Source organism: Rana temporaria, chromosome 4 (assembly GCF_905171775.1).
Source record: "Rana temporaria chromosome 4, aRanTem1.1, whole genome shotgun sequence".
In the NCBI taxonomy this organism is placed as follows: domain Eukaryota; kingdom Metazoa; phylum Chordata; class Amphibia; order Anura; family Ranidae; genus Rana; species Rana temporaria.
Window position 1 is genome coordinate 265,945,492 of NC_053492.1, and position 115,116 is coordinate 266,060,607.

The 115,116-nt window shown below is 45.7% G+C and overlaps 1 protein-coding gene across 1 annotated transcript; it reads left to right on the forward strand.

The window, feature by feature from the left end:
* The first annotated feature begins 3,177 nt into the window (after window positions 1-3,177).
* On the forward strand, window positions 3,178-65,398 carry AMD1 (adenosylmethionine decarboxylase 1). The gene is made up of 9 exons (XM_040350244.1): window positions 3,178-3,659; window positions 41,089-41,175; window positions 41,971-42,097; window positions 50,385-50,487; window positions 51,044-51,086; window positions 55,632-55,776; window positions 58,680-58,772; window positions 58,859-59,014; window positions 61,722-65,398. The coding sequence occupies exons 1-9, from the start codon at window positions 3,550-3,552 to the stop codon at window positions 61,857-61,859; spliced, it is 1,002 nt and encodes a 333-aa protein (XP_040206178.1). The 5' UTR covers window positions 3,178-3,549; the 3' UTR covers window positions 61,860-65,398.
* The last annotated feature ends 49,718 nt before the right edge of the window (window positions 65,399-115,116 follow it).

The following is a 115,116-nucleotide window of genomic DNA, read 5'->3' on the forward strand; positions in this document are numbered from 1 at the left end:
CTTCAAATAAATACCTTGTTCCTCAGAGGCTCTGAGGAAGACGGCATTCCTTCGAAAAGAGGCTCTGTGGAAGAAGATATTCCTCCCAATGGGGGGGGGGGGGTTTGGAGCACGTGATTAGAGCAAGAGGCTCTAATAAGCTTCAAAAAAGGGTGTGCTTGGGGCGCAGTGCCCATCCAGTTGTGTGACAATAGCGAATGGATATTCGCTATTGCCACACTGATCCTCCTCCCAGGCCAATCAGGAAGCGGGTCTTGAGGCCTGTCACCCTATTGACTGAAAGGACAGGCGATCCTATTGGAAGCCTAGGAGGAGATGCACGGCTGAAGCCGCCAATGATGCAGAAGAGGAGGAAAGGAGCCACTGCTCGCTGTCAATAGGAGCGCTGCCCACAACCTTGATGGAGTATGTGCTGGGCTGGGGGGGGGGGGGGAAGGGGACGACTGACCGACCTAGAGCGGGAGGGGGGTGGGGTGCCACAGGCAAGAGTGTTTGTTTGTTTGCTGCTTATGAAAGGGAGGTCAAGTGGTCAACTAAAAAGTTGAATATTTATAGAAATATATATATTTTCTAAAGACTGTCAATTTGGGTTTCGGCCATATGCATCCTGAATTTTCTGTACCGAAATCTTCACTTCAGTGCATCACTACTCTTAGGAAGGGCCGGTTAACTTGCTTAGCTGGTTCCGGCTATCGTGAAAGCTCCTGCGCAATCTAATCTGCCGAGATGGTTCCTGCTAACTGGAAAGATCCTTCAAGGACTGCGCAGGCGCAAACTTGCCGACTGAAATCTCCGAACCTCGGTCGGCATCCAGGGCGACGTGGATTTCGAGGAAAGTGGCCAGTCGGCCTCACGTCCTCGCTTCGCTCGGACGGCTCGCTCCGCTCGATCGGCCTCCTGGCTCTTTTTTTAACCACTTGCTTACTGGGCACATATACCCCCCTCCTGCCCAGGTGAAATTTCAGCTTTCGGCACTGCATTGCTTTAACTAACAATTGCGCGGTCGTGCGACGTGGCTCCCAAACAAAATTGACGTCCTTTTTTCCCCACAAGTAGAGCTTTCTTTTGGTGGTATTTGATCGCCTGTGCGGTTTTTATTTTTTGCGCTATAAACAAAAAAGTGAGACAATTTTGAAAAAAATACAATATTTTTTACTTCTTGCTATAATAAATATCCCAATTTAAAAAAAAAATAACATTTTTTTTTCTCAGTTTAGGCCGATACGTATTCTTCTACATATTTTTGGTAAAAAAAAAAAAAAATCGCAATAAGCGACTGGTTTGCGCAAAAGTTATAGCGCTTACAAAATAGGGGACAGAATTATTTTTTTTTAATTATTTTTTTTACTAGAAATGGCGGCGATCTGCGATTTTTAATGGACTGCGACGTTATGGCGGACACATCGGACACATTTTTGGCGCCATTCACATTTATACTGCGATCAGTGCTATAAATATGCACTAATTACAGTATAAATGTGACTGGCATTGAAGGGGTTAACACTAGGGGGTGAGGAAGGGGTTAAATGTATCCCTGCTTAGTGTTCTAACTGTAGGTGGAGGGGGGGTGACTGGGGGGGTGACCGATCTATGTCCCTATGTACAAGGGACACAGATCCGTCTCCTCTCCAGAGACAGCACCGCTGTCTCTGTGTAAAACGGCAATGAGAGATGATCTCATATGTTTACATATGAGATCCTCTCTCATTGGCCGCACAGATCGCCTCGCGAACGGCCACTCTGATTGGCCGTTCGCGGCGATCTGTAATTGGCTGTGTCCGAGGGACACGGCCAACACAGATTTTCCCCGCAGCGCGCTCTGGAGCGCGCGCGGGGACCGCCCTAAGGGGCGGCCGTCAATTGACGGCGGTTTGGAAATTGGGATCCGCACTGTAGCCGTCAATTGACGGCAGGCGGATCCCAAGTGGTTAACATCCTCCAATTCACTAGGATGTTAAAGAATGAGCCTGGATCCCGGGCGAGGTTCGGAAATTTCCGTCGGCAAGTATGTGCCTGCGCAGTCCTTGAAGGAACTTCCCCGTAAGGGGAACCTTAAGGACAAGTCACCGGGACAAGGGGTGGGCAAAGGGGACGCTGCGTTATCATGTGAGATGGGGAGGGCACCACAAGGAGATTTGGGGGAAGGGGATTTGTGTTGGAAAGGGAATTTTGGGGGAAAGTATTGTTCTAGGAGGGGATTTTTTTGTGGGGAATGCTAAGAGTGGTGATTTACGGGATTTGTTTTGGGAGGGGGACGATTATGGAGAGCAGATATGTACTAGATGGGGACATTTTGAGGGTAGAAGATTTGTGCTAGGTGGGGTGAATTTTTATTTTGGGCTGGGGGGCATTTGAGCTGGGGAGATTTGGGGAATGGGGGAGCAAGGGAGTGTATTTTTACTGGGAGGAGGGTAAATGTATGCTTATGTTTTTGTGGGGACATAATCTTGGGGTGGTGCAGTTTGGTATGTTTACCCTTGCTCTAGATCGGGGATATGCAATTAGCGGACCTCCAGCTGTTGCAGAACTACAATTCCCATGAGGCATAGCAAGACTCTGACAGCCACAAGCATGACACCAGAGTCAGAAGCATGATGGGACTTGTAGTTTTGCAACAGCTGGAGGTCCGCTAATTGCATATCCCTGCTCTAGATCATCTTGTCCCAGCACTGCGCTTAGGGTTAAAAAATAGTTTCTGCGTGGAGTGTGGCTTTAACACAATTTTACCCGTATTGAATGAGACGCATGTGGTGCGACTCCAGCCTCACTGAGCTAAAAAAACAAAAAAAAAAGAATCTAGTTAAATTACGCAACACACACTGCTAAAATGACACCAAGCGTGTATAAAAAAAAGCAAGAGGTGCAGCCGGTCTAGACCAATAATCCCATGAAATCCAAGCAGCCAAAATGAATAAAGACTAATGATGGGAAAGCCTCAGCGAGGAATCCGCAATGTGCGGTGCCAGCATGACTAGGGGGGGACCGCCCACCTCCCCCTGCCCCCCCCGGCTTGGCCGTTACATTCCGCCCTTCCTAGAATCTGCAACCAGACACCAGCAGCGCCACTGATAGCGTCTGGAGGCGTAGCTTCCGCATGCGACACCCTCTGCGATTGGCGGAAAAGGTAATACCTCGTGACATCAGACAGAGGTAGGACGGCCTACTATAAAAGTCCCCCGGAGCCGCGCACTCGTCGCTTTACACAGTATGGCCGGCGATATTAGCTAGCGCTTGCTTTGCTGCGTTCTCTGTAACAGGGAATCAACGGGAAATAAGAGACTGTAGCGGAGAAACTCACACTCTTATCCATCATATACAGGAAACAACACTGAACGTTACCTTTCCTCACACCAAGAAATAAAAGGAAAAGCTCTACGCTAACACTACTATTTAAATTGTGAGCAAGAATAAAAACACAAGAAGAAGAGGAGAGGATTAGACGTGAATCTCTATTTTTCCGTTTCTCGTTATTATTTTTTTCTGCGTTGTCGGTGGGTTTCCGGCTGCCGTGAGGCGGTGAAGAAGAAGAAGGCGGAGGGAGGAGAGGAGATGGAGGAGAACGGCGCGCACTTCTTCGAAGGCACCGAGAAGCTGCTGGAGGTTTGGTTCAGCCAGCAGGATGAGAGCAAGGGAACCGGAGACCTTCGAGACATCCCAAGGTGAGGAGAGAGCTCCCCGCCTTCTATTACCGGGGTCACGTGTCCTCCCGGTGAGAGGAGCGCCCAGGGCGTACATCCATGCTGATCCAGGGCTGCCCATGTGCTCTCTCGGGGGTGGGGGGAGGGGGAGCCACAAGGCGCACAGACCTTCCATTTTGATTCTGCTCAGCCTCTCCTGTCAATGTTGGAGATGGGCGCAGGGAGGCCCTTTCTACTTCTATGGTGACACTAGAGGAGGGTGAGGTCACCAGGAGGGCAGAGTAGTCCTCTTTATTCGTCACATATATGAGGGGCGCCTGTGATGTCATAGAAATAAATGCTCGGAGGGAGGTTGACAGTCGCAGCCCTTTCTGGTGGGGGGAGGGGATACCATGTGTAGCACAGGGGCCCTTTTGGCTTTTTTTGGGGCCTGCTGTCATTGAGGCCCTGGACATGACTGACGTCTTTCCAGCTGTGGGTTGTCGCACTAATGAATATGATTTTACGTAGGCCGTAGTTTGAATGGAGGGGGCCTCAAATTCGGCCTTTTGGTGACCACCACCAGCCAGGCTCAGTTCTTGTGCCAGCTTGGTGGGAATCTCTGACGTGTTCATTCATTTGCTGCTCAGTAATAGAGAAAGCTACCAGACCACCCTGCTGCCATTCTGACCACCTGTCTTGTCACGTGCTAATTGGCTGTTTTTCGCATGAGGCGCTAGTGGTTTATTTTTGGGGTGATGGTTTTGGCAATTGGCTATTCTAAACCTGGGGTCCAAGCAACACAAGGGTTCCTCCAGAGGTTGATGAGGGTTCAATGTGCTCTGGTTGACCAACCTTGCATGTTGGTACCTGCGTAATTGTGGGTTTGATTACTACTCAGTGGTTCCACCAGCAGGACACCAATGACCTTTATAGTTTATAAGGTGACAGGGATTCTTTTATTTGACCACCAATGTCAGGTAGTCACTTGCAGGGGAGCTCCCTGAGATCAAAGGCTTTTCATGTGGTGATGCCTGCATAGTTCTGGGACCAATACCACTCAGTGGATCCACCAGCAGTACCCTAATGACCTTTATAGCTGTTTATAAGGTCGGGGGGGGGGGTTCTTTTGATTGACCACCAGTGTCGGGTGTATTCTCACCACCAAAGGGGCTCCTTGATATGAAGGGCTTTGCATGTGATGGTGTCTGCGTTATTCTGGGTCCAATACCACCCAGTGGATCCATCAGCAGGTCCCCAATGACCTTTATAGCTGTTTTATATAGTGGGGGTGCGGTATTCTTTGAACTTGCCACCAATGTCAGGGGCCGTCGCACTGCCAAAGGGGTTCACCAAGATCAAAAGCTTTGCATGTGATGGCACCTGCTTAATTCTGGGGCTGATACCACTCGGTGGAGCCACCAGCAGGACACCAAGAACCTTTATATAGCTGTTTATAAACTGGGGGAAGGGGTTACTCTTTTAACTTGCCACCAATATCAGGGGTAGTTTCACTGCCAAAGGTGCTCCCTGAGATCAAGGGCTTTGCATGTGATAGTGCCTGCGTATTCTTGGTCCAATACCACTTGGTGGAGCCACCAGTGATCTTTATAGCTGTTTGTTGGGGGGTGTGTATTTTGTTTTCACTGACCACCAATATAAGGGGCATTATTTTCACTGCCAAAGGGGCTTTGAGATCTGAAAATTATTTCAAGGGTTTTTCTCTGGGAAAGAAAGGTTGAGAGTTGTCTAATTCCAGACATGCGAAGCTGTAAAATTGGTGTTGGACTAGCCATACGTTATAGAATTGTCATATTCAATTTCCTTTAGCTTTTCCTTCAACTATGTAGTGCAAGGGCCTGCCTGATTGCATACAAATTGAAAGTGTTTAGATTTGACTTCATATTATATGGTTTTGGTAAATCTAAGAAGAATTGTACAAGAAAATTGTATAATGCATGGCCAGCCTTGGAAGCATTAAAAGCTCAGTGGGCATATGTGGTTTAAAAAGGAGTGGATCAGGTATAAGGCATGATGTGTCCTAATGTATGAAGAGGGTGGGGCTGTGCAGCTCCTGAGCTCACCACTGTGAGATTTCCCGGGTCAGTGCCCGTGCTTGCTTTGCACACGTTTCCAAATGGCTTCGCTTACTGCTTGCCCTTATAAGGGGAGGCAATCAATGAGATTATGAATGTATCTGCGTGAAAGGTATATACGTATGCCTAGACGCATCCAAATTCTGTTTACCTTAGTGTTCTGGAGATTGCAAAATTTATAATACACATATTAATCTATAAAGAGTTTATCTAATCTCCCTTAGATTATATGGAGACAATGTAGCATAATTTGCTGTGGTTACCAGTGTGGTTGGAGGAAACTTTGTTGTGTCGCAGTGCTCCTGGCGGCAGTTGTGAAGATATATCACCTCTGCAGGAAAGGGATATGTCATTGATCTTTTAACCATCCACCCCCATAACCTCGTACAGAAAAAAAACTGACGTCACTATTTAGACAAAACAGTGCTTTTATTTCAATCTAGAACCTAAGCAAGCAAAGATTTGCCCTGGACACAACGCACAATAGTGATGCCAGGCTGGTGATACTGTAAAGGGTATAGCATACATGGGCAGATTTCCCACTAATTGATTCCAGGCCATATACAAACAGTTTGTGCAGCGCTTTATAACATAGGGCAGACAGTACAGTTACAATTCAGTACGGGAGGAGTCAGAGGGCCCTGCTCCTTAGATCTATCTGTTCTATGTTCATCTTCCTGATTTGGCAGACAGGTTTTAGTGGCTTGTGTGCAGCTTGGTCCTTTTCTCCATTGGGAAAGGAAATGATTGTGAGATTGTTGGAAATTCAGTTTTTCCGATAACAGTTCTGACATTGAAAAGCAGTTGTACGCTGGATTTTATGGGCCAACCTTGAAACGCCTACAAAAGTCTTGGCATTGAGAAACCGTTCAGGTTTATGCATGTTACAGTGGAGATTTAGCACAATGCAAGCTGAAATTTGATATCATCAGATTTAGTTTTTTTTTTGTAGTGCAACTTGGAAATGGTTTGCATATTTATCGGCAAAACCGTGCTGGAATTGCACCAAAGTAGTACAGGAACCTTTTCCAAAATCGTTACATGCTGAGTCACATTGTGAACGTGCACCATTGAAAACAATGTGATTTTTTTTTTTTGCGCGATTCTATGACTCATGTCGCATCTGAAATTGCACTAGCGTGAACGGAGCTGTGATAGTTATTCATACTGGCTTTCTAATACCCGAATGAAACAGGAATATAACCTCCTGAAAGGTAGCATCTAACACTGCCATAAAACCATTTTTTAAAGACTTTTTGTAGTTGAGTGTATACAGAATATTGGTAACTGTAAACACAGCTAGTATTGTTTCCAAAGCCATTTGAAATCTGCTGGGTTAGAGAGCACTGTAAAAACTTAATTCTGGCTAGCATGTGCCTGCTGCAGTTACACGTGAGAGTTAGATTAGGACAGCCCCTTACCACACTGAAGTCTTTAGCATCCAATAGGATGACAGTGGTGATATGAGGAATTTGTCAGATGCCACAGCAGATCCTTTTTAACTCCTACCACTCCTAAAGGGGAAAAAGGCTTGAGTTATTTGTTTTGCTGATTTTAGTGTTTCATAATATGAAGCATTATTTGATTCATTACTGCACAGTTGATTTTGGGTGTTTTCTGTAAGCGACCTACTTTATATGAACTCTTGGGCTTATACTATAGTGAAGATATTCCATTTGAGAAGCATTTGTAGCTAATTTTCCACAAATATTAGGTTATTGCAACTTTGTGTGCAGTTAGTGTGAAAGGTATCTGATTTCTGTTCAAAATTCAGAACTGCCCTAAAATCATTCGTCCATCATATAGAACAATTTGACAATAGTACTACTTTTCACATAGTGGTTTCAATAATACATCTGTGTATTTTGTGCAAGTTGCACAGTTTGCCCTAAAAAGAAATAACCACTGTAGAAATAACGCAAATACTACAGGGGGGGGGGGGGGTACCTGTGGCCATCCAACTGTTGAACTACATGTCATATAAAGTATTGCAAGACTGATGGTTCCAATCGTGTCTCCCAGAGGCATGATGGGATTTGTAGTTTTGCAAAAGCTGGAGGGCTGCAGGTTGCCCACCCCGGACTTGGTTAGATTAATCCTAAGAACAGTGACCAAGGAGAAAAGCTTTTGTAGATATTAACCTTCATTTGGTTTAAAACGTAATATACCCCCTCGAGGAAACCGTTTTACTTCAGTAATACAATGGCACTCGATAATGTAGGTCTCCTGGCGCCAGCTTTGGTACATACTGCCAAAGTTCTCATAAGCTGAGTGATTGACCTCTGTTGCTGGACATAATAGTGCTGCCTACTGGCAGGTCACCAGATTTACAGACCTATAGCACAGTGCTAAATGTCAGACTTTTTAACTAAACAGGAGCAATTCAGCTAGCATGTCTATTTACAAAATAAAAATGGGCCAAGAATCAGAATTCAACTAAGGCCTCTTTCAACGGGTCTGCCTGCTCAGCAGGGAATCTGTCAACTGATTCCCACTGAGCAGGTGGATGACAAGTCTGTGTCCGCTCTGCTTATGCAGAGCAGCCATGGACACAGCCCACTTTCATCGTCGGGTGGAAACTGACTGCCTGTCTGTTTCAATCAGACTGTTATTCGATCTCATCTGCTGTCATTCGATTTGTCAATCTGACTGTCATCCGATCCCCCACCCGCCACTCCATGGAGAGTAATGGATGGTCTGACCGGGTCCACCTAAATTTTGAAAGGGGCCTAATTTTCTAGTCTGGGTCCTGTGTAATGCTTTAAGATTCCTAGGATGTTGATACACCCTGACAATTGGTGCATAAGGTGATCAGGTAAATGGACTGGTGGTTCAGAACACACAGGCTTAAAGTGAATTCCACTTTTGTTGAGAAAAAAACATTCCCCTCTGGGTGATCTATGTACATTACAAGGTTTTTAACAAACACTGTTCCAGTTTCCTACCTTTTTATTTTGAAGAAATTCCTGTGTGCTTCTGTATCTATGTGGGAAAGTGAATCTAATGGAAGTGGTTTCATAATTTATCAGTAAACTGTGAACCTGCACGGCTTTGAGGAAGGCTGCTGGGCCTGCATCCCTTTTTAGACGTGATTTCCTATTGGAAGTATCTCACCAAAACATTTTGTTGCAGGGGATGCCTGAAATCTGACTTGTATCTTCTTAGTGCAGACTCCTGGGAAAATCAGTGAGCCAATCACGCAAGCAGGAAATTGTTTCAGGGAGGTATTCTGTAATCATTATGTGTACAGAACTCCAGGTAGCCATATTGCATTTTCAGAAAATTACAGAGCTGCAGATTGGAAAGGCAGTTTTTAAAGCGGTGGTTCACCCTAAACAAGTTTCTACCATGAAATCGAGCATACTAGCGTGAGCTACAGTATGCCTTTATTTATTTTTTTGGCGCCGTACTCTGTTTAATCCTGTAGTTAAGTTTCAGACTCCCCGCGGGGAATGGGCGTTCCTATGCAGAGGGAACATGATTGACGGCCGGCTATGGCGCGTCACGCTTCCCGAAAACAGCCGGAGTAGGACTCGGCTCTTCACGGCGCCTGCGCACAGACTAGGAGCTGACTGCGCAGGCGCCGTGAAGAGCCAAGTCCTATTTCGGCTATTTTCGGGAAGCGTGACGCGCCATAGCCGGCCGTCAATCATGTTCCCTCTGCATAGAAACGCCCATTCCCTGCGGGGAGTCTGAAACTTAACTAAGGGATTAAACTGTGAGTACGGCGCCAAAAAAATAAATAAAGGCATACTGTAGCTCGCGCTAGTATGCTGGATGGAATGGTAGAATTTTTTTTTTTTTTTTAGGGTGAACCCCCGCTTTAATAACATTAAATTACAATGACTTGTGTAGCAATTGTATACGCTATATTTTTCTTTGCCATTTTAATATTTTTTGCCATGAAAGTGGAGTTGCCCTTTAAATGGCACAAGGAGAATCGGAAGCTTTTGCTTTAGTGGGTCTGGAGGTGTTTTTTTGTAGACAAAATCATTTGAGGTCACTAAATGTTAGTGGTGCACTGAAATTCCGGTGCCAAAACCAAAATTATTTTATTTTTATTTTTCATATTTATAAATTGTGTTCAACTTTTTATGTTGAAACGGTTTTAAGTTTTCAACATATGTAAACAATACAGAATGAAAGCATGGAGTATCACCCAGACTCCAAAGGATGCACAAGTATGTTATCACCATAAGAACAGCAGAACAAGTATTGCATAGGTACCAGGGCTGTGGAGTCGGTAGATAAATGTTCCGACTCCGACTCCTCAGTTTTATGTACTTCCGACTCCGACTCCTCTGTATTAATATGCGAATGTATTTTATACATTCCTTGAGGGAAAGAAACGCAACCTACCACAGGACTACTGGCTGGGAAGCCAACAGTCTACTGTATTGCACAGTTTAAGCAAAAGACAAACACAATGAAAACAATCAAGTAGCTGGATAGTAGCAGCAGGCATAAACATCAGGAACAGGATCTTTACCAGTTCAAAAATACAAACCACATTATTTGGTTGTTTTAGAACAAAAACAAAGCTTATCTATAATGAACCAAAAACAAAATCTGTAAAACCTAGAAATGGTTTATATTAATCTTGAAATGTAGTTATAGGCTTAGCAAATGCAAATCAATTCAATGTAGAGTTCTAAAGGAAGAGAATTGCCTCTGCCAGATCCTCTTTCATAGAGGCTCTTAAGTCAGACTTTATTATTTTTAGGGCTGAAAATAATCTTTCGACACTGACTTGGGTGGGTGGCATTGCAGTAACTATTCTGCCCACATCACTAACGATCTCTGGATAAACAAGGATGGCTTCTTCAACAGTAAGTTTTGATGAGCGATCATACTTTTCAACTTCTTTTAGTGCTTTATAAAACTCCTGTTGGAATTTTTTTATTTGGACACTTACTGGTTCTCTAACATGCGTTCCCTGTAAAAGCAGGACACAACACTATGGAAAGTATAAGTATTGCAGCTCCTAATTGTGCGTTGCGTGCCATATAGTGAAGCACATGAAAAGCATGCTTCTTCACGGTCACTTAACGTGTTCGTTTTGCGGTTACGTGAGGCACTGCATGCATTGGTCTTTATTCTTACAGTAGAGAAGTCATTAATTATAACGTTTTGTGAATTGGGACATTTAAACTTGCTTTTTTTTTTTTTTTTTTTATTCCAATCTAAATTTAGTAGGAGTCGGTGCATTGTTTGCCGACTCCGACTCCAGGTACCCAAAATTTCCCCCGACTCCGACTCCTCGACTCCGACTCCGACTCCACAGCCCTGATAGGTACGATAAAATATAGGTTTTCAAGGCATTGTAAATTGAACATAAATGTTAACCTGTAGTCCACCAATAACAAAGTTGTAGAAAACAAGCTCAACACATATGGCATGAAAATATGGTGGCACTACAGTGAAAATAACCATAACCTTATGTACATATAAGTGAAACCAGGGGGGGGTGGAGTGAGGAGGGATAATGGAGGAAGGATAAAGGCAAATAACAGGATTATAATGTAGCTATATCACATGAGGGCCCAGGAGAAAGCATCATGAACTGTATCTGCTACAAAATCCTCAAAATTGGAGGAGAACCGAAAGTGGTGTGGGATTCGCTCCTAGATCCCACACAATCATAGATTCTAGGTGTTCTGGTCCATTTCACAAGCCCAATTAGCTAAAGAAGGCATCACCATTTGGTGCCAAGATCTAGCGATAACTGAGCGAGCAGTCGTCAAAAAAAATCACAAATCTTTTTGATTTGCTTATAGGAGCCCAGCAACATAGTATAATTCTGCAAGCTTCATTTGGGAATTTGTCCCCCACAAGTGTCATAGGTATGGATAATTTTATTCCAGAAGTTGGCAAGTGCCCCATGTGTGTTATGGTGCCGGGGGCCCATAAGTATCTCCAACACGTTTCTGGTATGTTGGGATTGATTTTATGTAGACTAGTAGGGCAGCGATACCACCTAGACACAATTCGGTAATTTTGTTAAGCATACGATGGACAATTTAAAGGAAAGCACCAGTGTTTTGCCCCATTCCATATCAGGAGATGCATTAAGTTTCCACTCCAATTTTGAATGTAATGGTGGGCTAGGATCTTGCGTAACATGTTAGACCCGAGGCCCACTTGCTGAAGCATGCTCAAGGAATCGCCAATGAACCTGGTTGAAAGCTTTTTCGGCATCAACCAAGATCAAGCAGGCTGGGATTTGGCATTTTTGGGTGTAGTAATGGTAATGGTTTAAGGATGTTATCCCTGGCCTCCCTCATGGGTAAAACCCCACCTGGTCCAGATGTATCAGGTTAAATATTGGTGGCAAAAGACCATTGGCCAATAATTTAGAGCATAAGCTGATATCAATATTGTGAAATGGGGCCATAGCTTCCACATAAGGTAGGATCTTTCCAGGGCTTGGGTAGTACTGCTAAATGAGCTTCTGGGGCTTGTCTCGGGAAGGGAGAATCGGGGGAAATGGCATTGTATGTTTTTGTGAGAAGCGGTAGGAGAGAGTCCTGAAAGGATTTATAAAATCAAACAGAATAGTCCAATCCCAGGCTTTTATTGGGCTTGAGAGGATATCGCTATCACAAGTTCACCCTCTATAAATGGATGCTCCAGTTCTTGCTCTACAGTCGTAGGGAGAGTCGGAAGAGCTGTGGTGATATACTCGTCTATTTTGGATTGAAAGGTCTCTGAGCACATAGGACGGCAAGTAGGTAGGCTATATAATTTGGGATAAAATGAGCAGAATAGGTCATTTCATCAGGATGATGAACAATCTGGGCATTTAAGCTTGGGAATATAGGTAATACTATTCTTGGCATGGAGGGCTCTGGCCTGCATCCTTACCAGGCTTGTTAGCCTCAACATATTCAACGGCTTGTGTGTTTTTGTCCCTTATGGACAAGGTCTTCTATTCGAATAGGTGCAGTAATTTAAGTCTAGCATCAGATAAGGCAAGTTGTGTGGTTGGAGATTGGTTATGTTTATGGCATCGTTCAAGGTCAGTGATACAAAGTGACTGCTCTCGAATCTGGATAAGACTGTTTCATTTATGTCTAGAGCCATGTTTAATAAAGACCCCACGCAACACACTGGATCGGGACAGAGGTTTCATCGTTACCGTGGTCAGATTAAATTGAAAGTAGTTGTGCAAATTTCTGTCAAGCACATGTCGTCTTGCAACATTGAGTCATTCGATCTCCATGTCCAGGCGTGACCTGGCAAATCTAGTGAAGAAAGGGACAGATACACTGGGGCATTGTTGGACCGCAATATTACCTATCCTATGTTTATGTCAAGGCGTAATGACTTACAAGAAAAAAAAAAATCAATGCAGGAGTATGAGTTATGAGCTGCAGAGTAGCAGGAATAATGCCTGTCTGTAGGGTGGAGGATGCGCCAAACATCCAAGTTATGTTGGACCAAAAATCTCTAACCTATTCGAGTCTATGAAATGGAGCTTCTGCCTCATGAAGTATCTAGTACAGGATTGGAGACACTATTGAGGTCTCCAGCGAGATGGACCACTCCTTCCGCAAAGTCCACTAATTTATGGAGATATTAAATGGTAAGAGTTATTTGGTCCTGGTTAGGGATGTATATATTAGCCAGTGTGTATAGGTTTTGCCACTAAGAGAAATGTATATTTTCATGCCATATCTGTTGAGCTTGTTTTCTACAACTTTGTTGTTAGTGGACTATGGGTTAATAACATTTATGTTCAATTTACCATGCCTTGAAAAAAAACTAACATCTCCTGTCGGTATACGAGTAGTATTCTAAGAGTATGGATTACCAATTTGTGGAAGGCACTTGCCACCCCTCTATATTTAGATTATGTATAAGTACTATGGAGCCACGTCTGTTAGTAGTCCGCAACAGGGGAATATGGTTTGAAAAAAAGAAGGGGGATAGGGAAACTAAAATGGAAAAGGAAACGAGACGTAACAAAAACAAAGATGCTAGTAAGAGTCTAGCACCATTTTGGTACCCTAATTAGGAATGGCTATATAGACCAACAGGTGTCTACGTGTCTTGAAACATCAAAACCAGGCAGAAATTCTGAATTCTACAAGGGCAGGGAGAATAATCAAATACCAAAGTGTCAAGGCAGTGTCCCATGCGGCCATATAAGAAGCACTAATGAATTGTATATACCGAAGGAAGAGGGCCAACCTGACCCAAAATGGTTGGAACATATCAAATATCACAACAGTTCAGAGACAAAAACATCATAACCATTGTTATACCTATTGGATTCACAAGAGGAGTATCCTAGTAGGAGAGGAAAAGATCGAATGAGATGATGCACCCCCACAAAAGGAGTCAACCCATTAGATCCAACAGACCCCGCACATATAAGAGGGAAAGGATAACCCTCTATACATAAAACTAATGGGGTGGGGGGGCAGATTGGATGCCACCCCCCAGGGTCACCTTGGAATCTGCACCAATTCAGATACTTCCGATCTGCCCTAGAATAAAGTGTCATATTGTAAACCCTACAGTTATACGGAGAAACATAGGCATATAACATTTTAATCCCATGCATAAGACTTTCTGGTACAATATTTTTATTAAAAGAAGTTAAAAAATAGAAGGCAATAATAAAAAGATTGGCACAATCTAGTGCCGCCTAAGATATACATATACATATACAAGTTTACCGCAATAGAAACTATCAAACTGTAACGACCCTCTAGTCACAGCCAGGGGTCGCCACAAGGTGTTTGAGCAAGATTTCTCAAGGATTCGGGGGTGGACAGTACGTAAAATCTGGATAGACATCGGAAGTCAAATTTGCTAACCAATTATGAAAAAAGGAAAATTGGGGGGGGGGGGGGTTAGAAAACAGTGGAAGAAGTTGGAAATGAGAGATTAGAGTAAAGGAGAGAAAGGAAGCACAGGGTAGAAAAGGAGAATTCCCCAGGGCAGAAGAGATGAAGTTGGGAGGCCTAGGCTGTTCGAATGCAAAGTCGGAAGAGCGTAGGGCCACCATGGGCCCCATACCTTAATACATTTAGCATGAGAGTCTTGGAGGATACTAGTCATCTTCTCATTGATCGTGAGTTGTTGGAATGCGCTTCACTTCCATGAATAAGACCGCCGGCTTTCTCCATGCCCTAGCAATTGTTTTGGCTGCAATGAATAAATAGGTGGCCGATTTCTGTTGACAAGCAAAAAGGCCTGGGATTGGACAGTGGAGCAATGCCAATTTGGCATCCTTGCGAGTGGGCACATGTAAAGGCAAACAGAAGGCCAAATACTAGAGCTGCATGATTAATTGTCAAATGTCGTGTATTTTCCCCTGTTGCGATCTTGACAAAGTATTTCCCGATCTTTCTATGCAGAGAATTCTCTTTGCTCTGCTGAAGCCACACCCATCAAAAGAAAGGGCTCTTTCACATGGGATGGATCCGCGATGATCCGCCCCGTGAACCTCCGCTTGCTCAACGGGGATCGCTCCGCTGAGCCAGCGGATGACAGCCCCTGAACACATTTGATGTTATCCTATGTGTCCATGCACACAATCACGTTTTTTGGCGTTTTAAAACAGTTGGGTTTATGTCCGTTTTTTCAGATGCAAAATTTTGGGTTCAGAAGCGTTTTATTTTTGCGTTTTTTTAAACTTTGGGAGGGTCTACAATGTCTTTGAGATAAGCGCTGACAGCCGCAAACGTGGTAAAACGCCGCTAATCGCGGCAAAAACGCCACGCAATTCGCGGCAAAAACGGGCGTTTTAAACGCCGGTTTTTGCCTTTGAAAACGTGAGTTTAGAGGTGTTTGTAATTGCTTCTCGTGTGCATGGGGCCTTAGAGGGAGGAGTGGAAGGGAGAGAAGACCACCAGAATATCGAACCGAGTCCCAAAGTTTCAGGCCAAGGGCTATCGGAGGACTAGCTGAGGGATGCAGCTTAGGTGGGAGTCATAGCAGGGTGGAGAATGGGATGGCACACAGTTTGGGATCTCCAAAAGGACCCCGAGTGGAATGGCAGAGGTTGACTGGAGCATAGCAAGTAGGGGGAGATTTGCGCCACTTGGTAGTATTTTGTGATATTTGGAATTTCAAGCCCACCTCTCAAGCTATGAGTATATAAGGTGAGACAGGAGCACAATTAAAGGATCGAAATTTGCGGAAAAGAGGAATGGGAGGGAGTCGGTTTAATACCTAGATAGTCGAGCCGTCCCAGCGATATAGGAAGCTAGCTTGTAGGTGCGAGAGCAGGGAATTCGAAAGATTTTCAGCGCGGTGGTTTTGCAAGGGAAGGTCTGGAGCCCCGACATAGTAGCAAAGCAGTTTGAGAGATTGTAGGTTGGGTAGGGAAACTATCAGATTAACAAGGGTCAAGAGAGCATCGTCTGCAAACATACTCGCTTTTTATCTCTCACCTGTGTATGGTATTCCCATAATGTTTGGGTCAGCTCTAAGGGCCATAGCCAACAGTTCAAAGGCTAGTATGAAAAGGGGCAACCCTACCGTGTTCCTCTAAAGATAGGAAAGGAGGGCGATGGAGCAGCCTGCATAGCTGACAGCAGCTGAGGGAGAGGAGTAGAGCGCAACCAGCCAGGAAAGGATCGGGTCTCCAAAACCCCACTGCTGAAGTAGATATTGTAAATAATCCCATGAGAGGGAGTCTAAAGCTTTTATATACGTCAAGCAAAAGGAGAAACCCCTGGAATTTTGTGTTGGTGCAACAAGGTGATCAAATGGACCACCTTCCAGACATTGTCCCCTGCCTGGCGACCCGGAACCAAGCCAACCTGGTCCCTGTGGATAAGGGAGAGTACATATTTAATGCATGAGCTCAAGATCTTGCCCAATAGTTTCACGTCCTCTTTAGTAAAGAAATGGGGCGAAAGGCCCGGGGTTCAATGGCATCCTCTTTGGTCTTAGGAATTGTAGAAATGTGAGCTTGCAAGGAGTCAGGAGCAGGCTGTGCTCCCTGTTTCATGTTATTGAAGTAGGCCGCCAAGCGGGGGAGCAAGAGAAGAGAACTTGCGGTAGTAGAGGCTGGAGAAGCTGTCTCGACCCGGGCCTTTTAGGGCCTGATGGCTTTGGGCTACTTCAGATTTGGAAATGTCTGCATTGAGGGTTGTGTGTGCCGCAGAGGAAAAGGGGGAGAATGAAGGTCGCTAAAGAAGGCATCTGCAAGGTCAAGAGGAAACTGAGAAGGCTTACAATAAAAAGTAGTTAAAAAATCGGCAAAGGCCGCTGAAACTTTGGTTGGGTCGTTCTTTCCTCAAAACAGAGCGGCGTATAGGCTTGTGAACACGACTTGTCGTGTTAAATTTTCTGGCTAACATGGCACCTTGCTTGTTTGCGCAAGTGAAAAATTTGTGTATTTTGGCCCAGCGTAGGGCATCCTCAGCTTTGAAGACAGCAAATCTAATTTTGTGGCAATAGTGTCACGCATCTTATTGGCAGGTAGCTTTTCAGATTGGTGAACCTTTGCCCATCTTTGCTTCTGAGACACTCTGACTCTCTAAGACGCTCTTTCTATACCCAATCATGTTACCTAATTGTAAAATGTTCTTCCATCTCATCCTTGTGCCACTTTGCCAGCATCTTGTTGCCCTGTCCCAAAATTCCTTTTTTTTTTTCTTGGTAAAAAAAAAAAAATTAAACATTTGATTTAAGACATATTCTCTTGTGAATAAAATATGGTTTAGGAGATTTGCAAATCATTGCATTCTGTTTATGCAGATTTTACAGAACGTCCTAACTTTCTTGGAATTGGGGTTATAGAAAGTTCTTTGAACAGATTTTTTTTTTCTTTCTTTTTTTTAATTGGTTTGTCACTTTAAACAGTTTGCACATACTGTATGTCGGTTGTATATGAATAGGCTTGACTAAAGTTCAGCTTTCATATAAAGACTTCTCTATTTAAGTGCATTGCACCATGTAAACGAACACCTGGTAGAAGCTGCTGAATGCAAATTGAGTTTTGATGTCGGGCTCATCGCATTTCTTTGTATGCATAGTATATTTTACTTGAGGACAATTGAATTGTTGTCAATGGCTATTAGCAATTTTTAAAAATGCAGGCAAATGCACTATAAGGTTTTCACAAATGTTTATCTCCATGGAAATTCTTTGTTTAGAAAAGACAACCTCTGTGAACAAAAACGTTTACTTTCCACAAACCTCTAATCAATTTAATGAGGAACTATCTCCCTAGTATACTCGCCTCCACCTCCAGCAATGCAGCAGTTACATCCCTTGCCAGCCTCTCATCTTCCCTTGTGTTTTTTGGCCTCTTGGTTGGCTGGGGGTTGATGACATCATCTCTTGCATGTGTGTGTGGGAGTCAGTCATTCCAGTGCAGCTTAAAGCGGTAGTTCACCCTCCTTCACCCCATTATTCCATTACTTTCGGCATCGTAGCGCGAGCTACGGTATGCCGGTCCTAAATTTTTAATCCCCGTACTCACTGTGCTATTGTTGATTGAAGAATCCGACTCCCGCGGGGAATGGGCGTGCCTATGGAGAGGGAGGATGATTGACGGCCGGCTCTGGCACGTCACGCTCCCCGAAGACAGCCGGAGTAGGTCTCGGCTATTCACAGCGCCTGCGCACAGGCTATGCGCAGGCGCCGTGAATAGCCAAGCCTATTTCGGCTATTTCCGGAGAAGCGTGACGTGCCAGGGCCGGCCGTCAATCACCTTCTCTCACCATAGGAACGCCCATTCCCCGGATTCTTCAATCAACGATAGCACAGTGAGTACGGGGATTAAAAATTTAGGACCGGCATACCGTAGCTCGCGCTACGATGCCGAAAGTAATGGAATAATAAAAAAAAACATTTTTTTTTTAACAGGGTGAACCCCCGCTTTAAGTGTGTGGAGAAAACTGTTAGTAGGCAGGTAGGTTTGTATCATTGCACAAGAGACATAAGCATGTCTCTCCTGCAGTAAAAGTGGCCTGCTCACAGTGGGTGTTTATGCAGGATAAAATCATAATGACCTGTCAAGCTGGATTGGATAGATAGAATGAAATTTGCTGGTTCAGCAGGAACCAGTCAAATTTTGATACATGTGTGGCGACTCCCACTTAACAGCGTTTGATCTAGTTGACTTCTGTCAGTCGGGCTTGTTGAAAAACATTTCTTGATCAGCCTAATTAGTGTATTTGGACAGCAGAGCAGTCCCACTGTCAGAATACAATGTCCCAGCCAGGATTTTTCTATCCACTTTGCTTGTGTGGATGAAGGAATCCATTGTGTTCACCCCCCCCCCGTCAAAATAGGCCATCTATAGTACGTTTCTTGTCTAGTTTCAGGTGGCAGTGTTGTAAGTATAGCTGACATAGCGTTTACAAGTAATCTTTAACCACTTCCTGCCTTATGCAAAATGACGTCTGGAAAGTGTTCAGTTATCCTGACTGGGCGTCAGTCTGACATGGCATCTCCCATCTTGGTAAATCGCCTCTAAAGCAGGCTTTTTACCACGTGATCAGCTTTGTCCAATCACAGCTGATCACACTGTAAACAGGAAAAGCCGTGCATCTGCTTTTCCTCCACTCGCACTGATGGGCACGAGTAGAGGAGAACTAATCATCGGCACATTGATTATCGGCGCAGACCCATCGGGGTTGCCCACCCAGGACCACCAGGGATGCCAATCAATGCCTATAGGGATGGCACTCGGTGCCCATTGGTGATGCCTGCCAGTGCCTCCTGATCAGTGCCATCTATCGGTGCCCATCAGTGCTGCATATAAGTGGCAACTCATAAGTAATGCCTCATCAATACCCATCAGTGCAGCCTCGTCGGTGAAGGAGAAAATGTCCTTATTTACAAAATGTTGTAACCGAAACAAAAACCCCAGTGGTGATGAAATGCCACCAAAAGAAAGCTCTATTTGTGGGGAAAATGTTTTTGGGTACAGCGTGCATGACTAATTCATTCAAAATGCAACAGAGCTGAAAATTACCCGGGGGGGAAGTGCCCTGTATTGAAGTGGTTAAAGTGGTAGTAAACTGTTAAAGGGTCACTAAAGGAAATTTTTTTTTTTTTTGCTGAAATGACTGTTTATTGGGTATAGAGACATAAAAGTTAACTGATTCATTTTAAAAATGATTGAAAATTGAATTTAATCTATCATATAATGTGCCTCTAGTTTCACTTTCGGTTTTAAAGGTACATACATGAAGTTCTGGGTGAGAGGTGAGTCGGGAAGACTCACAGAACAAAAACAAACAAATCCAGGACAGTGTTTTGTTTTTAAAATTAATCTGGTTCTGAGGAGTTTTAGACACACAGTAATGAAAGCTTAGACCACCGTGAAAATCTCCCAGTACCATGGTTATAAGGCAACCAGAAAGTGTGGAGATCACAGCAGAATTACAGCTACTTCAAAGCAAAAAACGAAAAATGAGGACATGAAACCAGTACTGCAGTACGGTAAAGGAAGCTATTTAGCTAAAAAAAAAAAAATTCCTTTAGTGACCCTTTAAGGCTTACCTGTAGGTACTGTGAATATCTCCTAAACTTGCACAGTTTAGGAGAATTTCGGAGCATGCAGCCAATGACATCCCCAGGGCATGCACTCTGAAGGTCCGGCTTCAGTGCTTGAGTGGGAGTGATGTCGTCGTGGCTTCAGGCAACTCATGTAGCCAGGGGCTGTAAACCCGGAAGAAAGACTGGGGGAAGATGTCAGCGGTGACATTGTGGCACTGGAGGGCTTTGTTCTAAGATAGTTCTTGCATAATGTGCCAGTATACGATGTATACTAGCACATTAGGACATTGTATTGCAGCTTTAAGTTCTATAGAGTAAAAGCTTATAATGCCTTTCTGTTAAAAAAAAAAAGCTTATAATGCTGTTATGCTATACTTTTTTGGTCCATCCATGATTTAACCTTGGTTACCATGTCAGGGCACAAAGTTGTATCTCTAGAAGGGAAAATACCCTTTCTGCTGTTCATTGTTGAGCAATAGATTTTGTGAAGTCTATTGAGAAGACAACAATGAAAATCTCCCATCCCACTCAGTGCTCAGTCCTGCTGACCTTAATTTCTTGTACAAAGTGTTTTATTGAAAGCGCACATCAACAGGAAAGTACAAAAACAGTGGTGGACACATTATGGGCTAACAAGTACAAAGCTGCAGGCATCAGGAAGGTTAGTCCGTAGTCCTGAAAATTGAGCCAGCCTTTAGAAGTCCAAGGGCGGGCATAGATGGACAGCAAAAGGATGTCCATACCTCATATGACCTGTTAAAAAGACTTTATGCTGGACTAGATGACATATAGGCTGTCGCACATGAGTAAATGTGAAACCTAAAACAAAACGGCTATATAACATGCAACATTACAAAAAAGGAAAACTGACTATAAGATCACATAACAGAGAATAACTTTCCCCAATTTACACCATGTGTCCAAGGATAACAGGGCCGAGCCTGTGGGCGTGAGCAACAGAAGAAAAGGAAGAGACGGTGAGGAGAAAGAACCAGTTAGAAGGATAACTTGGGCATGTAATGCTAAAGAAAAAGAGAAAAAAGGAAGAAAATAAATAAGGAAGAGGGGGGGGGGGTCCACGGGGTGGGGGAACAGAGGCTTATCAAAGGGAAAGCAACGCTGGGTAAAAGGGTGATTGTGAGCCTCCCAGGGTTGCCATACCCTGAAAAATTTATCTTGAGTGTCCAATAAAATGGCAGTACGTTTCTCATTATCCACGATTTCCCCTCTCGCCTTCCAGGAGAGCTACTTGAGAGATGATTGGCTCCACCCTCCACAGGAAACACAAATAGGATACAATTTAAAAGGCCCCTCCCTTTCCTCTGACCCTCAGTTTTGCGTTTCCAGACCCTCCAGGAGCACCAACATGTTTTGTTTTCTTGGGTCTGGTAACTGGTTGGTGGACCAGCCTTTTCTGGTATTATCCAGGACGAGTTGTGGCCAAGTCCTGGGTGATAGTTCTGTACTTTCTGACCAGAAGGGTTCCCTATTTTTAAGGTAACTTGCCTACCTGGTGGTGAGTGGTGGCATCTCCCTTCCAATTTTTCCTCCCTGTGCTTCACCGCGGTGTACCAAGATGGTGTTGGAGGACTTCCGGTGACGTGGCTTTCTGATAGTTATAAAAAACTATTTTGTGAGGATTTGTATTCCATCCAGAGCTAGTTCAGAGGCTTCATCTTTTTATGGAGTTAATGTCTTCTATGAAGGAGGTAGTGGCCTCCTTTCGGTCCTTTAATGACAGGGTAGCTGGACTAGGACCTTCCTCGTCTAAATCCATAGCTCAAGAGCCTTCAGCCTCGGCTAGATCCCTTCCTCTTAGTATCTGAGACCATGAGTTCACACAATGCTTCTGAATCTGGAAGAAGGTGGGAATCCAGTTTCTTAATCTGATGAGTCTGCATCAGAGGAAGATGCGGGGGTAGCTCAACTAAGTATCTTTTTCCAGTCGAAGATATTGACTAACTAGTAAAAAGTCAATATATACTTCAGAGCAGATTGTGATGCCACAGCAAGCCCAATCTGTACAGGATAGAATGTATAGGGGTCTACAGAGGCGAAAGTCGATGGCTTTTCCGGTGCACCAGTCACTTAAAGCGGAGGTTCACCCTAAAACATTTTTCTACCTTTACATTGTGCTCGCTTGCAACAATGACAGTATGCATTTTTTTTTTTTTTCGCTGTACATGCCTTCGTACAGCTATTTTTCCCCACGGCTTCCGGGTAGTGAATCACGCGGGAGTGGGCGTTCCTATGCAGCAGGTGATTGACGTGATGACAAAAACTACCTCCCCCCGTCGCATAAGGAGCGTCACGAGTTGCCAAAAGAAGCCGAACGGCGTTCCGCAGGCGCCGTATAGCGCCGACTTGCCGTTCGCCATCTTTCGGCAACTCGTGACGCTCCTTATGCAACGGGGGAGGTAGTTTTTGTCATCACGTCAATCACCTGCTGGATAGGAACGCCCACTCCTGCGGGAGGCACTACCCGGAAGCCCGGGAAGAAAATGGCTGTACGAGGTATGTACAGCAAAAAAAAAAACGGCATACTGTCATTGTCGAGAGTCAGCTCAATGTATTGTTGGAAAATAGATTTTAGGGTTAACCTCTGCTTTTAAGGACATGATTCTGAGTGGAAAAGAACCTGAAAAAAGGTTGTTCCAGTCCAGAGGACACAAGGTTTCCTTTTGAGTCTGAGTTCGAGGAAGTTTTCTTTAAGTGTCCTAGATTAGATGCCCCTATGTCCAAGAGGTCAGGGTTCAGTGTCGGGATGATCTTCTTTAATCCGACACCCCCAAAGAGATTAGGGAGTCTCTCCCACTCATTGCCAAGTCGGTTGCCTTTTTAGCTAATGCAGCAGATTCTGTAAAATCTGCAGCCAGGTCTTCTGCTCTCATGAATTCAGCTAGGCAAGCTAATCTGGCTTAAATCTTGGGAAGGGGATCTTGCCTCCAAGAATAAACTCTGCGGCATACCCTTTAAAAGCAAGCTCTTATTCGGTTCCTCCTTAGTGGAGGTGCTAGCTCATTCCTCCAAGAAGAATAAATGGTTCCCTTCTTCCCAAAGAAATTACTCCCAGAATAAGAGGCCTTTTCGCAGCTTCCAAAACTAGGTTAATTTTAAAACCTACAGGCAAACAAGTGTTCTTTTATCAAAGACAAGCAAAAAGGGGGAGGGGCTCTTTGCTCCTTCAGCCCCTTCCAAAAATTAGCAGGGACTAAAATGTACTCTGTTATGAGATGGAATTCTTCTATGTAACTGTTTGCATCTTTATTATGTACATGGATAGGGGTAAGGTTGTCCTATTTCATCAGAATGGGCAGCAATTTCCAACAATTCCTCTATTCTCCAAACATTGGAAAAGGGTTACAGATTGGAATTCAAAGGTCCCCCCCCCCCCCCCAATCATGAACAAATTCATAGTTTAGACGTTTCTGGATGGAGAACATTTATTCTGTAGGAATCTGATGTTTCCAGGAGTCTTCATGATAACCCTGGATCTTCAGAACACTTGCCTTCATGTACTAATCTGCCAGTCACCACAGGTTCCTCAAATTTGCGGTTCTCATGAAAAACGGGCCAAGTCATTGGCAGTTCTATGTCCTTCTATTTGGTCTTTCGGCAGCACCCGGAATTTTTACAAAAATCATGGCTGAATTCATGGCCTTTTTTCGGATACAGAGTGTATCAATCGTCCCATATCTAGACTATTTTTTGATCTTTACTTGAGACAAGGAGTCCCTTGTTCAGGATCTGCAGTTGGTTTTTACAGACCTTTCGCAAGTTGGGGTGGAAAATAAACCAGCAAAAGTTTTGTCTGTTGCCCTCCCAGAGCATACTTTTCCTGGGTGATCTAATGGACTGTCCAAAAGACTTTTCTTCCCGAAGACATTTTTAAAGATTCTTCTCTCTGTGCAGGCCTTCAAGTTGCTCCTGCAGACCTCCCTTCGGGGATCATGCAGTTATTATAGTTGACGCAGCATCCCAGGGGTGCCTTGGGCCCAATTACACTCCAGACCCCTTCAGGCGTTTATTTTACTCCATTGGGATCGCAGGAAGAATTCTCTAGGTCAGCTGGTACAGCTGCCAATAGGATTTTCTCAATCTCTCCTGGTGGGAGCAGTGGGAACATCTGCAGGGAGGGAAGAACTGGGCACAACATGCTCTGGTAAAAACTGCCACAGACTCAGTCTGTCGGGCTGGGGTGCTCTCTCACAGGGCTGGCAGACCCAGGGAGCCTGGTTGCCAGAGGAGGCTGGCCACTCCTCAAATTTCAGGGAACTACTAGCTGTGGGGAAAGCTCTTGTGTCTCTGGAAGAAAGGGTCTATTCAAAAGACAATGCCACAACTGTGGTGTACCTAAACAAGTAAGGGGGCACTCGCTCAAAGTCTCTTCTAACTTTATCACAGCAGATTCTGTCCTGGACAGAGATCAATGTCACTTTAGTCAGGGTAATCCACATCAGGGGGTCAGAGTATGTGCTGGCGGACTATTTGAGCAGGGTGAGCATCAGTTCTAGCGGTTGGGAACTACATCAAGGCACGTTCCGGGAGGTTGAGCTAAGATGGGGTCTCCCCACAGTGGATCTTTTTGCCTCCATTCTCACCGGAGAGAGAGAGATGAAGTCCTTGGACGGATGCTCTCTCCTGTGGGATGTTGCTCTGGCCTATGCCCTCCCTCCTTTTTCACTCTTACCTCCTAGTAGTTTGTAAAATTATTCGGGACTGGGCAGAAGTTTTTTTCTGATTGCCCCCTGGTGGCCCAGGAGTTGGTTTTCCTCTCTGAGGGCCCTCTCTGTAGATCCTCCCTGGCCCCTACCAGATCGGAAGGATCTGCTCCATCAGGGTCCGGTGTTGCATCCAAACCCTCAGACCTTCCATTTGATGGTCTGGAGACTGAGCGGCGCATCCTGCAGTTGAGGGGGTGTTCAGAGAGGGTAATTCAAACTAGAGGTCGACCGATATATCGGTTGGCCGTTTTTAAGTAATCGGCACTGGCCGATTAGTGTGGAAGTCAGGCTGATTCGCGGCCGCCAGCAGTACTGACCAGGACCCCGCTCCCGCAGCATGTGAAATTTTATCCTTTACCTGCGCGGCAGCCGGCCACTGTAGAGGAGAAGGGAAGGAGAAAAAGTTTCACTGGCACCGCACTGCCCCGCCCCCTCCCCCCGGCGAGCTGTAGCAGAAGAACCAGCCCGAGCCTCTGCCTGACTAGTAACTCCCCCCAGCAAGAGATCGTGGCCAGCACTAGCTAAGCTTCTCTTCCTTCCCTGCTGAAGGGAGCATGCTGGCTGCTTGTATTTTTTTTGTGATGGACGCTGATGAGCTGACCAGCCAATCTGCATGCACCTAGCCCTATCAAGTGCATGCAGATAAATACCAGGAAGCAGCATGGATGGAGGGTAAGTCACAAAAATTGAGTGTGTTACTGTGCCCCCCCCTGCAGACTTTGTTTAAACTCCTTTTTTAAGGGAAACCTGGCATTGAGAAAATGGATGAGTATGACTCTGGGTGGATATGAGAGTTACATTGTGGAAATCCTCTTCACAATGTAACTCTAATCCCCACACAGTCATCCTCATCCATCTTCACAATGCAACACAATCATCTTCATCCCCACCCAGCACCATCCATCCCTTTCCACAACACATCCCCACCCACGCCCAGCACCATCCATCCCTCTCCACAACGCATTCCCACCCACCCCTCTCCACAATGCATCCCCCACCACGCCGAGCACCACCCACCACTCTCCACAATGCATCTCCACCCACCACTCTCCACAATGCATCTCCACCCACCACTCTCCACAATGCATCTCCACCCACCACTCTCCACAATGCATCTCCACCCACCACTCTCCACAATGCATCTCCACCCACCACTCTCCACAATGCATCTCCACCCACCACTCTCCACAATGCATCTCCACCCACCACTCTCCACAATGCATCTCCACCCACCACTCTCCACAATGCATCTCCACCCACCACTCTCCACAATGCATCTCCACCCACCACTCTCCACAATGCATCTCCACCCACCCCTCTCCACAACGCATCCACGCCCAGCACCATCCGCCCCTCTCCACAACACATGGCTGTGGAGGAGGTGGGTACAGAGAGGTGGCTGTAGAGGAGGGGGGTACAGAGAGGTGGCTGTAGAGGAGGGGGGTACAGAGAGGTGGCTGTAGAGGAGGGGGGGGTACATAGAGGTGGCTGTAGAGGAGGGGCAGCCGGCCACTGTAGAGGAGAAGGGAAGGAGAAAAAGTTTCACTGGCACCGCACTGCCCCGCCCCCTCCCCCCCCGGCGAGCTGTAGCAGAAGAACCAGCCCGAGCCTCTGCCTGACTAGTAACTCCCCCCAGCAAGAGATTGTGGCCAGCACTAGCTAAGCTTCTCTTCCTTCCCTGCTGAAGGAAGCATGCTGGCTGCTTGTATTTTTTTTGTGATGGACGCTGATGAGCTGACCAGCCAATCTGCATGCACCTAGCCCTATCAAGTGCATGCAGATAAATACCAGGAAGCAGCATGGATGGAGGGTAAGTCACAAAAATTGAGTGTGTTACTGTGCCCCCCCTGCAGACTTTGTTTAAACTCCTTTTTTAAGGGAAACCTGGCATTGAGAAAATGGATGAGTATGACTCTGGGTGGATATGAGAGTTACATTGTGGAAATCCTCTTCACAATGTAACTCTCATCCCCACACAGTCATCCTCATCCATCTTCACAATGCAACACAATCCTCTTCATCCCCACCCAGCACCATCCACCCCTCTCCAACGCATCCCCTTCACCATCCATCCCTTTCCACAACACATCCCCACCCACGCCCAGCACCATCCATCCCTCTCCACAACGCATTCCCACCCACCCCTCTCCACAACGCATCACCCAACGCATCCCCATCCACGCCCAGCACCATCCATCCCTCTCCACAACGCATTCCCACCCACCCCTCTCCACAACGCATCACCCAGCGCATCCCCACCCACGCCCAGCACCATCATCCCTCTCCACAACGAATTCCCACCCACGCATCCCCACCCACGCCCAGCACCATCCATCCCTCTCCACAACGCATTCCCACCCACAACGCATCATCACAACGCATCCTCACCCAGCACCATCCATCCCTCTCCAATGCATTCCCACCCTCCCCTCTCCAACGCAGCACCATCCATCCCTCTCCACAACGCATTCCCACCCACCCTTCTCCAACGCATCTCCACCCACGCCCAGCACCATCCATCCCTCTCCACAACGCATCCCCACCCCTCTCCACACCGCATCCCCACCCCTCTCCACAACGCATCCCCACCCCTCTCCACAACGCATCCCCACCCCTCTCCACAACGCATCCCCACCCCTCTCCACAACGCACCACCCACCCCTCTCCACAACGCATCCCCACGCCCAGCACCATCCATCCCTCTCCACAACGCATCCCCACCCACGCCCAGCACCATCCATCCCTCTCCACAACGCATTCCCACCCACGCCCAGCACCATCCATCCCTCTCCAACGCATTCCCACCCACCCCTCTCCACAACGCATTCCCACCCACGCATCCTCACCCACACCCAGCACCATCCATCCCTCTCCACAACGCATTCCCACCCACCCTTCTCCAACGCATCACCACAACGCATCCCCACCCACGCCCAGCACCATCCATCCCTCTTCACAACGCATACCCACCCCTCTCCACAACGCATCACCACAACGCATCCCCACCCACACCCAGAACCATCCATCCCACTCCACAATGCATCCCACGCCGAGCACCACCCACCCCTCTCCACAATGCATCTCCACCCACCCCTCTCCACAATGCATCTCCACCCACCCCTCTCCACAATGCATCTCCACCCACCCCTCTCCACAATGCATCTCCACCCACCCCTCTCCACAATGCATCTCCACCCACCCCTCTCCACAATGCATCTCCACCCACCCCTCTCCACAATGCATCTCCACCCACCCCTCTCCACAATGCATCTCCACCCACCCCTCTCCACAATGCATCTCCACCCACCCCTCTCCACAATGCATCTCCACCCACCCCTCTCCACAATGCATCTCCACCCACCCCTCTCCACAATGCATCTCCACCCACCCCTCTCCACAATGCATCTCCACCCACCCCTCTCCACAATGCATCTCCACCCACCCCTCTCCACAATGCATCTCCACCCACCCCTCTCCACAATGCATCTCCACCCACCCCTCTCCACAATGCATCTCCACCCACCCCTCTCCACAATGCATCTCCACCCACCCCTCTCCACAATGCATCTCCACCCACCCCTCTCCACAATGCATCTCCACCCACCCCTCTCCACAATGCATCTCCACCCACCCCTCTCCACAATGCATCTCCACCCACCCCTCTCCACAATGCATCTCCACCCACCCCTCTCCACAATGCATCTCCACCCACCCCTCTCCACAATGCATCTCCACCCACCCCTCTCCACAATGCATCTCCACCCACCCCTCTCCACAATGCATCTCCACCCACCCCTCTCCACAATGCATCTCCACCCACCCCTCTCCACAATGCATCTCCACCCACCCCTCTCCACAATGCATCTCCACCCACCCCTCTCCACAATGCATCTCCACCCACCCCTCTCCACAATGCATCTCCACCCACCCCTCTCCACAATGCATCTCCACCCACCCCTCTCCACAACGCATCCACGCCCAGCACCATCCGCCCCTCTCCACAACACATGGCTGTGGAGGAGGTGGGTACAGAGAGGTGGCTGTAGAGGAGGGGGGGTACAGAGAGGTGGCTGTAGAGGAGGGGGGGTACAGAGAGGTGGCTGTAGAGGAGGGGGGGTACAGAGAGGTGGCTGTAGAGGGGGGGGGGTACAGAGAGGTGGCTGTAGAGGAGGGGGGGTACAGAGAGGTGGCTGTAGAGGGGGGGGGTACAGAGAGGTGGCTGTAGAGGAGGGGGGGTACAGAGGTGGCTGTAGAGGAGGGGGGGTACAGAGAGGTGGCTGTAGAGGAGGGGGGGTACAGAGAGGTGGCTGTAGAGGGGGGGGGGTACAGAGAGGTGGCTGTAGAGGAGGGGGGGGGTACAGAGAGGTGGCTGTAGAGGAGGGGGGGTACAGAGAGGTGGCTGTAGAGGGGGGGGTACAGAGAGGTGGCTGTAGAGGGGGGGGGGGTACAGAGAGGTGGCTGTAGAGGGGGGGTACAGAGAGGTGGCTTTACAGCCACCTCTGTACCCCCCTCCTTCACAACCACCTCTCTGTACCCCCCTCCTTAAAATGACTAAGATTGTGTTTTTTTCTTTTTTAATAATTATGAGGTGGCACTGATGGGCTGCACTGGTGGGCATTAATGAGGTGGCACTGATAGGCTGAACTGGTAGGCACTGATGAGGTTGCACTGATGGACACCGATAGGCTGCACTCCACCTCTCCACCCTAAACAATAACCTCCTCTCCAACCTAGATTTTCTAAGATAATGGGAAAAATAAATACCGGCCGCCCCAATTTTGAAATATCGGCATCGGTATCAGCCAGAAAAAAAAAAACCGTATCGGTCGACCTCTAATTCAAACTATTCCAGACAGCCGTAAGTTGGTCACAAGAAGAATCTATGGGAAAGTTTGTAATTTTTTTATTTCCTGGCAAAAGAAAACCGGTTTAGATTCCTTTTCAACTCCCTGTATATTTGATTTTTTGCAAAGGGGAGTAGAAAAAGGACTCTGTCAGCACCCTTGGGGTTCAGATTACTGCCCTATCTTTGTTTACAGAAAGAAGACTAATGGAAGATCCTTTAGTCAGGAGGTTTCATTTAAGCTAGATCTAGACATGCTCCCAAGGTTGTCAAACATATATTCCTCCCTGGGATCTGTCGTTGGTATTGCTCTTACAAGGGCTCCTTTTTGAGCCTTTGCATGAGGCTTCCCTGAAATGTATTTCTTTGAAGATTTCCTTTTTGGCTATTACGTCAAAAAGGAAATCTTAAAGGGTCACTAAAGGAATTTTTTTTTTTTTTTTGCTGAAATTACTGTTTACAGGGTAGAGGTCGACCGATATATCGGCCGATATTTGGCCGTTTTGGAGAAATCGCCATCGGCCGATTTTCGTCCAAATTAGGCCGATATTTAACATGGCAGTTGGCAGTGCCTCGGCTCCGGAGCTAGGCCGAAGCCGCGGCCTTTCCTGATGCTGTGACCGCGGCGGCAATCCGCGGATTTCCGCCGCGGTCACAGCATCAGGAAAGGCTGCTGCTTCGGCCTAGCTCCGGAGCCGCGGCCATCTTGGTACACCCAGCGCGGCAGCCCTCCCCTCTGTTTACACCCAGAGGAGGAGGGGCCCGCTCGCTGCTATCTGTGCTGACTTTTTTAGTTTTAGGAAGTCGGCAGCGGGCCTGTAACCGCCAATCGGCGGCCGCCGCTGCCGACATCCTCCACTCTGGAGAAAAAACGTCCCCTGACTGCTGCGCGCCCTGCCTCTGCCTACAAGCTCCAGAATGCAGCACGGGCCGGTAACTGCCGGCCCGCGCTACATTATGGGGTTTGTAGGCAGGGCGCACAGCAGTCAGGGGACGTTTTCTTTACAGTGGAGGATATCGGCAGCGGCGGCCGCCGATTGGCTGTTACCGGCCCGCTCTGCATTCTGGGGATTGAAGGCAGAGGCGGGGCAGCAGCACGTCAGGGCCAGGGACGAATAGAGTCTTGTGCTAGGCTGGTGGGCATTGATGAGTGAATGACATTGGGCTGTACTGGTTTGCACTACTGAGGTGACGCGCTGGTTGGCACTACTGAGGTGACGCGCTGGTTGGCACTACTGAGGTGACGCGCTGGTTGGCACTACTGAGGTGACGCGCTGGTTGGCACTACTGAGGTGACGCGCTGGTTGGCACTACTGAGGTGACGCGCTGGTTGGCACTACTGAGGTGACGCGCTGGTTGGCACTACTGAGGTGACGCGCTGGTTGGCACTACTGAGGTGACGCGCTGGTTGGCACTACTGAGGTGACGCGCTGGTGATATGCGCTGGTGGGCAATGATGGAATGCACTGGTGCATTGATGAGGTGGCACTGGTGGGCACCGGTGGGCACTGATGGACACCAATGAGGTGGCACTGATGGACACCAATGAGGTGGCACTGATGGACACCAATGAGGTGGCACTGATGGACACCAATGAGGTGGCACTGATGGACACCAATGAGGTGGCACTGATGGACACCAATGAGGTGGCACTGATGGACACCAATGAGGTGGCACTGATGGACACCAATGAGGTGGCACTGATGGACACCAATGAGGTGGCACTGATGGACACCAATGAGGTGGCACTGATGGACACCAATGAGGTGGCACTGATGGACACCAATGAGGTGGCACTGATGGACACCAATGAGGTGGCACTGATGGGCTTCACTGGTGGGCACTAATGAGGTGGCACCGATGGGCTGCACTGACAGGCTGCACCCCACCTCTCCACCCTAAACAATTATCTCCTCTCCACCCTAGGTATTTTGAGATGAGGGGGGGGGGAAAAAATCGGCCCAAAATATCTGCCGCAAAAATCGGCAACGCATATCTGCCATCGGCCGCCCCGATTTCCAAGCATCGGCCAGAGAAAAACCCATATCAGTCCACCTCTATTACAGGGTATAGAGACATAATAGTTAACTGATTCCTTTTAAAAATGGATAAAAACCAATCATATAATGTACCTGCAGTTTAGTTTCGTTTTTGCGGTTTCCTGATTCTCTGATGTACAGAGACAAAGAGCCAATAAAGGGCAGTGATGCTTTGTAAAACGAAACTGGATTGGTTCTGACACACAGTAATCGCACCTCCTTGATTAGTCACCACAGTGAAAAATCTCCCAGTACTGTGGTGATCAGGAAACAGACAACCAGGAAGTGTCCAGAACAGAGGATTACAGCAACATCAAAGCAAAAACGAACAATGAGGACATGAAACCAGGACTGCAGTAAGGTAAAGGGAGCTATTTGGCTTAAAAAAAAAAAAATCCTTTAGTGACCCTTTAAGGACCGCCTCCTGCACATTTATGTCGGCATAATGGCACGACTGGGCACATGCACGTACAGGTACGTCATGTGCTAGTACCCAGCCGTGGGTCGCGGGTGCGCGCCTCGTGACCCGGTCCGAAGCTCCGGGACCCGCGGACCCGATCGCCACTGGAGTCCCGCGATCGGTCCCCGGAGCTGAAGAACGGGGAGAGCTATATGTAAACACAGCTTCCCCGTTCTTCACTGTGGCGGCAGCATCGATCGTGTGATCCCTTTTATAGGGATACACAATCGATTACGTCACACCTACAGCCACACCCCCCTACAGTTAGAAACAGACATGAGGTCATACATGACCAATTCAGCGCCCCCTTGTGGTTAACTCCCAAACTGCAATTGTCATTTTCACAGTAAACAATGCATTTTAAATGCATTTTTTGCTGTGAAAATGACAATGGTCCCCAAAATGTGTCATTGTCCGAAGTGTCCGCCATAATGTCGCAGTCACAAAAGAAAACGCTGATCGCCGCCATTAGTAGTAAAAAAAAATATTAATAAAAATGCAATAAAACTATCCCCTATTTTGTAAACGCTATAAATTTTGTGCAAACCAACCGTTTTTTTTTTTTTATATTTTTGGGGGATATTTATTATAGCAAAAAGTAAAAAATATAGCATTTTTTTCAAAATTGTGGCTCTATCTTTGTTTATAGTGCAAAAAATAAAAACCGCAGAGGTGATCAAATACCAACAAAAGAAAGCTCTATTTGTGGGAAAAAAGGACGCAAATTTTGTTTGGGAGCCACGTCGCACAACCGCGCAATTGTCTGTTAAAGCGATGCAGTGCTGAATCGCAAAACCTGCCCGGGTCCTTTAGCTGCCTAAAGGTCTGGGTCTTTAGTGGTTAAGGACCTATTTGCACTAGTCTTGGTCTATTGCATTAATAAGTGTACACTAACCTGAAAACCATACTTTCACAATTCTGATGCAGCATGAGCTGTGTTGGGATTCTACAGGGAATAAATGGCTCTGTGACATACAATGTGGTAACGCACTACACTGGAAAGGTGTGAATTTCCTCTACTCCTTTCCTCTATTCCTTTGTGGGGACAGCTGCAGCTGTTTTTTTTTTTTTTTTTTTTTTATGCTTGGGCTTGGCTGACACGGTTGCTTTAAAGCAGGTATGTCCAAAGTCCGGCCTGCAGGCCAAATGCGGCCCCCTGTTGATTTAATATGGCCCCCCTGGGGATTTGGATATATATATATTGTTTGTGGCCCCCAGGGCCACAAAAACGGAAAATTGTATACTCACCTTTCCGTAATTTTCCTTTCCTGACGCATCTTCATGGCAGCACACACACTGGGTTGTGACTCCGCCTCCACAACCTGACAGGATTGGTTAGCTATAAATTTGAAGGGGAGACGCCCTGCACCATTCTCTGTATATATCATCACTAAACAAAACAGTTGGGTGGGCATCTGTGTGCTGCCATGAAGATGCGTCAGGAAAGGAAAATTACGGAAAGGTGAGTATACAATTTTCCGTTTTCCTGACGCATTCATGGCAGCACACACACTGGGAAATAACTCGCCAGTCGGGAGGGTGCAAGAAAACGGTAATATTTATTCTTTATAGCGCTGAGAAATTGGTTCCAACAACAGATCTGCCGAAGTCGGCAGTATCCAGGTGAGCAGAATTCACTCTGTAGTGAGAAATGAAGGTGTGTCGGGAAGACCAAGTTGTTGCTCTGCATATGGTCTTTGGTGAAATCCGCAATATGCTGCCCATGAAGTGGCCACTGCCTCTATCAAATGAGCCCTAATGCCCTCCGGAGCCGTAAGTTTCTGGATGGAATAGGTCTCCCTGATAGCTTTAACTAAGCCAGAGGAAATGGTATGGGAGGTAGCTGCCTGACCTAGTCTGTTCCTGTGTGGGATAATCAGGAGAGAATCCTTCCTCCTCAGGTGAGATGTAGCTGTGAGGTAGCTGGAGATGGTAGACTTGACATTCAAGGCATGGGTCTCACCCCTCCCATTAGAAAAAGATGGAAGAACGATGTCCTGGATATGATGAAAGGAGGAAGCTACCTCTGGACTAAATTGGTCTGAAGGCTTCAGTACCACTTTGCCAGGAAGAACATTAAATAGGGATCCGTAGCCGAAGGGTTTGATTCTCCGACACCCCTTTAGCTGAGGTAAGGAAAGCCATCTTCAGAGTCGGGTTCCACCGTGAGATTAAGTTGAACGGAAAAGGGTGGATTGGACAGGGCCTCGAGTACCTCTGGTAGGTCCCATGTTGGAAAGACTGTCCTCTCAGGTGCCTGATCTTTACGTAGGCTCTGAGGAATTGAGTGACCAGAGGATGAAGAACCCAACTAGCACCCGTTTTGGCTGAACGGGCGGATAATTGCACCCTCAGGGTACCCGAGCTCAGCCCTTGTTAAGTCCTGACTGGAGAAATTCAAGAATCTGAGATGGTTCTGTGAGATAGGATTCCAATCTCTTCCTGCGACATCGACACGAACCTCTCCCCGATCCTAGTGTAGGTGACATTAGTGGAGTTCTCTTGAGCTTGCATTAGGGCCGATCTTATTCCCCGAGAGCATCCTTGCCCCCTTAACCTATCCTCCTCAACTTCCAGGCTGTCAGATGCAGCTTCTCTGGACTAGATGGAGGAATTGCCCTTGATATAGGAGATCCCTGGTTACTGGAAGATGAATTGGCAGCTGCGTACTGAGTTGTAGCAGGGTCGTAACCCATGGCCTCCTTGGCCGGAACGGAATTACTGCAAAACCATTGCTGAGGACCTCCGAAGTCGGGACAGGGGTCTCGTGATTAGAGGAGCTGGAGGGAAAATGTACCCCAGCTCGAAGTTCCATGGGTGGACTAGGCATTCTGCTCCTTCCACTAGTGGAAAGTGGGCTCTGGACAGGAACCCCCGGCACTTGAAGTCTTCTGGCGTGGTCGCTAGGTCGATTTCTGGTACTCCCCAACTTTCATAATGATGGAGAGTACCTGTTGGTTCAGGGACCACTCAATGCTTAAAGTGTCTCTCAGCTTAGGTAGTCGGCCAACAAATTCTGTGCTGCCGAGACATACACTGCCCTCAGATCTAGCAGGTGCACTTGTGCCCACTACAACATGGGGCGAACTTCCTCCAGAAGCGTCCGACTCCTGGTGCCTCCCTGTCTCTAGATATATGGCACCGTCACCTTGTTGTCCATCCTGATAAGGGCACTCCTCTCCTCTTAGAAGAGTCGCAAAGGTCCTGAGGACTTGAGAGGCTGCCCTGAGCTCTAAAATATTTGACCCTATGCCCTGGGTTCGAAAGTGCCACTGGCCTTGAGCTACCTGGTCCGGATAATGTGCTCTCCATTCCTGATGGCTGGCATCCGATGCTGCTGCTTCTGGACTTGGGGGAACTATCCGTCTGAACATTCCGAGGTTGGACAGATGCATCCGCTGCCACACTGATTGCTTTGAATGTGAATGGTCTGGAGCATTGACGTTTCACTCCACTGCCTTAAAAAGGAGTCTTGTAAGACCCGCATGCCAATGGGACCACTGTACTACGGGTATGGTCACAAACATGGACCCCAAAATACTGAGGAAGGTTCTGGCCTGTAGGCGTCTGGATGATAGCAGATTCTGCATCTTCTGTCCTAAGGGCTTCAGCCTCTCTTGAGGGAATTGTACCTGGTTCAGCCTGGTAGTCAATTCTGCTCCTAGAAAACCATGGTTTACGCTGGGCTGGGGACTGCCCCCCTTTTCTTTCCAAGTTGACTAGCCAACCGAAGTCTTGCAGGACCGTGAGCAATATCTTCCGATGATGACTTAGTCAGTGTCCCTTGATTTTTTGCCGCCAGGAGCAGGATGTCATCCAAATAATGATGCACCCGCAACCCCTTCTCCCTGAGAAGTGCAATCAGGGGTAAGAGAACTTTGGGGAATGTTCTGAGTGCCGAGGAGATGCCGAATGGGAGGCACCGAAAATGGAAATGAGACTGATTAATAGAGAACCAAAGGAACTCCTGGAAGGCGGGATGAATCGGGATGTGAAGGCTTTCCACCTTCCATTTTGACCTTCTTGTTGAGCCTACCTAGGTCCAGGACTGGACGCAGGTCCCCCGTTTCCTTTTTTTTTTTCCTTTTAAATAAGGAGGAATAAAACTCCCTCCCCTTTGGTGCGGAGGTACTTCTATTATTGCCCGCTTTGTGACAGTTCTGTTACATATTGTAGAGGTAACCTTCTTTTGTCTGGGGAAGACGGTACTCTGGTAGGCTGGAATGTGTTCTCCGGCAATGTGCCCCTGAACCTCCGTCTGTGACCGGTCTTGGTAGTGGACAGTGTCCATGGGTCTATTATATGACTTGATCATATTTGAACGAATCCCTTGAGCCTGGCGCCCACCTGATTAGGTGGGCGGGCGAACCCTCAAAGGGACTTCTGCTGTTCCCCAGATGTGATGGCCTTGGCTTTCTGTACCCTCGAGAAGGAGGGTCGAGTATTCCTCCGGTCCCTCTAGAGCTTTCTGTCGGGACGGTAGGATCCTACATCCCTGTACTTGTCAGGAAGATTACACCTGTAAACGGGGCCCCTCTGGGGCTTCGGTCTCCTATCGGAGGGAATTAGCCCAAATGTTCCTCCGGTACTTGGAGATGGCTGAGCCCAGCTTTGCGCCAAAAGATCTGAGCCGACATATGGAATTTGCACCAGTTCGATCCTGATGCTGCGTCCCGACTGAGGCTCCTGTCATGAAGTCACCTGCCAACTTTATTTTCTGCAGGGAAAAAATTACTTTCTCCTGGTCGGCCCCTTCTGGAATGGACTTCTCAACGTTAGCCGCCCCTGTAGTGATGGCTTTAGCTACTACAGCCGTGGTGATAGCCGGCCTACAAACACCTCCTGCTGTGTAGTAAGCTTCCCTCAGCTCTAGATCGATTTTACGACCGAGTACGTGCCGGAAGGTAACTGCATCCTCAATCGGTAGGATAATGTGCCTAGCGAGTTGCATTAAAAATGAATCGGCCGTAGGCGCGTTGTGACAGAAGAGGGAGCTGGACGCCGGCTGGCGCCCCTCCATCTCCTAGAGGGTCTCTGAAGCCTGAGCGTAATGGCCGGTGAAGCCCCTCTGGCATCCCATTCCTTCTCCTTGGTTGCTTTGTTGAAGCAAAGGCGGTAAGCCGATTATCTGGCAAGACTGGAGCCCCGCATACTCAGCAAGCGTTTGCCATGGGGCTGGTATAATAGCTCCGTTCATGGTGGGATGAAGGTGATCGTCTGCGGTGAAACCGACTATGACGGGAGCGGCTGTGACGCGAACGGCTATGCTATGAGTGATGATAGCGAGAGGCGACCTTGAGCGACTTCTGCGTGACCTGCCGGAAGCATGGCTTGATCCCGTCTGCCGTGAACTTGCGTCTTGTGACCCGATGGGGCTACCAAAAAGTAGCGTTGGTGGTCAGGCTCTCTTTTGTCTCTTCTCTACTTACCACCTACTGGACGGCCTCTATACCTAGTAGTTAATGGTGGTCTGCGAGGGCAGTGACCCCCATGAGAAGATAGAAGAGACAGCCCAGAAAAAATAGGGAAAGGAGAGAAAGGGCGAGACGTTAAATATGTCCCCCCCCCCCCCCCAATGAATTTTATTTATTCATTAAGTATTAGAAAGTTATATTTTTTATTATTCTTTTTATTTTTTTTTAATAATTAATTATATATATTTTTTTCCCCTTCATACATTTAAACTTCCCTTTATTTATTTATTTAGGCTGTAAAATACATTTGGGCCAGCTGGGCTGGGACATCAGTGTACCAACCTTTATTATTCTTCACTCTGGCAAGGCAGAGCAGCAAAACGACAGCTTCCAGTCACCGCCGTAGGACTACGTTTTTTTTTTTTTTTTTTTTTAATTCGCCGCTGCCGTCGCGGCGCGGATGACACGTTCGCGCATGCGCGGAAGCGTCCCGCTCGTCCGGCGCCATCTTGGAAGAGGGCAGAGGGGACAGGCGGCGTCATCGTTGTGCTGCGCGCATGCGCAGACCGGCGTGGAGGACGCGGTGGTGATGACACAATATGGGGGTGCCAGAGGAACCACAAGACTCAGCGAGAGCTGATGCAAAAAGGTACCGGATATAAAAACAAACACTGTATGGCAGAAGTAAACATAAGTGGTGGTGACCCAGACAGTATGGGGGTGCCACAGCACACCGCCGAGAGAGCTGATCCAACACAAAGATACCAATATAAATAACCTTGATGGTAAATGCTTTACAAGGCTCGGCGAGAGCTGATGTAAAAAGGTACCAGATATAAATACAGACACTGCATGGCAGAAGTAAACATAGTGGGGGTGACCCAGACAGTATGGGGGTGCCATAGCACACTGCCGCAATATGAATTGATGGTAAATGCTTTAGAAAACAATACATTCATGACAGTACATAATGGAGAGGAAGAGGAGGAAAGTGGGGGTCACTGCGAGAATTGAAGCTTCTTTAAAGCTTGCTACAAATGTGCCAGATATTTCCATGAGCCCCTGAGACCACCAGAGCGGGGTTCCCACCATAAAGCTCATTTAGAGACTGTACAGGAGGGACTTCCAAACAGGAGAGGCATGAACCTGCTGGGGCGATGTGCGGTAAGAGGCATTACTTGCGTGTCCGTCCAATCCGTCAGGTGAGGATAAAAAAGAGAATGGTGCAGGGCGTCTCCCCTTCAAATTTATAGCTAACCAATCCTGTCAGGTTGTGGAGGCGGAGTCACAACCCAGTGTGTGTGCTGCCATGAATGCGTCAGGAAAGATATATACTGTATTTATCTGCGCTGCCTTGGAGGGGGCAGGACGAGCGCCATCAGATTACATGAAGAGAATCTCCTGTTTACTCAGCAGCGTCTGTATTGGAAGTCCCGTCTCCTGGGATGCCATTGGACGAATGTTCTGTCTATCATAGGAGGCGGGACTTTGTATTTAAAGAGGCCACGGAGTAAACAAGTGATTCTCCTGTTAGTAATCTGTCGGCACTCGTCCTGCCCCCCTCCCTCTGCCCTCCGAGGCTGCAGATGGACATCGATCAGGCTGTACTGATGGCAATGGTAAGGCTGCATTCATGGCACATGTGAGGTTGCAATGGTAAGGCTGCATTCATGGCAATGGTAAGCCCGTGCGTGTTATACGCCGATAAATAACACACCCAAGCTCATCCTTAGTCCTAAGCAGCGCTCTGGGATTCATATGGCCACTAAAGAAATCTATATGGTATATCCAAATAACACACCCAAGCTCATCTCTTCACCACACAGCCACATAATTCTTGTTGGGCAGTGTACTCATGTTCACTTCATCAAATCTGGCCCTCTTTGAAAAAAGTTTGGACACCCCTGCTTTAAAGAACAATTGCCAGGATCGTTTTTACTGACTACCAAGAACAGTTGCTTTTAAAAAATGGCTGTTACTGTTTTGACAAAAGCTTAATTTTGTGTTTTTTGCCTCGTCTCCTTGCCCCCAATCTTTAGTTATGGTAGGCAGAATAGTAATCTGAAACGTTGAATAAAACTGGCCATAGACTGATCGCAATTTGCCTGCTTCAGCAGAAGTCAATCGTGTGACTTCTGTTCAAGGAAAATGCTGGAAATCTTTTGTCAGTCAGCTGCTATAGCCACTGATCAGTGTACCCTGTCCAGTGTCAGAATACAATGCCCCAGTGTCATTCAAAGCCAGTGGCATGGAGGTCGGGGCTGAGCCAAGCTGTCTGTCTTTTACCCAGTATTGAGATTTTTAGAACAAATGTACAGCACAAGATCTCAATACAGGTAATGCCTTAAAAGAAAAAAAATATACAGCTGCACAAAGGAGTTTATAAACTCGCAGGGTCTGCATCTCAGCTGATTGGACTGCCGACACCCTTATGGAGAAGACCGTATTCACCCCCAACCCCCCCCCCCCCCCCCCAGTCATAAATATCAAACTGTGTGAGTGTTAGGAAATGGGAGAAAGTTGATGGGGAGGGGCAAGGTCTGCTTTAACTAATTTCTGCATAATTTAGTTGATAAACCAAAAGTGAGAACTCTGTAAATTATTATATGGACCCTAGAAGCAAGGCTAGGTGTATGTTGCAGTTACTGAATGACGTTTTGTGCACTTAAAGCAGGGTGGATAAAAATCAATAAAAAAAATCAAGTCAGATTTATTTATTTTTTTTGCTTTTTTTTAAATCAGATTTTTATTTTTTTTAAATAAAATGCTTTTTGAAGTATCTATAGATATATTTTTTATTTACGATACATTAGTAATTTCGTTTATTCAGCATGAAATGAACCTTGGTAGCATGAGGCTGTATATTCTGCAATGCCTACATTTTTGGTAAACTCTGTGAATCCAAGCTCTGCAAGCTAAGATGACATGCACTGACAATGTTATTTTCATTAACGAATTTGAGTAGTTCAACTGTGTGATTGACCTATTAACCTAAAATCGGTTCTGATATCGCTGTTTTACTAACCTAATAGCTTATTCTAAATTGAAGCCTTCATTTTGTTTGCAAATATTCTAACTATTACCAAGAATAAGTCCTTACATTTTAAAGAGCACCTGTCATTTCAGATCCATCATGACAGGGCCTCTTAGCGGGCATCCACTCACCTGCTGCCATCGCGTCCCTCACCTTGTCACTGCCGCATCACCAGCCGTCTCATTAAAGTGAATGGGACTGTCAGTGAGTCAAAAGCGGGTCAGAGGAGGAGCCGCTGGGGCACATGACAGTTGCTCTTTAAAAATTATGATTTGAATCAAGCCTTTTTACTAGTGATTTAAATCAAATCCACCCTTATTTAAAGAGATGTTGTGGTTTGAATACTGGTTTCCCCTATGTAATTGTTGCTATGTTTTCTGTTTCAGGTTTGAGTGGGACAAACTTTTGGAGAATGTTCATTGTCTGATCATAAGTGTGACAAAAAATGACAAGCAGGAAGCTTATGTACTCAGGTAACTATGTTACAAACATTTATTTTGATTAGATTGGTAGTTAACTTCTAAAATGACCAGTGTGATAGAAGTTTAGTTTACGTAAAAGCGTTTAAAGTTTTTTGTTTGTGAGGAATTGGGGGAATCACTGACATTATACTGGGGCATTGAGGCAACACAAGATGTCCATGATTTGACTTTCACCTGCAAACTCTTGACAAGACAGATGGCTCTGTGTAGGAAATAACCTTGTCACTAGGATCATTCTTGGTGTATTTCCACTTTATAGCCAATTTGGGATAACCGCTACTTTATATTTGTTACATGTTCCATTCACATAGTATAACTTTAAAAAATATTAAAAATTTGCTGCTTACCTTCTTTAAATGCACTTTTCTGAAAACTCAAGGACTGGAAAATCCTGCTTGGCTTCCTTTCTGTAAGTTTTGAAGAGCTGGGAAGTTATGTTGAGAATTTGAACTCTGGGTATAGCGGAGCATGCGATAACAGATGGATCATTTCTATCACACGGTAATGTAAAAAGCCCTGTGTGAGCTAAATCTCTCGGCTGACTTGTAGCTCACATAAGGCTTTGCTTTTCTTTCTCTGATAGCTGAATGGAGCAGCAGAAGAGCAAAAAGGAAAGTAGGATTGTGGTGGTCTGCATCAAGTGATCCTGTTTGCCCTGCACTTTGAGTTTTATACATAAATCGGCATATAAAGGGACCCTAGTCTGTCCAGTGTACATTGGCTATTACCACTTGCAAGCATTTAGTAAACGTGTATTTTCTTGTTCTCAACTTTTTTTTTATACAGTGAGAGTAGCATGTTTGTCTCCAAGAGACGTTTCATTTTGAAGACATGTGGTACCACCCTCTTACTGCAAGCACTGGTTCCCCTGTTAGAGCTCGCCAGGGAGTATTGCGGGTTTGATTCCATTCAGGTAAGTTGAGTTTTTTTATAGTTTAGACCTGAAGTGATTGTTCAGGGAGATTTACTAGATTCACAAATGGATGTAAATAATTGTTAACCTAGATTTGCTGCTTATTACTGGCAAGATTTATTTATTTTTCGTGCCGCTTGCCAACGGCCTCCTTTTTTTTTTTTTTTTTTTTTTTTTTTTTTTTTACAAGCTTAAATCCATATTTTTACTAGAAAATTGCCTAATACCCAAACATTATACATTTTTATTTTTTTTCCTTAGCAGACCCTAGGGAATAAAATGGCAATTGTTGCAGTTTAAAATGGGGAGGGTAGTGCTGCGCTAATCAGTGGTGAATGGATAAGTGAATAAACAGGTGGGGGAGGGGAATGAAAGTAGGTGTAATTGAAATGAGGAGCAATATAGCCCAAATGGCATCAGCATAAAAATAAATATAAATGATCAGTGAACAATAACAGTAATGGTGCAAATCATATAACTACACAGGTTCCTCTTAATGTGATGAAATACACTATAAGTAATGGTGCAAAGAAATTCCAGGTAACTGTGCTAAGTGACACTCCTATACTGGTGATAAACAGTCCATCAACAGAGTTTGAAAAATATTAGCAAAAAATATAAGTAAAATTTCAAAAGTCCAAGAAAGCAAAAGTGCAAGTGTAGGTCCGCAATATGGAGTGAGAGGAAAATGGGTATCCAGTGATCCTTTTAGGGTAAGTAAGGATGTCCCCTTACCTTACTGCTGTAAGGTAACAGCATATAGATCCAACCACATTAGATGGTTCACTCGATGGGCTCTGATCCAACAACGGCAGGTCCTCCTTGGAGTTCTCGTCCCAGATTGGTCAGTTTCTCGCCCCAAAGAAATAAAGCATCGATGGTGTGATACCGTTTTAAAAATTTTAATTCTCAAAGAAAATAGACAGGGGTACTCACATAATCCAAAATACAATTGAGCATGTAAAAAAGAGGGGCAATCTGTCGCCAACGTCACCTCCGATACCTCTCAGTGGACTCAATTGTTGCAGTTTGTTACACAGTATTTGCACAGCAGTTTTGCACACGTGACTTTTTTTGGAAAAATCACTCATTTATTTTTAAAAAATATTTCCCCAGTTTTTGTATGTGAAAGATGTTACGCTGAGTAAATGGTTGCTCAACATGTCACACTTTAAAACTGCACACGCTCGTGGAATGGTTACAAACTACAGTACTTAAAAATCTCCATAGGTAACGCTTTAAACGCCTTTACAGGTTACCTGTTTAACCACTTCTGGACCGCCCACCAGGGCCGTTTGAAGGAATTTGGGGGCCCCAAGCAAAATGGACATGGAGGCCCCAAAACCCCAGCCCCCCCCCCCCCCCCCCCCGCACGCAAAGCCTACAGGAACCACAGCATAGCGATACAGTTTACGTTCACCCAGTGCACAAAGCAAGGTCCATAAAGACATGGATGAGCGAGTTTGGGGTGGAGGAACTTGACTGGCCTGCACAGAGTCCTGACCTCGACCCGATAGAACACCTTTTTGGATGAATTAGATTGGAAACTACGAGCCAGGCCTTCTTGTCCAACATCAGTGCCTGACCTCACAAATGGTCTCCTGCCCATCAAATGCAGCCACCGTGCCCCATCAAATGTAGCCACCATGCCCAATCAAATGCAGCCACCGTGCCCCATCAAATGCAGCCACCGTGCCCCATCAAATGCAGCCACCGTGCCCCATCAAATGCAGCCACCGTTGCCCCATCAAATGCAGCCACCGTTGCCCCATCAAATGCAGCCACCGTGCCCCATCAAATGCAGCCACCGTGCCCCATCAAATGCAGCCACCGTGCCCCATCAAATGCAGCCACCGTGCCCCATCAAATGCAGCCACCGTGCCCCATCAAATGCAGCCACCGTGCCCCATCAAATGCAGCCACCGTGCCCCATCAAATGCAGCCACCGTGCCCCATCATATGCAGCGACCGTTCCCCATCATATGCAGCGACCGTTCCCCATCATATGCAGCGACCGTTCCCCATCATATGCAGCGACCGTTCCCCATCATATGCAGCGACCGTTCCCCATCATATGCAGCCACCGTTCCCCATCATATGCAGCCACCGTGCCCCATCATATGCAGCCACCGTGCCCCATCATATGCAGCCACCGTGCCCCATCATATGCAGCCACCGTGCCCCATCAAATGCAGCCACCGTGCCCACATGTGCTAGGGGGGTCAGATATGTGCTGGGGGGGCTTTGTAAGAGAAAGGAACCAGTGCAAGGGAGATGGGTAGGGGGTAGACACTCTCCCCCCTCCATCTACAAAGCAAAGCATAATAAAAACTTTAGAGCAGACCCGAGATCAAGAGCGTCCCTTCTCCCCCCTCCTCCTCTTCCTCCTCGTGTGTGTGTGTGTGTGTTTACAGGAGGGACTGAGGAGGGGAGGAGCTTTGATACACTGACTCTGATCTGCTCAAGCAAGCAGAGAGGGAAGACTGGTCACTGCCGGGGAAAAAAAAAAAGTTAAAGTAACAGACATCGCAGGAAATATCCGGCAGCCACACAGCCCAGTTCGCCCCTGCTTCTCTCTCCTCAGCAAAACGAAAGCCCCCATCCCTGCAACGGAATGAACAGGCTCCTGCTTGGGGGCCCCTGGCCAGCTCGGGGCCCCCAGCAGTTGCTTGCTTTGCCTGTCTAGTTCCGACAGGCCTGCGCCCACGTGGATATAAGTCGCTACTTTGACGTTAAATACCGGTCTGCTTTAATATAAGTGGTCTCAGCGGCAGATTCACCGCAAGAAGCGAACGCATGCACAAGTCATGCCCACATATGTTAACAGGATTCAAACCACACATGTGGGGCTAGATTCAGGTAGTAGTTATCTGCACCGTCGTATCTTTACGCCAATTCTCAAAGGCAGATACGTTCAAAAAATAGGCTTCCTCTGCCGACGTAACTTGAATACGGCGGCGTATAATTGTGTGCAATTTTTACGCTGGCCGCTAGGTGCGCTTCCGTTGTTTTCGGCATAGAATATGCAAATGACCTAGATACGCCGATTCACAAACGTACGTACGGCTGGCGCAATTTATTTACGTCGTTTACGTTAGGCTTTTTCAGCATAAGGTTGCTCCTGCTATTAGGAGGCGCAGCCAATGTTAAGTATGGACGTTGTTCCCGCTTCGAAATTTTAATTTTTTACGTCGTTTGCGTAAGTCGTTCGCGAATAGGGCTGGACGTAATTTACGTTCACGTCGAAAGCAATGACGATTTACGGCGGGATTTCGAGCATGCACCGTTCGTAAAATACACGTGGTCACCATTAATTTAAATAAAACCTGCCCCCTCATTTGAATTAGGCGCGCTTACGCCGGTCCCATTTACGCTACGCCGCCGTAAGTTAGGAGGCAAGTGCTTTGTGAATACAGCACTTGCCTCTCAAACTTACGGTGGCGCAGCGTAAATACGATACGCTGCGCCCCCGTAAGATCACGTGCAGCTACCTGAATCTAGCCTGTGATGTTTTGCCACGATCATTAGAACGAGTGCAATAATTCTAGCACAAGACCTCTAAGCTGGTAACCTGTAGAAATGTTGCCTATAGAGAGAGATTAAGTACCAAAGTTTGTTGCTGTTCCGTGAGTGTGCAATTTTGAAGCATGACAGGTTGGGCTAACTTTTAGTGTTCTCTTTTATTTTATTTTATTTCTATTTAACCACTGGGCACTTAAACCCACTTCCTAACTAGACCAATTTTCAGCTTTCGGTGCTCTCACATCTTGAATGACAATTAGTCATGCAACACTGTACCCATATTACTTTTGTCCTTTTTCTCTTTTTTTCGCCGCTATAAAAGACTGAAAATTCTGTAAAAAATGAATTTTTCTTTCTGTTATAAAATTTTAGCAAATTAGTAATTTTTCTTAAATTTTGGCCAAAATCTTTGGTAAAAATAACCCAAATTGGTGTATATTTGGTCTTTGTGAAAGTTGGAGTCCACAAGCTATGGTACCAATCTCTGAAAATTGATCACATCTGATGTACTGACGGCCTATCATTTCTTGAGACCCTAACATGCCAGAAAAGTACAAATGACCCCTTTTTGGAAAGTAGACATGCCAAGGTATTTAGAAAGAGGCATGGTGAGTTTTTTGAAGTTGTACCGTATGTACTCTAGTATAAGCAGTGTTTTTCAGCCCTTTTGGTATGGCTGGAGTATGGATGGCTGGCTGAGGCTGCAGTTCTCACTGAGCAGGGCTGTGGGCACTACACATGCAACACTGCTGCATCCGATCTCTCCCCCTCACACTGTACCGATCGGTACAGAGTGGGGAGAGAGGAACCGGTGTCGTGTCATGACGGCGGTTTGTTTACATGTGATCGCTCCGTCATTTGACGGAGCGATCACATGGTAAACGTCCACTGTCGGCGGCCGTGATGCGACCTGGCAGTCACAGATATTCCTGTGTGTGCCATTCTGGGAAGGACGTCCATGTACGCCCTCCCAGAATTATCAAGCTGCACTGTAGTACGGCTACAGTGCGGTCGGCAAGTGGTTAAGTGTATTTTTTCCCCCCAAAAATTGTGTTTTGTAAGACGGCTGTGCAAATATGTCACAAAGTATTGCAACAATCTGTTTTATTCTCTAGGGTCTCTGGGCCATATTCCCGTAGATTTCGGGCGGGCGTCACGTAAGCCATTTACACTCCGCCGCCCCAACCTACAGGAGCAAGTGCTGTATTCCCCAAACACTTGCTCCGTAGTTTGGGGCGGCGTAGTGTAATTGGCCCGGCGTATCCCCACGTAAATCCAAGGGGGCGGCTTGTATTTAAATTAAGCGCGCCCCCGATTCGAACGAACTACGCATGCGCCCGGCTTAAAATAGCCCAGTGCGCATGCTCCAGTTCTCGGCGTAAAACATCAATGACGCCGACGTGTGCGTCATTGACGTAGAGTTGTATTCAAGAACGACTTAGGGAAACGACGTACCCGACGGGAAAAGACGACGCGGACCCGACGCCATACTTAACATGGCGTATGTGGGACTGGCGTAAGGTTACCCCTCATAGCAGGGGTAACCTTGCGCTTACGCAAACGACGTTAGCGACGTCCTGACCTGACCTGACCTGAACATAAACGCCCCCTAGCGGCCGGCTGGGTAATTACATTCAAGATCCGACAGTGTAAGTGACTTACACATGTCGGATCTTAAGCGTATCTATGCGAAAATGATTCTAAGAATCACTCGCATAGAAACACGGGCCAAAAAAGAGAGATACGACGGAGTATCCTGAGATACTGTGTCGTAACTATACTCAGAATATGGCCCACTGCTTATATTTATATAAAAAAAAAATGTCTGGGGGTTATAAGCAATTTTCTAGCAAAAATACTGATTTTAACTTGTAAACAAATAGGCTTGGGCCTCAAGTGGTTGCACAAGTCTAGCACTAGAATACTGTTAACATATATGTGCATGACTTCCGTATGCGTTCACTTCTGGGTGCGAACACAGAGGGATAATGACACTTTAAAGTTTTTTTTGCAACAACATCCCTTGTAATGGAAATAAGGATGACCTTCCTTTATGGAGAGTGCTGGGATTTAAAAGGACACACAGTGGCTTTTACATGTATAGCAAAAACATTAAAAAGACTACAGTTCACCTTTAAGGATACTGATTAAAGTATTTAAATTAGTATTAAACCCAAAAGCAAATTGTATTTGTTTTAGCCAGGTGATCCTGCCAGTAAGTCTGTTTTTTCAATAGAACAGTCTGTCCTGCAGATGTAATAGCTTGATGATAGAGACAAACTATTAGACAGGGGTGCTTACAATTATCAGCTTTTATATATTTATGGGAAATCTTTATCCCAAAAGGAACAAAACTGCTGTAGCTGCTTAAAAATTGTTAGATGGAGCTTGGCTTTTATCTGTTAGTGTATTTAAATCTGCTAGTACATCTCACTCCTCTCCTCCCAGACTCACAATGCTGATGTCCAAAGGTGTCGTTACTCCTTCATCCAGAGTGGGGGCTCTCTAATACTGGAGGTGTTTCTGGCCAGATCACCAGGTGAACATGAAAAGGGGGTAAAAGCCTAAAACTAATGCAGCCACCACATCGAATGATTGGTAGGCTGCAATATGGTATTGTAGGTTTTGGGTTTAATATCGTTTTAAAGATATTCTTGGTCAATTTTAGTACCAATTGAAAGCCCTAACTGCTCCTCTCTGCCAATCCCGTCATTGGCTTTTCCTGTACCCCATCATATAAAATTCTAACCACAACATAAAAGGCCATCCACAACATCACTCCCAGCTACATCACCAACCTCATCTGCAGATATCACCCATATCGTCCTCTCCGCTCCTCTTAAGACCTCCTGCTCACTAGCTCCCTTGTTACTCCTCTCATGCTTGCCTCCAGGACTTCTCTGGGGGCAAGCATGCCATCCCCCAAAACACCCTGCCCACCTTTGGGAGATCCCTAAACTCATTTATTCAGGGAAGCATATCCCTCACCCACCCAAGTACTGTATCTGAGCCACCTCCACCAGACATCCCCCACAGCTTATTACCTTTTCGTAGCGCCTCCCCCCTTCCCTTTAGAATGTAAGCTCCACGAGCAGGGCCCTCCTGTCCCTTCTGTATTGTAATTGTGTGTCCCCCCCCCCCCCCCCCCACATTGTAAAGCGCTGTGGAAACTGGCGCTATATAAATCCTGTATAATATAATACAAATTTTATTTAAGCTGTTATATACAGTATCTCACAAAAGTGAGTACACCCTTCACATTTTTGTAAATATTTTATTATCTTTTCATGAAGACATGGCACTTTGCTACAATGTAAAGTAGTGAGTGTACAGCTTGTATAACAGTGTAAATTTGCTGTCCCCTCAAAATAAGTCAACACACAGCCAATAATGTCTAAACTGCTGGCAACAAAAGTGAGTAACACCCCTAAGTGAAAATGTCCAAATTGGGACCCAATTAGCCATTTTCCCTTGCCAGTGTTATGTGACTAGTGTTACAAGGTCTCAGGTGTGAATGCGGAGCAGGTGTGTTAAATTTGTTATCGCTCTTACTGGTCTCTGAAAGTTCAACATGGTACCTCCATGGCAAAAAACTCCTGAGGATATGAAAAGAGAATTGTTCTTCTACATAAAGATGGCCTAGGTTATAAGATTGCCAAGACCATACAGCGGTTTAATAGGACAGGTTCCACTTAAAACAGGTCTCACCATGGTCGACCACAGAAGTTGAGTGCACGTGCTCGGCGTCCTATCCAGAGGTTGTCTTTGGGAAATACATATGAGTGCTGCCAGCATTGTTGCAGAGGTTGAAGGGGTGGGGGGGGGTCAGCCTGTCAGTGCTCAGACCATAGGCCGCACACTGCATCAAATTGGTCTGCATGGCTGTCATCCCAGAAGGAAGCCTCTTCTAAAGATGATGCACAAAGCATGCAAACCGTTTGCTGAAGACAAGCAGACTAAAGACATGGATTACTGGAACCATGTCCTGTGGTCTGAGACAAAGATGAATTTGTGGTTCAGATGGTGTCAATTGTGTGGTGGCAACCAGATGAGTTCAAAGACAAGTGTGTCTCTACAGTCAAGCATGGTGGTGGGAGTGTCATGATCTGGGGCATATTCCAACATAACGACCCCAAACAGCTTCAAGATGACCTCTGCCTTGCTAAAGAAGCTGAGGGTAAAGGTGATGGATTGGCCAAGCATGTGTCCAGACCTAAACCCTATTGCGCATCTGTGGGGCATCCTCGAATGCAAGGTGGAGGAAGGCAAGGTCTCTAACATCCACCAGCTCTGTGATGTCGTCATGGAGGAGTGGAAGAGGACTCCGGTGGCAACCTGTGAAGCTCTGGTGAACTGAAGGTCAAGGCAGTGCTGGAAAATAATGGTGGCCACACAAAATATTGACACTTTGGGCACCATTTTGGAAATTTTCACTTAGAGGGTGTACTCACTTTTGTTGCCAGCAGTTTAGACATATAATGGTTGTGTTGAGTTATTTTGAGGGGACATAAAATGTACACTGTTATACAAGCTGTACACTCACTGCTTTACATTGTAGCAAAGTGTCATTTCTTCAGTGTTGTCACATGGAAAGATGGAATAAACATTTAAAATGTGAGGGGTGTACTCACTTTTGTGAGCTGCTGTAAGTATTGCTGGTTTCTACCATAGCTTTTCTGCTGTCTAGTCTAAATTTTTGTTTTGCATCTTTTAATCCTGTTTGGCCAAATCCTTTTTAAATGGTTCAATGTCCTATTTTTTATAGAACTTTTTTTACTCGCGTAAAAATTTTATGAAACCAGACCACCAGGAATACCCGCACAGAAATTTCCAGGAAGAAGTTGAATTCCTAAATGAAATCTTTCCAAGTAAGTTGTATGTCTGTCCATGAGGATGCTTGTTTTATGACTTGTGATGTTAAGCTGGCCATAGACAGTTCGAATTTCGAACCATGTATAGGCAGGCTGAATGTACCAAGTTGGTCGATCAGTTTTGGTATAACCAGCCTGCCGGATTTTACATGTGATCTCTAGCAGCTGTTATAGCCGCTAGCAATATTCACTGTTTTCTCCTGGCAGGGACTGCTTCCCTGGCCGGCAGAATACAATGTATCTGCAAGAGGGATTCCCCTGTCAGCACAGTCTGTGTTGATAGGGGAATTGAGCCAATTTCTTTCCTGCAATCACAGGTTGCAGTAATTCACTCTATGGCTGGCCTTGGAGCAGAGGGCAACACTTAACTTCAGACTCGTTCTCGTTTGTGATTTTCTTTGTAAATGTTTTCTATCATGCTCATCGGTTTCTTTGATTTCTGTGGGATAATTGTTATTGGGCAGTTCATTGACTAGGACTTTGATAATGCTTCTGAAGCAATGATTATTTATTTTATTTATTTTTTTTTAAACCTTTTTTCCTCCCAATTTAGATGGAGCAGCTTATTGCATGGGACGTATGAATTCTGATTGCTGGTGAGTTTTCTTGTTGGGATGTTTTTAGGAAAAGGCTAAAGGGTATTGACTCTACTTCAGAGTGGAGAGCACACCTGGCTGTATATGCTTTAAACAACTTGTATTGAGGTCTGTGGGTTATTTACTAAAACTGGAGAGTGCAAAATTTGATGCAGCTCTGCATAGAAACCAATCGGCTTCTAGGTTTTATTGCCAAAGCCTAATTGAACAAGCTGACGTTGGAAACTGATTTGCTACTATGAACAGCTGCACCAGATTCTGATTGCACCAGTTTTATTGAATCTCCCTGTGTCAGCAGTTTGCCACTAAATTGTTTCTCTCTCCCTATACAAGTTAATGTGATTACAAAAGCATTTTATGTAGCTTAGGTAATTTTGCAGGTCAGAGTGTCAGTCAGCTGAAATTAAGTGAAAGTTTGGCTGGAGTTGGGTTTTCATTTTCTTTATAAAGAACTCTGTACATGCAAAATACACCCTTTAAATATGGCATCCTGTTGTACTTGTTTCCAAATTTGGGGATCCTGCTTGATACTTTCCTAGATTTTGTGGACATTAGAGCAGTGTGGATAAAATGGGTTTTTCAATAAAGCTGTGCAAAGAACAGTAACCCGTAGTAATTTTACATGACCTGACAAAACAAAAGCAAAAATAGTTTGCACTATTGGGGGGGAAATGGTTAAAATCTGCCCTGTAGCAAAGGCCTTCAGCCTAATGGTCTGCAGTATGAAATGTAGTTTAGTTGGAGTGTTTGCCACTATTACAGTTTAACCATTTAACGACCGCCGCACGACGATATACGTCAGCAGAATGGCACGGCTGGGCAGATGGACGTACCGGCACGTCCTTTACATCTACCCAGCCGCGGGCGCGCTCCCGCGACCCGGTCCGAAGCTCCGAGACCCACGGACCCGATCGCTGCTGGGGTCCCGCGATCGGTCCTCGAACTGAAGAACGGGGAGAGCAGCGTGTAAACACGGTTTTCCCGTGCTTCACTGTGGCGGCTGCATCGATCGTGTCATCCCCTTTATAGGGAGACGCAATCGATGACGTCACTCCTACAGTTGTAAACACACACTAGGTGAAACATAACCCCTTCAGCGCCCCCTGTGGTTAACTCCCAAACTGCAACTGTCATTTCCACAATAAAGAATGAATTTTAAATGCATTTTTTGCTGTGAAAATGACAATGGTCCCAAAAATGTGTCAAAATTGTGCGAAGTGTCCCCCATAATATCGCAGTCACGAAAAAAATCGCTGATCTCCGCCATTAGTAGTAAAAAAAAAAAAATTAATAAAAATGCAATAAAACTATCCACTATTTTGTAAACGATTTGTAAACGATTTTTTTTTTTTTTTTACCAAAAATTTGTAGAATACGTATCGGCCTAAACGGGAACAAACATTTTTTTTATATATTTTTGGGGGATATTTATTATAGCAAAAAGAAAAAAATATTGCATTTTTCAAAATTGTCGCTCTATTTTTGTTTATAGCACAAAAAATAAAAACCGCAGAGGTGATCAAATACCAACAAAAGAAAGCTCTATTTGTGGGAAAAAAAGGATGCCAATTTTGTTTGGGAGCCACGTCACACGACCGCGCAATTGTCGGTTAAAGCGACGCAGTCCCGAATTGCAAAAAGGGGCCCGGTCCTTTACCTGCATTTTGGTCCGGGGCTTAAGTGCTTAAAGGATTAGTTCACCTTTTGGAACATGTTACAGAAGCTGCAGCTTCTCCTCCCCTCCCAGTGACGGCAAGCGGTCATCTTCAGGCACACACTGTCACTATTTGAAGACGTGTCTGGGCATCGTTCATTCAGAGTGCTGTGAATGTGGAAACCAAGTCCCGACAGCCTCTGCGCCTGTTGGCTTGTAGTTCTCAATGAACTACCGTGGCACCATTGTCTCTTCTGGTCAGTGTGCATCTATATGAACAGACAAAGTGACGAGCGCAATGAATATGACTAAGTAATCAAAGTGTTAATCAGTGAACATTGATAATAAACTAAAATTGAAACAAAGTGCTAAAAAATATTAAAAACATCAATAATGAATAAAAACGTTCAGCCAGCAAGTGGCCAGTGAAAAAAAAAAAAAAAAAAAAAAGTGTGCACAAAAATAGCTGCAAAAGTCAGCAGGCAAACATAAATATGAAGCCTAAATCAGTCCTGGAATAATAGGCTAACAATACAGCCTTTATACGTGCATAAAAGTGTAGGAAGTTCCATAAAGACAAAAATAAATATAAACTTCTCCAATAGTGATAAACAAATGTTTAAAATCTTCTCATGTGGGTCTTCAAATAATGTGGGCTCACAATGCGCTTACCTTCCCAAGGTAGTAATCAAGCCTTGATTAAATGGATATCCACAAGGGGTGTTGTTGAATCTGCAACTAGCTGTGGATGTTCAGGGCGTCCTGTATAATCCAATGTTTGTAGGCTCCAGATTTCTATTTGGCAGCGGTGGTGCTCAGCATGGGGAAATAAAAAAGGTAGCTTCCCATAGTGTAGTAAACCAAGGCTAATTTATTGGTAAAAACGCTAACAAGTGCATTTTAAAAGATCAAAGAAAACGAAACTAAGAAACAGCTGATGACAGCTTACTGATGTATTGCTTCAAAAATCAGTCCGTCCCTTACATGTTACACCACGTCACGTGGCTTCATCAGAGGCCTCTGATGAAGACCTCTGATGAAGCCACGTGACGTGGTGTAACATGTAAGGGACGGACTGATTTTTGAAGCAATACATCAGTAAGCTGTCATCAGCTGTTTCTTAGTTTCGTTTTCTTTGATCTTTTAAAATGCACTTGTTAGCGTTTTTACCAATAAATTAGCCTTGGTTTACTACACTATGGGAAGCTACCTTTTTTATTTCCCCATGCTGAGCACCACCGCTGCCAAATAGAAATCTGGAGCCTACAAACATTGGATTATACAGGACGCCCTGAACATCCACAGCTAGTTGCAGATTCAACAACACCCCTTGTGGATATCCATTTAATCAAGGCTTGATTACTACCTTGGGAAGGTAAGCGCATTGTGAGCCCACATTATTTGAAGACCCACATGAGAAGATTTTAAACATTTGTTTATCACTATTGGAGAAGTTTATATTTATTTTTGTCTTTATGGAACTTCCTACACTTTTATGCACGTATAAAGGCTGTATTGTTAGCCTATTATTCCAGGACTGATTTAGGCTTCATATTTGTTTGCCTGCTGACTTTTGCAGCTATTTTTGTGCACACTTTTTTTTTTTTTTTTTTTTTTTTTTCACTGGCCACTTGCTGGCTGAACGTTTTTATTCATTATTTATGTTTTTAATATTTTTTAGCACTTTGTTTCAATTTTAGTTTATTATCAATGTTCACTGATTAACACTTTGATTACTTAGTCATATTCATTGCGCTCGTCACTTTACCTTTCACTATTTTATTGTATTTCTATTTGATATTTATACATTATTAGATTGAGCAGCATCATCACTTTTAGTTCATTACTATTATTTTACTTCACATCTTAAGCTTTACTAGGTAGGCGCAAGAGCACCCTCACTTTATTATATGAACAGACAGATGCACTGACAAGTCTGCAGGAGTCCTGCATGGAACTCATGATCAGCTGATCGCTGGTGCAATGCTTTTCAGGCTCCAAGTAAAAAAAAAAACTGCAAAAATGTGCAATTTTTTTTTTTTTTTTTGAAGGTGATCTACTTTAACCTGCTGAGCGATATTCCTGAGTGCGGCTCAGGATGAATTTTTCATACCAAAAGTGCCAACCCCAAACCACACTCAGGATTGCATCGCAGGATCCAGGGGACAAGGTGTCTCCCCGCTGTGTCTGCGAGCCGCCGTGTCTCGCTCGATTCAGTGCCAAGCTCCGTTCTCTGCGAGTGTTGTGACGCACAGGGATGGAGTTCGGCGCCAAATCAAAAAGTAAAAAACACAGTATACATACAGTACACTGTAATCTTAGATTACAGTACTGTCAAATACACATCCCCTTTGTCCCTAGTGGTCTGCCCAGTGTCCTGCATGCAGTTTTATATAATAAAAACTGTTCTTTCTGCCTGGAAACTGGAGATTGTCCATAGCAACCAAAAGTGTCCGTTTACATCAAAAGTGCATTTAGACTAGCTAGAAAACTGCGATAATTGGAATCACTTGCAGAATTGAGCGATAGTGATTTGTGGGGAAATTTGTCATCAAACACTGAAAGTAATGACCGCGACAATTCTGCAACTAAGCAAATTTCAGTGTTTTTGATTTGATTACATTATTGAATAATTTTTATTGTTATTTATAATTATTCATTATAATTGATTTCGTATTTCAAACTTTATCATGTTTGGACTCTTGTTCGGACAGATTTTTATGAGTTATTCCTAAGAATTACAAGCCTAAAAGATAAAAAAATTTCCATGCAAAATAATGGTACCGCTTTCAGCATCAAAAATCTGACATCTTACTGACTGGGAGGTTAAGCATGGGCTGAGGTCAAACGGATACAAAAGTAACTACTATTCTTTGTTTTCTTTTTGATAGGTACTTGTATACTCTGGATGTCCCAGAGGGTTTTGTCATCAATCAGCCAGACCAAACACTGGAAATTTTGATGAGTGGGCTTGACACAGAAATAATGGACCAGTTCTACATGAAAGATGGTGTTACTGCAAATGATGTCACTCGTGTAAGCTGAACTTGAAATGTAAAATCCTCTACTGCACTTCACCTTTTGTGAAATGAATGTGTGGGCTGACTTAAAGTAGAACTAAAGGCAACACCTAATTTTGGATAGAGTAATGAAGGCTTATAAACCCTGTCAGTTAGCCATCTTTGTCCTATTAGGGGGATTTCTCTTTACTTTCTGTCCCATAGCCAAAGCAGGAAGTGAGGAAAGTGTTCTAATCCATCTTCACACTCTAACTCTTTAAAGCAGGGTTCCAACCACAATTAGCATTTTTTAAATGTATGTGCTTTCATCATGCGTTTTTATAATATAAATCCGGTCACTTACTATTTTACATTCCGCCGCTGCTCCGCATAGTTATTCAAAAAAGATAGTTTATAAAACTATGTCCACACCGTTGTCATTTTGCTTGTGGGCATTGTGAAGCCCACAAGCACTTCCTGGTAGTCTTGGATGGGGAGTGATAATTGGGTAGCGCACTGCATCCTGGGAAATTATGACACGCATTTCCCAGGAGCATTAGAGGGAGATGTCAGGATCCTAGGTGATTCCAAAGGCAGATTTTGTGGGACCGTATAGCAACAGTCATTTCCAGATGAGTAAACATTTTTTTTTTCTTTTTTAGGTCTAATGAGCACAATAATGGAAAAAAAAAAAATTTGGGATGGAAACTCCACTTTAAATGCATTTACAGGTCAAAAACACAACTCCTGGACAATTTTTGAAATGGTCCCCCCAACAAGGATTTAAAATTAAAAAAGCTCTGGCTTCCATACTTGTCACCTTTGTGACTCTGATGTGGTTCTTCAGAACTGAAGCGTTTAAAAAGTCTAGTTTATATTTATTTTTTTAATATACGATACTTGTCTGTTATGTGCAATATTGCATAGAGCGGCTCCAACCCTCCTCTTCCACCACACTCGACACCTCTTCTGCATGTGCCCCCATAGCATGCATCTTGCTATGGGAGCATGTGCTGACTGATTCCCAATTCATGCTATATGCATCATAGACAGTGTGGCTCGGCCCTGCCCTCATTTGATGGCAGCAGGAGCCAAGGGCCCTTGCTGCTAGCTCTGTTCTTTGAGGAAAGAGACCAGCACTGCTGCAGACAAGCACAGCAGTGGATTGGGAAAGGACTCGGGTAAGTAAAATGGTGATACAAAACACATTTTTTACTTTAATGTAGGGAATGCACCAAGGTAAAAGTCATTCCTTTACAAACAGTAGGACATACTGTGGGTACAGAGTGTCATGGACTCACCACCTAAAGGATCATCACCATGGCACCCTGCAATTCAGTTATGTTGTCACCATAATAGTGCTGCACTCTACATCGAGGACTGACCATCACCAGAAAATACAGGAAAGGGAAAAACGGCAGGGTGTGGGGGAAAGCTTTAAGAGTCTTTGTATTGCACCAAGGTTGCACTGATTGTGGTTGCAACGCTCTACAGACCCGATACAAAAATAGACATTTTATTGGTACATGTATTCACCTTTTCAAAAATATGCACTTATTTATCAGGTATATTCACTTCTAGTCGCTATCTCCTCTGCAATGCAATTAGCTACTTTCTGCAAAGTAATGTCTTTCTAAATTCTTCACAATCGGCTCACACATTTATACTGCATAGGCTTGCCAATAAGTTGCTCAGATACTGTGTATTTTAGTTTTAAGTGCGAGATGTAGCTAATCCAAAATGTACAGCAACAAGAATTCAGAACCACTTAAGTACTGGAGGATACAGTTTAGTAAATACCCGCTTACACATCTAATTAATACTTCTAAGAAGGATACTACAGCTATAAATCAGGCTATGCTTCTAGGCCTTGCATGAGTACTTGGCGTATTGCAGCAACTGCTGACAGCAGCAAGAGCAAAGAATACAGTCTAGACATATGGGGGAAACTGTCTGGGAGCAGCTTTAGGTGGTCTGGTGGATGATGGCCTCCTTTTCCTAACAATAACTCAGTGGTAGTAAATTCTGTACTACCACTTGTAACTACAGGTAAGCCTCTAAGGCCCCTTTCACACTTGTCCTGCAACGTCGCATAAGTCGTACCCCATGATTTCCAATGAGTACCGTTCATATCTGTGCGACTTCAAGTTGTCCCTGCACTACTTTGGTCTGACTTTGATGTGACTTGAGGTCCATACAGGCATTGCTTAAAGTCTTAAGATTGCGTCAAAAAAAATTGGTCAACTTGTGCGACTTTCAGGTCACAAAAGTGTTAAAAGGGCCTAATAAGGCTTACCTGTAGATACTGTGATTTTCTCCTAAACTTGAGATCATCGGAACATGCGCTCTAAAGGTCCAGCTTACAGTGCCGGACCTTCAGTGCCAGTGCTGGAAACGGCGGCTCATGCGTGGGAGTGACGGCATAATGGGTCCGGCCAAGCGCATAGCTGGAGCTCACAGACGGGAACATGCCAGCCCTCTCAGCAGTGACTTTACAGCACTGGAGGGCTCTGTTCCAAGGAAGTATTTCATAATGTGCTAGTATATGATGCATACTAGCACATTATTATGCCATTGCCTTGCATGTGTGTTTTTTTTAACATTGGCGATTTACAACCGCTTTAAGGATGGTAGCAGGATATGCAATACCAGTGCAGTGATGGGTGGCCAGTAGGATAGTTATACTAGAAGGTAGGAAAGAACAAAGTGATAAACATGATCAATATACAGTATGAAAAATGGCATCACAGGTTTTGGGGATCCCTGGACACTGAAAACAATCCAAGGATGTTACCAAGCATCTAAAAGTGCCATTTTTTTGTAACAGGGTAGAGTATGTGAAAGGTTGAAAAGGAGCCCACAGATTTCACTTTAACCAGTAATGCATTCAAATTACATCAGTGTTAACATTTTTATTAAAAAATATTTTTTTGTTTTCAGATGAGTGGAATTCGTGACCTGATACCAGGTTCTGTCATTGATGCTACAATGTTTAGTCCTTGTGGTTACTCAATGAATGGGATGAAATCAGATGTAAGTATTTTCAGAATAGATTGGATTACCTCTTTCATTATATGTGTGTTCATGCTTGCTTTAATATATTAACTTTATTACTTTAGGGAACTTACTGGACTATTCACATCACTCCAGAGCCAGAATTCTCCTATGTTAGCTTTGAAACCAATGTGTCGCGGACAAGCTATGATGATTTGATTAGTAAAGTTGTGGATGTGTTCAAGCCAAGGAAATTTGTGACCACCCTCTTTGTTAATCAGGTAATGCTTTGTTTAACTGATAATGAGACTGAAAAAAGCATCAGAACAGGCTTTTATTAACTCTTAATTGCTAGGGCTGCAACTAACGATTATTTTCATAATCTATTAGTTGACCGATTTATTGTTTCGAACAGACAATAGCCTTAAAAAAAAAATTGCATTTATAAAAAAAATTTGGGGCCAATTTGTTGTTGGGCAGATTACAAAACACAAATTGATGCAAAAACACATTAAATGCTTTTCTGCAGCTTCTCCATTGAAGTATGTTGAACCAGAAAAATAACAAAATGGCACCGTTTTGCGTTAAAGTTCTTGCCCTTTCCAAATACGCAGCAGCCAAAAAAAAAATCATGGATGTGAACGTGTCCCATAGGAAACATAATGGGGTTAAAAAAAACAAAAATAAATACAAAAAGAGCAAATAATCGCTACCGTAAGGGGTTAATTTTTTTTACTGTGGGACAGTGAAAGTAATATTTACAGTAGTGATTTGCTTTTTTTTTTTTTACTATAAAAAAACAAATTTTCGTTTTTTTAACCCCATTATGTTACTGGCAGATTAATCGATTATGAAAATTGTAATCGATTAATTTCATAATCGATTAGTTGTTTCGGCCCTAAAATGCTTAGTTTGAGAGCAATTGGTTTACTGCTCATAAATGTGAGCACGTGGCTTGATTGTGACCTTGAACATGCAAATATTCAAATGTTCTAAACAGAAGACTTTTCAGACCCGTTCTTGCTCACCCTTTTGTACGTTGACACAAGTTAAGGCAGTCTCTTTAATGGACCCTCAACACATGAAATTATGCACCTGCTCTGTGGCAAAGCATTAACATCTATATGGCTGTGTGCTGTAATATAGATGGTTACTCTTGACATATACCAGGAATTTGCAATTAGCGGACCTCCAGCTGTTGCAGAACTAAAAGTCCCATGAGGCAAAGCAAGACTGACAGCCACAAAAACGACACCCAGAGGCAGAGACATGATGGGACTTGTAGTTTTGCAACAGCTGGAGGTCAACTAATTGCATACCACTGCCATATACTGTGTGCACAGTGGGATGCCATTCGAAAAGGTAATGCGAATATACAGCGAGATACTGTAGCAGCTTTTGCCAGAACTTCGATTTAGGCAATGCATACGTGTAAATCCAACCTAAATTGCTTATTTAACCACTTACCGACCAGCCACCGTGGTTATATGGTGGCAGGTTGGCTCTCATGCGCAAATCACTTTAGCTATATGTCGGCTCCCGCATGCTCGAGAGCGTGTCGGTATGCTTTCGTACACGCTGGTGGGTACGGGTCGGACTCTGTCTTCCAGTGGCCCGCAATTGCCTAGTACAGAGGCAGAATGGGGATGCCTTTGTAAACAAGGCGGAACCCCATTTTGACAGGAGACATGACAGATCTACTGTTCCCAGTGATCGGGAACAGTAATCTGTCATGTTCCTGCCATCCCAACACTCCTACAGTTAACACACCCAGGGAACACAGTTAACCCCTTGATCGCCCCTACTGTTAAGCCCTTCCCTACCAGTGTAATTTTTACATTGATCACTGCATTTTTTTCACTGGTCCCCAAAAAGTGTAATTTGGCATCAGATTTGTTCGCCGCAATGTTGCAGTCTGCTGAATAAAGCAGATCGCCGCCATTACCAGTAAAAAATAGGTCCTTAATTCTATCTCGTAGATTAAAGACGCGATAAGTTTTGCACAAACCAATTAATATACACCCATTTTTTTTTTTTTTTTTTTTACGAATATCTATATCATATATATTCGGCCTAAACTGAGGCATACGTTCGTTTTTTTATATATATATATATTTATATATATTTTTGTGCTATATGTATTATAGCAAAATGTTCGTTTTTTTTTTCCCCCTCAAAATTTTCGCTCTTTGTTTACAGTGCATCAAATTAAAATCAGAGGTGATAAAATACCACCAAAAGAGCGCTCTGTTTGGGTACAGCGTCGCATGACTGCAATTGGCGGTTAAAGCGAAGCAGTGCCGTATGACAAAAAATGACCTGTCATTAGGCGGGCAAATCCTTCCGGGGCGGAATTGGTTAAGATTAATTTACCTAAAACTGAGACATTTGTGTATCAAACATGTAGCTGAGGCCTTCTAGCTCTAATATAAGCTTAGGAGCTCCATGCCACATTGGGATTGGGCAGCATATGCAATTTTTCATCGAATGTGTGGGTTGGGGAATCTTTTTTTTTTTTTTTTTTTTTTTTTTTTTTCTGCTCGACCTGCTGATTGAATAAATTCTGTATTGGCCGTACGGGATTCAGCCTTTAGTTTTTTAAAGTTGTAAAGAAGAAAAAAGGGTATGCCACCCAATTTAAATGTCACATGGAGCTCTCAAAGTGTGCTTTTGTATTCTGCCGGCAGCGAAGGCTCCAATACAATGATTAGTGTTGCTGGCTATAGCTGGCAGCACTGATTGTGGAAAAACATGACGGGCTGGTTGTACACAGGTCAGTCGATTGACTTATGTACAACCAGCTAGACCATATAAATGTGGCTGGTCCCTACTGAACCGGATGAATTTTGATCCATGTTGGCTGGCTTAAAGCAATTTGGTCTCTTGTATCCATGTGGTAGTTCCATCTGACATTTCATTAAAACTGCTCATATAATGTTCAGTATAAGGAACGATATTCTGACTGTCTATTTTTCTCTTCCCCACCAGAGCTCCAAATGTCGTACTTCATTCACTTGTGCTCAGAAGATTGAAGGCTTCAAGCAGCTTGATCGCCAGTTTGCTCAGTTTAATGATTACAATTTTGTGTTTACCAGTTTTGCTAAGTGCCAGCCACAGCAGAGTTGATTAGAAAATATGAGAAAGCGTAAAAAGAAAACCAATAAAGCAGGTGGTGGGTGCTTGCTAGCTAATGTTGCCAGGATCCATCTTTTCCATCACCTAGTAGCTGGAAGCCTTGACTATTATCCTACTAGAAGTTTGAATTGTAACCATTATTATATTAAGGAGTTAGGTAATTTGCATGAATGCTCTCTCCTGTGTGTAGGTATTCTATGCCACTCTTGCTGTGAAATTGAAGTGCATGTAGAGAAGTTAAATGCATACTGTACTAGACTGTATCATAATTGTAAAAATGCACATAGTTCAACAGACAGCATAGGTTTTCTACAGGTGTCGCCAAAAATTCCCCACAGACAAGGCTTTCGTCCCCATTAGTCTGTCCTGTGTCCACATAACTTGTTTGACTTGTGATTTAACTGTAGAGTTACATGTGTGCCGTATTTTCACTGGGAACATTTTCTGGCTATATGTAATTCCTTTATTTTTTTTCACAGATTACATTTCTGTTTTTTAATACGGATAGAACCTAAATGAAACTGTAGAGGACATCACCATGTTTTTGTATTTATCATGACAATACAAACGCCCACCTCCTTGAGCACTCTAGTAGTGGTTTAGATGCAGCCTACAACTATATTTTGCGTTACTTTGGCAGCTGACTATAGGGAAACATTGATCAAAATAGGGCCCCTTCTACACGGAGCGTGCTCCATTGGATTCCACCTGCCCTGTGGGGAATCTGTTCATTGGTCCCCCGCTTAGTAGGCATATGGCGGGTCTGCTCTCATCTTTTTTTATGTAAACGGACCACCTGTCCATTTACACTCAACTGCCATCTGATCTGCCAGATGGATAGGGAACAGATCCCCATCCTTCTGGGTATTTTTTCAGATTGGATGTCAACTGGTGTAAACAGGCACATGACTGTTTACACTCGCTGGTCTATAGAGGGAGACTGTAGAGTCCTAAGAGTCCTATCAGTCCGCTAGTGTGAAAGGGGCTTAAATGTTAAAAATACAGGAAGATGAAGTATTGTAAGACAAGTGAATTTGGCACAATGTGTATGAAAGCTTTTATGGTGGCAGCCATTTCCATGCTTGGTGTCGCACAGTGTTAAAGTGGATTTAAACTTTTAGTTATGACTTTTATAGAGTTTGGAAGTGTTGGGGGGTGGGGGATATCAATGCCCATGTTTTTGTTGGTTGCAATAAGCAGTTTCCACAGCAATCTAGATCATGTAATCCAAACCCAACATGTTGGGTTGCGTGATCTGCATCAGCTCTACATTAGGGTACCAACGTCAGCGTCTATTTTTATTTCTAAGACTCAGCTGAGGTTTGGTGCACTGCTGCTACAGCTCCAGATTATGTGAACTGGAATGCCATGAGTTCTGCTTTTCTGCACCCAAGGAATCTTCTTGGAGATCCCTATCCTCCCAATGCCTGCCTAATTGAATAAAATACTTAACTTCAGAGTTTATGTATGCTTTTAAGATGACTGTTCATTTATTGCAGCTTCCATTGAAGGGTTTTGATACAGGTGTTTTACTTTGTGTCATACATCCTTTTAGGTCAAGTAATGTGCAAGCATTTAGAAGAGTAAACTAGTTTTACAAGTGCCCAACTACAATGCATTTGCCAGCTAAAATTATGGAATTCTCTGCTATGATGTACAGTTTGCACTAAATAAAATATTTAAGATACTTGTACTTTTCTAATGTAGATGCTTTGTTACTGGTGTCATTCACCCTAGACAAATACATGGGTAAAAGGAAAGTCTTTTCTGCAGTTTGACAACCAGTAGCCTGGGGTGGAGCAAGCAGATCATGGTAGGCTGGCTAGAAGTAGGCAGAAGCATGGTAGGCTGGAGAGAATTGGACAAAATCATGGTGGGGCAGACCTACATTCTGGAGTGCTAAATCTGCTGACAAGGTAGTGGATGATTGGTGCAAGTGCAAAATTTAAACTGTAGTCTGGTGCTTTTGGCCAAAGTAGTGGAGGGGGGTCTACATGTAATCGCTTACTTTCTGAGTTGTTTTATTGGTCATAAAGGCTTTATGCTCTGTGCTGTCAGACCGGTTTTCTTGAACTGCATCTTGTAAGAGGGTAACAGACTTTAAGGGAGGTGTCCTTGAAATTCCCCATATTACATTCCTTGTAGAACTCTGCATGTTTTGGGTGGTTTCATTTGTAACTTAGCGTGTTCCTCATATCCAACTTGGTTATGGGCATCTTTTCTCCACCTTCTGTAGGGTTTCTTTCACTGGATTGTAAAAGGAGTTTTGTTATTTGGTAATATGCACTTGTAAGTCTACACAGTCTGCCCAGAATTTATAGTTGTAGCACATGCCCTGTTGCTGCTTGTAAAACACTAATCGCCTGTATACTGAAATACATGCACCACATGTATGGCGTGTAAGCAGCAAATTTCGTTCAGAATGCAGAAAATAAAAAAACTAATGCACAGAGGGCCCCCTGTAGGCAAACCTCTACCTAAGCAAATGACGCACAAAGTTGCAGTGGAATAGCATCTGGTGACCGGTCTTGAATAAAGGTGAAGGCTATTAACTAGCCTACTGGTGATACAGCTTTGGGACTTGGCTTTTCTGGTCCTAAAATGTGTTGCATAAATATCTGGCTAAATATCGAGTAATATAGGTATTAGTTACAGGTGACCTGGGAGTTGCAGTCTCAATGCTCTGATAATGTTGGCCTGGATTGTTCTCTACAAAACTCAGTAACTATTTCTGATTGTGCAGTTACAATATGCTGTAAGCCAGTCCAGATATTGCCTTTTTCTTTTCTCACTCAAAAAGGGAACCATGTGACATTGTGCATGCGACTACTCTTCTGTATTTAACAGTGCTGTGACCTAATCTGCACTCCTTTTGTGAAATGGTATAGTGATTACTTTTTTTATACATAATTACCATCATGTAATTCGAGAAGTAACTAGGAAATCTGGACTGGTAATATTTAAATGAATAATTTTAAAGCATAATGGAAATTCTATAAGGCAATAAGAATCAACGTAAGCTTTTCAGAAAGTGGCTGCATTTTTTTAAAACAAGTGTATTGCAGGAGTGACATTTGTTGCTTTTGACCCTACAGCCTAATATTTATATATCCATTCTGGATATGATGATATAGCACTAGCTTTGGTAGTGTTGGACACTGTTAAATGTCTGCATTTGGAGGTTTCATTCCAGATGATGTTTCCAAGCAGTTTATTGCTTGAATAGGGTATTTGAACATGTGTTCATTTTGAGGACCAATATTAAAAATTCCTTAATGTCTAAATTATTGCAAGCCCCCCTGTTACTGTACATTAGGCACAAGTAAAGTACCTAAGCATACCATATCAAATGATACTGCTGACCTATTTGGGGGTGGAATAAGATCAATCACTGTTTAGGTTCTCTAACTCGGTAGTATGAGGGGAAATGTTGGTGTCTTTATTTCCTCTACATTGTTTAATCATTGGACCTGTATTGAAATTCTGTACCACAACCTAAAGCTTCAATAAAGTGCTTAATTCATGAGTCATTGATTGAGTTTATCCTTTAATTTGAGCTTTTTTACACAGGAATTCTGAAGCAATCCGGTTATATGCTTCTGCCTACAGGAGGTTTGTACACTGGCTAACAGAAAAAATGTTGCCGGTCATTCGCCACTGCTTTAAATTGTCTCAATTTTGTGCTAGTGTCCTAGGTTTAATGCTCTTCCTCACCCAGCAGAGAAACGCGTTGTTTATATATTTTTTTACCTTTCTTAAATCAAGATGTTTGGTACATGTTGAGATAGATATAGCTAGCTATCTATAATATATCTCTCAACTTTTATTCTTCAACTGACTTAAGCACTGCTTGAGCCAATTTGCACTACAGCTACATTATTAGCGTATTCTTGGGCTACTTTCACACTTTGTCACTTTGCAGGCGCTATAGAGTTAAAAATAGCACCATCAAACCACCCTGAAAGAGCCTCTTTACTGGAGCGGTGCGCTGGCAGTACGCTCAAAGTACTGCTAACTGCATTTTTGAGGCGCTGCAGGAACACCTCAAAGTGCTCCTGCCCATTGAAATCAATGGGAAGCGGCGGTTTGCGGACGGTTTTAACCATTTTCCGGCTGCTAGCAGGTGTTAAAAACAGAGAGTTGGTATGATTGGACACTTATTTATTTCTCTTCCGTTCATGGACGGACACAGCAGCAATTGACCTTAAAGTATTATATCCTTCCTTCCAGCAGAGACTAGGCAGAAAAAACAGCACTTCAAGTGTTAAAACACTTTTCAGTACAGCTCCTCCCAGGGGGCGTGGTCCCGGGTATAACCCACTCTCTGACTCGGCAGCTCCAGTTTTTTTCTGCCTAGCGTCAGGAGTAGACATAGCCTTCTGGAGTCCATGAACTTTGGAAATTTTTTTTGCGATATTTTTTTGTTTGTTTTGTTTTGTTTCTGCATTTTTGAATCCTGAGATTCTACTATCAACTGCCGACTGGGTGACAGGCTGGATCTCGATCCTTGTAGTCCCCCCAGGCGTGGCCATCGAGCGTGTGCCGGCCCTTAGCTCAGCTTTGGGTCGTCCATGACATGCCCCGTTGCTCCAGGGGTGGCCGGGGAACTACATGTTCCAGGGCAAACATATGACCGGTCTCTATGGCTTTGTCAGTGTGTCTGGCCGACAGCCAATGCCGTTTAGCGGACGTTGGTTCTGTCCGGAATGCCTCCAGCCGGTGGTCGCAGGACGGGTAAGTAGTGGCCCCTTGCCCTGGCAAGGTGGTATGGCTAGTGCTTTCCTGGGAGGTCGAATGAGGGTCTGCCCTGCTTTCCTCTCTCCCTTCCTCTCCCTCCTTTACCATGCTGGGTGGCGGCTGTAAGGGGGGGGTCCGCCTGGGGCTCTGTCACTACGGGGGCTGTGCTGCTGTGTGGTGCTATTAATTTTTTGTAGTGCCTTTCCTTTTTCACCATTAAAGGCTTACTTTTTTAAGATTTATTGGTGTGCGGCTGTCCATACCCTGCCTTCAAGTTTTTTTGCCTCATGCATTGCAGGCACCCACCTGTTTCTGAGAGGACATTGATTGCTCAGGTGTGCTCACCTGGAGCAGCAGCTTCTCCCTTTCTTATTAATTTGTTGTACTGGAGTTGCTGTGTTTTCTGCTGTCACTGTTGCTTTAAACACGTGTATGGCTGCCATTTTTCAGCCCGCGAATTGCTTCCCGAGGGACGGCGCAGAGCGAACAGCACTCTCGGCGCTTCAGCAGCACTATAGCCTGGCCGGGTGGTGAGTTACCTGGGGGTCCCCTGCTCTGTTTTGCGGCCGGGAGGGTGACTTGTGGGTCTCTGCCTTGCAGTACTAGGGCGGCATAGCGGTGGGTCAACATGGAGTCTGAACAGAGGCTTCTACCCCAACCATGCCTGAGTTAACCCTTAGTGCCCCTGCGGTCTCTGTAGAGCCCATACGGCAGTCCCTTAGGCGATTATCGCCAAGATTGAAGTGACAAGCGGCCAGAAGGGGGGTAAAAACCCCCTCCCTGCTTCTGGGGACGGCTCTGACTTGGAACCATACCCTGCTGCTGGCTCTGGTTCTGTCATGTCAGAAGTTGCAGGCTTAGCCCACACGGTCAGTGAGGATGATTCTGCTTCAGGGTCAGCGCTTGAAAAGGCGTTTTGTTGGAGCTTTTATCACTGCGGTGCGGGATACTCAAAAACTTGAGGGCGGCGGAGACCTCAGATTCCCCTTTTGGGTTCCGCACGCCGCCCCGCACCGCAAAAGGGTTTCCTTGTGTTCCTTACCTGGACAAAATATTATACAGGGAATGGGATCGGCCGGAGAAAGTTTTTGATGTACCAAAATACTTTCCGGTCCATTATCCTCTTGAGGAAGACTTTAAAAAAAAAAAAAAAAAAAGGACCCCCCTGTGTGCAGACTGAACAAGTCTACCACGTTACCTGTGGAAGGGGCTCCTCAGCCTTTATGGCCCCCGCAGATAGGAGAGCTGAGGCTGTGGCCCGCTCCATGTTCACAGTAGTGAGACCGGTTTTGGCCGGAGCTCTAGTGTCACAGACAATTACCGAGCAGGAAAAGTCCCTGCTGCAGGAGCTGGAGGCGCATAATGCTCCTGAGCTCTGTGTGGGCCTGGTTGACCAGTTAGTGCAGGGCCTGCAGTTTGTCTGTGAATTGGCCCTGGATACGCTCCTCTTGCTCTCCAGGACCTCCGCCTACGCGGTGGTACTATGCCACCTTGGGTGGCTAAAGTGTTGGTCTGCGGACCAAACCTCTAAAAGGTCCTTAGGAGGACTTACCCTTGAAGGGTGTACGGCCCTTTGGGGCGTCCCTGGATGACATCATTATAGATGCTACAGGGGGTAAGAGCACTCTGCTCCCGCAATCTGGGAAGGGTAAGGAGCCTTGTCATAAACAGGGTCCCTCCTTTACCTCCCCCAAGCGATTTTTTTTTCCCCCCCCAGCTGCGGCAGGAAAAACGTTTTCCAGGGTGCTAAGGCGCCTGCTGTAGATCAAAAAGCGCAGCTAATACCGCAAGCCTGCTTCTGCATGTAGGTCTGCCCCCGCCAGACACTCGGGTGGGGGGCCGACTTTGCAGATGCGCGCCTCGGTGGAGATCCCTCTCTCCGACTGCTGGGTTTGCGAGGTAATTTCCTCGGGGTACAAGATAGTTTCTCTCTTGTCCACCAAACAGATTTTTCCTTCCAACCTCCAGTACGCCGGATGGCCCTGTCAGGGGCTGGTCAGGATCTGCTGGTCAGGGAAGTTATTATACCGGTTCCTTCAAGGGAACGGTTTCAGGGGTTTTTACTCCAATCTGTTTGTAGTCCCCAAAAAAGGAGGCGGTCCGTCCAATCCTGGACCTCAAGGCCCTTAACTTTTGTCAAAGTGCAAAGATTCAGGATGGAATTGTTCGCTCGGTAGTGGCGGCTCTTCATCAGGGGGACTTTAATGGCGTCCTTGGGTACTCAGGACGGGTACCTGCATATTCCCATACATGCAAAACACCAGAGGTTTCTGCGTTTTGCGGTAGAAGAGGACCATTTTCAGTTTGTGGCCCTCCCCTTCGGCCTGGCTTCGGCACCACGAGTTTTCACAATGGTGCTCGCTCCGATTCTGGCCCTGCTAAGGCAGCGCGGAATCACTATTGTGGGATACCTGGACGACTTTCTCCTGAGAGCTTCTTTAAGCTCAGTCTTGGGAGAGGATGGGTTCAGCACCTGCCAGCCCCTCCAAAAGATTCGGGTGGCTACTGAATGCCCAGGAGTCAATGTTGATTCCGTCCTAGCGACTGGAATACCTGGGGTTGGTCCTGGATTCCTCCGAAGCAAGTTTTTTCTCTCAACAGAAGAACTCCAGACACTGCCATCTGCGGTGCAGCGGTTTGCGACCCAGCAGTGGTCGTCGCTTTGCAAGAGAATTATGGGTCCCATGGTAGCCTCTTTCGAAGCGGTTCCGTATACCCGAGTGTTACAGAAAGAGATTCTGTCACGTTGGGACAAGCTCCCTTCGTCTCTGGATTACCAGATTTGGGTGAAGTCGCCTGGTCAGGTCCTCCCTAGTGTGGTGGCTGACATCTCCGGTACTTCAGACCGGGAAATTATTTTTAGCGTGCTTTCGCACAGTGGTCACGACGGATGCCAGCCTCTCCGGCTGGGGCCGTTCTGGAGTGTTCAGTCAGCCCAGGGCGCTGGACTCAGGTGGAGTCCCGTCTGCCAGTCAATGTCCTGGAGCTCCGGGCTATCGGGCTGCATCTCCCCAAGTGGTTTCTGGGTCTGCAGGACCGTTCGGTCAGGATCCAGTCCGACAACACCACGGCCGTGGCGTATGTCTACCATCAAGGGGGCATGCGGAGCTCGGCCGCGGTGGTAAAGGTTGCACACATCCTCCGGTGAGCCACAAGGTACGCTCCGGCTCTGTCGGCCGTGTACATTCCAGGAGTGCAGAGTTGCCAAGCCGACTACCTAAGTCGCCAAACACTGGACCAGGGAGAATGGTCGTTGCACCAGGAAGTGTTTTCAGAGTTGTGCCAAAAATGGGGCATGTCAGGCGCGGACCTTCGGGCGTCGTCTCAATCGGAAGGTGCCGCGTTTCGTGGCCAGGTCAAGAGACCCTTGGGCGGACGCATCAGATGCGTTGGTGGCACCGTGGGGTCACTATCGCCTAAATCTACGCTTTCCCTCCTGAAGCTTCTCCCTCACCTGTTGCGCAGAGTGGAAGTGGAGGGGATGCCAACAATCCTGGTCGCTCCGGATTGGCCGCGCCTTTCCTGGTACGTGTGGGGGCAGACGTCCCTTGGATTCTACCCCTGAGAGTAGATATTCTGTCGCAGGGTCTGATTTTTTATTTTTTTTTTCCCCTCACCCTGCTTTACAGTCGCTGGCTTTAATGGCATGGCTGTTGGGAGCCAGGAGCTGGAGGTCCGTCGAACTTGGTGAGCTCTACCATGCTACTTGCACGGAAGTCTACTTCACGTAGGATTTGCCATCGTACGTGAAAGCACAACTCCGCACATACGTGCTGTCCCAGATGCTGCTGTTCCTACAGCGGGGAGTGGGTCAGATTTCGGCCTTGGCTGTTTATTTTCAGCAACCGTTGGCGACGCACTCCCTGGTGCATACGTTTGTACAGGGGGGTCAGGCTTGTGACCTTCCTGTGTGTCCTCCATTGCTTCTGTGGGACTTGAATTCGGTCCTCCCGGGGGTTCGAAAGGGCTCCGTTTGAGGACATTCGGGAGATTCCTCTCTCTCTGTCCCAGAGGGTGGTCTCTTAGTAGCCATTCCTTCGGTCAAACAAGTTTTTGATCTGGCGGCCTTGTCTTGCAGGGCTCTTTTATAATGAGGACATTGTTTTACTATCCTTATGTCCTCAGCCGAAGGAGGCCTACGGGCGTACTTGTCTGCTACGGCTCCGTTCCGGAGATCGGACTTACTGTTCATGTCAGTGAATGGTCCTGAGAAAGGTCTGGCGGTCTCGTCGGCCTCCATTTTCAGGTGGATCAGACAGGTCGTGCTCCAGGCCTATGCCCTAAAGGGGCAGGCGCCTCCCTTTCTGGTTATGGTGCATTCGACCAGGGCGGTTGATCCCTCTTGGGTTTTCCGCCATCAGGCGTCTGTTTTACAGGTGTGTAAGACAGCGATCTGGTCGTCAATCCACACCTTTTCAAGGTGGATGTGAGTGCATCTGAGGATGCCTCCTTTGGCCGCAAGGTTTTGCAGGTGGCTGTTTCAGGTTGAAGTTCCTCTGAGAACTCTGGTTTGTTTGGGGTGAAGCTTATTTGCTGTGTTTTTTTCCCCACCCCTCAAATTTTTTGACACTGCTTGGGGACGTCCCTAAGGTCAATTGCTGCTGTGTCCGTCCATGAACGGAAGAGAAAATAGGATTTTTGTACTCGCCGTAAAATCCATTTCTGAGTTCATGGACTGTCTGCATGCCTTAAGAAGTAGTTAGCCCTTCAAAAGCATCTTACTAAAAATGAAATATGGGTGTAACATGTTGCTAAAGGTACAAATTGCCTTAAGGCCCCTTGTGTGACCCGAAAGTCATGTGACAAAGTCATACCAAAGTAGTCCAGGGACTACTTTGATGTCACTGCAACTTGAAGTCGCACAGATATGAACGGTATTTATTGGAAATCAAGGGGTATGACTTGAAAGGGGCCTAAAAGAGAATTTATAACCTGATCCAAGCAATGCTTGAGACACTCCAGGTCTGAGGATTTGGCCTCAATGGACAAGTAGTATATCTATCAGATCAGTTTTTGGAAATCGAAGCACACAGTTGAAAAATTTGCAAATCAATTATTTGATGACTTCTTAGCTATTGAGTTGAAACTGATAAAGCCTTCCTTCTCTGTTTCCAGCTACTGTGACACTAATTACCCCTTTCAAAAGGCAAAAAAGTGGTAGACCATTAGTGTCCCTACTCTGCAAGGTGATGGTCATCCTGGATGCAGAATCTGCATCCTTTATTGATCGTTATTTGCTGTTGCAGGTTCCTCACTCATGCCAGTGTTAGCCTTCACATGAGTGACCAGGGCTTTGGCCGAGTGGGCTGAAAGATCTTCTCCATACTTTGCTGACCTGGCAGATCATCTGGTGCCACCCATGCAACCTAATCTTCCCCTCTACAGCTACTGGATTAAGGAGAATTCTATGCCTTAAAGTGGTGGAAGATGGCTGATGTTTGCTGACTAATGACTTAACAACATTTCAGATGTCTAATCAGGAGAGGTAGGCTTACTGGCTACAAGACAAAGTTTAAATTTTTTCTACACTAAAAACAAAAATGTGCCTCAAATCTCCCACCCTTGTTATTAGTGCAGTTTTGCACTGTGTCAGGCTCTAAAGTACCTTATTTCTCAGAGAATCGTGAGTTCCTATTTTACCTCAGGAATGTTTTTCGGAGTTTATATTCAAACCTAACCCCAAATAAGATGGCATAGCTTTTATGCTCTTTATTACAATCTAAGAAATGTGTGGCTTACCACAGTTTGGGTTTTCACCAACACCCTGACCCTTTTTTTTTTTTTTTTCTTCCTCCCAGCCCTACATATAGCGTAGCTCCATAACCTACTAATTAGGACCCGATCCCACAGAGAACTGCAAACCGCATACAGATGATTGGAAACGCTTCAAATATTCAGCTAGTTTTTAAATTCTACGAGTACTGTCTGATCCCATTGCAATACCTAGGCATGCTGCAGCTGGACACCAAGGAGGTGAAGGTTTTCCTTTCTCCTGCAAAAATAGACAACAGTTCTTCCTCCTTTAAGATTATCTTTCTTTTTCTAGCTCTGCTCTTAGGTACTGGAGTTAACTGACCCCATCAAGGTGGTTCACTTTGCCATTTTCACACCAGAATTTAATTGAACATTTTGCCCAAATAAGACATGGCCTTTGGAAAGAGGGTGTTTCCTGTCTTCTCAGACCAAGCTAGAACTACTGTGGTGGTTCAAGTCCTCATGGTGTCTCATGATTAATCTTCTTCTATTTCCTGGAGGTTCCTCACCATAAATTCAAGTGGTCATGGAGATGTCTACTACTGTTCCTGTGGATGGGAGATTATCTGCATAGGCACTCCGTGGCCCCCCCAAATGTGTTGATCAGGCACACAGGGGTGACACGAGCGTACATTCACTAACCGATAGTGTCTATGCAGAGTAAACACATCTCCCCAAACGATCATTCTGTGCATCGTACAGGGGCCTTTCGATGGCTGACATATGCCGACTCTGCAAACACTTCTCTGCAACCTCAAGAAGCTTTTCACTACCAGACGGATCTCAACCAGCGTCAGTCTGACCCAGTCAGCTCTTTAAAGCAGGCTGCAGGAGAACGAACACTGGGTGACACTATGACAATACATATTTAATACATCTTCATAAAATTTCCACAACAAAGACTTCTTTGTATGGGGAGGAGCCCTTGGCACCCTGTCAGTGTACATGCGCTTGGTTGCAGGAGGAAAGCAGTCTGGAGATCAAGATACCACCTGTCTCCTACACTGGGCAGCTGACCCTAAGAGCTATGCAGTAAGGGACCAGTCCCAACAATGTCACCTCAATGAACTACATAAATCATCAAGGAGCAGCAAGGACTTGTGTACTAGATAGAATGCATGGAGCATGTGTTGGCAGTGCAAATTGGACTTTCTAAGCTGTCAACAGCTGGACCTAGGAGAATGTGCCATCTAAAGCAGATCAAGCTGGAAGAGATCCCCATCCTGTTGGCCCCAGAAAAGTGCTGAGAGCTGATATTCCTTTCATATCAATTGGATCTGCTCTCACAGGGACCAAGGCTTTATCCTGCTTCCAATTCACTAACATTGAACCGATGCCTTTGGAGGTCCAGGTTCTGAGAAAAAACGATTTCACCAAGGTCGTCATCTTTACCATGCTTTCAGAAGGTAGCATTTTTTATCACTATTGCCTCAGTGAGGGGAACATTCAAATAGGCAGCCCTTTTCTGCACATCACCTTTTCATACATTATCCCAATCACAGCTGACCATCGCGTGAACCAGTAAGCATGAAAAATAAAAGCCGCAGAGGTGATCCAATACCACCAAAAGAAAGCTCTATTTGTGGGAAGAAAAGGAAGTTTGGTTACAGTGTAGGATGACCATGCAATTGTCATTGAAAGTGCCACAGCGCTCAAAGCTAAAAATTGTCCTAGGCAGGAAGGGGGGGGGGAAGTGCCTGGTATGCAAGTGGTTAAAAATGTTTGCTTTTGTTGTTGCCAATAAAATCAGGTAAAATTTGTTACAATATCAATCATCTCTAGCCAGATATCTTAGAGACTACTTTTCTAGTGGAGTCTTTTAGGTGTAGTTGTCAGGGTCTTTACAGAGCTGCTGAAAATGGTGCATAGTGACAGAAAACCTCAGATTGAATTAATTCTTAAATACTATGGGCTAGATTCAGTAAGAGTTAGGCCGGCGTATCAGTAGATACGCCGACCTAACTCGGAATCTGCGCCGACCTAAGTTTAAGTGTATTCTCAAACAGAGATACACTTAAACCCATCTAAGATATGATGGCTTGCGCCGTCCTATCTTAAGGTGCAATATTTAGGCTGGCCGCTAGGTGGCGCTTCCATTGCGGTCGGCGTAAAATATGTAAATCACTAGATACGCCTATTCACGAACGTACGCCCGGCCGACGCAGTACAGATATGCCATTTACGTAACGCATTATCAGGCCTGAAGATATTCCATCAAATAGCTGGAATAGTAATGTTAAGTATGGCCGCCGTTCCCACGTCGAAATTTAAAAATTTTACGTCGTTTGCGTAAGTCGTCCGTGAATAGGGATTTACGTCCACGTCGAAACCAATAGGCCCGTGCGGCGTACGTTGCCGCAATGCACACTGGGAAATGTAGGCGGACGGCGCATGCGCCGTTCCAAAAAAACGTCAATCACGTCAGGTCAAACCAAATTAACATTAAACACGCCCCCTCAGCCTATTTTGAATTAGGCGCCCTTACGCCCACCCGCTTTAGGCTACGCCGCCGTAACTTAGCAGGCAAGTACTTTGTGAATCATGTACTTGCCTCGCTAACTTACGGCGGCGTAGTGTAAACACGATACGCTATGCCTTGCAAAGTTAGGACGCCCTTTGTGAATCTACCCCTATAGGCAAAAATTGCACTCCTTTGATTTTAGGTCCCTTTATTCTGTGACTATGATGTACTTTCTACAGTTGCTTCTATTCATGGAAGAATTCTAATGCATTTTTAGAGTACTGCTAAATATGCAAAAGGAAGAAAAAAACATCAACACATTTTCAGTATTATTTATCTAAAACTAGTTGTTACAAATGTTGTAAATACTGGCAAAAATATTAGATGTCTTCAAATAAAAAAAAAATCTAAGAAACATTTTGCAAACATGGGGCCTGTGATGTCATGGCATATTATAAGGGGGAAACATGCATATCATCTATTATAACACACCATTCTTTCTCAGTCATGGAACACTAGCATAGCTACAAATAGACAATTTTAATGTCTCTGTATTGAAAATAAATTTTACAAAAACAGAATTAATTTTTTCTGCTCAGAAAGTCCAAAAAAAAATCATATTGTAGACAACTTATTAACCACTTGCCGCCCGCCATATAGCAAAATGACGGCGGCAAAGTGGCATCACGGCGATCGTTGTTGTCAGACGCGAGTAGAGGAGAGCCGATCGGCTGCTCCTCTGACAGGGGGGGTTTGTGCTGATCAATTATCAGCGCAGCCCCCCTGAGGATGCCCACACTGGACCACCAGGGATGCCACCAGACCACCAGGGATGCCCACCACAGTTATGCCACCCTAGACCACCAGGGATGCCAATTATTGGCAGGCATTATTGTTTGGCACTGATTGGCATCCATTAGTACAACACATTACAGTACATCAGTGCCCATCCATGCCGCCTATCAGTGCCCATCCGTGTTGCCTATCCATGCCAACTATTCGTGCCCATCCATGCCACCTATCAGTGCCCATCCATGCCGCCTATCAGTGCCCATCATCAGTACCACCTCATCGGTGCCCATCAGTGCCACCTTATCAGTGCCCGTCAGTGCAGTACCATCAGTGCCCATCAGTGAAGGAGAAAACATACTTATTTTCTAATGTTTTTTAACTGAAACAAAAAAAAACTTTTTTAAAAAAAAAATCGTAATGTTTTTATTTTTGCAGAAAATAAAAATCCCAGAGGTGATCAAATACCATCAAAATAAAGCTCTATTTGTGGGAACAAAATTATACAAATTTAGTTTGGGTACAGTGTAGCATGACCACGCAATTGTCATTCAAAATGCAACAGCGCTGAAAATTGGTCTGGGCGGGAGGGTGTATAAGTGCCCTGTATGGAAGTGGTTAAAAAACCTCTATGCGCTTGTTAGACCTCCAATTTCAAAACTGTGGGCATTACTATAGAGGTGATCTCCCCTCCTTTGCAGCTATAACAGCCTCCACTCATCTTGGAAGGCTTTTCCCAAGATAGTGGAGTATGGCTGTGGGAAATTGTGTCCATACACGCAAAAGAGTATGTGAGGTCAGGTACTAATGTTGGAGCAGAAAACTAGGCTCACAGTTAGCAAATCATCCTAAAGGTGTTGAGGTCATGGCTCTGTGCAGGCCACTTTATTTCTTTTACAGCAAACTTGTCAAATCATGTCTTTATTGACTTGGCTTTGTGCACTAGGGCACAGTCCTGCTGGTACATACATCATTGGCATAAGATTGGATGTGGACAGTTGTTTAACCACTTCATCCCCGGAAGATTTGGTTGCTCAATGATCAGGCCATTTTTTGCGATACGGCACTGCGTCGCTTTAACTGACAATTGCGTGGCCGTGCGACGCTGTACCCAAACAAAATTTACGTCTGTTTTTTTTTTTCACCACAAATAGAGCTTTCTTTTGGTGGTATTTGATCATCTCTGTGGTTTTAATTTTTTTTGCACCCCTGTGCTGCTTGTCAATTTGGACCATCAGGTTCACTTACTGATGGTACCTACCCGAGTACCCTCACCAGTGTAGAGCGACCTGATAGATTGCTTTTTAGCTCATAGGTAGCACCAATTCCCCTTTCTTACACATTAATTTTACATTAGAGCCCCATTAGTGAAGCCCTTTTTTGGGGAGGCTGCAACCGAGCCTACACCTAAGAGCGGAATCCTTATTTTCTTAAAAAAAAATTGAAAAAAAAAAACATATTTTGTACCTTTTGGTATAATAAATATCCCCAATTCTTTTCCTCAGTTTAGGCCGATATGTATTCTTCTACATATTTTTGGTAATAAAATAAGCGTATATTGAACAGGGACCATCGGCACCCCCGCAGTGCATCAGACGCGTGCCTACTATCCCACTTAAAGGGACCGATGTACAACTACAACCACGTGCCGACCTGCCGCAGTAGTATAATGATGGCGGCTGGTCGGCAAGTAGTTAAAAGCTTTTGTATGCTGTCCCTAGAAAATGACATCAAGATAATCTGAATTACAAAAAAGGTTCTAATATATAGTTGAAACTCCAAAATCCTTAAATGCCAACTCTAGGCAAGTTTTTATTGTACCCATGAATAGTAAAAACTCAACTTCAGTCCAGAGCTGTGTCGCACAGTACCTCTATTTCCCTACAAGGTTTTCTTAGTCCTCCAGGGTTAATAATACCCAGCCTCGCTTTATGATCTCCATCTGCTAGGCATAACTATTTCCTATGATCATCAGCTCCATCCAATGACCAAAATGTTGTATTTTCCTGGTTCATGTAAGGCCCCATACACACGATAGAATTTATCCGCGAATACGGTCCAGCGGACCGTTTCCGCGGATAAATCCTCTCGAGGATTTCGGCGGATTTTCATGCGATGGAGTGTACACACCATCGCATTGAAATCCGGGCCGAAATCCTCTGGCGATGACGTGTCGCGCCGTCGCCGCGATTATGACGCGGCGACGTGCGCGACGCTGTCATATAAGGAATTCCACGCATGCGTCGAATCATTACGACGCATGCGGGGGATCCCTTCGGACGGATGGATCTGGTGAGTCTGTACAGACCAGCGGATCCATCCGTTGGGATGGACTCCAGCAGATGGATTTGTTCTGCATGTCAGCAAATATTCGATCTGCTGGAATCCATCCCAGGGGAGATATATCCGCGGAAACAGATCCGCTGGCGTGTACACACCATAGGATCTATCCGCTGAAACCCATTTGCTGGGATTTATCTGCGGATGGATTCTATGGTGTGTACGGGGCCTAAGTCTTATGAATGAAGAACCTCCAACTTAAATAGAAAATGGCCTAGTAACATTTGATTTTGCCAACATTCGCACAGAAGGAATGTCCAGTTTTGCAGGATGATTATCTCTGCAAATTCGTTTATGAAAACATCCTCATACAATAGTCATTCTTCACAAAGAAGTAAAATGACCCAAGCGTTTCAATTCTGTACGTCAAATTTTCTAAAAACATTGGCCATACAACCCCACCTTACCTCTTGGTTTGCATTCAGTCTTAGGCCTCGTACACACGACCAAACATGTCTGCTGAAACTGGTCCGCGGACCAGTTTCCGCGGACATGTTCGGTCGTCTGTACGGCCGACCGGACCGGATTCCCGGCCTAGCAGACAGGTTTCCGGCGGACAAATGTTTCTTAGCATGCTAAGAAACATGTCCGCTGGAACCATGTCCGTCGGACATGTCCGATGGTTAGTACAACTCATCGGACATGTCCGCTCGGCCGAAAGCCCTCGCATGCGTCGAAGTGATTCGACGCATGCGTGGAAGCATTGACCTTCCAGGGTCACGCACGTCGCCGCGTCATCGTCGCGACCACGCCCCAGCGTTCGCTGTCCGCAGGGATTTTGGTTTGATGGTGTGTACACACATCAGACCAAAATCCGTCAGCGGACATGTTCGATGAAAATGGTCCGGCGGACCGTTTTTATCGGACCGTCCGACCGTGTGTACAAGGCCTTAGGATGTGGAAAGCATTTGTTTAATGCGCTTCTATTTAACAACATACAGTATGTTTAAAGGCTACATTATAAATTAAATTCTACTTAGCTGACAGAAATTGTTTAAAAAACATTTTATCTTCTGCAATGCACCACAAGATAGTTTTTTTTAAAGGTAATCACCACAAGATAGTTACTCAACTAAAGATACTTTATACTTGCTCAGTAATGATTATTTTTGAAATCACTTAGCAGATATCACCAGAGGCTGAATCACTTAGTTGTGTAATCTCCCAAACATGACTTTGAACCAGGGGTTATCATTTGTGATAGTAGAAGAAAATGGTGTAGCTACCTGGCCATTGTTCAGACTGGGGTTAGAAATAGATTTTGTATCCCTCCTCTATCAAATGCTACAACTAGGATAGATGTTAAAGTGGTTCTTAAGCCAAAACATTTGTTTACTTCAATGCATTCCATTCATTAAGGTAAAAAAAAAATTGCAACTTGCTGTACCCACCTTTCTAAATACTTACCAGAGACCTCAATTGATTCCAGCGCTGTGCACAACTGCATCTCTTCTCTCCTCCACCTCCTACCAGGGCTGGACTGGGACAAAAATTTGGCCCTGGACTTTATCCAGACTGACCCACTTTGACAGGTCTCTCCCATGGCGGCTGGATAACTCCCGCAGCCCCCCCCCTCTCCCCCTTCACTAGCCACTAGCCGTTCTACTTTATTAGAGTAGAATGGCTGGTACTGGTACTCTTATAGGCAGTACCAGTGGGGAAGCTAGACATTATTTCACCCGGGGCAAAGAATCAGTTTGGTGCCCCCCCTTTTGGGACAAGATTAGGCAGAAGTGAGAAACTCCCAGGCCATAGCTGTTGAGTCAGATGTCTGTCCCCTCCCCCATGCTCCTCTGTCGTCGTCCCTGCTCCTCTGGTCCTCCCCCTGCTTCTTTGTCCCCCCAGGTGAGTGCTGCAGGGAGGGAGAAGAGGTGAGCGCTGCGGGAAGGGAGAGACAGGGAAGCGAAGGGGGGGTGGTCCGCTGTCACTGAAGCCGGCCCACTGAGCCATCGGCCCACCGGGAAACTCCCTGTAGTCCCAATGGCCAGTCCATCCCTGCCTCTTACTCATATGGACTGAGACATCAGCGGGAACCATTAGCTCCTGCCACTGACAATCAAATGCTGTTTGGAGGGAATGGGAGGCAAAGCCAAGCTGTGCTGCATGTGTCTGTGGACGCACAAAGCCCAACTTGGGATCAATCCTGCAGGTCTGACCCCTATAGCAAGCTGTTTGCTATAAGGGCAGCCAGAGCAGATAGTGCTGACGGGGGACCCCAGAAGAGGTTTGAGGCCTCTCTGCAATACCATTGCACAGAGCAGGTAAGTATAATATTTGTATTACTGTATTTATTGGCGTATAACGCTCATTTTTTTACCCTGAAAATAGAGGGTAAACTGTGCCTGCGTGTTATACACAGGGGGCTTTAAAAAGTTTTTTCCCTGAAAGTTCCCTCCTAAAGTAAGGGTGCGTGTTATACGCCTGTGCGTGTTATACGCCGATAAATACGGTACTTTATTTGAAAAACATTTAATTTAGAAAGGCTTTAAAGTCTAATCTGATGATTACTCTTAAACTGGTTATACACTAGAAGATTTGCAAATGGAAATTCATACAAACAATCGTATAAAAAAATGTCAGTACATTTGATGGCTTAAGAATGTCATTCAAAGGTAGTTCAAAATTTAATTTGATTTTAAATGAATGGACTTTGACAACCAAAAACCAAATATTCTGATAAAAATTCGTACATATGGAAACATTTTTCATCCTGCTCTTTAAACATTTCTTGTTACTGCAGTCTAAAAGTAAAGTCGATTTGACTACTCTAATGATTAGAAAATCGAACAAATGTTTTTAAAACAAAAATATTTGAACAAAATTCTGCTGGTGTATGGCCAGCTTTAAACATGTCCAGTCCATTAGCCAGATTCAGAAAGACTGGCTTAACTTTGTGCAGGCGTAGCGTATCGCAGTCAGAGAGGCAAGTGCTGTATTCACAAAGCACTTGCCTCCTAAGTTACGGCGGCGTAGCGTAAATGGGCCGGCGTAAGGGCGCGGAATTCAAATTGTTAAGAGGTGGGCGTGTTTTATGTAAATAAACCATGACCCCACGTAAATGACGTTTTGAATGAACGGCGCATGCGCCGTCCGTGGACGTATCCCAGTGCGCATGCTCCAAATTACGCCGCAAGGACTTATTGGTTTCGACGTGAACGTAAATTACGTCCAGCCCCATTCACGGACGACTTACGCAAACGACGTAACATTTTCAAAATTCGACGCGGAACCGACGTCCATACTTAACATTGGCTAGGCCAGCTTTTTGGTGGAATAAATTTACGCCTGAAAACGCCTTACGTAAACGGCGTAAATTTACTGCGACGGGCAAGCGTACGTTCGTGAATAGGCGTATCTCGCTGATTTACGCATTCTAGGCGTAAATCAGCGTTCACGCCCCTAGTGGCCAGCCTAAATAGACAGCTAAGATACGACGGCGCAGGCGGTCGTATCTTAGCTAGATTTAAGTGTATGTCATTTTGAGAATACACTTAAATTTACGACGGCTTAGATTCAGAGTTACGACGGCGTATCTACTGATACGCCGGCTTAACTCTTTCTGAATCTAGCTACATGTCTATAATCAAATGCTTGAAGCACAGTTGTTCATTCATCAAGGGTGACATAACAATTAAACATTGACAGAGATGTTAACCTTGCATACACTTCAAGAAGAAGTTTGGGAATAAAAAATAACAAAAAACAATCATACTCACCTAGGTGGCTGCAGTACTGATCCCAGCTGCATCTGTCCCCCATTGCCTCTACACTAAGAACTGAGCGATCAAAGATCCCTGATCGCTTGGTTTTCAGTCTTCAGGGAGTCAGTGACTGTCAGTCAACGGCTCTTTCTGCCCCTCCAGCGTTTACTAGAGAGCCAGGCTGTGCAGGGGGGCGAAAGTATTTGGCTCAGTCTCCCAGTGGCTTGCTGAGAGGCTGAGCCAGCTGCCAGTCTAGGCATCTGGGTGGATCCTGACTGTACTGTCAGGAACAATCCACCGGCTGACTAATGTTCGCTGACAGCGCACGTTAGCCAGTGTTCAGCTGAAAACGGGTCAAAGGAGTGCATAACTAGGTGCACTCCTGTGATCCACAGAAGTAGTAGGGCCAAAAGAGCTTTGACCCTATGTCTCTCATTTAAAGTACGTGTAAAAGCATGTTTTAGTTTAGTGTGGAAGGATTAAAATACCTGTTGCGTTTTTATTGATTTCTGTGTCTGCGCTAGGGCGATTCTCTCCATTTGTCCTGGTGACCAGAATAAACCTCATGGTTGAGTAATTTGTTTCCATTTCCTGTTGCGTCTAGAAACAAAGTAAAGAGAAATCTTTTAAACAGAACATAGTTGGGAAAAAAAAAAACTGGAGTGGGTTTTTGCCATTTCCTATTCTATCCAAGATACATTTTATTACACTCGTAAGTAGATCTAAAAACAACTCTAAAAAGTTCCTCTATACCTTGCATGTTTCAAAAATTACAAGTAAGTTGGTAATAATGGAAACTGAAATCACCACTGGAGTGTCAGATACTTCACTTGAAGCACACAGGGGCGGACTGACCATTTGGGCACTCGGGTACTACCTGAGGGCCCCATTCCACTAGAGGGGTATCATCAGGGTTGCCAGCCTCAGTAAAACCTGGGGCAGTATTTTAAAATCTGTGTTTTTTTTAGATCTGTCCCTGAAATGTCTCTTAATGACATCCTTTTGGTCTAAAAATCCCAAGATCATAGCTGTCCCGCCTCTCCAGTACCTTCTCAGTGTGTGTATGTATTCTGTGTGTATACTGCGTGTGTGTGTATACTGTCTATGTATAGTGTATGTGTGTATACAGGGTGGGCCATTTATATGGATACACCTTAATAAAATGGGAATGGTTGGTGATATTAACTTCCTGTTTGTGGCACATTAGTATATGTGAGGGGGGAAACTTTTCAAGATGGGTGGTAACCATGGCGGCTATTTTGAATCCAACTTTTTTTTTTTAATAGGAAGAGGGTCATGTGACACATCAAACTTATTGGGAATTTCACAAGAAAAACAATGGTGTGCTTGGTTTTAACGTAACTTTATTCTTTCATGAGTTATTTACAAGTTTCTGACCACTTTTAAAATGTGTTCAATGTGCTCTCCAGTGACATGCTGCGAGTGCTACGCTGTGGGCTCTTGCTGAATGAAGCTAGGACAGCCACTGATGTTTCTTCATTAGACCCCTTTCACACTGGATACGCCTATAGCGGAGCGTTAAAATCGCGGTAAAACACCGCTATTTTACCACAATTTTACCGCGATTTTAACGCTCCGCTAAAGGGCGTATCCGGTGTGAAAGGGGTCTAATGAAGAAACATCAGTGGCTGTCCTAGCTTCATTCAGCAAGAGCCCACAGCGTAGCACTCGCCGCATGTCACTGGAGAGCACATTGAACACATTTTATAAGTGGTCAGAAACTTGTATATAACTCATAAAAAGAATAAAGTTACGTTAAAACCAATCACACCATTGTTTTTCTTGTGAAATTCCCAATAAGTTTGATGTGTCACATGACCCTCTTCCTATTGAAAAAACAAAAGTTGGATTCAAAATGGCCACCATGGTCACCACCCATCTTGAAAAGTTTCCCCCCTCACATATACTAATGTGCCACAAACAGGAAGTTAATATCACTAACCATTCCCATTTTATTAAGGTGTATTCATATAAATAGCCCACCCTGTATATACAGTGGGGATCGGAAGTTTGGGCACCCCAGGTAAAAAATTGTATTAATGTGCATAACAAAGCCAAATTTTGGATAGTAACTTTATGCCATCTGTGAAAAAGCTGAAGTTAAAGAGAGGATGGCTTCTACAAATGGATAATGATCCTAAACACACCTCAAAATCCACGGGGGATTACATCAAGAGGCGTAAACTGAAGGTTTTGCCATGGCCTTCACAATCTCCTGACCTCAACATAATTGAAAATCTATGGATAGACCTTAAAAGAGCAGTGCGTGACAGACAGCCCAGAAATCTCAAAGAACTGGAAGACTTTTGTAAGGAAGAATGGGCAAAGATACCTCAAACTAGAATTGAGACTCTTGGCTGGCTACAAAAAGCGTTTACAAGCTGTGATACTTGCCAAAGGGGGCAGTACAAGATATTAACTCTGCAGGGTGCCCAAACCTTTGCAGACGCCATTTTTTTGTTTTCTGTAATTTTGAAAGTGTAAATGATGGAAATAAAATCTAACTTTTTTTGACATATTATAAGAATGTCTAATCTGTAATTTGATGCCTTTTGGAGATTTTTTCATCTTTCCTTGGCTTCGTTATGCACATTAATACACATTTTTACCTGGGGTGCCCACATTTTCGATCCCCACTGTATATACAGTACTGTGTGGCACCATAATCTATTGCCCGGGGGCCCCATAATCTCCTATTGGCCGGGGGCCCCATGAGTTGTCAGTCCGCCCCTGGTCACACAATACAACTGGAAGTCATAAGCAACACTTTCCTGGATGGATACATGCATATTACCAGGGCAGCAAGCAAATAATTTAGCCTGCTTGTAACATTATATTGCAGACATTGTACAAAAAATAGCACCATGAATAAGGTAGCAGTGAGACCACGAGAGCCTTGACAGCCGGTAGCATAAATCATGCATAGAATTTGAGATTGACATTACATATCAAGTGTCTCTTCTAAGAAGGCACATATACTTCAGCTAATCTAAATATAATCATTGCAAAGGAATAAATCTAGTAAAAGTATCGTAAGTCCTGTTTGTGAATCTGTATAAGACAAACAGTTTAGGATACTCAAATCATTATGTATGTTCTACCTTACCCCTTTAAGTAATGTAAACTTGATAGCTGTCCGCGTCTCCATTAGACAGATTTTTCCATAGCATCTTGTCACATTTTAAATGACAGCTGTCTGGAAACGTGAATATTTCTTGTTGACTTTTCTTTTTGATACATCATGGGACACAGCTGCATAGTAATAACTATGTGGGTATATAGGCCACCTTCAGGTGATGGACACTGGCACACCCAAGACAGGAAGTCCCCTCCCCTATATAACCCCTCCCATACCGGGAGTACCTCAGTTTTTTCACCAGTGTCAAAGGTGTTGGTCACGGTTAAGATGAGCTCCGCTGGAGGATCAAGCTTTGCAGACCGGATCCATCCAAAGTGTTATTAAGGCCAAAGTGGATGGTACCCAGGCCTTGAGTAAAGAAGAACAAGGTTTTGCCTGTAATGTTCCTCCTAGGAGGACTGAACCCAGGAAACCAGTGCCTTGGTTACACATCAGATACCAATGATATTTGTCTGGCTGGGTGCAGTACAGGTACAGGGCAGTGGAAGTTCTGGAAGGACTCCAGTCCCTAAAGGTCAGTGACATTGCCCACCGTGATGGGTGAAGGTTGGATCTGTCTGAAATAATTCAGCAGAATCCTGCAGCAGGAGAGGTAAGTGAATAGTCCTATGGAACTTTTAAGTTTGCTTATGGATTTCCTATTTTTTAGTAAAGTTTCATGCCTATTTTTCGCCACTAGCAGGTGTGAAAACAACATACCTGGTCAGATCCTCCAGTGTGCCGCTGCTTCAGAAAGCCTGTCTGTGTGCTTCTTCCTGCGAACAAGTCCGGCCATCTGGGGATGTCAGGGGGACTTGTTGGGTTCAATCTGAATGCAGTCTTGCAGTTATGGAGATCACCCCCCCCCATTCTTTGCTAGACGTAACGGCGCACCCCCCGTCTAGGGGCTGTCTTTCCTCCCTTCCTTTACTCTCACGCCAGCATGTACAGTGCTCGTGCGAGGGAGTTAGATTATAACATCCCGGCAGGCGGGGGAGAGAGAAGGGGGTGTGGCTTACCGCAGCGGCGTGTCACGTCCTCGCACGGCGCAGGACTGATTCCATACAGGTGGAGAAAGGCTTCTGCAGTTCTCAGAGACTCGGCGAAAGGAGATCCAGGACAGATGGGTCATCTCTACTGTGTCTCTAGATTACAAACTAGAATTGCGAGAGTTTCCTCCTCCTCGTTTTCTGAGATCAAACGTTCCCAAAGATCCAGTAAAGAGAAGATCTCTTTCCCTGGCCTTGGACCGGTTATTGTCTCGGGGTAATCATAAAGATTCCTCCAGAAGAACACGGGTTGGGATTTTACTCAAACCTCTTCACGGTCCCAAAGCCAAATGGGGATGTCAGACCTATTTTAGATCTAAAGTGTCTAAATCAGTTCCTAAATATACGCTCGTTTTGCATGAAGTCTATCCGGTCGGTAGTCTCCAACCTTCTATAGACATCAAAGACGCATATCTGTATGTGCCCATTTTCCCCACTCACCAGAGATTTCTACTGTTCGAGGTAGAGCAACATCACTACCAATTTGTCGCCTTACCCTTTGGTCTGGCTACGGCTCCCCAGTGTTTACAAAGGTTCTAGCCCCACTCCTGGCCAGGCTAAGGGCTCAGGATATAACAATACTGGCTTACCTGGACAATCTGCTACTAGTAGATCAGTCAGCAGCCCACTTAAACCAGAGTGTGCACAGGTATCTGGAGTCTTTGGGTTGTATTCTCAACTTAGAGAAATCAGCCCTACTTCCAGTAGAAAGGCTGGAGTACTTATGTCTGGTTATAGATACAAACCAAAGGAAAGTGTTTTTGCCCCAGGCAAAGGTCAGTTCTATAAGAGAACTGATTCAAGTGATCAAAGTGAAAAGGAATCCCTCCTTTCGTCTTTATATAAGGGTATTGGGGAAGATGGTGGCCTCATTCTAAGCCGTTCCATATGCCCAATTTCATTCAAGATTGTTGCAAAACAGTATCCTCTCCACCTGGAACAAGAAGATTCAAGCTCTGGACTTCCCAATGTGCCTGACCCCAAGGGTGCTTCAGAGCCTCAGTTGGTGGTTGGTGCCCAGAAACCTACAGAAGGGAAAGTCTTTTCTTCAGGTCACCTGGAAGATGGTAACAACAGATGCCAGCCTTTCAGGCTGGGGAGCAGTCCTGGGAGAGTTGACTGTTCAGGGCAGATGTCCAAACCCAAGAAGGCTTTTCCCATCTACATTCTGGAGATTCAGGCAGCACGTCTGTCCCTAAGGGCCTGGACGTGCAAGTTACAGGATTTACCAGTCATGATTCAGTCCGACAACGCCACGGCAGTGGCTTATATCAATTACCAAGGAGGCACCAGGAGTCACGCAGCCCAGAGGGAGGTGAACAAGATCCTAGCTTGGGCAGAGAGGCATGTTCCTTGCATATCGGCTGTCTTCATTCCAGGAATAGAGAATTGTCAGGCGGACTTCTTGAGTCACTAGATGGATGACAAGCTCCTCTCTGCTCAGTGGTCTCTTCACCCCGACATCTTCCTTGACATATGTCAGAGATGGGGGACCCGGACGTAGATCTGTTGGCATCCAGGTTCAACAAGAAGGTGGACAACTTTGTGTCAAGGACAAGGGATCATCTCGCATACAGGACGGATGCATTAGTAACTCCTTGGAGTCAGTTCTCACTGATTTATGCATTTCCCCCCAGTCCAGCTATTGCCGCAGCTTCTCCGTAGAATCAGGACCGAAGGAAGGCCAGTGCTTCTGGTAGCCCCGGCATGGCCCAGGAGGTCGTGGTAAGCAGAAATCGTAAGGATGGCTGTAGGGGATCCATGGATCCTTCCTTACAAACTCTAAATTTGACGGTTTGGCTATTGAATCCCACATTCTGAAGAATCGAGGGCTTTCTAGGTCAGTAGTATCTACCGTGATTAATGCAAGAAAGACAGTTTCTAGAGCCATATATTATAGAGTCTGGAAGGCATATGTGTCTTGGTGCGAAGCCAAGGGTTGGCATCCTAGGAAGTACGTTATAGGTAGAATTCTTGCCTTCCTTCAAATGGGTGTAGAAATTAAGCTGGCCTTCAGTACTATCAAGGGTCAGGTCTCGGCCCTATCAATGTTATTTCAAAGACCGCTGGCTATGCATTCTTTAGTTCGGGCCTTGATACAGGGGGCGACGAGAATCAATCCGCCAGTTAAGTCACCCTTATGTCCATGGGACTTGAATTTGTTTCTCTCGGCTTTGCAGAAGCAGCCTTTTGAGCCATTACGCCATATTGCCTTAGTCCTTTTGACTAGGAAATAGATTTTTCTGGTGGCTATATCCTCTGCTAGGAGGGTAATAGATTTGGCTGCTTTTTCTTGTAAAGAACCGTATTTGATTATTCATAAGGATAAGGTGGTGTTACATCCTCATCCGTCCTTTCTACCTAAGATAGTGTCAGATTTTCACTTAAACCAAGATGTGGTTCTCCCTTCATTTTTTCCAGAACCTAGTTCTGCAGAAGAGAAGTCACTACATTCTTTGGATGTAGTGAGAGCAGTTAAAGTGGATGTACACCCCAATTTATTTTTTATTTTTTTGATGTTACAGTGTACAGTATAAGATTAATAATATAAGATTTCCTATCATCTGTGCCCAGTCTTGCCACACAGAGTTAATCCAGTTCTGAGCAATCCTCTTAGGCCGCGTACACATGGTCGGTCCATCCGATGAGAACGGTTAACCGATGAAGCTGACTGATGGTCTGACGTGCCTACACACTATCAGTTAAAAAAACGATCGAGTTCAACTCGGTGACGTAAAACACAACGATGTGCAGAGAAAAATGAAGTTCAATGCTTCCAAGCATGCGTCGACTTGATTCTGAGCATGTGCGGGTTTTTAACCAATGCTTTTGCATACTAACCATCGGTTTTGACCTATCGGTTAGGCGTCCATCGGTTAAATTTTAAAGCAAGTTCTAAAATTTTTGACCGAAGGATAACTGACTGATGGGGCACACAAACGATCGGTTTGGACCGATGAAAAGGCCCTTCAGTCCGTTTTCATCGGTTTGGACCGACCGCGTATACACGGCCTTAGGCCTCATTCACACCAGACGGACTCCGTTGTTACGGAGTCCGCCTGCTCCCGCCAGCTCAGCGGGAGATCAGTCTGCAGATCTCCGCTGAGCCGACGGATGACGAGCTCCTCTCTGCTCACTGAGCGGGGAGGGGCTTGTCGGGCACCGCTGTCTCCTATGGAGCGATCTGATGAAAACAGACAGCATGTCCGTTTTCATCAGATCTTACCCGATCCGATCCGCCATGGACGGATGGGGACGTGCCCCCATACGTCTGTTTTTAGCGGATCGGATAGGGTCGGATGTCAGCGGACATGTCTCCGCTGACATCCGACGCTCCATAGGGATGCATGGAGCAGCCGTTCAGGTCCGCCGTCAAAACTGACAGGTGGACCTGAACGATCCGTCCGTGTGAATGGGGCCTTATTGTTCAGTGAAATAAAACGGACTTACAGAGAAAAACCTTAGTCCATTCCGCCCCCTTGCTGTGAGTCACAGGTTATTTACATATCTCATGCACTATCTTCAGACAGGCATTATTTTTTAATTCCCACCCCCACCTCCTTTTCTGAAGTCATGTGGTTACTTTTCTGGATTTTGACTGGATGTTAGTGATCATAGCAGAATTCAGTGTAAGTAATACACAGGAAAAATGCATGTTGACAAGGGGAGTGTGGAGGTGGGCGGAAAGTCTACTGACATTACAACTCCACCCACTGAGCTCCAGACAACAGATCTACCCACAGAATCTGCAGTTTTTCAGGTCTCATAACAGACAGAGGGGAGACATTTGACAGGATACATGCAGGAGGCATGTATATCCTTATAGATCAGCACTATGGCAGTAGTTTAGAAAGAATGAGAGTGGGTTTACATCCACTTTAACTACTAGCCGACCAGCCACCGTCATTATACGGCGGCAGGTCGGCTCTCCTGGGCGAGAGCCCGTAGCTATACGTCCGCTCTTCGAGCGGCCACTATGGGCGCGTGCGCGCCCCCCACTCGCCCCGACTGCGTGTGCCCGGCGGGCTCGATTGCCGCCGGACACCCGCGATTGCTCGTTACAGAGCGGGGACCAGGAACTGTGTGTGTAAACACACAGCTCTCGGTCCTGTCAGCAGGGGAAATTCTGATCTTGTGTTCATACAATGTATGAACAGAGGATCAGTGTTTCCCCTAGTGAGGCCACCCCCCCCCCCCCACAGTAAGAACACACCCAGGCACATACTTAACCCCTTCCCCGCCCCCTAGTGTTAACCCCTTCACTGCCAGTGGCATTTTTATAGTAATCCAATGCATTTTTATATAAAAATGCCAATGGTCCCAAAAATGCGTCAAAAGTGTCCGAAGTGTCCGCCATAATGTCGCAGTACCGAAAAAAAATCGCTGATCGCCGCCATTACTAGTAAAAAAAATATATTAATAAAAATGCCATAAAAATACCCCCTATTTTGTAAACGCTATAACTTTTGCGCAAACCAATCAATAAACGCTTATTGCGATTTTTTTTACGAAAAATATGTAGAAGAATACGTATCGGCCTAAACTGAGGAAAAAAAATTTTTTTATATATTTTTGGGGGATATTTATTACAGCAAAAAGTTAAAAATATTCATTTTTTTTTCAAAATTGTCACTCTATTTTTGTTTATAGCGCAAAAAATAAAAACCGCAGAGGTGATCAAATACCACCAAAAGAAAGCTCTATTTTTGGGAAAAAAAGGACGCCAATTTTGTTTGGGAGCCACGTCGCACGACCGCGCAATTGTCAGTTAAAGCGGCGCAGTCCCGAATCGCAAAAAGTGCTCTGGTCTTTGGACAGCAATATGGTCCGGGGGTTAAGTGGTTAAGGTCTATCTGAAGACTACTGCTCAGATTCGGAAAACAGATGTTTTCTTTGTGCTGCTAGAAGGCCCCAAGAAGGGTTAGGCAGCATCGAAGTCTACTATTTCCAAGTGGATTCGGCAAGTTATTGTTCAGGCTTATGGGTTAAAGGGTAAACTTCCACCCTTTCAAATCAGAGCACATTCTATCAGAGCAGTTAGTGATTCTTGGGCAGTGCATCACTAAGCCTCCATGACTCAGATCTGCAAGGCCACAACCTGATCTTCAGTACATACATTCACTAAATTCTTTCAGTTGGATGTAAAAAGGCATGAGGATATCGCCTTTGGGTGCAGTGTGCTGCAGGCGACAGTATAGATCCTCACGTCTGATGGCGCCCTGTTTATTTGGTGTCTCCCTCCCCTCAGATGGCATTCCTATGGGACATCCCACATAGTTATTACTATGCAGCTCTGTGTCCCGTGATGTACAAAAAAGAAAATAGGATTTTTTAACCGCTTACCTGTAAAATCCTTTTCTTCTAGTACATCATGGGACACAGAGCTCCCACCAATCTTGTTGGGACACTTATTGCCTTACTACAAAAACTGAGGTACTCCCGGTATGGGAGGGGTCATATAGGGGAGGGGACTTCCTGTCTTGGGTGTGCCAGTGTCAGGCCTCGTACACACAATCGGTTAACCAGAGAACAACGGTCTGATGGACCGTTTTCATCAGTCAAAACCGATCGTGTGTGGGCCCCATAGGTTATTTAACCATCGGTTAAAAAAAAGCCAACTTGCTTTAAATTTAACCGATGGATTCCTAACCGATAGGTCAAAACCGATCGTTAGTAGGCACAACCATCGGTTAAAAATCCACGCATGCTCAGAAAAAAGTCGACGCATGCTTGGAAGCATTGAACTTCGTTTTTTTCAGTACGTCGTTGTGTTTTACGTCACTGCGTTCTGACACGATGGGTTTTTTAACCGATGGTGTGTAGGCGCGACAGACCATCAGTCAGCTTCATCAGTTAACCGATGACAAGGGTCCTTCAGACCTTTCTCATCGGATGGACTGATAGTGTGTAGGAGGCTTCAGGGAACTCCTGTGAGACATTTTGCACAGACGTGCGCAAGCACATAGCCTTTGCCATAGAATGGCACACAGGCGCGCGCATGCGTACGAGCCTAATTCCCCTTGGCGCCTATTTAAAGGGAGTCTGGGCTCTTGTGCTTTGCTGACTGATCTTCAGCTGTGTTCCTGAATCCTGCTCTGATCCTGTGTGTCCTCCCAGTATTTAGACCCGGCTTGCTCTTGACCTTGGCTCTGTGTTCTGTTCCTGTACTGATGCCCATCTCTGACCCGGCTCCATTCCTGACTCTGGTTCTGTCTACGATTTGGTACCTCACTGCCCGCCTGCTGACGAACCTGGCTATCCCTGAGACCTTGCTCCTGTCTATGTTCCTGGTTGCTGTTAACCCTCGGTTACCTGCCTGGCTGTTACCTGTTCCTGCTCAGCTCATCACAGTCTACTCCAGGCCGCTGAACCCTGCCAAGCTGTTCTCCCGGGACTTCCTGCTCCAGGCACTCGTGTCTCTCTTGTCCTTCGGTTTTCTCTGTCTCACCTTCAGCGGAGCCAGGACAGGAGATATAAGAGAGGCCGACCTCATCAAATCAGTCTCCCATCCGATCCCTGACAGCCAGTGTCCATCACCTGAAGGTGGCCTATATACCCACATAGTTATTACTAGGGTTGTCCCGATACCACTTTTTTAGGACCGAGTACAAGTACCGATACTTTTTTTCAAGTACTCGCCGATACTGAATACCGATACTTTTTTTTTTTTTAATGTGATGTGACAGTGGCGTTTTTTTCTTTTGTTTGTTTTTTTTTTACTTTTTTTTATTTTATTTTTATTTTTTACAGTGGCGTTTTATTTTTTATTTTTTTAGAGGGGGGGTAGTGGATTGTCAGTGTGTGTTTGAATTTTTTATTACTATTTACATTTTTTTTTATTTATTTTTTTATTTATTGCAATTTTTATTTTATTTTTTAATCAACCCTGTTGGGGGGGCTTTGGTGAGATATCAGGGGTCTTAACAGACCTCTGACATCTCCCCTTTGAGACAGAGAAAGGGACTAGGTAAACAGATTCCCCTGTCCCTTTCTCAGCAGCATCAGCTGCGCTGAAAATGAATGCAGAGAAGACAGCGTCTTCTCTTCATTCATAAACTGAAACATTGTAATCAACAGGTTACGATGATTCAGTTCTGTGAATGGACAGAGTCATCGCTGACTCTGTCCATTCGGAACAGTAAGGAGCCGGGTTTACCGGCTCCTACCGCCGCTCTCCATCCTGACAGTTCCGGGGGGGGGGGCACAGGGGAGAGACGGAAACAGCGGGGGACGCACGGGGGGAGAGAAGGAAACATCGGGACGCACGGGGGAGAGAAGGAAACAACAGGACGCACGGGGGAGAGAAGGAAACCGCGGGGGGGCACGGGGGAGAGAAGGAAACATCGGGACGCACGGAGGGAGAGGAGGAAACATCGGGGGTCACGGAGGAGAGAAGGAAACAGCAGGGGGGGCACGGGGGAGAGGAGGAAACAGCGGCGGGGGACAGGAGGGAGAAGGAAACAGCGGCGGGGGCACGGAGGGAGAAGGAAACAGCGGCGGGGGGCACAGAGGGAGAAGGAAACAGCGGCGGGGGGCACAGAGGTTGAGAGACTGCATAAAAAGGGAGGGGGGGCTGGAGGAGGACACAGGACAAGTATCGGGTAAAGCATCGGGAGCATTTGCCCGAGTACAAGTACTCGGGCAAATGCTTGGTATCGGTCCCGATACCGATACTAGTATCGGTATCGGGACAACCCTAGTTATTACTATGCAGCGCTGTGTCCCGTGATGTAATAGAAGTAAAGGATTTTACAGGTAAGCTGTTATAAAAATCCTGGAGCTAACTGAAATTTTAGATCTTTCCTTACAGTCCTTTGTCATCAGAACAACAAATGGAAGTGGATCTCCCAGAAAAACGGCAGAAGGGGTAACAAATCATTGAGAACTAGCAGCTACCTAAAGAATGGTTGTATCATCATTCTTTCTGGTAGAATACTACACTGGAAAAAGTAAAGAGGAACTCCAGTTTTTTCGTTTTTTGATTGAAGTAGAGACTGGTTCAAACTTATTCTGGATTCTTTTTTTCCCACAGGTGTCCTATTGGGGACATTTCCCATGACTTTCCCTCCTATAAATGCAACAGCAAGTAAGAAGAAATCTCTCTAAGATTAGAAAAATAGAATCCTTCCCTAATCCATACAAAGTACAAAAAATGTAATTGCCTTTAGATAGACTTTGGGGGTCTGTTTATGAAAAAGAATATCATGTGCGACTGTCTCAAGGATTCACACAGCCAACATGAATAATCCCCATACTCAATATGTTTATTTTCTAAGATTGTCAGCTCCATCTAGTGCCCATAATGCAGTAATTTCCTGAAATACTGTATGTACATCAATCAGGAAAATACTGCATTATGGCCACTAGATGGAGCTGACAATCACAGGAAATAAACGTATAAGGGAAATTTAGAGATTATTCGTGATGGTATTGTGACTACTTCAGACATTCGCACAATTAATTATAAATAGACCACTTTGAGTAGAATGTCCTCTCTCCAGTTCCACTTCCACTTGTTTCCTTCATCTATGCTTCTTCTTTTGACTGCAACAATCTGCTAACTTCCAGCTGTGTGATGCTGAGACACATCGCACATCTTTCAGGACAGAAAATAAAAAAGGTTGCATATTGACCGAGGAAGGGGGAGGGTTGTTTTTTTGAATTGGAAATCTGCTTTAACCACTGACATTTTAACCACTTGCCGACCAGCTCATGCCGATATACATCGGCAGTAGGGATGAGCTTCGAGTTCGAGTCGAACTCATGTTTGCCTCGAACATTGCCTGTTCGGCAAACAACGATCAATTTGGGGTGTTCGCGGCAAATTCGAAAAGCCACGGAACACCCTGTTAAAGTCTATGGGAGAAATCTAAAGTGCTAATTTTAAAGGCTAATATGCAAGTTATTGTCCTAAAAAGTGTTTGGGGACCTGGGTCCTGCCCCAGGGGACATGTATCAATGCAAATTTTTTTTTTAAAAACGGACGTATCCAGGAGCAGTAAATTTAATAATGCGTAAAGTGAAACAATAAAAGTGAAATAGGGGGGGCGCTCTCTCGTACTCTCAGTAACGCAGCAGGGACGTGGAGCTCTGTGTGTAAACACAGAGCTCCACGTGCTGTCAGAGGAGAGGAGACCGATCTGTGTCCCTTGTACATAGGGACACAGCATCGGTCACCTCCCCCAGTCACCCCCCTCCCCCCACACAGTTAGAACACACCCAGGATACACATTTAACCACTTCCTCACCCCCTAGTGTTAACCCCTTCCCTGCCAGTCACATTTATACAGTAATTAGTGCATTTTTATAGAACTGATCGCTGTATAAATGTGAATGGTCCCAAATTTGTGTCAAAAGTGTCCGATACGTCTGCCGCAATATCCCAGTCCCAATAAAAATCGCAGATCGCCGTCATTACTAGTAAAAAAAAAAAATTTTTATAAAATCATAATTTTGTTACCCATTTTGTAGGCGCTATAACTTTTGCGCAAACTAGTCGCTTATTGCGATTTTTTTTTACAAAAATACGTCGAAAAATACGTATCGGCCTTAACTGAGAAAAATTTTTTTTTTTTTTTTTTTAATTGGGATATTTATTATAGCAACAAGTAAAAAAATATATATTTTTTTAAATTGTCGCTCTATGCAAAAAATAAAAACTGCAGAGGTAATCAAATACCACCAAAATAAAGCTCTATTTGTGGGGAAAAAAGGGCGTCAATTTTGTTTGGGAGCCACGTCGCACGACTGCGCAATTGTCAGTTAAAGCGACGCAGTGCCGGGAAGCTGAAATTTCGCCTGGGCACGAAGGGGGTTTATGTGCCCAGTAAGCAAGTGGTTAATATCCATACCAGATCTGAATGGCCTGGTAATTGAATTTGGGGGGACCCCCATGCTTTATTTTTTTTATTTTTTGTGAATGAATTCTCTCTGAATTGCCGGGAGCCGACAATTTATTATAGCCGCGAATGATTTTTAAATGACTTTTTTTCCGTCATAAATGACACTTTGTGCAGAGACAGTTCTAAGTACGGGAAACATGCGCTGCTTCACAGGCATACTTTACACCCCCCCTATGTACGAAATTAAAAGGAATATTTAACTTTTATTGTTTCACTTTAAGCATTATTAAATTCACTGCTCCCGAAAAAACTGCAGTTTTAAAAAAAAATTTGCATTGATGCATGTCCCCTGGGACAGGACCCAGGTCCCCAAACACTTTTTAGGACAATAACTTGCATATTAGCCTTTAAAATTAGCCCTTTAGATTTCAAACGTTCGAGTCCCATAGACTTAACGGGGTTCTAAAGTTCACACAAACTTTTGGTGTGTTCGCAGGTTCTGGTGCGAACCGAACAGGGGGGTGTTCAGCTCATCCCTAGTCGGCAGAATGGCTCTGCTGGGCGAAACCCTGTATGAATAGGTTGTTCCCTTTAAGAGCTGGCGGGGGACCCGATGCGTGTGGCCGGCAGGTGCGGTCGCCGCCGGCTAGCTGTGATCGTGGGCACGAATGCCAGCATGGGAAAATGTGTGTGTGTGTAAACACACAAATCCCTGTTCTGTCAGGGTAGAGGAGACATATCGTTTGTACCTGTAGTAACAGCGATATGTCTCCTCCCCCAGTCAGTCCTAGCCCCATACAGTTAGAAACAATAACTAGGGAACACATTTAACCCCTTGATCACCCCTAGTGTTAACCCGTTCCCTACCAGAGACATTTACACAGTAATCAGTGCATTTTTATAGCTCTGATCGCTGTATAAATGTCAGTGGTCCCAAAAATGTGTCAAAAGTGTCTGATCTGTCCGCTGAAGATCACTGCCATTACTAGTAAAAAAAGAAATGCCATAAAAATGCGCAGACCAATCAATATATACGCTTATTGCGATTTTTTTTACCAAAATAATGAAAAAGAATATATATTGGCCTAAACTGATGAAGAAATTTGTTTCTTAAAAACATTTTTGGGGATAATTATTATAGCAAAAAGTAAGAAATATATATATTTTTTTTTCCAAAATTGACGCTCTTTTTTTTGTTTATAGTGCAAAAAATTTAAAACCGCACAGGTGATCAAATGCCACTAAACGAAAGCTCTATTTGTGGAAAACAGGATGCAATTTTGTTTGGGTACAGCATTGCATGACCACGCAATTGTTATTTAACCACTTAAGACCTGGACCAATATGCAAGTAAAGGACCAGGCCCCTTTTTGCGATTCGGCACTGCATGGCTTTAACAATTGCGCGGTCGTGCGACGTGGCTCCCAAACAAAATTGGCGTCCTTTGTTTCCCAAAAATAGAGCTTTCTTTTGGTGGCATTTGATCACCTCTGTATTTTTTTTTCTTGCGCTATAAACAAAAATAGAGCAATAATTTTGAAAAAAATTCAATATTTTTTACTTTTTGCTATAATAAATATCCCCCAAAAATATATAAAAAAAGTTTTTTTCCTCAGTTTAGGCCTTCTACCTATTTTTGGTAAAAAAAATTGCAATAAGCGTTTATCGATTGGTTTGCGCAAAATTTATTACGTTTACAAAATAGGGGATAGTTTTATTGCATTTTTATTAATAATGTTTTTTTACTACTAATGGCGGCAATCAGCGATTTTTTTCGTGACTGCGACATTATGGCGGACACATTGGACAATTTTGACACATTTTTGGGACCATTGTCATTTTCACAGCAAAAGGTGCTATAAAAATGCATTGTTTACTGTGAAAATGACAATTGCAGTTTGGGAGTTAACCACTAGGGGCGCTGAAGGGGTTAAGTGTGACCTCATATGTGTTTCTAACTGTAGGGGGGGGCTGGACTTTGACGTCATTGATTGCCTTTCCCTATATCAGGGAACAGACGATCAATGACAGCGCCACTGTGAAGAACGGGGAAGGTGTGTTTACACACACCTCTCCCCGTTCTTCAGCTCCTGTGACCGATCGCGGGACTCCGTCGGCATTCGGGTCCTGCGGCCCCGGTCACGGAGCTTCGGACCGGGTCGCGGGCGTGCGCCACGGTCGCGCGCCGGCGACCCACGGCTGGGCATTTAACAATCACGTACAGGTACGTGATTGTGCCCAGCAGTGCCATTCTGCCAACGTATATCGGTGTTAGGCGGTCCTTAAGTGTTTAAAGCGACACAGTGCCAAATTTTAAAAAGTTCTCTGGTCAGGAAGGGGGTAACATTTTCCGGGGCTGAAGCAGTTGAGGTAAGCAATGATTTTAATGAGATCCCTGATTCTATAGGCCCATACACACGATAGGACTTTTTGACAACAAACTTCAAAATGACCAGGTTTTTCAAAAAATCCGACCATGTGTACGCTCCATCGGACAAACTTTTTTGCTTTTCATCGGACAAATGTTCGCTCTGCAAACAGACAAACTTTCCGGCAACAAAAGTCCTATGGTGCAAAGTCCTGCCGTGTGTACAGAAATCCATCGGACTTAAGTCCAAAGTACAAACACGCATTCTCAGAACCAATGCAAAAGATCAGACAACAATACAAAAGTTGACTAAAGGGTGGCGGTAAAGAACTGAAAAACCACATGATTTTTGGAAAGTTTGCTGAAAAAGTCCTGCCGTGTATATGCATACCAAGCTCACGGCCAACGCCCTTCGAAAAAAACAAAACATGAAAAAGTTTGTTTGAAGTCCGATCGTGTGTATGAGGCTTAAGATTAGGTCCCAGTATCTGTTGCCTTATTTTACCACTGAACTATCCGGCCTTTTGCTAGTCATCTTCCTTCATGACATCCCCAGAGTGGTCTGCAGTTTGCAGTTTCTCACTGCTTTTTTGATTAGTTGTTTTGCTGAAAACTAGGGTAATAAAAATTCAATAAATGTAACAACGACTAATACTGCTCACTTTACTCACGTCTTTGCAGCTGATGTGCATGTGACAGACATGGCACTCAAATCACATGTATTGGACCAAATGTGATGTTTAACTGCAATGACATGGAAATGAATCCACCCATCACAACATTTATACAAAGGTAATGCTACTTTCTTTTTTAAATAAATGGCACTTTCAGGTGATCCCTGTCTTTATTTAAATGAGCCAGTACCTAATGCATTATAAACTGGGTCTTATCAGTAATTTTCACTATATCAACCCCCAAATCCAACCCAATCAACAGATTTTTTATTTTAAGAAAGCCAGTTAAGATTGGATGTATGTAAAAATGTGTCTTCATTTTTTTTCTCAGGCTTGTTTCATAAATCAGGTACTTGCTTTTAATAAGTCTGACACTAGTTAGATTTAACCTAACATTTAAATATTGCTGCCTGACCTTAAACAAGGCAAGGCACTAAGGTCAGGCACTTTGACAAGCCCTCAACTGTCACACTTCAGGTGACACTCTGCCTCTAATTGCCCTTACTATGACAGCTGTCATATTTGTGTCTGGAGTTGCTCCTTTAACATAACATTCCTATTGTTCATATGGGATTTGTCTCTGCCCTGAGTCATCTTGTGGGGAAAAAAACTGTGTTACACTGTCATCTAGTGTCCAAAAATTTATGCAACAGAAGCCAGTTCATACACTATACATTTTACAGAACAAAATGGCTGATGTGAGGTACGCTAATAGGAACCAGAGAGTTTGCCACTGCAAGGAAAATGGTTAACGCAAGCAGAAACTCACATACTGCCATTTTCTACATTTTAGAGAAAAGTGATTGATATTATTAAGATGAATTAAAGCGGAGGTTCACACAAAAAGTGAAAGTGATCCCTCCCCCCCTCCGGTGTCACATTTGGCACCTTTCAGGGGGAAGCAGATACCTGTCTGAGACAGGTATTTGTACCACTTCTGGGTTCTGACTCCCGCGGGGAGTCCAGCCTTGTGATGTCACACCCTCGCTGTCTTCTGGGAAACACTGTTCCCAGGAGAGAGCTGGGACCAGTGACGGCGCGCCGCGATCCTCGCGCATGCGCAGTAGGGAATCGGGCAGTGGAGCCGCAAGGCTTCACTTCCTGATTCCCTCACCGAGGATGGCGGCGGAAGCAGCCGAGGACCGAGCGATTGCTCAGCCTCGTCTGCTGACATTGCGGGCGCGCTGGACAGGTAAGTATTAATTTTTTTAAAGTCAGCAGCTGAAGTATTTGTAGCTGCTGGCTTTAAAAAAAAAAAAAAACGGGTGGACAGCGGCTTTTAGGCAGAATGGGGCCCCAGGCAAAGTAAAAGCTTTGGCGATGAAAAGCCTAAACCATTTGTCTGTACTGCCATCTTATATCAGAGCAAAAAAAAGTTGTAGCTGGGCACCCTGGACACTCAATAGGGCTACTGGCTAGGTTGTCTTGTGGATAAATGTACTCTGAAAATAGCATACATACATAAATATTTAAAATAAATATATATAATTACACTGAAATCTACAACAGGGCCGTGAGCCCTGTTAGTTCAAGTTTAAAATGTAAAAGGTATCCAAAGGAATCTGCACAGATAATACACTTGCCTAGACCACTGTTATAGATGGAGAAGCACTTTATAGGTTATAGACATAGGTGGATACAGCAGCAGACAGAGGATGAGGAAGAACATACAGGTATTGTGGAAACATATTGATGTGCAGGAGGCATTGATATCTACACAGGTTCATTTCACCTCACGTAGAAAACCCTAAATGAGCTTCCCTTCACATCTTGCTGCAGGTACAGGTCCACTTAAGGCAATGTTACAAAATGTGAAAAATACTTTAATTTTACATATAGTCTTCCAAAAACAAAAACCACATTCAACAATAAAATTAGACCCTGTGGTCTTATACAAATTATTGTTATTACAAAGCATTGCCCTCAACATCAACCCCAAGTTTCATCTGGTGGAGTGAAGAATATTATAGTCCCCAACACACACCCCCAACACGAGTCTTATTTGTACAAAAGGAAGCATCCACTGCCAAGCTTTAGTCCAGCAATGGAATATATGCTGCTATCACTGCTCAGCGGCTCAGCCTAATGCTGAGTAGACGTGCCTTTAGGAATGCCTGTAACCAACACCCATACATTGATAGGCAAAATAGATACAAATAAAGTCCAATTGCATAGATATGCACCAGTGGTTCTCCCATACATTGCTTACATGCCCTCATATGCTCTGTGTCCCTCTGCCAGCCACCAGACTCTTTCCAGAGTAAAAAGCTTTATAGGTAGTGAGCCTGTGTATTACGTGAACGTTCGTATCCACATGCACACCGGCCGCACCAAGTCATGCCCCCCACGTCCTAGGATAGCTTATTTAAACAGAGCTATTCGCACGTGAATGAACGGTCCTGCAAACGAACGATCGGTCGGCAATGAGCAATCGGTCTGGCAAAATGGAACGCGCGTGGGGGAGAAGGGCTGCATCCCTAGGGAAAGCTGACCACGTGTTTCAGAGGCGGCGATCAACCAGCCCTTTCGGTAGCCATGACAGAGCAGAGTAAGGAGGCAAGGCTGTTCCACTGGAGCGCTGGCAGACACTGAGCACACTGCAGGGGAAGCATGGTAATGTTGAACACCAGGTATGTTATAATTACACAATCGAGCCTTCCCCCTGCTCTATTGGGTGGGGAAGACTTCTGCAGTTCTCAGAGACTTGGCGAAAGGAGATCCAGGACAGATGGGTCATCTCTACTGTGTCTCTAGGTTACAAACTAGAGTTGCAGGAGTTCCCTCTGCCTCATTTTCTGAGATCAAGCGTTCCCAAAGATCCAGCAAAGAGAATGTCTCTTTCTCTGGCTTTTGAACCGTTTATTATCTCAGGGGGTAATCATAAAGATTCCTCCAGAAGAGTACAGGTTGGGATTCTACTCAAACCTCTTCACGGTGCCAAAGCCAAATGGGGATGTCAGACCTATTTTAGATCTAAAAGGTCTAAATCAGTTCCTAAATATCCGCCCTTTTCGAATGGAGTCTATCCGGTCTGTAGTCTCCATCCTGGGGGGTAGGGGTGGGGGGGGGGGAACTGCTGGCTTCTATGGACATCAAGAACACATATCTGCATGTACCTATTTTTCCCGCTCACCAGATTCTTGTGGTTTGAGGTAGAGCAACATCACTACCAGTTTGTGGCCTTACCCTCTGGTCTGACTACTGCAACCTGAGTGTTTACAAAGGTTCTGGCCCCGCTCATAGCCAGGCTAAGGGTGCAGGGTATAGCAATACTAGCATACCTGGACGATCTGCTACTAGTAGAACAGTCAGTAGCCCGCTTGAACCAGAGTGTGCACAGCACAGTCAGGTATCTAGAGTCTTTGGGTTGGATTCTCAACCTAGAGAAATCATCCCTACTTCCAGTAGAGAGGCTGGAGTACTTAGGTCTGGTTATAGATACAGACCAAAGGAACGTTTTTTGCCCCAGGCAAAGGTCAGTTCGAAAAGAGAACTGGTTCAAGTAATCAAAACAAAGAAGAATCCCTCCATTTGTCTTTGTATGAGGGTATTGGGGAAAATGGTTTCCTCATTCAAAGCCGTTCCATATACCCACTTCCATTCAAGACTGTTGCAAAACAGCATCCTCTCTGCCTGGAACAAAAAGACCCAAGCTCTGGACTTCCCAATGTGCCTGACCCCAAGGGTGCGTCAGAGCCTCAGTTGGTGGTTGGTGCCCAGGAATCTACAGATGGGAAAGTCCGGTCACCTGGAAGGTGGTAACAACAGATGCCAGCCTTTCAGGCTGGGGAGCAGTCCTAGGAGAGATGTCTGTCCAGGGCAGATGGTCCAAAGCCGAGAGTTTTTTTTCCCATCAGCATCCTAGAGATTCGGGCAGCATGCCTGGTTCTGAGCACCTGGACATGCAAGTTACTGGGTTTTCCTGCCAGGATTCAGTCCGACTATGCCATGGCTGTGGTTTATATCAATCACTAAGGAGGCACCAGGAGTCTCGCAGCCCAAAGGGAGGTGAGCAAGATCCTGGTTTGGGCAGAAAGGCATGTTACTTGCATATCGCCTGTCTTCATTCCAGGAATATAGAATTGGCAGGCAAACTTCTTGAGTCGCCAGCAGTTGTCCCCGGGGGTGTGGTCTCTTCACCCCGACATCTTCCTGGCCATATGGCAGAGATGGAGGACCCAGACATAGATCTGTTGGCGTCCAGGTTCAACAAGAAGGTGGACAACTTAGTGTCAAGGACAAGGGATCCTCTCACATACGGGATGGATGCATTGGTAACCCCTTGGAGTCCGTTTTCACTGATTTATGCATTTCCCCCAGTCTAGCTGTTGCCATGGCTTCTCTGCAGAATCAGGGCGGAAGGAAAGATGGTGATTCTGGTAGCCCCGGTATGGCCCCAGAGGTCCTGGTACGCAGAAATCATAAGAATGGTCGTAGGGGATCCATGGAATGCTTCCGTCTCATCCAGACCTGCTCTCACAGGGCGCAATGTTCCATCCTTTCTTACAAACTCATTGACGGCTTGGCTATTGAATCCCACATTCTGAAGAATCGGAGGCTTTCTAGAACGGTAGTTTCTACCCTGATTAATGCAAGGAAACCGACTTCCAGAGCCATATATTATAGAGTCTGGAAGGCATATGTGTCTTGGTGCGAAGCCAAAGTTTGGCACCCTAGAAAGTATGTCATAGGTAGAATTCTTGCCTTTCTCCAAATGGGCGTAGAAATTAAGCTGGCCTTGAGTACTATCAAGGGTCAGGTCTCTGCCTTGTTGATATTGTTTCAAAGACCGCTGGCTACGCATTTTTTAGTTCGGGCCTTCATACAGGGGGTAACACGGATCAATCCGCCAGTTAAGTCGCCTTTGTGTCTATGGGACTTGAATTTGGTTCTCTCGGCTTTGCAGAAACAGCCTTTTGAGACATTACGTCATATTCCCTTGGTCCTTTTGACTAGGAAATAGATTTTTCTGGTGGCTATATCCTCTGCTAGGAGGTTATCAGAATTGGCTCCTATTTCTTGTAAAGAGCCATATTTAATTATTCATAGGGATAAGGTATGTTGAGTCCTCATCTGTCCTTTCTACCGAAAGTAGTGTCAGGTTTTCATTTAAACCAAGATGTGGTTCTCCCTTCATTTTTTCCAGTACCTAGTTCTGCATAAGAGAAGTCACTACATTCTTCAGATGTAGTGAGAGCAGTTAAGGTCTATATAAAGGCTACTGCTCAGATTCTGAAAACAGATTTTTTCTTTATACTGCCAGAAGGCCCCAGGAAAGGCCAGGCAGCATCAAAGTCTACTATTTCCAAGTGGATCTGGCAAGTCATTGTTCAGGCTTATGGTTTAAAAAGTAAAGTTCCACCTGTTCAGATTAGAGCGCACTCTACTAGGGCAGTTAGTGCATCATGGGCAGTGCATCACCAAGCCTCCATGACTCAGATCTGCAAGGCTTGCGACCTGGTCTTCAGTACATACATTCACTAAATTCGATCAGTTGGATGTGAAAAGGCATGAGGATATCGCTTTGGGCGCAGTGTGCTGCAGGCAGCAGTATAGGTCCTCACGTCTGATGGCGCCCTGTTTATTTGGTGTCTCCCTCCCCTCAGAAGGGCATTGCTTTGGCACATCCCACATAGTTATTACTATGCAGCTCTGTGTCCCGTGATGTATGAAAAAGAAAATATGATTTTTATAACAGCTGACCTGTAAAATCCTTTTCTTCAAGTACATCACAGGACACATAGCTAACGCCCCTCTTCTTGGAAAACTTATTGCTTTGCTACAAAAACTGAGGTACTCCCAGTATGGGAGGGGTTATATAGGGGAGGGGACTTCCTGTCTTTGGTGGCCTATAGACCCACATAGTTATTACTATGCAGCTCTGTGTCCCATGATGTACTCGAAGAAAAGTATTTTACAGGTAAGCTGTTATAAAAATCCTATTTTCCACAGCAACAACATTAGAAGCAGTCTTAGTGGCGGATCATATGCTGAACAATTCAGTAGCATTAACTGTAACGTATATGCAGACATATGAGGGGGGGCCAGTGTTATGCCCCGTACACACGATTGAAATTTCTGATGGAAAAAGTCAGACGGATTTTTTCCATTGGAAATTCCGACCGTGTGTATGCCCCATCGGATTATTTCCATCGGAAATTCAGATGAATTCCGTCGGAGTTTAGATAGAGAACATGTTCTCTTTTACTCCGATGGAATTCCGATGTGATTTTGGTCGGACAAAGGTTCGACCGTGTGTACGGGGCTTTAATACTAGCTAAAATTTGCTTATAGAGAAACAAAACAAGTCCTCTAGCATGAGGGTCAGAAATACATATGCGATCAAAATGCAACATCTGGGATAATTGGGAGTTGGAATTGAGATAAGGTTGGACTTTTTTTACAAAATTCAAAATGAGATGGAACTGGGATTGGCAAGACTATAAAAAGATATAAAAACTTGGGCAATATAGCCATCTTAATTACATTAATGTTGCCTATCCAGGATAGAGTACCATTGTGATAATAATTCAGTGACCTGTTTTAGTAATGGAGGGAAGTTAGCCGAGTATAAATCAGTTATTTTAGGAGTGAGTTGTATTCCTAGGTATGGAAGTCTAATGCCGCGTACACACGGTCGTTTTTTGTGATGAAAAAAAAAACGACATTTTTAAAAACGTCATTTAAAATGACCGTGTGTGGGGAAAACGTTGTTTTATGTCTTCTGAAAAACAACAAAAAAAAAATTTGAACATGCTTCAATTTTTTATGTCGTTTTTCAAAACGTTGTTTTTTATGTCATACAAAATGACCGTGTGTAGGCTAAAACAACGTTTTTAAACCCGCGCATTCTCAGAAGCAAGTTTTGAGGCGAGCTTGAATGGAACAGAGTGCCGCCATACGTGCTGAACCTAACCGCGCTTTGCTAGACCATTTTGGAAAAACGATGGTGTGTAGGCAACGTCGTTTTTTAAAATGAAGTTTGAAAAACGTCGTTTTTTTTTCATGAGAAAAAATTATGTTTTTTTTCATCACAAAAAACGACCGTCTGTACGCAGCATAAGAAGTGTCCAAGAGAAGGGAAGTGAATCTTTAGCAAGCTGAAAGTCTGAAGGAGGCAAGGAAAAGTTGAGTGCAGTAAATTTTTGATAGTTAACTGTAATGCCGCGTACACACGATCATTTTTCGGCATGAAAAAAACGTTGTTTTTCAAAAACGTCATTTAAAATTATCGTGTGTGGGCTCCACATCATTTTTCAGATTCTGAAAGATGACAAAAAAAAAATTCGAACATGCTGCATTTTTTAACGTCGGTTTAAACTATGTTGTTTTTCGGGTTGTAAAAAATGATCGTGTGTGGGCTAAAACTATGTAAAAAAACAGCGCATGCTCAGAAGCAAGTTATGAGACGGGAGTGCTCGTTCTGGTAAAACTACTTCATAATGGAGTAAGCACATTCATCACGCTGTAAGGCCCCATACACACCATAGAATCCATCCGCAGATAAATCCCAGCAAATGGGTTTCAGCGGATAGATCCTATGGTGTGTACACGCCAGCGGATCTTTATCCGCGGATATATCTCCCCTGGGATGGATTCCAGCAGATCGGATATTCGCTGACATGCACAACAAATCCATCTGCTGGAATCCATCCCAACGGATGGATCCGCTGGTCTGTACAGACTCACCGAATCCATCCGTCCGAAGGGATCCCCCGCATGCGTCGTAATGATTTGACGCATGCGTGGAATTCCTTATATGACAGCGTCGCGCACGTCGCCGCGTCATAATCGCGGCGACGGCGCGACACGTCATCGCAAGAGGATTTCGGCGCGGATTTCAATGTGATGGTGAGTACACACCATCGCATGAAAATCCACAAGAGGATTTATCCGCGGAAACGGTCCGCTGGACCGTATTCGCGGATAAATTCTATCGTGTGTATGGGGCCTAACAGACAAAAAAGCGCAAATCGTCTTTTACTAACACGGAATCAGCTAAAGCAGCCCAAAGGCGAATGGAACTTCCCCTTTATAGTGCCGTCGTTCGCGTTGTATGTCACCGTACTTTGCTAGATCATTTTTTTAAAACAATGGTGTGTAGGCAACATCGTTTTAATGATGAAGTTGTTTTTTTCGACATGTTGGAAACAACGGGTGTACGCGGCATTAAGCCCGAAATGTGTGCAAAACAGTTTAGGACAGAGGAGATTAGAGGAGATAAGGTGCTGTGATATCGGGAGATGACATGAAGAGTAAGATGCACATCTGCAAAAAGCAGAAAAAAAAAACCGTTATGATGACATCCAGCTAATTCAATACCTTTTATGTTTGGAACAGATCTAATTAAATGGGCCAAGGGTTCAATGAGGAGTGCAAATAGAAGGGGGAGTGAGGACATCCTTGACGGTTGCCTCTTCCAGTAGGGAAAGATTCAGATTTAAAACCAGAATATTTGATAAATGCATTCGGCTTGTCGTATAAGGATGAAATCCACTTAAACAAATATGGTCAAAACTCATATTTTTTTTTTTTTTTTCAATTAACAGTTTTTATTGGACACGAGGTAACCCCCGTGCCAGAAAAGATACGGTACAAGGATGCCATCAGAGCATCAACAGAAAAGGAAACAGTGCATAGCATATAACAGTACAGTACAAGGCAGGTATCAGGGGGAGCTCAATAACTCCGCTCGTAAGCAGCCAACCTAAAAACACAAGCTGCCAAAAGACAAAAGTAAGCACGTGTAGAACAAACCCCTGAGTAGCAGAGGCAAAGGAGGAAACAAAAAAGAGGGAACCAAGAAAAAAAAAAAAAAAAAAAAAAAAAAAAAAAAAGGAAAAGGGAAAGAAAAAATAAAAGAGGTGGAGAAAGAGCAGAGGAAGGAGACTGCAAGCGCAGATAGACAGGGAGAGAGAAAGAGGGGGGGGGGGGGGGGTTAAGGGGTGGCTCGACTCGTGGTTCAAGGCGGATCCTCCCGACGATGCCATTCCGCCCAAACTGCATCATGAGTGTCCAAACTATCTCGTAACCTGGCAGTCATTTTTTCCATTAGTTCAATATCTTTGATCCTGGCGTAGAGGTCAGATTGAGAAGGGGGTGACAGGCGCTTCCAATGGAGGGCAACTAGGCATCTCGCAGCCGTCAATACATGCCTCAACAATTTCTTGGAGGACTTGGAGATCCGCAGGGCTGAGACTCCTAGTAAAAACAGTTTCGGGGACCAGGGAACCAGCACTCCAAGGAGGCGAGATAGCAACTGCTGGGTCTCCGTCCAAAACGGTACTATCTTGGGGCAGGTCCAGTAAATGTGGTACAAGGTTCCCCTGGCTCCCTGACAACGCCAACACCTGTCTGAACTGGATGGATAGATAGCGTGGAGGATAGCCGGCGTCATGTACCAGAAATACAATATTTTATAGGCATTCTCCTTATACAACGTACAAAGAGAGCTTTTAGCCGCCTGGGACCAGATCGTCTGCCACTCTGTCTCCGAGATCTCCTCCCCGAGCTCCCTCTCCCATCGCAGCATGTATGCATGCTTACCCTGGGTGGGGAAAGAGCGAGAGTTCAGCAACCGATACGTATCAGATATCAACCCGCGTCGAGCCGATCCCTCCAGTACCAGTTTTTCGAAAGGCGTTGGCGTTGAAAATTGGAGCCCAGGGGCAAATGATTGTGCATAGTGTCTTATCTGCAGATACCCATAGAACACCTGGCGGGGTAGGTCAAATTTCTTTTGCAAATCGGAAAACGATAGGAGTTTCCGTGTTATGGGGTCCACTAAATGGCCAAAATTAAAAAGATCACGCGACGCCCAAGGCGACGACATCTGATGGGTCAAACTATCAGGCATCCTGGGGTTGAACAGGAAGGAGGTCAAAAGAGACCGCTCCGAGCTCAGGCTATGCGTCCGGGACAGTCTGCGCCAAAGCGTCCTGAGGTGAAGCATGGGCCCCAAGAGTCGGCCCGGATCCACCTCCGCGCCTGCATTCCATAGTAGGCTATTCGGGTGTGCGGGAGCCATCCAAATTTTCTCGATTTGTGTCCATATATTATAAGAGCGCTGAGGGAACCAAGAGGTAACGGCGCGCAGCTGAGCTGCCTGATAATATTTAAGCAGGTCAGGGAACCCCAGTCCCCCGTCAGTGCGGGATGCTGTCAAGACCGTCCGTGGGACTCTGTGTCGCCCGTAATTCCAGACGAAGCGGACCAGATCCGCTTGGAGCTTACGTAGGTCCGCGTATGGGACTGGTATGGGCAACGTCTGGAATAAATAGAGGAGTTTGGGAAGGATGACCATCTTAACAGATGCCACCCTACCCAGAAGGGAAATGTGATGGGCCCTCCACTTCTGCAAAAGTTCTCTTATGGAGCGATAGAGGGGGGGGAAGTTGGCCTTATATAAAGAGTCAAAGGACGGGGTGATCTGCACCCCCAGATATTTCAACCCCGCTGTAGCCCAGTGGTAGGGAAAGCACTGCTTTAGATGTCGAACCTCCTCGTCGGGGATGTTAATGGGGAGAGCTACCGACTTGGCCGCATTTATCTTATAACCCGACAGGGACCTATACAGATCGAGTTCAGCGTGGAGGTTAGGCAGGGAGATTCTAAGTTGGGTCAGGGTCAGAATAACGTCGTCTGCGAAAAGCGCCAGCTTGAATTCCCTACCCCGCACCAAGACACCCCGGATATCCGGGTTCCTGCGAATCGATGCCGCCAGGGGCTCCACGCAAAGCGCGAACAGAAGTGGCGAAAGTGGGCATCCCTGGCGCGTTCCATTTGCTATCGGGAAAGAGGGAGAGTGGGCAAAGGGGGTCTTAACCTGAGATGTAGGATTCGTATAGAGGTGCTGTATGGCCTGCAGGAAGGGGCCGCGAAGTCCTATGTGTTTTAACGTGGCAAACAGGAAAGGCCAGCCGAGGCGATCAAATGCCTTTTCTGCATCCAAACTAAGGGCTAACGACTCCTGGCCCTCCCTGTTCACCACATCTATCAGGTCGATAACCCGTCTGGTGTTGTCCCCCGCTTGGCGGAGAGGGACAAAGCCCACCTGGTCCTTATGAACCAATGAAGGGAGCAGCACATTTAGACGCAGTGAGAGGAGCTTGGTGAAAATTTTTAAATCTGAGTTAAGTAACGCGATTGGCCTGTAGCTAGCGCACAGCGAGGGGTCCTTGTCGGGTTTGGGGATCAGAGTTAGAAACGACCGCTGCATGTCCGAGGGGATAGGGGTCGTTTGAAGGAAGGCATTAAACAGCTTGCACATGCGCGGGAGGAGGATGGGGAGAAACGTCTTATAATATTCATAGGGGAGACCGTCTGGGCCAGGGGATTTATGTGCGGGCAGGGACTTAATGGCAGCCGTGAGTTCCTCCTCTGTCACAGAGGCGTTAAGGGAGAGGAGGTCAGCAGGCTGGATCTTAGGGATTCCACTGTGTTCCAAGTAGTCACGCAGACGATCAGCCAGGTCAGGGGGTGAGGGGTCATGCGGTATGTCAGGGTCGCTATATAAGGCTGTGTAAAATTCCTCAAAAGCCCGAGCTATGTCCCGAGGGTGGGTCAGAAGGCGGCCCGTACCATCTTTAATCTGGTGAGGGGTGGTCATGTGGGAGCGTTCCGATAGCTTACGCGCCAGCAGAGAGTGAGCCTTATTTCCCTTGTCATAGTACCTTTGTTTTAGCCGGAGTAGGGCCTTCTCCACCTGGCCTAAGGCCAAGTCCCGAAGTGTTGTGCGTAGGCATACTATCTTTTTAAGAAGGGGTATGGATGGAGAAGTTTGCAGTTGGCTCTCTAGTGTCCTCAAGTCCCTCTCTGCCTGCACTTTGGCTGCTTTCGCATCCCTTTTCATGGCCGAGGAGAGCGCCATGCAACGACCCCGAAGGACTGCCTTATGGGCCTCCCAAAGAGTGGCCAGGGAGACGTCCGGGGTATCGTTTTCGACGAAATAGTTTTGCAATGTCTTCTGCATTTCCAACCTAGAGGGGCTATACTGGAGTAAAAAGTTGTTCAGCTGCCAGTGACAGGGCCTGTGGTTAGGGGCACCCAGGTCCAGAGTCAGGACCACTGGGGCGTGATCAGACCAGGAGATCGGTAATATTCGGGCCTCCCTAGTAACACGGAGGGTGGCGTTGTTAACAAAAAGGTAGTCTATACGGGAGTGCATGCGGTGCGGAGCAGAGTAGTATGTAAACTGTTTATCCCCCGGGTGAAGGGCGCGCCAGGAGTCAAACAGGGCATAACGTCTAGTAAGCTGGCGAAAAAGTTTAGAGTCTCTGTGGGCCCGGGTCTGTGGGTCCGACGGGTTCAGGACCAGGCGGTCAAGGGCCACCGACTGGCACAAGTTGAAGTCTCCTCCAAATAGCAAGTATTCGTTGGGTGACCGGAACAACCGCGCAAGTACTCTAGAGAGAAAGTGAATCTGGTGGGTGTTGGGTGCATATAGAGTGCATAGCGTAACTGGTTGCTGCTGCCAGAGGCCCCTCAGGATGATGTAGTGCCCTCTAGGGTCAATAAATGACTCTGAGCATTTAAAGGGGGAACCTTTCCTAAAAGTATGGCCACTCCCGCTCGCTTTCTAGGATTGAACGCCTGGAAAATCTGGGGGTACTGTCTGGACGCAAACCCAAAGGAGTCCCCTTTGTCGAAGTGCGTTTCCTGGAGAAAGACAACGTCCGCCCCAGAATGCCTGATCTCCCGCAGTGTAAGATGTCTCTTCCGATTTGAATTTAGGCCGTGGACATTGAGGGACATAATCTTAGCCATGGTCATGGGTATGTGCAAGCAAGAAGGTACTTATCTGATCCCGCCGCGAGGATATGCCGGGGCCCGCCTGGGGGAGACGCCATTCCGCAGACACAGTCCGGACAGCCGCCAGGAGCACGAGCCGAGCCACGGGAGCAAGGGAGGGGAAGAAGAAAGAGAAAGAACAAAAGGAGGAGAAAAAAAGGAAAAAGACAACATTAAATGCAATGCAATCAAAATGACATTGAGTAAAACGAGGCCCGAGTGCACCGCGCCACTCAGGGCCCAAAGGGTTCCAATAAGTCCTCCCGACCAGGGCCCCCCAAAAGGGAGAGGGTCCAGGCCGGGGGGACATAGAGAACTACAGTAACCAGTAACAACAAAGTACAATAGGGTACCAAGGGAACTTCTAGTAGGTCGGACCTACAGGGGGGGTGGGTGACCAGAAGTCTCCAACTGCACGTGCCCAATGAACAAAGCAAGTGTCAAGTGGTGGGCCCAGGGGAGGAGGGGTTACAAATGGAGCTGATGGGTGGGTCAGGGGGGGTCAAGCAAAAGAGGAAGTCCGATAGAATCAGTCATCAGCCATGACCAGATTGAGGGGGACCGCGGGGGGAGCCCCGGTCCCGGGGTCGCTTGGTCGGGGGGACCTTTTGCCAAACCGTGGGAGGGGGCGGGGGTGTAGCCACCAGGTCCCACTCTTGAAGGCGGGGGACAGGAATGTCCATAGTTTCGCAAAAGGTGTCAAGGTCTTCAGGATAGCGGAGCACCGCTGATTGACCCTGTCGGCGGGCTGTGAGGCTGAAGGGGAAACCCCAGCGGTAGACTATGTCGCGTTCCTGCAACAGGAGCAGAAGGGGTTGCAAGAGTCTGCGCTTCTGCAGGGTTATCCAGGACAGGTCCGGGTAAAGCTGCAGTGGGACGTTGCCCAAGACCACCTTTCTGGCGGTGCGAGCTTTACGCATGATGTCTTCTTTCAGGGGAAAGGAGTTAACTTTGCAGATGATGTCACGAGGTCTGGAGGCAGGTCCCTTGGGGCGTAGGGCGCGATGCGCCCGGTCCATCTCTATTGGTTTGTCCGGGGGGTCTCCCAAAAGGTCATTGAAGAGGGTTTGCAAGGTATGGTGGAGGTCTTCAGGGCCCTCCGATTCAGGCAGGCCTCTAACACGGATGTTGTTCCTGCGCCCCCTGTTGTCCAGATCTTCCAGCTGGCGCTGCATATCTCTGAGCATTAAACGATGATCAGCACTCTGCATTTGCGTGCGATGAACTGCGATTTTGGTTTCCTGGATTTCCTCCTCCGCCATTTCCACCCTATCAGATAGATGTTTAAAGTTGGCATGTAGAACTTGAATTTCGGCTCGGCAGGCCGACTTGACCTCCTCAATGAGCAGCTTAAAATCATCTTTAGTCGGTATGGCCTGGAGATACGTCTGCCATGGAGGGACAGCTTGGGGAAGGGGGTCAGCCCCCTGGACGGGCTGGGGAGATAACAGAAGTAAGGGGGGGTCCCGACGTGACATCGGATGAGCCCCAGGCTTGGGTTGCACCCAGGAAGGCGACCGGGGTCCCCGCGCGTTCGACCATTCTGGAGTGCACGGAGTGGGCGCCTGGCCATCCATGGAGGTCACAGCGGGGGATCCAACTGCTTGGGCATAGGAGGCTGCTGTGTCTATCCCCCGCGAAGCAGACCTGGGCCCCGTACTGCGGGAGAGTCTCTGTGGCTGGGGGGGAGCAGATGGCAAATGAGGGGCATGCTGGGGCTGATGGAGAGAGGGGTGCTCTATCCGTGGACTTCCCAGGGTCCAGGCTGGATTGTGCACTGACAGGGGGGGGAATTCCTCTGACATGGTGGGGGAGGCAGAGGAGACGGGGCTCCCGAGAGTCAATTCTGAGGGAGTCATTTCTGTGGGAGTCATTTCTGTGTCCGGGGCGGTTCTGAGCAGTCTTGGTACTGCCTCTGAGCACTGTGTCAGTGGGGTTCCAGCGAGGCCCAGCGGGGCTTGTCCGGAGCTATGCTGCAGGAGTGCTGTCTGAAGAGACTGGGGAGGGGGAGACGCCGGGCGCAGTGCAGGCTGAGGCCTATGCAGGCAGGGGTGTTGCAGGCCCCCCAGAATCCAGGCCTGGCTGGGTTCCGTCAGGGGGGGAAAGTCCTCTGATGTGGCAGGGGGGACAAGGCTCCCGAAGGTCATGCCCGGGTCCGAGGCCGTCCGGAGCAGCCTCGGGACAGCCTCCGAGCACTGCGTCGGCGGGGTCCCATTGAGGCCTAGTGGGGCCTGCCCAGAGCTGTGCGGCGGCGGCGCCGCCTGGAGTGGCTGGAGCGGGGACAGACTCACGGTTCCCGGGTCCTGGCGGTGGTGGGCTGAAGGTCCCCAGGCGGATGGCGGCTGATCCCCCGAGCCGGCAGGCGAATAGACGCTGTGGGAAGGCGGCGGCCGCATGGAGGAGTCCGGCGCCATCTTGGGCCCCCCACCTCGTGCCAGAGGCGGCGGCGAAAAGTACCCCCGGAGGGTCGCAGAGGATCCGGGAGGCGGCTGAGAGGACCCCCGGATCTTAGAGGAGCGGGTGCGCCGTGATCCACCCATTTTCATGCGGTAGGTGTCCCCTAAACAGGCCAAAGTGCTGCGGGCTGTGAGAGAGCTAAGGGCTCACACGTCCATGCAGGGCTACGTCCGGCCACGCCCCCCAAAACTCATATTTTTGAAGAAAATATAGCAAGTATGGCCATGAGACAGTGTCAAATGCTTTTCTTATATTGAGCGATAAAAAACACGCAGGTAGATGTCTGGATTTAGCAACATGGGTGATTAAAGAAGCTGCAGGGGATCAAATAATTATTTTCCCCACTCTAAGTACCTGTAATAAATAAATAATCTGAGGTAATTCAAAGGAGAACCTTCATGCTTCCCAGAGTCAATCAGCTTGAGCACTGTCAAATGTAAAGCTACAAACAGTCCAAGCCAGCTGTGGGGAGTTGCCAGCAGCTCAATAGAGAGAGGACCTTGGATACATTGCCAGAAAAAAAAAATTGGCATGCACAATAGCATCGGGTGTGATTCTGTAATGGTAAACTGGGTAAGTAAGGCCATATGCATAGGTTTTCCTCCATAACCACTCCTCGGGCCAGTGAACAGCCTATACTTATGTAGCACTACCCCCGAAGGAGCTGCTGGATTGTTTTGGGTGGCATGTTACCTCTATTTCTTCGCCGTCTAGGGTATCAGATGAGAGTTGATAAAAAGTTCAATGTCCACATTTTAGACTTCTTTTTCTCTGCTTTATTTACCAAACGTGGTAGAATAATAAAAGTAGTAGTTGAAAAGGTTGAAAAGGTGGAAGAATAATAGGCAATAGGTTCAGGTGTATAACTTTTGTTCAGAAACACTCCTGCTTCCAGAAACGCAGCTTTCATCGCCACTCTAGCGAGAGCGGGTATTGCACACCTGGATAGGCCTCTCTCTCCTAGCAGCCAGGGTGTCACACGGAAACTTGGTAAAGTCTCTGCCACAGACCTTCCCAAACATGGAGGTATATTTGGGCAAAAATCCTCTCAGCACAGGATTAAGCACCCGGATCTCTCCCAAAGAACTTCTGGTAAAATTAGAACTGACAGGCGATCATCATCCAGCCTTCCAGCAATAGTGCATCCT

Excerpts from the sequence above, each read along its gene's own strand:
- AMD1 (XM_040350244.1), top strand. The coding sequence starts at position 3,550 with ATGGAGGAGAACGGCGCGCACTTCTTCGAAGGCACCGAGAAGCTGCTG. Across the intron at positions 51,087-55,631 it reads CGTATGAATTCTGATTGCTG|GTACTTGTATACTCTGGATG; the intron begins GTGAGTTTTCTT and ends TCTTTTTGATAG. Across the intron at positions 55,777-58,679 it reads CTGCAAATGATGTCACTCGT|ATGAGTGGAATTCGTGACCT; the intron begins GTAAGCTGAACT and ends TTTTGTTTTCAG.